Below are 144,179 nucleotides of genomic sequence, written 5' to 3' on the forward strand. Positions count from 1 at the left end.
CCCTCTGCCATTCTTAGATGATTTGTAGAAAATTAAAAAGGTCCTTAGGAATTATAGACTTGAACTTTCTCACGATTTGAACTATAATGTCACTTGTAGCTGATAATAACCTTGGACAGCTGCCAAACGCAACTGCATGGTGTTCTCTACAGTAGGATCTCAAATCAGTATTTATCTCATTGTGATGAGAATTTGATTTGAAATGGAAAATAACACACTTATTGTCTCATTACCATGACAATAATTGACCAGCTGAGACTGGTGTATTGAATCTTTAAAATAGAGTCCAAAATCTTCAAACGACATGCAATCAAATGTACTCATTGTAAAGACACTTATTCAGAGCGATTTTGTGTTGTCCACAAACAAGCTCTCAGCACTATTCTTTTATTAAAATGTGCTGTGTATTTTTTACTGAATTAGTTTTCTTGCAAAGACCAGATTGGATTTTTTACATAGACACATTACACATTTTAACATCGTCTTTCAGTCCTTTCTTGAACCGAGGCTGCAATAGATAGTTCAGAAAGATGTTACACTCATTTCTGACCCCAGACACTTGCTTTTTATGAGGATGAGAATAAAGGGTCCAACCATTTCAATTTTATGTAACATTTTATTACATGCTGTTCCTTTTTTTTTTTTAGCTATTCCCTCCAAGTCATTTCTCAAGCATGTCAAGAACTGGGGGAGGAGAAAATTGAGAAATGACAATTGGAGATGACCTGGTAAAACCTGCATCTTATTATAAGGTCAGCTGTGGGTGCAATGCCAGTTTTACAAATAGTATTACAATTATAAATCTCGAAAGAGCATTACTGGTGCCCATTGACAGTCCTGGTCATCTCAATCGAATACCATCCACTACCTGTGGAAAAGCCTGCTTCTCATATACATGCAGATGTTTATGGTCACATAAATTTAGCTTCACACCTTTCTGAACCCAATATCCTGCATTTAATTTAAAAAGTAATTAAACCCAGCTTGTAATGATGCTTTTACAGCTATTGCAACTTAATTAGGATGGAGACTTTATAGGGTCCCTCTAGGGCAGGGAACTTTGTCAAATTGTGCTATATTAATGGAGGAATGCAGTGAAGCACAACATAGCCTGGAAAATTGTAAGTGTGGCTTTTGACAGAACTTGTTTATACCTTGGGACCAGCTACAAGAATGTTTTTTTACCCAGAAAAAGTTGTATCAACATGCTGTTCTTTCAGTCGCTGCTCTATTCCAGGCTAACAATAAATAAAGCCTAATAAAGTCAATAATAACTAATAAAGCCAACATTATTTTGATTCTTTGAGTCGTGTCACATGATCAGTCTTTTGAAACTGGACCTGCCCAGTACATCAGTTTTCTCCTAACTTGTTTACATGTTCTGTGTAACTGTAAATAATATCAGGGCAATTTGTTTGTACTTTGAAGCTGCAATGCACACTTTTGTATTTTAATTGAAGAAAATATTCAATATACAATATTTTTTAAATATTGTAGTTTTTGTAAGTTTTCTCTTTTTTGGGGGGATTATTGGCACAATTTACAGCAGTTGCAGCGACTTGTCTCCTTTTTCTTACTCACTATTCTTTTTAATAATAGATACTTTTATCTGGGACTGACAGAGAGACAACCAAATGTCATACTGCAAACCTTGATATAGATAATTTCTCTGCTTGTGGTGAAGGTATAATAGACCTGTATGTGTCTGCTGTTGTGTAGCCAAGTGATAAGGACCAGTCACAGATAAGAGACTGGGAACATGCCCATGGAATACCATGCCTGTGGCTAAGCATTACCAAAAAATAAATGCATCTAGTTTACAGTTTAATAATAAGCCTCAGTTGTGCATGTGGGTGTGTACTGTATGTGTTAATACATTTCGACATAGTCGAAGACCAATGATAAAAATCTCTCACACTGTGTGATACTGAGGCCAAACACAAGTTGTAACAATGACATAATTATGAATGACTTGGATGGATGGGGTTTCTTACTCCAGCAAAGGAGAGCCCTATACTAAGTGTAAACGAACCTTGACAACTCTGTAAGTACAGCTAAAAGTGGACATACAAAGTGAAGAGAAATGCCCTTAATGAGAGACTAATGATATTGATTCCATCTAATTGCAAATACTTGATTTATTGTACCTCCATAGACAACTCAATTCCCTTTTCAACACATTTGATCAAGTCTTACATGGCTTCTTTCACACAATCTATCAACAGGTCAAAAGGCAGATAGATGAATGTCTTCAGCCTTGCCCGAGACACTTTCAAGACAAACCATTGTGGGTGTCAAATCAGTTTCAAATATGTTTCACACTGTCTATATAATCTAAATCAAACAATATCACTAGACAGTGACAGCAGAAGGTGTAGTAACAAGAATCCCTGTCTTCCAACAACTATTACCACTCTCTCCTTCCGTTATTAGAAGATCGTGGACACACCATCTCCAGAGCCTCGGGGTTCAGACATGCATGTCTTGCCACTGCTCTCCAATTACCATCCCTCATGTTTACCTCTGGACCAGACTTATCTCTCTCAGCATGCTCCCGTCTCGCTCTCCCTGAGCCCAGGCCTGTAGCCTCTCCTTTGAGGGAAGGGGTGTGGTCGAGCTACACTACCCATGGGGATCTGGCACTCTCATGCACCATTAGCTGCCATGTCCCCGGTGGACGATGACAAATGTATGCACTGCTGGGCTACTGCTGCAGCAGCAGACATCTGAATAGCGACCATGTGTAAGACCATGTCCTCACTGAGATTGGAGGTAAGACTGAACTGCATCATTGGAGGAGACTTTGAATGGCGGTCATGGATTGTTTATTATGTACTGTGGGTCAACTTACCATGTATGGTACACACACAGCATTCTTCATTAAAGTCTGGGCATGCAGCTGTCCTGTTTTGCATGGCAAAGATAATATTTGTATGTAATTGTTCATGCTCAGGCTCACAACATGAATATAGCCCAGTGCTGTTGGTTATGATAGGTGTTGTATATCTGTTGCTGTATGCACTGTATGTGTGGAGGTATAGCACTGTGGAAACCAGTAAAACTGTCTGGAGGGGTGAGACAGAATCCTGAGGGAAATCATCGGGGTTTACTCCCTGTCAGACAGCCAGGCCTGTAGTTCCAAATGGGAGGAATGAGGGAGAAAATGCTCAGGTCACTGCTGCAATATTGATTACCAATGGAAGATGTCTTTCTCTCCATCTGTCTCTCACTCTCTTTCTCTAACTCCCTGTTTCTCTCTCTCTCTTTAGACATTTAACATTTATTTCCTGTTGCATCAATAAATAAAAAGGTTACTCAAGGGTTACTGAAAGAATAGGTTGTATCTCCCTAATAGCAATACCCCCTAATGTTTGAGTTTTCAATACGCTAGTTTTTTGGCATCCAATGTGTAAAATGATGGATAGGATCAGCAATATGAATGACAGTTTGCTGCGAACAAAGCAGAAGTTATCTAATTTGTCTGTCTGTTGCACGGCTCAGACCACGTTTATGAGGCATAAATCTGAGGGCCTGGTGGGGTGTTTATTGAAGTCCTGAACCCTTTTTCCTCTCATTAAATTGATTCATGGACTCAATAAGCTGGGCACAGGCAGCAGGTGTGAATGTCGGCATGAGTGTAGGGCTGGGTGGCATCCATCACCTTGATCAGGCATCTTCAGCTGTATGCTGGCAGGTTCCCCACAGAGCAGAGCAGAGCTGGCCGAACGACCCCCTTGCACATCTTTAACTCAGGGTCACACATCCACGTGCACCAACTGCTGAATCAAGTTCTTTCAGCAAGGTACAGTGGTCTGTTTGGAGGTTAAACTGTCTGCTTAATAACTTGTCACACGGAGGTATCAAGCATCTGATTACTATTCTGTATTTATCACGTCTTTTGCCAAATGGGGCTAGTCTTAGCACTAAGTCTAAACCTCATTTACATTTAGTCATTTAGCAGACGCTCTTATCCAGAGCGACTTACAGTAAGTACAGGGACATTCCCCCCGAAGCAAGTAGGGTGAAGTGCCTTGCCCAAGGACACAACGTCATTTTGCACGGCTGGGAATCGAACTGGCAACCTTCAGATTACTATCCCGACTCCCTCACCACTCAGCCATCTGACTCCACGTCACACTCCCCCCTCATCCATCCACACTTCAATACAAAAGCTTAACTGTGGCAAAACGTACACATATCATTACATACAGTTCTCAACTTGAAGTCTTACTGCTATCAAAGTGGTCAGAAAGCTTCTCATCTTATCTCCTCTTGTCTTGCTTTTCTTTCCATTATCACCAGTTAGCAATCTGTGACACTTTGGACATAGTTGGCTCCTTGGAAAAGAGATACATTTTCACCTCCAAGTGTAACACTTTAAAGTGCAAAGTAAAGGGAGTCTGTTGGGAGAGTAACATTGCCAAAAAAACAGGGAGTTTTTAGAAAAATATTTGCTTTAAGGAGTAGCCATTCCATTAAAACAATTAGCCATTTTTGAGTTATCACAAACTCATGGATCAGGTATGTTCCCTGACAAATCCACATTGTGAAACGTGTCTGTCATAGTCCAGTAAATATAACATCTTTCATAGCATACACATCTTTACAAGATGTTGTCCAGGATGATACATACTTACAGGGTACTGATGAAAAAGTATTGATGTGACTGCAAGAAGTATTACGTTTGAATCATTCTGGTCTAATACGAGATGTGAGAACAGAAAAGCCTTGTGGGTCCCCTTTGTATAGTTTAAGAGGAGCCAAAGAATAGGGAGGCCCTTGAATGGAAAATGTCTTGTTAATACTCTGCTAAATGAATGCCATTATTGACTCAAACACTTGACTCATCAACTGATCAAGTTGAAATTGAAGTTAGCCATTGTTTGGCCTTTCATGCAATGTTTCAACTGCAATACAGAAACAGTAGTGGAAAGCACACACTCCTCAAACTCCAAGGAAAATATTGTGCAAGATAAAAACATTGTAAAAACTTTACTTCAATGTTACATTAACTACTGTGTAACTATAGTAATAGCTATAATGACAGCATATGTACTACATTGGAACTATAGTTCATATGTATTCTATATGAGCTGATGTGTACTGTAGTGTATAGTAATTCCTATGAATCTACAATGAAGTGCCATGGTAGTTAATGTAACCTTTATGTAAAGTGTCTTAAAAAAATCTTTGAAGAATATGATACTGATGAACTGGGCTACATCACATTTTAAACACCATCATTTATTTAGTCAAAATTATCAAGCATTCAGCGGTTAGATAGCACATTTGAATTAAATGTTTTATGAGTGTATCAATATTTATGCAATTTCTAATATAATTTCAGTCTGCAAATCCAGAATTTTGAAAATCAGCAATGTTCGTTAAATGTGAAGCCATAAAGAACTGGCCTAAGCATTCCCAGTCAACCTTCAAGCAAACCCATTCATAGTGATGAAAAGTGAAAAGTAGCCTGTCTAATGATCCAACAGGTCAAGCACACTTACAGATGATCCAGCAGCCTCTGTAAACTGTGCATATATAGTTGATTGAGTAAATCTTATGAAAAAGATAAACATAAAGTTAGTGCAAGTGAGTAAAAAGGTTGTCCTCTCTCTCAAATGCCTCATCTCTCATCCCAGTAAGTGTAACATAAATGTCTGTGTGACCATTATGGTTATTGATGGCTGTGATGGGGGTCATTATACATGCTGTGGGCTGCATATGCTCTTCCACTGCTCTTGACTGTCTAGTGGGCTTCAGAGGACTCCCAGAAGGACGAGTGTCTAGACTCCTATTCTTACAGTATCCATTCCCCCTTTTTAAGTGTGATTATGTTGTGCACACAATTCCTTATATTGTATGCGGCTGCATAAGCAATTTCTTACAATCCCATCAATGCTTTGATTTCTGCACTATTCTTGCTGTTGACTACTCTTGTTGATGTACTCTTTGGTGTACACAGCTGCACACAATGATAGTGCCATCTAAGTGGGATGGAAATCTTTGAGTCTTCTGAGTATAAGCCTCCAGACTTTAAGAATAATTTAAAATAACATTGATTACATACAGGATATTGCAATAAATACATACAGTACAATGTAAAAAATAGTAATTAAACAAATATTTCCTGAATTCCTTACTTTAAATGCTCAGTATCCTCAACTTTCGTGATAATGGCCTCCTAATGACTTGTCTTTTGCTCAAACTACTAACAATTGCAACTTTTCAGTTAAAGAAGGTTCATACAAATATGTCAACACATTAGCAGAGCCAAAGACATACTGTGGCAATGCTTTTCTCCTTCCCTATTGAAATCTGTCAGTTTATATGAAATGCTAATTGTTTGGTCCATTTGGTCTAGTATGGGAATCTGTAATGCATCTCCAGTCTAACAACTTTCTGTGGTTTGACATTTGGTTTTGGTAGGATAGTGCCCAGACCTAACGTCACAACAACTTTTGGCTATGCCAATGCAGCCCATTGTATGTTTGAGTGTTTTGTCTAAATTAATTTGGTGTTAAGAGATTATTTGAAAACTAAATGAAGGAGTCACTTACTGAAAGCATTTTCAGAGAGTGAAAATAATATTTTATTCAGTAATGGGTCACTGCAAACAATGTCTTTGACTGGCTACTTTCATGGTTCCTGATCTCCAGACACTTGTTCTGTACACACAGAAAAGACATAGCAATTTCAAGCTACATTTAGCGGCAATAACTTAAAATGTCCGTTATGTAGTTGTGAGTGAGGCCTGTTTAAAAAGGGATTTGCTGATGTTCCCAGAGCGTCTGTTTGTGTGTGTTCAAGGAGCAATTTCTTTTCTACTGATTGAGACGTCAAAGGTGAGGAACCCAAGGCAGACTAATGGATACCGCTTGACTGTGGGAGAAAAGGGCTATTTCAATCTGTAAGGCTGTAAGAAAAAGGCAATGTGCGTATTACTTAACATTTTTTCAAACAGCTATGCTTTCTCATGGCGGTGAAAATATGCTTATGCGCTTCTATCCACTTTTCAGAGACAGTTAGATAAGCCTCTGAGCCTTATTAAAAAATGCATTTTTGGGATTTGACAGAATCAATTGCAATATGGTGTGTCCTCTGGCATGTCCTTGGAACATTTGTCTATGGGATAAAAACTAGGACTGCAGTCAAATAAAGTTGCGATTTGGAATAGTGAAACAGAGGTGTTAGTTGTCAGAAGAATTACTCATTTGTGGTACCAAGGACTCTACAGAGTTATATTCACACTTAATATTTGGTGGATTCACACTCCCCCAGGTTTCCCACCTCCTCCTCATGTATGTTCACATCCAACTGTTAATAAGATGTGTGAATCGCTGTTTGGGAGCATCTTACTCAACTCCCTGCCAATTTTGTACAATTACATAGACATATACAGTATATTCTTCATATAGATGTTAATGAAAGCATAAACACACAAAAGGATATCTTATCTTTTATGAATTTATGGATGAATAAATGTGATGCACTTCATGTAATCCTTGCATTTATTCAAGTATACTTGTGTGCTATCAGCAATTACTCTCCTCGGTTTGTAAGAACACAAGTATACAAAAATATTAGTCAGAGAAAATTGCGGCCATGTCTCTAAAAAGGCCTTTCCATCAGGCTCATATCTAGAAGGAGCAAGTATACAGGATATTGCCCTAAGAGGCTCAAGGCAGTTTGATTTAACTGCCAGGAGTTTGTGAGGCTGGAGAAGGTCATCAATAACTTAATAATGAATATGTGAATGGTTGTAGATTAGACCTAACCTTCCATACGTTGTTTGTGTTGATGAAATGTCATTTATATCGACAACAAGCCAACTCTCATTTTATATACGATTATGGTGATATTCTCTTACATGCACCTGCTTGTTACGAACCCCCTTTAAATGTGCCAATAGGTGTTCAATGTTCTTTTTGTGTTTGTCTCTCTCTACCTCTCTTTCTTTCAGGTGTGTCTGTTCGTGCCTATTCATTCGGAATCCCCTCATAGCTGTCGCTGTAAGCTGTCTACAATGGCATCCAGGTAAAACTGACTTTGGCATGTCAGTCATAGTTGACACTGCAACGTGGTGAACAAGACAATATTCTAGCAAATGAGGGGGTGCTTGGTTGCACTCTTCTACCAAATTCTGCATAATTTCTTATGAAATTCATTAAGATATCACAGTAACTGAAATGTTTTTTGTATCTTGTTGATTTACGAGATATCAGGCTCATTATAAAGTAGGAAGACAGTATTGACAGCTCATAAAGTAGACAATGCTTCATGTTTGCTCTTTATTTATATCTACAGGGATGTTACATTTAGGGATGCAGTTGATTTGTGAGGTCTTCCACCGAGTGGCAGATTTATCTCTCTTTATTTACAGTACATTGTGGTGCACCTACTTCCTTGCTCAGTGAAGGGGAATGGTCCAGTAGTGTTTGCACATGTAATACCAACAGACTGTGTGCAAACACAATTAGAGGACACAGCATTTTTCTATTGTGCATAAAATTGATGGATGATTTAACTCGGAGGCGGTATCAGTGAGATGCAAACCAAATTGTACCAGTAGAAGTTATCGTTGCCTCCAAGGGTAAAAAAAATAATGAATACTGTTTGTCAGGCTATTACATCCTCACAACTACCATCTAAACTCCAATGCTTCTTCCAAATGTACAGTTTAATATAGCGGGCACCCAGCCATGACATTCTGGATTCTTCCTCTTAGTTATCACCATTTCACTGTTAATCTTGTGAGGTTTTACAAAAGGCACATACACACACAAATGTATTTTATAGAAACCAATTCTTTTGACTACCAATTTTTACCAATGCAGCTTTTGGAAGCCCATTGCAGTATTTTTCTTTGATGGTGCTCAGTAATTGTGAGGTAGAGTAGCACTGACACACTGCATACAGAATATTGATCGTTAAGCACCACCAGTTTTTTCCCTGCTGTTTTACTTTGTATTTATTCCCTGTTAGGTTTCCTCCTTGTATTGATCCTTGAAAACTGAAATAGAAATGTACAAATATATGTGCAATTCTACACAATAAGCAAATTGCTATCTGAGTTTGCAATGCACAACTGGGGTGGATGTCTGACCTGTTTGGTTAAAATACATTGTAACTCAAAAATTATTGACTTCCCCATTAGCATTTTAAATATGCAGTTTGTAGTGAAAAGATTAAAAGGAAAATGCATTGGAAAATCTGTGGTCCTGGCACATTGTTGTAAAATACTTGTTTTCCTTTTCTCTTCATTTTCTGCCACTTTCATATAGATATACTGCATGCAAGCACCCACGAGTTGGAAGCATGCTGTGAGCTAACGTAGGATTCTATTGATTAAAATCACATAGTATTTTGGTATGTCTCATGAAGTCCAAAATTAATTTTTGGCTACATCATATCAATAGGATATTGAATACTATTTAACTTAAATAGTTAAACATTGAGTTGCTTAATACAATTGTTTTAAAGATTATAGCGTTACATGGGGCAAACAGGGTTCATGGTTTTGTTGCCAAATTCTCAAATCACATTACTTGCTGTCAAATATTTTCTCAAAAGTGTGCATGTGACTTGTCATGTTTGAGACATTTGAGATTGTGTCAGGCATTTTAGTTTAATCAACATGAGTCTGGTGTGACAACCTGCTGCTCAGACATGACTTTGGCTGAAACACACGTCAGTACAGTTTGTGAGGCACAACTACCTCACAGGAGATGTCCTAATCAAAAGACGAGAGTACTTTGATAGTTGATTCTTGAAACTATTTAACCATCTCCTGAATCTTCACAGCACTTCCAATACCTGTCATAGCATTTGTTTCAGCACAACCAAATCCCCATGTATTACCTCTCCATAGACTTGTAATCATCCATCCCTATCTCTTGTTCCTATGCTACCAAGTCCCTTCTCCCCCCCACATATGCTGTTGTGTTGTGACTGTCCAATGGGAGTTGGACAAAAGTTTGTAATTTGTTTTTACCCAGTAGGCATAGTAAATCTAGTTCCCCTGGGACCTTGCAGAGATTATGTTTGCAGCTCATACACAGCCTGCGTTCTCTGTGCCGTTGCATCGCCTTGTTCCCTGAACGCCCCTAGTCTCTGATAAGACCACCCCTGATGGGAGTAACTCACAGTTGAACACCCGCCCAGCATTGCAGGGAGGCAGAAACAATATTTGAACATCGACTAATAATACCCTTATTAGGTCACAATAAAGGACTCAGTAACTGGTAAAGATTAGACCGGTAATATTTAAATATGCTCTTCGTGGCTCAATATAGTACAATGTAAAACACAAATAAGCTCTCATCTCCATATTAAGAAGCAATGCATTACAAAGGTTAGATTCAAGCAACAACTTTGACTTTATAACACCAATTTAGTAAAAATTGCGACAACTTGCAATATTGTAAATTATGAATCTATTGAAAGTTTATGGCTCTGTGGAAAATGAAAATAACTTTGAGAGATTACATTTGCACAAAGTCAACTGGGTCGGTATGACTATTGTTGATGAGACATTTATAATTTCTCGGGTGAGCTGTATTGTTTGCCACTTTCATCATATTGGCTTTAAAACTTTTCACAATTCACAGAGACACAGTGAATAGAAAGGCAGTGGGGAATGACTGTGAAATCTCCAAATGGTGTTGCTCTATGCAATGGAGAGTGTCACCTTTATCGTCCAATATTTGCTCGTAGATGCTATCAGGGATGACATGACAAGCTTGAAAAGGCTGTTGCAGTATGCAGTCTGATGCTTGGTTTAGACTCATGGTAAGAGGTTTTCAGACACACAGGTCAGTGATAGTGGAAACAGTAAATTCAATTTCTTTTCACGTTAACTGGTCTAAACGTATTCATATTGGCTGAGAATGAAATTCTTTGTAGTTGTACCAATGTGTTGGGGGAGTTTAAGATACGACAGCCTTGAACAGAGCAGCAGACAGTCCATTAACTTGCCAATAGGTGTAGTACAGTGGGGAAGTACTTTGAAGCATTATGGGATAAATGCTCTCAAGTCTTTGCTCAGGAGACAAAACAGTGGGTTGGAATTGAGCTCCCAACCATTTGATAAAATATTAATGAGAACCGACCAATGCATTTAGTGGTAGAGCACTGTATGCAGAAACTTCCAGAGCTATTAAAAGAAATGCATACACAGTGTGTTGTCTGCAGGGTAGGACAGACTTGAGGGACATTTATCTGTGATGGTTGTGGGTGTTCCTCCATTGCCTTGATAGTCAGACAGACCAACGTGATATTTATCAGAGTATCCCCTGGAAAAAGAGAAAAGGGGAGAAAGGAGAAGATATTGATTTATGGCCCTCTGCAACACTCCCCTCTCATTCATCACTCTCCGTCCCTGTGCACCCAGCCGTCCTCCCCGGCAGGGAGCCCCTCTTCCTCGTTGTGCAGCCCGCTTCTCATGCTCACACATCTAAGTAACAAGCTGCCTGCTTCACTCAGACCTCAGTCCTCCACACATACGCAGTGAGCACCAACATAGCCCAGGCACCCTTACGCCCACTGTGATGAGCTGGCTCACAATGAGCATGACACAGAAATATGGACAAGCAAAGTGTCTCGATTCGTGCAGTCATAGCTCATCAGAGAACCTTTTAATGCAACATGTCATTGCTGTAGTTTAATTTTGTTTGTCTGACCATAAAGACATGAAGAAAAATCACAAAAAGTTCAGCAGAAAATACACTACATTAGAGCAAGATGCAGAAATACATTTACACATATGGCAAATCTTTGGAGGGCAGGTGTCATACTCCCACAGAGCTTTGGATGAGATAAAGCCTTTGGTACAGGCATTGGCTGTTCTAATATTTGAAAAAAAGGAAAAGTGACAAGTGCACCTGTGTGATATTGGCTCCTGTTTTCGTGTTGGACCAGTTTCATGCTAATTCACACTTGTTCTATTGGTAGGGGGTCTAAATAATTGAACAGCTTAACTTTATCACTACCCTCTTAGGCTCCTTTCCTTTGAAAGAATTTATTATTATGTCAAAATTTAATGACCTCCTCCAGCAAGCCATACAACTTTATTGTATTTAAATACTGCTGCCTTGATTTTTTTTTTAACATTTAGTTTTTTATTCATTCCTTTAAGCATAGTGGTCTAAAGCAGACTTTGGCAATGAATATTCATAATAGATTTTGCCCTTTATGCAAAGAGATGACCCAGCTATCATGGGTAAAATGCTAGTCTGAGAAAAGGAAAACCCTGGTAGTACAAAATGATCAGTTTTATTGCATGCTAACTTATTTACAAAATATGATAAGTAGCTTAATTCTCATTCATTTTGTGTATTAATCAGCGTTAAAACTGTAGCAATGTCAAAACATGCGTTTTTTAAGTAATGTCTGAAAGGGATAAATTAAACTGATCAAACAGATCTCTAATAAAACCCAGAAACTCAAACGTTCAAAGTAAAACATTTTATTAACGGAACTTTGTAAATTTGTTTTGTACAATTTGTCAAATTGGGTTCAATGGAAAATTGACTTTTTGGGGGTTGGGGGTGTAAAAAACGTTCTGTTTGTAGCACTTATCATTTATCCAGCATACATTTTTATTCTAATGATTCTGAATTAATCATCTCTTACAGGACATTGTTGAAGGAGAGTGGGAAATAGTGTAGCCCCAATAAAGCGCTCCTGTTTTTCCCTGGGGACCTTCACAGCCACTCATGATAGTTGGGGTGATCCATCCCTCATCTTCCCAGGGACCTGCTGGAGCTCTGTCCCCATTCTCACCAGTCATTCCTGTTGCATCTCTCGCCTTATTATATGACCCTTCAGCATACCAACAGCACTTTCAAATTTCCATTCTCCTTGCCTTCCTTCAAGGCCCTCACAAAGTCAGAACCAATTTACTCTTTGGGGATGGACCTGGACTCGTCATAAAGCAGAACTGCTATCATTCTATGCTCCAGTACGGTGTGCAAAGTAATAAGAAGGTCCCATTGCTCATCTGTGTGACACTGTTCTCATTATACACACCTTGATATAGTTTCACAGTGTCTTCCTTGGTCGATTATAGTTCACCAATTGCAAAACAGTTCATAAATAGCATTATACCATTAACTGTCAGTGTCTCCATATTGATTGAAATGGTCCAGCTCTTCAAAATGTGTGTCCCTAATTATTAAAAGGTTTGGAATTAAAGAGGGAATCCCTCAAATCATATTCCTGAGTGACCCTTGTGTATTTTAAAGGTCTTTGACAAGGCTATCATGGTAGAGTTAGAGCCAACAGCATGGGAGGATAGATGGGGCTCATCTGGTGGGAATGACACTCGTGTGTCTAGGCACCCAAGATTAATATCTCACTTCTGTGAAGCCAATAAGAAGAAAATAAAGTCAGGTCATGCTGCTGGTTGTAGGGCAACCTGCAACATACACTACGGAAGCCTACATGGCTTGTTCACATCATAGATCCGAGGCAACAGTATGCCTTCATCACTGAGTATTGATAACTTGTATGAATGTATGAATAAAACATGATTAAGCTGGGGTTGGGTACCTCTCCATGATCTTTTTTACTTACCACAAACAAGCATGGACATGACATGCATCTTTATGATACACAGTTCATACACAGGTGGATGTTCATTTAATTTGAAATGATTGTAGTATGTAGTTTATTGTGGTTCAACTGATGTCCAGGAGGAGATAAAATGTTTCAAATTTGGAGGCGGGTTCTTGAATTAAGGAACGATCTATTCAGTTTTTATTTTTGCGTGTGTGTGCATGTGTGCACCTGTGTATGTGTGTGTGTGTGTGTGTGTGTGTGTGTGTGGCATGGGTGTGTGTGAATGTCATTGTCAGCTGTTTGATATTTCAGACTGAATGGTGGCAACCTGAGCAGGCAGCTGCTGCTTTTGGGCTCACTCCAGTGGCAGTGTCCACCTAAGCACACAGCTCTTCCCCCACGTTTTACTGTACCCACGCTGTGTCTTATTTCCATTGGCTGTTTTTGTCCTTCATGTTCCATTTACACAGTTGCTATTGAAACTAAGATGATTCCGAGTCAACCATGCGGTACAATTTAAGCCATCTTTTTTGTCTGGTGTGATTGGGGAATCCTATTCTTGTTGAAATGATTTGTTTTGTGTCCTTGGTTGATACATTTTCTATTTAAATGTATTGTCAACGGATACAGTGCTGGCTACTATTTGAGTACAGTGAATAGTTGTTGGTTTTACTCATTTGAAATTTAGATTTGTGATTCAGTGTCTTATTGCTGTGGTCTAATCAACATGTAAGTGGATGCATGTTGGAGGAGTGGTCGGTCCTGCCCACACCACAGTTGTCTCAAAATAATGAAGAGCATGTGTCTGTGACCACACGCACTGTCAAGTGTTCCAGCTTTCCTGCTGCAGGCCTGACCTTCCTTCTCCTGCTGCTTAACCTAATCAATTATGGTTCAGAACAGAAGCCAAGAGAGAGGGAGACGGAGAGAGCCTGCGACCTTGTCAGAGCCCTGAGGAGACTGTGAATAATTCCCTTTGAGTCCCATAAAGAACACTTCTGTGGCAGGAGGAGCAGGGTCGAGAGGATGTAAAGGTATCTTGTCGAGCATGGAAGAAGGAGGCTGAACAATAGAAGCGTAAGGGAGAAAAGCGAATGGTTCAATACTCAGAGAGAGTTTTTGTTCTCTATTTTTGTAATTTTTGGTTTGTAGTATTTGTATATTAGTACTTCAGCCAACACTATACCTTTTGAGCTGAAAGTCATGGTGAACTGGCCTATGTATTAGTCTTTTCCAAATATCTGGATTATCTGACTCCAGAAAGAAAAGCTATATTTTATAAAACTTCAAATGAATTAGATCAATACAAGACCATGGTTACAGTTAAGTGAAGGTTTGTATCTTACCCATTACCAATGTAGATAATAAATAAATATATATAAAGACAGAGATATAAGGGAACTGGCAAAGAGAGTATCCTCAGCTTCTGCAGTTTCAAGAGGTTGAAAAGGGGATTCAAAAAGAGAGAACTACGTCCTGCCTTTCCTTTTACAGTCAACCATCAACTCTTCGAAACATGGGATGAAAACAGCCCATGAAACCACATCTTGACCAAAGTAATATTGCCACACCTCAAAAGTCAATATAAAGAAGTGTTCACACCTCGGTAGAGAAGCCTATAGTAGATACATTGTACACTGCCAGTACTGTGTTTCGGACATAGTTAGACATCCAAATTATTGACATAGAAAATGATTTCCCAACTTAAACATCCATATACTCCAGGGAAAACCCCACCCTGTAAATAGAGCATGCTAATGAGGTCCAGCCTTCGTTCCGCTCTCTGTCAGTGAACTGAAAGTCACCCTGGATGGCCAGTGGGCTGCAATGCCTTGACTTTGCATAACCCACAGGTACAGTCATTAAACTGTCCATAGTGAGATGAAGGTTTATTAACGCGTGGGCTCACACGATTAGAGCTTGTGGGACTCACATCATTTTGTGCCGGACAGGATGCATTGTGCCACTAATGGTGTGTGTTCAAGGTCTTCTCATCAACAGCCAACTAGCCTCCTGACAGCATGGTACTAGGGAGACATCATTTAGTGCATTAATATTACTGAAACAGACATTGCTGTGCAATATGTTTACTTTGCATACTGCAAATTCTATGACACATTTTCAGTGTGTTTTGATTGAAGATGCTGGACTAATTTGCTAGTACTCAACGCTCAGTCTACAGTCAATAAGCCCCACTTCTAAAACTCAATAGGAAATTCAGAATGAAGTGATGTTAAACATGGCAGGTTTTCATTTTAGATTGTGTTGCTTAAGGGTTGGATGTTCGTTCAGTTAATGGTTACATGATCAGCTTGTCTCTGCAGGCTCAGTCTGATTTATTTATTATATGTGCCTTCCACTGCTTTAGTGTAGACAGGGGAAGACTGAACGTTACATTTAGCAGTAGGCTACAGTATCTCTCCTAAAAAATTGAAAACTTTTAATCAAATGAATTCATCCGTTAATTTAATTTTATTAAAAAATGTATATGAAACCAAACAGCTAACCAACATCTACACAATTGTAAACATCTAAAACCCAAATATTACGGTAATTCCACTAAAGTTAAGCTTGTTGACAGTAAGATATGAAGTAAGTCATGAAGTAAGGAGGATTGCAGGATTTGAAGCATGAATATAATTTTTTCAAGGCAATTGAGTATCTTTATTCACTTGTCTTGTTAAAAAAAGCTGAGTTACGGGATTATAAAGTGCTATTAATCGCTGCTGTAAACTCACAGAATGGAACAGAATGTTTAACGAACTTACCTAACCTAACTCAAAGTGTTCATGAAGAACTTTGATGGTTTTCAGATTCATTGGTCTGTTCCCTTGTCTGACATCGACAAGCGTATAATAACATCACTCTAGACTCATGGAGAAAAGTCAGTTACCAAAACTAATAATGACGAATGACTAAGACACAGTGTGCAAATTCTTAATGGAATCTTCCAACACTATATGTAAAGATGTTAATCAGTCATGCTTTGTTAACTGTATATCCCTAAAAATGTCACTAGAACTCCTTGTTTGGTCGATATGTGGATAGAGACTAAGCCGTTTTACTGTAAATGCAAACGATTATATAATAAAGCTTCCCATCAATCAAAAGGTATGATTATGTTATAGACTACATAATCAGTGCAGGTATTTTCTATGTTTGTGTACTGCAGCAGTTCTAGGTCTGTGGTAGCAGACTATGCCAAATAGTTAGTTTCCAAGACATCAATCCCAGTCACTTTCTAATGACTTATTACGTAATTAACTTCTTCAAAATACACATCTTCATGATGAGACCGGAAGGCACATGTTTCTCCACACATAGTCACAAGGACTGTAGTCAGCGTTTTGTGGAATTAGGTCCACTATTACTGCAATCAATTTTAGTTGAGCTGGAACAGATCCCAAATGTGTGATCTTTAGAATGAGAGGGACTTAGGAAGTGTGTGTGGTGTGTGTCAGAGGAGAGAGAGAGAGAGAGAGAGAGAGAGGGAGAGAGAGAGAGAGAGAGAGAGAGACAGTGGGAGAGAGAAAGAGAGAGAGAGAGAGGGAGAGAGAGAGAGAGAGAGAGAGAGAGAGAGAGAGAGAGAGAGAGAGAGAGAGAGAGAGAGGGAGAGAGAGAGAGAGAGAGAGAGAGAGAGAGAGAGAGAGAGAGAGAGAGAGAGAGAGAGAGAGAGGGAGAGAGAGAGAGAGAGAGAGAGAGAGAGAGAGAGGGAGAGAGAGAGAGAGAGAGAGAGAGAGAGAGAGAGAGAGAGAGAGAGAGAGACAGTGGGAGAGAGAAAGAGAGACAGATAGAGAGAGAAAGAGAGAGAGAAAATGCAGTAAAGGGAGGCAAAGGGAAAAGGGAAAGATTAGGTCTGAAGGTAAATGGGAGTGAAGATGTGAAAGGTGCAGCGTTGGCAGACCAACCAAAATTAAGAGTGTTTTAAGAGAATTTCAAGTATCTGGTAGATATTGTGTTTCGAACAATCTATTTCTCGCTGTAAGACAGTGGTTTAGTGGCGCAGGCTGGGAGGTGGTAGAGATTCTAGTAGTTATAATTACAAACATCAAACTGTTTGGTTTGGTGTCACAAATAACTTTTGTATCTCAAATAATTGTGTAAAACCATGCTGCTTACCCAGTACATACAAGGTATGTGCAACATGGTACAGTATCCAATAAAAATTGCATTTACAGCTCACGTAAAAATACGTTAGTCATAAAATGTTAGACCAAAACGATTCTCCACACAAAGCTAAATGGGTGGTGACTGGCACAATCAGAATCCTATCACATTGTGTGTTTTGATTGTGCCTAGACTGGACATCCTGCTATGATCAAGAGCGGGTTCAAAGTCTAGCTCCAGGATGCGAAGAGGCTCCCCCAGCCCTCCTACAGGGAAAGGAAGGGAACATGTTTCCAGCTGTCAGGCCCAGCTGCTGCTCTCTGAAGTGAGGCCCAGGGTGGGAGCAGCCTGCAGTGGGTGGCAGCGCCACTCCAATGGTGGGATGGGGGGTTGGGGGTTATCAGTGGGTTCTGGTGGGAGCACCGGAATATTTCTGAATACCCTCACATCCATGTTTTCTTTCTGCTCTCCTTTGAGACAAAATATAAAAAATAAAAAGACAGTTTTTTCTTTCTCAAGGAACAATGCAGTAACTATGTATAACTCCTGAAAGGATGTTATTACAGAAAGTCGCTGGAGTTTGAATTGTATTTTTGTGAATGACATTTGAAAATGAGTAATTACATGCATTTACACTTTGTACTTTATATGTAAGTCTCATACTTACCGGGACATTGTGTAGGGCATGAGTGTAAAAGTCCAACTATCTCATACTATTTAACTGAGCAAAAAAGGGAAAGCACGTACTGTATTTGTTTGTGTGTTGTTTCCTCCCGACTGGAGACATGGGTCAGTTTAGGTTAAAGTAATTCTCATTGGTGGCCAACTGGAAGATATATTTTTCTTCTCAAGGGACACAGTTCCCAGCATTCACACTTGGTGAGAAACCGATTTTGCACGGCCTTTGGTTCTCAAAAACAGAAGCAAGTTCGCTTGACTGATCTATTCATCTCAGCTCAGTGAAAAAAGGGGCACTGGTTTGAGTGAAATGACTTTTTGTCCAATTTCCACATTACTGCTCAGGCATCCACATGCATGTTTGTTGCTGTAGCACCTGTGATTTAATATTGAGTAACAGGTGCAGCGCCAAATACGTACATCTCTCTTAAAGTTAGCTTCAGATATGCCCTGGCATGTGTCATTCTAGCTGAATCGATCATTACACAGTTAAAGATGTTATAGGTTGGGAATTCTTTTTGGACCAGCTGTCCTTATTATTCAGAAGGTAGTAAAGCCCCAGGAGACGTAGAAGACAGATGGAGTTGAGGTGTTGTCGCTACTGAGTGAACAGGTAATGAATTACTTCAGGACAAATGGGTCCTGCCACATGGGAGAGGCAGGGTAATCTTCCCTCAAACACCAGGGAGACAGAGAAGGAGATCTGGCAGCTCTCACGAACCCCTCTTTATTTAGCAGAAACTCTGGCATCAGCATGTTCATATCCCTCCACAATCACTGAAAAATTGATACTGTATGAATTACCTTCAATGATGTCCTCTCATAAAGTAAGATTATCTCGCCATAGATTCAGAAGTCTGATGTGACAGCTGATATAAGGTTAGATATTGGTTATTTTGACAAGAGAAGTTAAATTCAAGAAATTAAATGGCTCATTCTGGACTACATTCCTACCCATCCAGAGTTACCATGTCTAATTCATATTCTCTTCCATTTGTATATCTTGATCTAATCAAATGCGTTTTGTTAGAGGCTCTCTGGATTAAATTGTATGATCTTCATTCAAGGTTTCCAATTATGGCTTTCAACATTTCACATTGATCCTTCTGCTTGTCCATTGCAACCAGCTGATCAGTTGTGACATCAGACAAATGGTGTACTCTGATGACAGTCATTACTGGAGGATCAGATTACTCTGTGATAGTTATCTTTATAATATCCAATCACAGCTAAATGGAGTCAGAATGTGTTATTTCACCATAGACAGCTCCAGCAAAAATACACATTGCTTGGATATTCTCAAGAATTCTAGGTCCTTATGTCCTAAAGCATAGATGACATTAGCGTAGATGACATTCTTGCACTGTCTTTCTTGGTCTTTCATTATAAAACTTTAGTTATTTAGCGAAAACAACAGAGAAATGGTTGGATTACAATAATTATGTTCATACAATTGTGTTTATGAAATGGTATTGTTCTGTAATCAAGACTCAATATAAATCATCAATGCAAGTCATTTGTTACAATTTGATATCAGAAATGTATGTTATTAATGCTGTGGCCATTGCAAGCTCCTTGTTAGGTGGTTGTACATGTGTCTTAAGCAGCAGAAGAAGAACAGAAAACACTATCAAAGTTATTTGGAGAAAGTGAATGCAAAATCCTGTCATGATTGAGATCTGTGATTAATCTGTGTTGTAATTTACTTTTGTAATGTTTTTTCTTCTCAGTCACTTTAAACAGACTCCTAATCTTTTATGCTCAAAAGAGTGATTTTCTGTTGCCACTTGCATGCATAAATACCCCATCCTGCAGATGTTTCTGCTGTATATAATGTAAAGATGCAATCTACCTCTCAAATTATATTATATCACCACAATCTAGTCAGCATCTGCTGGACAATAAAAACATTTATTTATAATATTTTCCAGTCACACTAATCCAACTCACCATCTGTATTTTAAAAACCTGCTCGCATCCTGATGTTTAAACGGTGCAGCACTGTAAAAAAACAAACAATACCCACAAATGCAAAACATTAACGCACAGGTGCACCTAGTACACACACACACACAAGCCAACCACCATCAACATTATGTGACTTCATGAAAGTTCAGCTGTCATTTTAATTGTCACATAGTCCTGTGTTCCAAACAGGCATGGATTATGTGGGTTGCATTGAGAACTGGGAAGTGACAGTATGTTTTATTTTCCTCCAATCTCTGAGGGATTGGTAGTACAAGTGTGTGATTTGGTTGATTGAAAAGCAGTGTACCTCAATTGTGTTCTTATTGTGTGTAATGGAGATAAATTAACATCTGTCTATTCTTGGAAGATGTTCTGGTGGTTAAAATGGCAAAGATTCCAATGTTCTTCTTTGCCATTTCTTAAGAGAACAGGAGGGCTCTTCCGTAATCACAGGCCATCTGCAAACCACAGATGTCAAAGGGAGTAGTGGCTGGTGACTAAAGACCGTTTTACTTCCACACTGATGAAGGACTTGATGGACATGAGTAGAGCCAGATTGTCTTTCTGTCACCTAATACATCTGTTTATACATCCTAACCAAAATATATGTGGTGTGAGGGTGGGGCTAAGGGATACAGAGGGCTAGGAGGTACTGGTAACTAATAACTCAGTCATTCACATTACTGTTTGACACCCTTATTAATGCAGAAGTAATGCTGGACCAGTTTCCTTGTGTTTAGGCACACAACAAAGTTAAGGATTAAAGTCCTCTTGATATGCAGCATCTTTAGGCCCACTCACAATATTGTATATCTCAGCACATAAAAAATGGGTTGCAGATCTGCTATTGTACTACAGTATGCAGATTACCTTTAAAAACCTAACCATTTTTAAACATTGCATCACACTGTAAATGCAGAATAGTCAGTAGATCACATAAAAATATCACAACAGAAGACAACAATACAAACACAAAAAATCCAGTACCAACAGTACTACATTTACAAGGTGGAATTCAGAAGGAAGAACTTGAATGTCATATATTACCCAGACCCACAAAAGAGGTCTTACTAAAATGACAGTTTTCATATACACAGCTTTGAAGAGGAGATAAGAGCAGCCACTGTACAATATATGCAGAGGAGGAGAACAGAGACATAAGAGATGGTTAATTAACGATGTGAAAAGAGATAGGCTGTTAGCTCAGTGTTACCATTGAAAATCTTACAGCAGTGGTAGGGAAGAAGAATAATGTAATTGATATCTGGAACAAAGATCTATACTCAGATATCATTGTTATAAAATGAACGCTAGTTAAGCTTTAAAAAACACTTTTTGACACAAATGTGGTATCAGGAAGATAATTTGGAAATATGTGATCCTTTTGTTCTCACATTATGTTGAATGATACAACAACATTTTTCTACACATTTTAGTCATAGAATTGTAGTTCTAGAATTTTGAGATTCCACATAACGCACTAACACTATAAATTGTAATGTTACTACAAAAACTGTGTCCTTTTCAGTATTCTGACTAATACACTCAGTAGGAACATTACTGAGTGTATTAATGAACTTGAAATAAATTAAATGTCTCTTTGATAAAAGGTGGGAACTGAGACATGACTCTGTAGTAATGATTACTAATTGAGTATCTCTTCATGTCATTTAAAAGTAATTCACCTGTACACATTACAGTGTTTACACCATTTCTGAACAGGAAAAGTAATACTGAAAAAAATAAAGTTCTTCTACAGCACCCCTATTGGAGATGCACAGCAAACACATCAAATACCCTTGTTAAAACGTGATGCAAATAGAAGACAGTAAAATTATAGGATTCAGTTCACGGAAGAAAAAATATAAATAATTTCCACTTCTGCACTATAGCCTAATCATAAGACCCTAATTGGATGGATTGTCCTTTTGTCTCATCTTCCATAATTTTGGGGGGACAAAAAATAAATGTAGGCTGGTCTCTGGTGACTTAATGTCCCAGATTGAGGTCATTTACCCATTCCACTGGGTTAATTCACAAGATATTGAAAGATGGCATGCCATGTACTGAGAGGTTTGTGAGAGAACTGACACTGATGAACAGTACAGTGACCAAGGAGTCTCAGTCGGTCACTCGTCTTTGTGTGTAGAGGTCTTTACACCATAAAGAGCATGCTGAGTAGTGATATTACAATAATATATCCTTGCCATCCATATGGAAACTGGTTAACTATGCGCCATAGTCAAATACATGTAAAATGCACATCCATTTAAATTCCTTCTCTATATAAAAAGTCAATATACATTTTATAGAACAAAGAGGTATAAAAGTAAATATATTTTGAAAAAAGCTAATATAACTAACGTAGACTGCTTAAAGATGAAACTACATGGCAGCTGGGTAATTGTCGTTTGACACAATAAGTAGCTTCCATCTGACACATTTGGATTCCAATATTCCAATCGATGTGCTGTAGGGTAGGCCTACAAGGTAAACTATATGTAACAGTCAGAATTTATCTAATAATGGACGCTACTGTAAACTACATCGAGAGAGAGAGAGAGAGAGAGAGAGAGAGAGAGAGAGAGAGAGAGAGAGAGAGAGAGAGAGAGAGAGAGAGAGGGAGAGGGAGAGGGAGAGGGAGAGGGAGAGGGAGAGTAGGATGGGAGCTACGACTATAAGCTCATGAACAGGGCACACGCGGCACAGCTGAGGGAGACAACTGTGCTGTGAACCAGATTGCCATCGCTGCCTGCTTTCCTCCTGACGGCATTCGACAGTGGCTGAAAGGTTTTCTTAAGTATTGGGAAAGGTGAAGTGCCCCAAGAAAAAGTGAACGCGGAGGAATTCTACTTTAGATTTCGTCAAGAAGGATAGGATGTATCATTCATGTCGTTTTACCATTTAGAAGCACGCTCTTTGGAATCAGGTTTACAATTCCGGCGACCGAGACAGATTTCAATTCGTTTCTGGAGAGGCGAAAATACAGTAACATAACATCAGAACAATCCTTCTGGTCCCAGCATTTGGCCGTGAGTATTGAGTTTTCGGTAGTTTTTTTCTTATTTTTTTCCGGGGGAAACTATGACATTTGGAGCTGTATGAATGAGACTATCAACCTTGTGACAGGCGCTCACCCTAGAGTGGTAAGTCACTGTTATTGCGCTCAAGAATCCAGGAACTCAAAGGGAATCATAACCACTAGCATTGACTACTGTACATAATAATATAAACACCATACAAACTAAAATTGTGTTACTGTTTGACTTCAGAATGTCCTCTCAATACTCACACACAAAAAAGAGACACTACTATGTCTGCGGATATTAAGTGCTGTACTCATAGCTTATGTTTTATGACAAAAAGTAATGACAATTTTAAACTTGAACTCAAAATTAAGTTTAACTCAAGCTTCGGGGTTGACTCTTGGATACCTCAAAGACTGAAGTCAAATGCTTCCTGGATTAGGGGCAGCCTATGCAATCATCAGCATCCAACTATACTGTAGCACTTTGGCTAGCTAGTAGGTACCCAAAGTCAGATATGGAATAGCCTTGAACCAGATGGTGTATTTGAATTGACCTCAACAGTATGTCTCTTAACTGGTTTTTTTCCACTAATTGGTTCTACATGGCTAATGTATGGTATCCTAATTCCCCTGTTGTATGGATTGTACACATTTTGCTTTGCAAGATCAATTCATCCTTTGGGGAGTTTTAATTTATCCATAGAACTGGGCAGGTGTGGTTGGGATCCTGGCTTTTCTTGGCATCATTTGGGTTACATTTGCAAAGCAAGAAATATACTGGAGTCCAGAGAAATGTTTATTTTCTGTTTCTTGTAAGCTCAATGCATGCTCTTGAACTTGGTTAAGCTTTACAGTTCAATACTTGTAGTGATTTGTAATCATCCATGATACTTCCAAGAATAGGTGACACTGCTGTGTAACCTACGACAGTTGGCTTGTATAATGTACCTAATGTACTAGGACTACTCCTGGGTTGTCATCATTTTACTTGATATAGGTTTACTTGATAAATAAATGTAGCTGATGCAGAACATTTTAGCCTAGTTAGAAAAGTGTTTGCCTTATGTACCTTCAATATTGAATTGTAATGTTTGTTTGTTTTGGAGCAATAATTGATTGAAAGATTAAATTACAATTAGTAACACTCTTTTGCACAGTACCACCACAAGGTTGAACACACCTTTGCTCATGACAATCACTGAGGTGATCACACTGGACCTAAACTAGGCACATTGAAATAACTGTTCTCTGTTGATTCTAAAGTTGACTTCATAAATAGATTGCTGCTCCAGTTGGCAAGCGATCAAGGGATTGATGAATAAGTAGAACAGTTAGGTTGCTAGACATCTACATGCTCTTCAAGCAGTGTCTTAATTGAACACAGTGAAAGGTATTAAGATGTATGGAGCAGTCACTTGATTCAGAAATGGCCAGTTCTATGATATTCACTTCTCACAGCTAGAAAGTCATCTAGCAAGCACAGAGCACATTTCAAAATCAAGAGTCACGTCTCTCCATCTGGCGTATTATCACACACGCACACACGCACACACACACAAACACACACACACTGTGGTCTTATATGTTTCTGTATTGATCAAATTGAATTTAAATTTAAAGGATTATCAGTAGTTCATTCAGCTAATTTGTATAGCACAGATATGTTTTCTCTGATGATCGAAGAATAGCTATAAACTGAGTGGAATTGTTAGGATATATACTGTATTATGTACATACCATATTTAGATTAAAATATTGAATATTTATGTGTCAAACTGAACAAATACCTTCAATGTTTGACTTCATATTTCGAAGATACTGCCATGTAATTTTCCCCTCACTGAAATTATTATTGACACTGGCTAGTATTTAAATTGAACTTAAAGTGACAACTTCCGTTTATGGTACTGGCTAGCCTGTGGGAAACTTGGGCAACAGTGTCTTTACAGTAAGAAGAGTGTGCTTGGTATACAGGGAGTGTGGGGGTGGGGGTGAAGACGGCGCTGTTGATAGAAATAGTGTCTCACCAAGGTAAGATAATGGGACCCAGCGGAGCTTCACTGACAGATCTGAGACTAACAAAGCAAATGTGGACAAGGATGTACCCTATGTGTTACGGGTATGTAACAGACGTAGCCACGCTCCATCATAACAAGGTATCGTTCGCCACTCGCTGGGTTCGAACGCTCGACCTCTGACTTGCCAAGTGCGACCACTACCAACTACGCCAAAGAAATGCTAGCTCTTCGTTGACGCGGGTGGCCTGCTACATACCTGAGGAGTGAGTTTCACGGTTTTCACACCATTACACTTGTACGATTTCATGATACCATAATGAAAATGTGTAAAGAGTTAGTAATGTTGACCTCATTATAAACATGCTAACAAACTAAATCAAACTCAATTTGTAGAGCCCCTTTAGACAAACAATGCCACAGAGGCCTCAAATGCCCACAGACCAGCATGTATAACCAACCAAAAAAATTGACAATGAAAAAACCTTCAGAGAGAGTAAAATTGAAGAAACCTTGGGAGGAGCAATTCAGGGAGGGGTCCCCTCCTCCAGATATGGTTGGTGGTGCAGAGAGGTGGACCATAGGCTGGAGACAATTATGGAGTGAGAAGAAATAAAAAGTACAAATTAACAAAATACTTGATTGTGAAGTCACAGACATTCTAAGTTTTGAATTTGTAAAGCATCAGCAGCATCCTGCATTGATGCTTGTCAGTTAAGGAGTGGTCGGTACTGGGTTGATAAGCACAGGATCAAAAACCACAAGACAGTTAGGTAAGAACCAGGAGTTCTGCATGGTCTATCAGAGGGCATTAGAGACCAATGTCCATGTTGTCGTCTCGGTCTAAATATTCGCAAACCAGCAACCTGACAGATGTTGACAGCTCAGCCACCCACACCAGGGATGTGGAGTGTGTGTGTGTGTGTGTGTGTGTGTGTAGGGGGGGTACGGTCAGAGACTGTTGAGGAAAAGACAATGGTCACAGTGTTAGTAGGGGTGAAATCCCCACCGGTTATGATCTAGGGCAGTGGTTCAACAATAGAATTGAGATTTTTTACTGTAACGTAAGCTTAAACGCCAAGACTGTCAGCCTCCCTGATTGAAACAGGAAGTCTGCTCCAGAGGAGAGGAGCTCTATATGATAAAGCCCTGGTCACTCAGGACATCAATGACTGACAACATGTATGCTCATATCCATTCATGGTACATGAAAGATGCCACTTATTTGTTAGATTAAACAACTTCATTTGGTGAGATGTAGTGGGCTTGACAAGAACAAAATCTCTATGCCACCCTGTGAAGCCTCAAGGCAGTCTTATTGTTTTGCTTTATTTGGAATGGAAACCTACAGTCTTTCTGAGACTGTGTGGGAAGACAAACATCCCTGCGGAACCATCTGACAAGTTAATTTATATAATTGCTTGTAAGCGTCTGCATTGGAAAGATTGACTTAATTTAGAATTCTCCCACCTGTCACTGTTGTGTATGACTGTGATTTGATGTACAATGAATCAAACAGACACATTTAAGTCAATGTGATGTTGTCACATAACAGTAGGCTTATGCCTAGCTGGCAAAATGTCTTACTCTTCATCTTTCCACCCTTGTGGAGTTGTGCTGATTCAATTTAGGTTTCTAGCTTCTTTTTAAATGGTCTCACTCTCAGAAACTTGTGTAAGAAAAGAGCTCTGTTCTTTTTTGTTGTTCTCGCATTTTTTTAATTCAGAAACTATGAAAGAAATTCAACATATGTTGAATTCAACTATTTGAAAGTAGTGTTTGCCTTGTAATTCACCAACCATCTTTAAACAATATAAAGTACAGTGCCTTAACGTGCAGGATTATACAATAAAAAGTGTTTGCAGTAATTTTCCTGATGGTTATTGTGTTGCCGGTGTATATTTCTTTTATACATCCCTCATGTAATTTCAGCAGGGTGACAATGCTGGAGTACCATTTATGTGTAAAATACATTCTTAGACTGTATCCCTGTTCAGAGGTGTAATGTCACAGACAACAGGGTTGTTTAGAACTGAGAACTAGATGATTCATCTTTTTCTTCAGTGGTTTGAACGTACTGTATGAACAGTTTTTGAATGCTTTGATTGATAGAAGATTAAGTCCATATGAAGAGAACCTCAGAAGCATGTTCATTTGAACTACCGCCTAACAAGCTTCTTTAAGAATAACAAATATTCATGAAACGTATTATTATTGTGTCCATGGTTTTGTCTTGGTTGTTACTATAAGCATATAGCCTGTGAGGTTAAATTGAGGCAGGGGAAATGATTGCAATTGTAAGTAGTCTGCGAATGGAATGTTTTTGAAGAGACAGTTCCTGATTTCACGTGAAAGTGCAAGAGCCTTATCTACAAGGGCTGTGATAAAGAACCATTCTTTTTGATGTTTTATTTTCAAGCTCAGGCCCAGTAAAGATCAGGGAGATGAAGGTGCAATAACTGGATTCATGCAGGACCAGTGAAGTCAAATGGAGCCATATATAGGGTTCAGGGCTGTATGCATCCTACTGATAGCACACAAAAGCCTTTCTGAAATGTGTAGCAGGTCCAAAGATTCAATATATCCAGGACCTATTATTTCATTTACTTTAAGGGAAAAATCATTGCTTTTATGTTTTCCTTCCTTTGCTGAACACAATTTTAACCAGTTAAATAATAAATGAATGCAAGTATGTTGCCCAGTCATGTACTACATTACAGTATGGTCTGTCCTCTGTTTGGTGTTATGTACATCATGTACTCATGGCCAAGACTGATTACAAGTCATGCAAGAGAATCACAAATAATTGATTGGCCATATTATATTCTTGTAATAGTTGCCACAGTTGATTTTATAGAAAATAGTATCCCTTGTTCTGAAACCAGTAGCTAGGTGATTGTCAAATGTGAAAGTGCATTCATTAGTAGCACATGCTTATGAATCCAGTGTAATTGTGCTCAGAAATAAGGCTCTTGGCAAGCTTTTGAATACTGCTTCTTAACCTCCTGAAAAGCCTGTCTAATTACATAAGTACATTTTGCGAATTGTATTCTCAATCACTTACAGTTGTACTGCTGACAGAATAACCCTGTCAAAAAAAAAATGGTTGCTTGCTTTTTGGGTTGTCAGATGCTATATTCTATATGATACCTTCATTGAGTTGAAAATGGATGCTGGAGGCTTTTCCCCTAAACCATATTAGTAACACAGCAGAACTTGGCCAGAGGTGAGAAGATGGCTAGAGGTAAGGTATAATAGATGGTTCCTGAACATTACACCATGACAAACACCGAGAATTCTCAGTGAACAGGAAAAGCAGACCATCTTGACAAAATGCTTTGCCTCAGACACAAAGCTGTAGAACTAACGTGTGTAATTACAGGGGCCTGCTTTTCTAGTATAATGTAATACAACCAAACACATCTCACTGAAAGAAGTCCTCACAGAGCGCTGCTGTTGATAATGAGGAACTCACTAAATGAAGACCCAGGAGGTTTTCTCTGCTTTTTCACTCAGGCCACAGGCTGGGAGGGAACCGATGGGCTTCACTCTCTGTTTGCTCTCTCTTTAGTGGTCAAAACCGAGGTGTCTGTACACATTCGTCTGCTGTTGCAGCTTGAAAGCATGCAACAGTCCACTTTGAGTTGTCTGTTGCTGCATGTGCAGCCTTACGAAATTGAGATTTGTTTCCAAACATAACGAAGGGAAAGCTTCGGGCAGGGTCTTTTTCACAAGCTCCTCCTTTCTGGGATGGCTCACTGAATATTCATTGCTTTGAATATACTTTTATTGTAGTCCACATCATGCCTTATGTGCTGTATTTAGCAATGTCCCATAATATACAGAAATAAGATAATCATTTGTTTTTCTTTTACGAGACATTTGTTGAATGTGTCCCAATTGTCAATGGCTTAATAAAAAAACACAGTTTTGAAGATAACATTCTGAAAATACACACTGTAGCCTACAGTACCTGGTCCCCTGATCCACAAGTAAGCTTGGGAAGAAACCACAATTTGAGTGTAACCATGACAACGTGCCCTTTTTGATTCAAGTCAGGTAACATCATGTTTAAGGTTAAGTCTTTTACTTGACCATCCATCTAATAGTTTCCTCTTGTCAACTTGCAGTTTCACCTCCACTAACTGTAAGCTATTTGTCACACTTCAGTTGCCTCCATGTCGTAAAATGTTAGGTAATGAACAATCAAAGAACTAGTGATATAGCTCCACTTATACTGCTAGTTTACAAGATGCTATGCAAGCCTTGTGTTTTAGTTTTTGCTTTCATATTGTTATTATTACCAATTTAGTTAGACAGGGATTTAGAATATATAGTATAATAGAACTGTAGAATAATATAACTGGCCTTTCTTTAAAATGCATGGCACTGCAATGCTATGTTATTTCCATCCATGGGAGAAAACCCATGTATGCAAAAAAAAACCTTACCATTACACCCTTACCACCATCCTGAATCACTGACAATAGGTAGTTATTAACACCAGGCAAGATGGGTCCTGACCATCAGTGTGATGCTAAAAGAACTGGAAATTGACAGACCAGGTGCTTATGTGTACGTATTTTGCTCTCAGTTGGCCAGTGTTAGTGACTGTTGTGCACACTGCTTCTTCTCTGGTTTAACAGTTAGAGGAGTGTGGCTGTCTGCTGTAGTAATACCCTAAAGCCCATGACAATGTATTACGACTTCTGCTGTTCTGCACACCCCAGTTGTACTGTTGCCTGTTTGTGGCCCGCTTGCATGACTCTCATGCCTTTTTCCTAACCTCAATCCTAACCTCTGTACTCAACAATATGTTTTCGCACACAAGAATGCTGTTGGCTGGATATTTAATGTATTTTACTCACCATTTTCTGTACATTTTTTTGTTGTGTGTGAAAAGCCCTGGAGGGCATCTGTTCCTCAGGTACTTAGAGCTTGGCAAAACGTTTACACTCTACTCAGAGTCACTCAGGTTACTTGTTTTTGCACTTGTTTTTTAACTGCTAAGTACCAACCATACACTGTACATAATACCATATAGGTGCTATGCATTCATGTAGTCTATTAGCAAGTTTAGAATAAAGGATAAAGATAACAATAATGTCATAGACGTGTCCTGTTATATCTCTTAGGATGGGATGTTGCTTGTCCGCTATGGCATCATATGAAATTCAATAAATGAAACTATGAAACACCTAGATCTCATAAATTGCCATGGCTGTCACTAATATAGCATACTAGCCTTAAAAGGCATGTGACATTCGCAACCACTGAGGGTGGGCCGTCCGGGCCATCCTTTCTACTGTCAGCAGCAGTTGATGATTCGTGTGTGAGTGGATGTGTTAATTGTGCTGACTTTAGCTCAAGAGATCTAAGAATGGGCTCTTGGCCCGCCTCCACATATGCCAGATCGCATAGTCATTAAAGTTCCATTTCAACTGAGCTCATTTTGAGCACTCTTGTTCGGTGCATAAAACTCATGTTCTATTGTTTCCTATGAAAGGAGCAGTAGTTGAGTGTCCTGCAGAAACGGGTTCACCTACACAGGGTGAACACTGAGGGGAGAGTGCGCTGCGGGGTTCGTTCTGCAGTTGGATGTGTTCAAGGTGTTTCTTATGGATTTCCAGTTTTATGTACATTTTACATTTACATTTAGTCATTTAGCAGACGCTCTTATCCAGAGAGACTTACAGTAAGTACAGGGACATTCCCCCGAGGCAAGTAGGGTGAAGTGCCTTGCCCAAGGACACAACGTCAGTTGGCATGACCGGGAATCGAACTGGCAACCTTCGGATTACTAGCCCGATTCCCTCACCGCTCAGCCAACTGACTGCTCAGCCGCTCAGCCAATGTGTTGTTACTCCACATGTAACAACACATTGCATAGAAGCATAGTTTGCTAATAATGGCATGCAATCAAGTATTGAATAAATCAACAGAGGATAGCTGAAATTACACGGTTCATTTATCAGTGCAGGTCAATAGCAACAGGAGGTTGTTTTTTTGTTTGTGCTTTATTGCTTCAGTACAGTAGCATGCAGAACAGTGTGCTATTTAAAACCATTGACGCACTACGATACTTAAACACAACTGAGTCAGTCTCAGTACAGAAATGCATGAGGTATATCAACAATGTACTGCCTATGTTTAGTGGATTATGTTCTAACTAGTCTTGACTACAGCTGCCTGTAAAAAAATTATTGGAAAGAAATACAACAGTTTGTTGTTAGAGGAATAGTAACTGCATGTGTGGTTTCTAAATTCTTTCAAATATGCATTCACACTTTCACAAAAGCAGTTGTTCCATAGAATCACGAGTGAATGTACACTACTGGACCAATGGATCTCACAGTGTATTATTATGCAGGGAGTCAGATGGCTAAGCGGTTAGGGAATCGGGTATTAATCAGAAGGTTTCCGGTTCGATTCCCGGCCGTGCAGAATGACGTTGTGTCCTTGGGCAAGGCACTTCACCCTACTTGCCTCGGGGGGAATATCCCTGTACTTACTGTAAGTCGCTCTGGATAAGAGCGTCTGCTAAATGACTAAATGTGAATGTAAATTATTGTCAATTGATGGAAACCTTTTGTATGTAACACTGAACTCACTGATGTGTTATTCTGGACTCAAAATATGTCTGAAAAAATAAGAAATGAAACAGCTTTAAAGGGTATCATATTCTTCTTGTGTTCCCTAATCCTTTTAGCAACCAAACATGTGTGACACCCTTCACTGCAGGTTGTACTTATCCACCTGTCCCAGAAATGTCAGCCTTTTTATCATTTCTGTGCTGTGCAAGGCTGGTCTGTTTCTATCTGTTTATATATTCTATATTCAAGCCATGAGGATTTTTGTTATTTGCAGATAAAAAATGTCCCTGAGTGAGTCTGTGGTTAACTAAATTGATCAAATTACTGTTACATTTAGTCATAACTGTTGATCCGTCATCAACAGTAAAATGTCAAGATGCCACCCAAACTATTTAACTTTGGATATGTATTCCCTCATCATCTATCTTTCAGGCTTTTATTATACCATCAAAACATTCCTGCATCTAACAGTGTTCTATTTGTCCTATTGGTAGATGTTCTCACTTTAGTGGCCACATACACAGTGCATTTTGTGAAGGCTGGAAAGGGGCTTCTACAGTATGTGGAGGTTAACAGCTCCAGTTATCCTTTAGTTTCTACCAGCTGCTGTGTTTCTTATTCCTCAGAGGAACGGGATAAATAAATAAGATGGCAGGACACACACTGTTGTTGCTGCTACTGCTGGAGGAATCTATCACCAACGTTCACATTCTGCTTGTAATAGGAGCTTCCTCATCAATGTAAACTCATTTCAGACCACCATTAGAAAGGGCATGTTGTAATCCAATAGCTATATTGGACCAGAAATCAGCGCATGGATCTGTTGTCTGTGTAAATGTACTTTACCATACAGAAAAGTATGTCTGAAAAATCTTATATCAAAGGAAATATGAGTTTACTGATAATACCTAGCTGTAGGAACATCACCTGAAATTGAACAGTTTCACTCATTACATAGAAAAGTTGCTTTGATGGCATTTCAGTGATCAAGTGTCATTATGTTCAGAGCAATGGGCCATGACATGATAACTTATATTATAAGTAATACAAATGCCCTGTCAAAAACAGGTCCAAAGCCCCAATGTTTTTCATCATTTTGTTGGCAGCTTGAACTAAAATCAATATCCCTGTGCTGTGCCATGACTGCATTCTCATATCCATTGCCCAATCAATAGCAATGGAGTCAGGGTAGTCTTGGATAAAACAGGCCTTGAACTCTTCACCATATCATTGATAGTTGACAAGGCATTAGAAGGTTGGGTGGTGGTGGTGGTGGTGGTGGGGGGGATGCGCTGGAGATAATTAAAGTTTAGTTTAGGCCACTTCTTCTAAGCCTCTCCATTTTGGCTGCTTCTACTGATTTGATCTTATATGTGGTTATGGTCAGGTCTAGAGTTAATTTTGTTTGAATAAAAAAGCATTAGACCCTCCCTCCGTTCATTGATCAAAAAATATTGCTTAATACTAATGTTAAATTTATAAGATGTTATTCAAATCTCCAACACCATCCCTCCAGGTACAGTATTACAACTTAGTTTCAGTTTCTAAAACAATGATGGTTTAATATCATTTTCAGGTGTAGTTTACAGTAGCTATGGACCAGTTGTAAACATAATCTTGAGTCAAATGACAATAAAACAATCTCTCTCTCTTACCATCATGATGTTATGAATCCCAATGTGCCTCGAAGTAATCAAATCAGGCTTGTTTTCATTGTATAGATTTTTGCTCTAAAAGAAAGTTTATACTGGTGCCAGGATAAGGTTTCATTAATACCAGTTATTCATTTATTCAACAGCTCAATATCTGTCTTTATTTTGTTTCGATTGTTTAAGTGTAAAAAGTCTAAACGTTTGAACTGTATCCAGTCTCCTTACTGGATAGCGCCAAGGACCACCGGGAAAGGCAACACTAGTATGCCTCGAAAAAACAAAACAGGCATTTAGTCATTTAGCAGACGCTCTTATCCAGAGCGACTTACAGTAAGTATAGGGACATTCCCCCGAGGTAAGTAGGGCGACGTGCCTTGCCCAAGGACACAACGTCATTTGGCACGGCCGGGAATCGAACTGGCAACCTTCGGATTACTAGCCCGCTTCCCTAACCGCTTAGCCACCTGACTCCCAATGATGAGGAGGCTTGATGAAACAACATCATCAAGTCAAGATAAGAGGAGTGGGTCAGTGTGCTAGTGTGACTTTCAGCAAGCAGTAATTCCAAAAGGAGGACTTAGCCAAGGCTTATTGATAAATCTGAGGATTTCATCACTAGGGATAAACACATGGTGAAGCCAGGAATTGGTTAGAGAGGCTATGAGGTTATGATGCCACCATGATGGATAAGGTGATACATTGCAGTTATACCAGTTTGAAAAGGGTGGTGTTACAGATGGTGATAAAGTAATTGCTGTACTGCCATGACAACTGAATTGATAATTGTGATTCAACATGACTGTATTGTTACCACACTCGTAAAGTCGGATGGAAATATGAAATATATCTGTGTTGTGTATAGCCTCAGATTTTATTTCAAGAATGGGACTATTTGCTAGTTCTTTTGTGGTAATCAGTTACCATCATTAGATTGGCATGTACAGGAAGCAACATTTTTCTGTCATTTCATCCTCAGTGATAGATGCGGTAATTGTAGCTATTTTCAGCACAAGGTTGACAGCAGTGATAGAAATGCTCTGCTTCCAGAGTCCCATGCTGAGTTCTTTAGTCTTCTTATTAGAAAATGGTTAAATGCCACCTTGTTTAGAGTAGTTCTACTCAGTCCTTTACGTCCAGACGTTTCTAAAGGCATTTGTCACTATTTCCGAAAGTACATCCTGTGCTATAGATGAAGAATCTAGTGGCACATCCAATCTACATTTGCTAGATTTGCTAGTATAATTTAGCTTTTACACTGAGTACATGTATTTCAGGTGTATTTCAATATTTTCTGCCTTATCAAAAATGATTTATTTCATGCTTGTCTGTAACAAGCTGGCCTCAAGCTACATTTAAAAAAAATGAAGCTGGCTATGTGAAAGGGTGAGATAAATCATTTTTGATGTTACCTTTCACATACTCACCAGCTCTTGACAGCATGTGCGTGTGTTCCCTGGCAGCTTTGTCTGGCATAGGCCAATGTAATTGCCATTCTAGATTCCACTGTGGCACCAAATTCCAAATGACTTGACACTGTGGTCATTTCAAGGGAATTGTTTGACAAGTGCACATCATTTGGGAAAATGGGGCAGGCCCTGAAACTGCTCATAATTAAAAACTAATTTGCCTTGCAGTGATATTTTTTTGGTATCTGCCTGTCATTGTTAAGTATACTAAGTCTCTAGCATTCAAATTCACTAAGACACAGTTGATGTATGTTGGAGAAGGTTTCTAGATATCGTGCCCATCTCAATAGGTTCCAGGTTCAAGAAATAAAATGATCTTACGTCAGAGAGGTGTTACTTTAAAATGGACATCTCTTAGCTGTTGTCAGGGAGAGTAGCACTGCCTATTGACAATATATGATTACCTAAACCACATTAGACATGTTGTTATGTATTGCATGCAAAGGACCCTTTGTAGTTGACCAGACTTTTTGATAACTGATAACTGTAAACTTGTGTGCCACAGCACACAAGTTTTGGGATCCATCCAAATAATGGATTTCAGGATTTTGGATGGTACTGATTAAATCATAATGGCATGTTGTTTTTACTCTTGCTCTAATAATAGAAGTTCATCAACATGTTTGAAAATTGGAAAAGCCTTGAAAAGGTGCAGTTGGCATTTCCACCTTACCACACCATCAATATAATGGCAAGCAAGCAAAGACATCAACCCACAGCTGAAAACACTCAGTTATAGTTCCAGAATAGCAATCTCAATCAGAGGTGGACAAGTGTAGAATACCACCCCACTGCATGCACAGAGCACCATTTTAAGAAGTGCTGTTCAGAGAGACATAGTTGTTCTTAGCAATCTATCAGATTTCCATGATTTCACAAGACAAGATTGCAGGAAATAAATAGATGCAGAGAGACTTTTCCAATCCTATTTTTCCAACTCATCTGAGCTTGCTGCATATTTCTCTGTGGCACAGTTACAGGCATATGCAGTCTTAGACCTTCCCTCCCTCTTCAGGCTTTGAAGTGCCAGTTTCTTTTCACATCAGCCTACGGTGTCTTTAGGACCATTAAGCATCTCAGGCACACATTTCATCAAAACAGGTTTTTTTCCGGGGTTTCGGGTTCCACATGTAATTTCATAGTGAAAGTTGCCTTGCACCATACAGGTGTGCTCAGTCTCGCAGCGCTGAAGATAATTGCCTACTGCCCTCACCTTGGTAATTGTCTTTTGATTGAGGTCATCAGGACAATCAATGCCAGCAAGGGGTGAAAAGTGACAGCAATAGACCTGAGACAGACATGCTGGGTTGGAGTGAGGGTGTGAATAGCTATAGAGCCAGTGATTGAGAATCGGGAGACTTTTTGAAGCAACATCCCCGGCAGCATGCTGTGCTGAAACCGCTATATTTACCTTGACAAAACTCTGTGCTGTCTGCTTGTAAAGAAACCAAAGTAACACTTTACGTTACAGTATGCTTGTTATATAGTATCTACATAAGTAAGTACTTTGTAATAGGCAATGCCTATTAATGAACAACATGTACTTAATATGCAGTTACCACATAGAACAGCCTGTAATTCTACACTACAATTAAATAGGGGTCACCGAGAACCACTGTGTGTTTTTACATGCTTGTATTAAGGTTCTCTCCATGTTCATACAGAACAAAGATGTTGCTCAATTTGTGACTGTACATTGCCAATGGCCATCCATCCATCCATGCAACAAGAACAATGAGATTTAAAGTGTTACTGAAGTTACTGGACAAGTTATGTATGGTTGGGTTTAAAATGTGGGTATGGGGATGCACTGGTATCATCTATCCAGACCAACAATCCCTCTCTACTAATGTAACTGAAGATGCAGTCTACAGGGTTAATATTGAAATGTTATATGGAGATTCAGTGTTCAGGCTAAAACTGCCTCCATCGTCTGGTTGTAGATGTCTTTTGAGTTCAACTCCATGACCTAACAATGGGTTACAGTAATCTTGGGAGAGAGGGAGAGACTGTAGGCTTTGTTAGGGTCAAGCAGTGATAAGCAGTATTGAGTGTAATCCTTATTAGTGTTTATGCGTATCCCTCAGCACTGGGAATAATGTATCCTGTGTGTGCAGCATAGCTCCATTCAAAGAGCTAAACAGCCTATAAACTGATTTAATGATTTTGAATAATAATTCACCATCAATAAACAGCATCTTCTGTGATTAATCTGCCTTTCATTTATCAAAAGAATATCACTTTCTTTTTCCCATGTATTTATAGTTTTGCAGTGAATTTAAAATGCACTACTCCAGGAAAGTATTACAGGGAATTGTGATACTTCAGATGCTATGGGATTAGTGTAATCGTTTTTCAAAAATGTTTCTGAAAATGATTAGATAGAAGTTTGTAACAGAGCCACCAAACCAGAATTCATGGTGCCAGCTAAAGGTGCAAATATATAAGAATAAGTTACGTAACTTAAATTATTATAAACTTACTCAGAGATACAAAACAGATTAAGCCTATTTTATATATTATATTTAAAATTACTTTCACTATATGTTGGTACATTAAGGTACAATGTTGTTTTGTTGATTGATTAGAGATTGTGTGATTAGTTTTCATTGATATTGTTTTTTTTTTGCAAACAAGTACAATGTAAGTGAGTAGTAATCAAACCTGAAATAAAGTAGATGTTCATATGTTATTAAATGGCACAATTTGTCTTGACTTGAATTCATGCTGAAGTATGTTGCTAAAAACCAACTAAGTCATCATTCTCCCAAGGAAATGAATGACAGGTTGTTGTTAATGGCAATAATGAGCAGGGACTTAACTGACATTTTGTTTTGTTTCATATTAGACAGTATGGGAAGTTATACAGAAACTGATTGCACATTCTGCTTTCTGGTGGCAACAAGGATAGGGCATATAGTATTTATCCAAATTTATCCAAAATGAAATTTCTTGTGGAATCTTTTTTTATTTCAAGTTTTGTCATTTGTTGAATTGGTAATGAAGTTCTTTATGTTATCTTGACAATAGAATTTCTAATAAAGAACATATTTAGGACACACTATCCCGAGCGTAAGCAATTATGCTTTCCATGAAAAATTAATGTAATTATTTTCAATAGGAATTTGTTGAAAACAGATACTGTATCGTCAGAACACTCAAAGCAATACCAAGTCTCCTTTCCTCCAAGTACCTACATTTTTTTTGACCTGCTATCCTAATTTCCACAATAAATTTAACTGTGGCGCAGTGAGGAGGGCCATTAAGAACACCATGGTGTCTGTCCCTCAAGGCTTCTCATTATTCAGCATCAATATACATCATTAAAATGATTGCATTCAAATGAGGACTAGGAGTCGAAGTCTAACCTTCACTATTAAGACAAATATCAATATTGCAAGCTCAGATTACACATTGTGCATAATCAGGCAATAGGGGATTTCATTGTGGAGTGAACTTTTGCTGCTTTAGCCTGAAGCAAATACCACACCCAGGGAATCTAAGGCCTTCAAGTAGACAGTAGAGCATGTTGTTAGAGCGCTTTCTATCTCTCTCAGAAAACTCTAGAAATAATACTGACACTGAACAAGTTTTTTGACAGTTTTACAGACAAATTCTGTCTCACAAAAACGTTTATTTCTTATGGTTGTGTGAAGAAAAACCTGAAAATGTTCTATCCACATTTACCTCATTTATGCAAATTTCATCAAATAGACACAGCCACATAGACTATTTGCGATGAGTTGAAGGCCAGCGCAAGGTTGATGAAGTTGATTAAATTCTGTGGTCTGGCTTTCCGATTTACTTACCGTCTCTTGTCACACAAGAACATGCTAATAAGATTCTTTGCCAAGGTGAAACTTGTGAATGGTGAAACTATAATCAGTATCAGAATCTTACGTTTACCGATTGCTATGAGAATTATACCTGTCATTAGGGTGTGAGCCTGCTTGTAGCACTCAGGCACAGCATCATGCTTGGAAAATTATTTTTGTCAGAGTTAAAGATAAATTAGCCAGATTAGTTGTGACTGAGACAAATAAGGTAGATTTTATGTATCTGACTGTTCATCACACGTTTTCCATACTTCCCATTGTGTCAGCCCTGTTGAAGACTTAAAGTCCATCAGAGCTAAATTAGTAGTCTAAATGTTTTTCTTACTGTAGGAGTACATGGCTTTCACAGGCACCACAGCATATTGACCAGACCTTGACAGGTGTACATTATTTTGCCATGAACTAAATAGCAAATGTGATTGAGATATTGGTGTAACCTCTGGTACAAATATGGTATTCATTAGAATAACTAATATCCATAGTATTTAAACTAAAATTATGATCTTACAATGGTTTCATTAAACAGGTGACCATTTGTAACTTGATTCTCATTCAATAGGTACTTCCTCCCTGGGATATTGTTCTTCTGACTTTAGATGTTCTGCTGGCCCACAGAGGTCACTGCTTTTGTCTAGTCTCATGTCTCAACCACTCAAATTCATTTTCCTTAGGGGGAGATTACTCTGGATCTAGCTTGTTTGATTAATGAACAACTCAAAGAGACTTGCTGGGTAGGGATTATAAGAGCAATCAACGCTTGATCTTATTACGGTACATTTTTGTATGCCTCTCATTCCCTCAAATATGTGTAGCAGCTTTAATTTGGAGATTCTCAGAATACTTTGAGAAATTCCCAAAGGTATGATGAATCGATAGGTCAGGGTCCATGTCTAGCCACATCAAAGACAATGTGTCTGTCACCTTCCCACCTCTTTTCAATTTTCATATTTCAGCATAGATGTAGCCTGCAAGACACCTTGTGGTGTGTGAGCAAAGTATGCAACACAGCAGAGGCAAAGAGACACCTTGAAAATGAATACATCTCCTGCTTTACAGTCAACCATTTTAAGAAACATTGTAGTAAGTGTGATCCATGTTGCAAGACTCATGGACAACACTATGAACAGAGAATATTGCCATTACAATATACATATTTCCTTTTTATTCTATATTTTTGTTGACACTGCTTACTGTACTATACAAAAATGCCAATATTGTCAAGTTCAATTGCTATTGTGTATCACACTGAGCTTTTTAGAAAACAGTAGGTTACAGTTTACTGGGATAAGTCAATACGGTACAATACTGTAGTACACAGAAAAAGAATATACACATTTGTATACAGTAAATTACAGTAATTTCTGAGAACAAGAAAATAATTGGTCAGAGATTTCCATTTTGTAATTGTTATTTGCGAATTGATCCAAAGCGATTGAGAAGAACTGCTGATTTAATTAATTATGTTGATGATAGACCAAAGAATGTGCTTATTTAAATTTCGCAAATGTCAAAGATACATGTACTTTAGCTTCACAGTGGATGCAGTAACTGGCTGCTGTTGTAATTTGTATAGCTTCGCCCTCAAAGTGTAATTGCCTCTGTCCAAAACTGAGATCACTGAGATCACGGCTCCACTGTCCTGCCATCTGTGCGGCGTGTAGATGGCTGAGAAATGAGAGGGTTGAGGCCTGAGCTGACAGGTCTGCCAGAGGTCTACTTGATGTGGAGCAGTCAAGTGAGATGAACTTTAGACAGCCAGACTGCAAGCCCTGATTATACAATATACACGACGGACCCAGTTTCTGACAAATATGGTAAACACTATAGAAATATGTGTATGAATGATCTCCCTTGCTCTTCTGTGTGGGCAAGGTGGGCAACATTTCTCATTTTTCGAATGTAGCATTCTCTTGTTATAATCCAAAAGATAACATTTTTAACTATAATAAACATGCAATAATAGGGAATTGAGTGGGCCAAATGTTGCATGGTTTCATTTCCATTAGTTAGTCTGAGAAGTGCTTTTGGCAATTTGTTTTTTATTTGTATATTTTAATTATAAAAACATGAAAGTAACTAAATATGAGAAAGACATGGTGATGCCTCCATCATCTGCCTGCGGATGATGTTTTTTTTTTTTACAGTTAAGAGTGCTCAAAGACAAACAAAAAAATCTGTGTCTGGCACACATTTTGTTCTGTATCTTGACTGAAATACACAACTACTACTAAAACTGCATTCCTCCACGCTATTGCACAAAAACATTGGTGGTCAAACTCAGTTGAACTGTAAATGTTTAAACACTATAGACCCTAAAAAGGCTTTTAGCTAATTGTTCTAATATTGTGCAAGGATGACGGACATGAGGGGTTGGAACTGTTCAGTGCAGCAGGAGGAGGTAGGCTGGGAGGATGGAAAGAAAGAGAGTCCGTGAGGGAAAGCAGGTGGCTTTAATAATGAATGTGGCAAGATTCCTCCTGGATCTGGACATGCTTCCTCAGCCCTCATTGCTTAGAGCAGTCTGTGGCACCACTTAAATGTATCCAGTGAAGTAAACAATGCTCATGAAGACAGACAGACAGACACACAATAATAAGATATACAATTTAGATAGATTGTGAGATAAATATACACACATACAGACAGACCAATACATAGTTTGATACATATATTCACACAGCACACAAACAATGGATAGGTAGATAGATACATAGATAGCTACATAATACATAGATACATTCATACCATGGTCTGGGTGAATACTCGATTCTGATTGGCTGCAAGGGTGTCCATTATCGGGTGATAACGGACACCTACTACGTCATTGCAGCAAAACTGTCTTTTCACCGTTCTAAATTATTGCGCTGGCTACATATATGAGCCTGTACAAAGTGTCTGAAATAAGCAACCATAACAACAGGGACGAAGTCAAAGCCTCCATTTACAATTTTGAAAGACTAACAAACAAGCTAACTTGTATTTACAACAATGAGTGACTTCAATATTTACTTTAACCTATTTGAAAAATGTTACTTTTCTGAATGTAATGTGTCAGTGTCACGTAACCGCTCATCTCACATCCCATTCTCTATTCACCTCGCAGACAGGCTGCGACCAACACGACAGTAGCAGCAACTCTACACATGGCCGATTATTTTCTTCTTAAAAATCTTGATTTTATTTGGGGACAATGACATGGCTCGATAGCTGGCTAGTCATGTTGTTAAACATACTGTCAAATTATAATTACTGTTTGGAGAAAATGTCATCTTTGATGCGGTCATCTCACATCCATTTGCTATTCAACTCGCTCCACAGGCTGCGTCCGTACTGTAGCCTAGTAAGTTAACTGTTACCAGTATATTGCCGATACTTTGTTCTCAGGGCTGCCAACTTTTCCAAAAACCTTGGCGTGATATTTGGTAGCAACACCCCCCCCCCCCCCCCCCCCGGGGCGAGCTATCGCGAGCTTTACTCCCCCCCCCCCCCCCCCCCGGCGAGTTTACACGGCTGTTTGCGCGTCAATGATGCTTCACTCCGTTAACCTGCGCCTCGTCCGTTACTGTTTACAACGTTAGCTTGGCTACTTGTTTGCCGTTGCCTTTTCAGCGTGAGATATACAATGTGTGGCGTGAGAAATGTTTGAAATGCGTGTGTCACACGGCGAAACCGTGAGAGTTGGCAGCTCTGTGTTCGTGAAAATCTTGATATTGATTTTGGGACAGTGACATGGCTGGTTAGATAGACAATCTTCTTTCAAACATACTGTACAATTATATTTAGCTACTGTTTGTCAACCGTACACAATGCTATTGCCTTTGAATCTTGCTAGCATAACGTTAGCTTTCGCGCTAATAGCTCAGCCAAAGGAAAGCCGGTGTTGGTTCTATGAGCTGAGCGGACTAGAATTATCAGAGTTTGCTAACGTAAAAAAAAACGTTAGATTTCTATTGCAAAACACCTGAAAACATAAATTAATGTTTGTAAAAAAATATCGTTGGCATTTGACCAAGCGGGATAATGCCCTCGGCGGAAGCAACCGTCGGTTCACGCCTCCGCATTGTCCATTATCAGGTGATAATGGACACCTCGTCGGGCATTTTCCCTTACATGTAGGTATGTACCTACGTACATATTCTAGGTAGTTGGTCTTCTCCTTGTTTCCCAAGGTGCCAGTATATTTCCAGGTTAATACATCTTTAATTGCCTCTTGGACTGTCAATCAGACCATATATGAAACGTGTATATGAGAACCAGAGGTGTCTTTCAACCAGTCTTACTTTGTTTTTCCTAGACACAGCTTTAATGAAGAAACAGACCTGCTAACAATATCGCTGAAGGGGACCCTCCTGAACAAGTATGGGGTCACCATGGAAACCACTTCTCCTCCTGTCCATCATCGGTGGCCTTTCAGGTAAGAAAAGCACAATGCAGTGTTCAGAGAGCCAGGTTTATCTCCTCTCCGGTGTAGTTGACTTGGTTGCAGCACACACTGGTATCTACAGCCAGGACAGTGATAACAAGCTTAGTCGCTACCCTTATCAGATTTCGGAAAATGTTATACTCTTGCGCCATTGCTGTCTTAATCTTTCATACAGTCATATTTGAATAACTATGATCTGTCATCCTGCATACAAAGTATATTTCAAATGCCATAGCGAAGAAACATAGTACAAAACAATATGTTAACCAGGTTATCAGATATCTCGAACGGATATCTTGTGTATTTCAAGCATCCTCTGGGGGAAATAATTATGACATGACAGATACTGTACAGTGACCTATTTAAACGTTTATATCGGTAATCACAAATACTGCTCTTCAACTTCATCATTCTAATAGCCCTTGATCAAGGTTTTTTGTTCTGTAACGCAAAATAATTATTGGAGATCATCTGTACCTTGTCAGTGCCGGTCCAGGGTTTCACTGTGTCAACACAAGGGCTATAGTTTGCCAGCATCAAACACCCAAAGGGTGTGAACTAAAGAGATATTAACATCTCCCCAGCTGGTGGTCCCTGCCTGGAGGCCTTGTCTACCGATGAATAAGTGATGGTTGTTAGTAGGAAGGGGGTTGAATATTGGATCATTTCATTTTGGACGCCTGGTGATATTTGAAATTAAACTGTCAATTGATATGAGAGACTTGTCTATAACTTTGCAGTTGATGTGCAAATAAGGAGAATAGTTTCTCAGTTATGAGTATCGACATGTTACAGTAACATCTGCTCATAGATATTTGTCACAGGATGCATGTGAAGTAGTTTGTGATATTAAGGGAATTTACTGTATCTATGTGTAATGAAGCAAAGGCATGCAGTAAGTCTATGTTGGTGAATTTGCAATATTTCAACATTGCAGGCAGGTAGATTGTGACTTGTGAGATCCTCCTGAATGCTATGGTGAAAGTGCAGAAAAGCCTTTGTCCAAAGTAAATGATAAGTCAAAGTAAATAAATAACAGCACCATCCAGACGAATAAATTCACAGTGTTATTAACTTTGCATGTCTTTCACATCTGTTTGTTGTTTAAACAAACATGACATGATTACTTAATTTGGTTTATGTATGGTTAGCTTTTGCCATGAACGTAACTCCAAGTGAGTTAAGGTAGGGTTAGGCTTACAATGCTGAGGGTTAACTTAAATATACCTTAAACAACAGGTCCTGCACTTGGCTGGTTTTAGATGGTTGACACGTGCATTACAATACCAGCACTAGGGCTGTCCCCGACTAAGATTTTTTTCGACCAAGACTCGACTGAAAACTTCTGAAAATCGACTAATTTAAATTTGAAATGTTTTTTTTGTCTTCATATAAATGTCACAATGTTTTTCATCAAACCATTTTTTGTGATGTTTTAACCTCACTGTTTTAAGAAATAATCTGAAAGAAATACATATACGTAAGAAGGGAGATTGACAACTAGACAAACATAAATGTACAAAAATGTTCCCGATCTGGCTCAATGTAGCTGCTGGACATTCCAGATTCAGCCTCTATAAAATTTGTACTAATACTAATAATAAGCTTCCTGTTTTGAGTCACCCGGTACTTTGATTAAATGCTTCCATACCACAGATTGTATTTGCCTTTTTGTCTAAAGGATTAATAACACCAACTGTAGACAAAGTATGGTAGAGTTTGTAGGTAGGCTAACAGCTCGAAGGCTAATCGTGCTCATGTGCCGTGTGCAAAAAACAAAACGCAGATTAACAAAAGGAAAAACAGTAACACCTTTTTATATATATATATATTTGGAGTTGCTTTATTGGTCTTAGAAAATATAATCTACAATTTCTGGAGAACATTTCTTTAATTCAGCAATGGTGACACAAGCGGGAATCAGATCTCACACTCCCAAACGGCTGCTCAACTAAAAAAAAGTCTCAGCAGACCAAGAGCATATCGACCAAACAATCGACCAGTCGACTGAGTGGGACAGCCCTAACCAGCACTATAACATTCCCTCCATCCAACCCACTATTCTCTTTTGACTTTCTCACTTTTCATAGCCTTCATTGTTTTCTAATGAGTATCCTCAGAGACTGAATGCAAATGTTCAATTACCTTTACAGATAATTGAACAGTTTATAAATGCATTACTTAAATTGAAACATTTCTCAATAGCAAGATCTGCATCTTCATTTACAGGAGGTACATTTAATTAGCGATATACTTGACTGGCAGGATTCCATCAGCATCGCCAGAGAACTCAAGAATGAATTCAAAGTGATCTTGTCTGCATAATGCTGCATCTATTGTTGAACATGCGTATGTATGTCAACTACATGATTACATTGCTACATAGTAAGTCTTACTGCACACTGTAGCTTCACAGTATGAATCCATTTGGCTAAAAAGGTCATTCAGCGCAAGTCATTTCTCATTAATTAAAGAAGACATTTGCATTTCTTTCTTTACCTGATATCAGTAAAAACAAAACAGTTTCACCTCACCAGCTCTAACCATTTTCGTCTGTGGATGGATATATTATACTGTATTATAATTGTTTATATGGGTGACAAAATTATAGTATTCATACAAAGTTAATGCATACTTAGCGTGGCCCACTGAACAATACTCATTACACAAATTAAATGTTTTAACACATTATGGTTACCTCCAATGAAGCAACAGGCAGTTAATTATATATTTTTCACAGGGTACATGGGGTAAACAAATATGAAGCAGGAGTTTGAACAACCCGAAAATATGTTTATAATGCAAATATTTTTACACAACTCACAGACTGTCAGGCTTCCTCTGACAGGTTTTTCTAAGGGCTTTTATTCTGTTGTTTCTGGTCTATTCTTGTTCTGTGGGCAATTATTGTGCCGCTAGGGTGCTGGCAAAGCTCTGATAAACACTGAAAAGAGCAAAGGATTAAGCATCCACCGTGCATGTTGAGTTGCGCATAGGCAGGTTTTCCATGTGAAACAAAGCAATACTTTTTTTTTCTTGTCAAAGCTTTTGATCAGTCAATCTAAAAGCCAGTCAGAATATAATACTGCAGCAAAGTACAAACACTTGACTTTCTTGAGGAACACTGTGTTACAAAGAAATGCAGTGGCATTTTGCATGTAACTTTTCCACATGAAAAATTATTTGAATAATTGAATAACGATGTTGATTTATGTACTCTTTGTCATCATATATGAGTATATGTTACCCCATTTGCTATCTCTTGCTCATATTCTTTAAAGTTGACAAACTTGGATTATTTTTTTGGGCTATCTTGGGGTGACTGATAATAGTAATTTGACAGAATAAAGTAAAGTAATTTACTCACCCTGAGAATGCTGACCCTTTAGAGATATTTATGCACCATTTCTCAAAGTGTTTGACTGGTTTACCAAGTTTACAAAACGGTATGAGTGGCTAGTGCAGTTAATTTGTTTCTGCTGAGTCATTTTCTTTCCATTGATTTTTGATCTCAGCAATCCATTCCATGGGGCCTGGGTTGTTTGCAGCCGACAGCACTTTCTCAGCTTGTTCATAGTCAGAGGACTATGCAGGTATCTTTATCTGCCCTCCACTACTCTATCACCTCTTGTTGGCCTGTTTTGCACTTTGATTATTTCTTGAAGAAATGCAGACACCATGTAGTTTTCAGACCCTATGTTTTTGAAAGGAAGGTTTTCTTGTCTGGCCATATAATGCATAGTAGTCTATTATTCCTTCTATTACATCTTCCAGCTATAATGGATAAGATAACAATACCCACAGTAACAGTTTACATAAGAGTTAACAAGTTTGAATTAACCAAAAAATTGTTATGTAGTAGTTGATTACAGTTTAGCGGTACAAGTTATTACACATGTGAAACTTGGTACGAGTTGGTTTGGACTTCCCAGGGTTAAGTGGATTTTAACATTGATCTTGGTTTAGTAACAAAATCTTCAACAACCCTTTACAACATTAACTTACACCTTGTACCACTCCCCATACATTGCATTATTACACTTTTGTAATAACCTATATCGCAAACACTCTTTTCAAATTTTCTCCTCTTTGGTCCCGGACTGTCATGCTGCCGCAGCAATGTTCCAATTCATTACTATCACTTAACTAAATACAATATCCTAAGTTAATGCCATTAAATTGTCATTCAATTCAATTTATTCTGTGATTCTCATGAGCAAAGGGCAAGCGGAGGCATGTGCATGACAGTGACAACCCGAGCAGAAAACTCAGATTGATGGTGGTGACCAAGTGTCTGGAAGTATTTGATGCAGTTGTGTAGTGTGTTTTGAAATGGCAGGCTTACATTTTGGCCTCAAAGCAGATTCTACATAGTTAGTGCCCATGATCAATGCCACCATAGTAGAAATATTGAATAAATAGTAAACAACATTTTTGTGTAGTGTTTAGTGTACACCCAGCAGTCACAGTGAGTGTCTTCATTTTTCACTGGGGGGAAAGGAACTGCTGTACTGTTTAAATGCTCTTGATGAAAACTTTATTTTGAGTATTGCCCAATTTAAAGTTTGTGATTGCAATTCATCTTGAGCCTCAAATAACTCATAAGTTTTTTCAATATTGAATGTGGGTTGGATGGAATATAGATATGTAGTTCAGCATAAGTGATGCATGAAATCATTTTTACCAAGGGCAAAGGAGTCGTGCACCAGAAATACAGTTCCCTATGTAAGCATTTGTTTGGAGAAGACTCTGTATTTGTATGCAATGCACAAACACAGAGCATATCATAAAAAATGACATTATAAATGAGACATATCCAGTATGACGTTTAGAAAGAAAAAAAAATAAGATAAAAAACATGCTTATTGTTGCTTACTGGATTATGTTGATATTGCTCATCTAAATATTAACAGTTGATCCTGTATACGAACAAACTTATATTTGGGCGGTGACAGTGATTTATAATTGGTCAGCAATTATAAGCAAAGACTGTGAGCCTCATATGCCTTCACATTCCTCAAAGTCACCTTATGAATGAGTAGGAACATCAGTATTGTCAGATATATTCTTAGTCTTACGTTATGTTTTATTTGAAAGGTTGAAGCTAGACTCATTTTGAGCACATAAATTCCCCCCTGTGCACCGAGGATCAGGGAAAAGACTGGGTTTAGTAAGATGTCAGAAATGATGGGAGGGGGGAGTGGCAAATGATATATGGATTGGTCTATCTGTAATGATATTCCACTGAATAAATGTTCTCAAGCATAATCAGCTTCTGTCAATATAATCTCCCTCTGAAGGTCTTCATTAATCTTACAGGCTATGGCTAATCATGTCCGTCTACTTGAGCCTCGATGAACGCCTCACCTACTTATGTTATTTTAATTAATTTTCCACACTAAGGTCCAGAGGCTGCAGATGAGGGAAGTTTCATTGTCTTGGCTCTATTTGTCATTTCCTCAGCTCCCCTGAATCAGCTGCACATTACTTGCATTTTTGTATGGCATTGTCTTTTTGTGTTTCTGTCTGGTACAGTATCTATGTTACTCATAAAAGTCACTTGTTTATCACATCTAATTTTCTGAGTAGAGTGATTCAGATCCAAGAAAAAGTGACCACATTACTGATATTTCACAGTGTCTTCACAGCTGTATTTGTCTGTTTTGAATTCCTGGCAGACTGGCTCCACAGTGAATCTAACCCTCCCCCCCCCACATAATGCTAATTACTATCCCCAGGTATCATGGCATACCTGGATTATTTGCTGTGAAGGAAAACATCCATGACAGTGCGGTGCAGTGTCATGTAAGGGGCCTTCAGGAATACTTTTGTAAACGTGAGGTTAGGGCTGAATAATCACTTTTGACATCACCCCCACTATCCTCTGTAACACAGCGTTGGACGGTTTTCAGCCACAGTGAGTGTTTTCTTTTTCCATCTTCCAAAAGATAAGGATCAAAGGGATCTGCAAGGGTCATTGCCTTTATCAGATGAAGGTGACAGTTGACAAGAGCCTGCGCTTGCCGGTTCCGCCAGTCAAACAGACAAAAGAGTGTCCTCATAATAGGCTGCATTTGTCAGAAGTTATCCCCAGTGTGAACTTTAAATGTGAAGAACCAGATATAGTCATACTGTTGTGTTGATCTTTTCTTTATTTTCCCTTTCCATCCACCAGTAAAATTAACTGTTATTAGTAGAGACAACCAAGATGATAAAGCGGTATTCATTAAAATAAAACTCCTATATTGACAGTTTCTCATTTAACTTTCTCATTTAACTTTTCTGGCATAAAAATAACTCACTGAAGGCCAATTAAGTCTTAATAGAATTATGAAGTATAGTAGTTGTCTACTTTACATTTGAAGATAATAGAATGTTTTGCAGCAGAGAACTCCCCTAAGGCTTGGGATTATTCTGTTTGACTCTTTCAAAGCATTTGATCACATGGAGGCAAACAAACACCCATCATAGACTTTTATCAGCCTTAAAGTATTTTCTCTCCATGAGTAGCAATATTTATTTGCAGACATTCTTCTGTCAACAATACTTTTTGCCTTATTTCCTTTTGCATGTTTTTAATTTACAATCTTTGTTTCACTATGTGTCTGTGCTGACCTTCTCCAGTAAACAGTATAATCAAAGACAATATCATAAAAGAATCAAAACAACCAATTCAAGGATTGCGAGGCAATCGTTCTGTGCAGCTCATGTGAAGTGGACGCTATGCGAGGAAGGTGTGGTGAGAATCATATGCTGTGACAATCCAGTCATGCTGGATCTTACACGTTCAATAATCAATTATGAACCTCTTAGACTATTTCACTTTAAAGAAAGTTGTCCATCTTCTGTTATTTTACTGAGTTGTTTTTGTTATGGTTGTTATATTGCATATGGCATTGATGTATGTGAAGTCACTGTGAAGCTGAATGGGAAAAGGAAAAATGAGCTCCTGGGAGAAGAAAATTTATATGGGCTAGAGATATAAAGGGAAGGATTTTCCTCATAAATCTCATCTGTCTGTCTATCTTTTTATCTGTCTGTCTGTCTGTCTGTCTGTCTGTCTGTTTGTCCTTCTGTTATATTGTAGACATTGCCAAAGCCGTTGCGGGAAGGCCTGTATCTTATGCAGCATTGTTGAGGATGAAACCGGAAAGCTCTTCCTCATTGCTCAATTCACGGACCAGACCTCGACACGACCGTAGCAGAGGGCCGTTGTCTCCTGACTGGCCGTCTTTCCCCAGTCACCACCTGTCAGCCCTAAGTCTGCTCAGCTCTCAAGAGGACTACAGGAGTGAAGGTAAGCATCCGATCTGGGGCGCCATGGTCAGTCGTCTCTGCCTGGCCTTCAGACGAAACATCGGCTGCTTGGTTAGTTCTGAAAATGAATCTCACCTATCCATCATCACTGTGTACAGTCCAGAGTGACCTGGCCATGCCCTCTGTGAAATTGAAGAAGGATCCTGGCTGCATCGGCCCCTCCCTCGGCTCTTGTCCACACTAGAACTGTAGATAGATACAATTGTCAGAAAAGGATGGATTAATTTCAGGATGGGGAGACCGTGGCTGATCTGTAGATGTGGAATCATTTATGAATTGGTCAGATTGTGCCCTAATGTAACAATGAGTCCAAAGATGTCATTACATTTCTTTTTTGGCTGCAAGGATATCCTTGACATTATCATCATTAATGTCTTGACATGTAGACTCTCAAATCTGTTAGACTCGGGGAAGGAAAAAAGGTAATGTCTGTGATGTCCATCTGCATCTCACACAAGTCACACATTGCAGTGATGTTTTATTGGTGCACTGCTGTACATTGAAGACAAAATCTGTGGGAATACATTATTGGCTAACTACTTAGACACAGTATCTTTAGTTTTCAAAGCAGCATACCTTCACACTGCACTTCCCACTGTTGCTAGCTACAGAAGTTACGATTAGATCGCATGCACTGATTAGAGTTTTTCTGAGAGTATTTCCCCTTCTTTGCTGTGTGCATTTAAAAAAAAACTGTCATTTTATATACTTAAACTACACTACAGTGTCCTCTCTGAAGACGTAAGCATCTTTTTTCCTGTAAGTGCTCTGAGTCAGGTTATTCATGGACAGCTGCCTTCCTACTCTTTATCTACCTTAAAACAGGTCAAAAGCTCCGAGCTGGAACTTAAGGGACCATGGCTGCTTTTAGTAGTGCTGCTAATGCTATGAGTTAATAGCCAGTAAGTAAGTTGGAGAGCACTCTAAAGCCTTGACCAAGTCTGCAGTGTTATTGTGCATACTCCATAGAAGAAACATTTGCATCCATCTCAGTCTGCATGAATATATGGATACTGTATACTAGTAGCTGTGGCATTATATCCATGTTAATGGAATCAATACTGCCTTCAAGATAAGGCTGTATATACAGCCAATGTTTGCATTTGGAAGTGTGCATGATCCTTTGAGCATGCAGATCCAGGAAATGCCTCAAGCCATTTTTTTCCCTCCATGAATAAGTGTCCCTTATTATCAGTACATGTGTCATCTTGGACCTGAAAGCCTTAACAGTTATATTCTGATATTCATTCACCTTTACCGTTCACTCTTCAATGTCATTGTGGTTGCAGATAAATCTTTCATGGAACTATCGGATTTTATATTTTACCTCCCTGAAGTCAGGGTCGTTACAGAAGTACAAGCACATCTTCCAGATGTGTCACTGGAAGATAGTGCAGACATATTTTTGTCTTTTATTTATTTTTTTGAGCAGTGGATGTTTGATTATGTCTACTAACCTTGGAGTGAAACTCACTTATACAGGAGTAGATCATCTTCTCTATCACCCAATCGCTTTGTTGTATTTTAAAAGATTTTGTGTAAGACAGCTGGCTTAGTCTTCATTCAGTGTGTTCTGTCTACATCTGATTTATGTATAGTCTTATAGAGCCATTATTTTCCCCATGGAGTTCTTTTTTTGATGCCAAGAGGCTGTTGAGATTACAAGAAAAAAGCTATTTTGTCATCAGATCATTCTTAAATGGAGGCAAATAAGTGCAGCAGGCTATTGGAAGATCGGGATTTATGCCAGGACATGTGTGTTTCATAACAATGGTCAGTTGTGTAACCTCTCACAACAGATAAGTATCTTCAAAGCCGGCCAACACTCTTTGACAAAATAAATCAAGTAATTTAGTTTAGATGGATGTATGCAATAGATTAGCAGATAGAAAAGCAGATTAAAATGGCATTTCGAATGTATTCAACATTTGCCTCAAGAGACCTGCTTTTCTTTCTCTGTGAGAAGTTTAACCTTTAGTAAACATGTGGAAAGTAGGCTGGAAAGTAGCTGAAGACCACATCAAAGTGGGAATTGCTCACAAAGGGACTGGCAGGAACCGTGGATGAGAGAGGCAGCAAACCAGTAAGCATATGGACATTGTAGGAGTGCTATTTCAAAAATAGAGCTCTTTCATCTCGCAGGGCATGTATTGCCATGAAGCAGTCAGTGGCATCTTGTTTTACACTCGGAAGATAAGCACGTGGCTCGTCCATGTAGACTTACTTTGTTTAGCATGGATTAGCTGCTAATTGCTTTTAAGTTTGCTTCAGTGCAACAATTAGCACCGTGAACCACAGTGCCCTCCAACTTAGACTTTGATTAGAACAGAGAAATATGAAAGTACTAATTGGCATTCTTCATAAAGACATGTTTTGCTCTAAGCCTTTACTTCACCCCTGTCCATAAATTAGGTGATAGAGAAGACTTCAAAAAAGATTGGATATTTTCAATGAAGAGCAATGCATGCTCAGGTCTGAATGTTGTCCATCAAAACAACTGTATTCATTGTAGTGTGAATATCTACAGTACTAATATCCCATGGGCAGCCTGTAGCTTTAAAGCTGTATTGTATCAGTTATGCAACAGCAGTTCCGCATGCTGATGAGGGCCCTCTGCGTACTCATTATTTTCAGAAGGGTATACATCCATAAAAACACAGAAATGGTTTAGATCAGTCATAGAGAAAGTAAAGTACAGTTAATTGTGTTTGAACACAAAGCAAAGTAACAATTAAAGGAGGAATTTGTGTAAAAATTACATTTTAGTAAACCCGCATAGCCTGTCAAATGGAGTCAGTGAAGGAGAATGCTCACTCTTCACTATGGAGGCTGGATGTCATTGTGCGATCATTTTCACCTTTGGCTATTGGACAAAAAGGTGATGAATTCCCTGACACAGTCCATGTGTTCTGACTTAAGAGAATGAAGAGTTTGGACCAGTATTCATTCAGGAGCCCGAAGATGGCATCTTTGCGTTGGACTCAGAAGAGAGGAAGGTGATGATGAACTGTGAAGCACGAGGCAATCCTCCACCTACGTACAGGTACTGTATGTCCATCCTCTGTCCTCGTTCACAATGTTGTCTATCTCCTTTATTAACCCATCTCTGCTCTAATTGTGTTGGAAGTTGGCTCATCAATGGGACAGAGGTGGATGTTGAATCAGACTATCGCTACACCTTTATCGACGGAAACTTGATCATAACCAATGCAAGTGAAGTCACGGATTACGGGAGATACCAGTGCAAAGCAGATAATAGCTATGGAACAATCCTGAGTCGAGACGCCCTCTTGCAGTTTGCTTGTAAGTATTTTCCTTGTTGCTTTATTCACCTTTTTTATATCCCATATATTTGTAAAGTACTGGCACATGGTGATATTTCTGAATATTTACAAATTATATATGTTAAAAGTCAGGTGGAGTCAGGTGGCTGAGCGGTGAGGGAATCGGGCTAGTAATCCGAAGGTTGCCAGTTCGATTCCCGGTCATGCCAACTGACGTTGTGTCCTTGGGCAAGGCACTTCACCCTACTTGCCTCGGGGGAATGTCCCTGTACTTACTGTAAGTCGCTCTGGATAAGAGCGTCTGCTAAATGACTAAATGTAAATGTAAAAAATAGGTTAGTTAATGGGATCTTTCCCATTAGCCCTGTGTCTTTTTGACTAAACTAGACCTGCTTAGTTCCAGGGGTACATAAACACCATGTAACACCACCTTTTGCTTGCGCATTTGGCTCCACTGGCTCCATTTACCCCTGATTTGCCTATTAGCTGGGAAAGTGCCCTCAACTCTGTGTCTCAGCGCTGAATGAAACCAAAAAGCACATTTCTTCCCCTAGTAATCCCCTGGCCAAACTCCAAACCATCATCACAAGCCAAGTAAGCATAGAAGAAGAGGCCTGGGGCGCAGTGCTTGGTGGAAACCACATTGTTGGTTTTGCTCACAGTTTCCTCAGGAGCAATGACCATAATAGCCTTATTGGCATGCCCACAGGGAGCTTATGCTTCAGTATGCTCTGTCGGTGGACTGTTTCTAGGAAATACATGATGTTATGTTTATTTCTTTATTTTATGGGGACTTATACTTTGTTTCTGGAGGTAAAAGTGAAGGTGGAAGTGATGAATTACTCCATTGAAAGGAAAAAGCAAAGCAATGATTTTTGCTTCACTTTCTACCCAAAGAAAAGGTTTGTTGGCTTGGCTTGTGTACTGGAGGTTTTTGTTTGCGTTGCATACCCAGTGAAGTCTTGCCAAAGTGTTGCAGCTACAGTACCCTATCACTAGGATTAACTCAAAGGTTGTTCTCTGTGCGATTGCATGGACAGGGCATGTTGCTGTTTGTTGTTATTTATAGTGCATCTCGATACCATGCACAATCCAACACATCAAAAATATCGACTTCAAAGCCATTTTCTGTTTTTCCATACATACCCTGTTGCTAATCTGGTTGAAGGTGGTAAGCTACTGCAGATGGTGACTCAAATAGTTTTCTCTTATTTTAAACCAAATATTATAAAACTGTTTGCATGTTCTCAAGACTCATGATTCAGACACTTTTTGTTTGATTATTGCTCTCAAAAGCCTTTCAACAGCTTTCTGACCATGTCAATGTCCAGATTGTGAAGTTAGAATACACTCTGTTAAAATAGCTCCCTCTACAAACACTGAGATATGCTACATGCTCATTCTAGTAGTGTCTACCTTGAGAATGGGCGCTGTGTGCAGCCTTGACAGGACCCACTGGGAGATCAATAGACACAACTGCCTGCTGAGCCTGGCTAGGTCAACAACAGCGAACCCAGAGTGTATTTGTGTGTGCGTGGGCGTGCATGTCTTTGTGTGTAAAAAATTTACAGATTCTTCATAACTCTTATGCACATAAACACGTACAAACGTAGCATAAAAAGGTGTAACCAACAGTACAGTATCTCCGCCTGGGCTTAACATGACATAAGCCATAAAGAGACAGAGAAGTAGAAAGAAAAGTGCCCTGCACCAAACATTTGGATGCAGAGCCTTACTTCTCTCACTCAGCATAACAAATGAGCATCATTAATCACTCCGCTTGAAACTCTCATTTTTTGAAATAATGGCATGGCACAGTTTCATGCATTGAATGGCCTTCTTCACCACCCAGAGTATAAAGTCGCTATTATAAAACTCACCTACACCAGTAATGTTTTATGGATTGTAAGATGGTGTTCAAACTTTGCAGCTGTTTCAGGTCCTTGGAAGATGTTTCACTGAGTAGGGAGGTTATGTATTATAGTGTCTCCTTATCTTTTTTCCTCTCTAAAGCATTACCTTGGGCAGCCCTGAATAGTGGTCCTTTACTCTGTGTCCAGTGCATGCATTTTGAGCATCGCCAAGCACTGTCTGGGAACAGGAGAGGAGGAGGAGGGAGCGTCAACCTTTCTTCAGTGCATCAAGAACACAGCAGCCAATGGTTTCAATATTCTACTCAACGGCCCTGTACTCTGCCTCGAAACCTGTACCAGTAGCACCTCTTTTTCTCTCTTTGTTTTGAAATTCTGAGCTGCTGAACTCACACTTGGGCTATTTTCCAGTCCTGTCTTTGAAGGCAGCAGGCAGAGGGGAAAGCCTCTGATCTTCCTCCCCAGTGGGATCCTCTCTAGTCCCTGCAGACACGAGGGTGGGGGAGACTCGGGTATCGAGCCATACTGAGATCTTCGGTAGAAGTGAGTCAGGGTTGTCTCATTCACGTGTGACATTGAATATATTGTTCTAAAATAGACGAGATGTATTATGTAAAACACAGAGTTGGAGATACAGTGAACGTTTGACTTTTGTGGTAAACAAGTAATATAACTCAGCACTGTCCCATTTTATGTAATTCTAAAAATATTTGATTAAATAAATACGTTCAATCTGTACATCAATATGTTTTAATTATATCCAACATTAACAAGACCTATAGCAGACAGTATGAAGACTTGTTACAAACATCGAAATTTATGATTTTCCCACACAACCCAGCCAGGTGCAAATTTGCCATAGTAATTATACACAACTTATAAGAGTGGCAGATGTGTTTACAAATGAACAGATATTAATTTCTGAGTCGTACCATATGCCATTGGTGACATATTGAAGACATATTGATTGAAGACATATTGAAGACATATTGATTGAAGACATATTGAAGACATATTGATTCACTTAAATAACGTATCACTTTACAAAGGGAATATGTCAAGAGAACTTGAGAGTGCTTTGGATATCCAGCATCTGTTTTACTTATTCTCATACGTTTTCTCATGACACTTCCAGTGGAAATCATATCCAATATAACATCAATAATAACTTTTACATCTCTGTAAATTTTATGAATTTTTACTGGTCTCACCTACCATTGATATTCATAGCCAGCCCTACAAACTAAAGCCTTAGCTATTTGGCTTCCTCATCTTGAGTGAAATTTTAATTATTTATTTTCCTCATCTTTCCCTCTGGAGAAGAAAAAGGAAATCCATTTGCTCATTTTGTCTACAGGAGTAGAAATTGATTAGCTATATTTGGAATGTCATCTCTAAATGGAGTACTGAGCACAAAAAAGGGACAGATACGGAGACCACAGACGGGCTATGGACATGAACAGATGAATCGATAGTCGACATGGTGACAGTGCTCTTCAGGATCTCTGCACAGCTTTACTTCAATGCAGCTTGTTAGTGCAGATAAATCATGTACTCAAGATTATTTTTCCCTCCAATACACCCGGACATATCGTGCCCCAAAGAGTAATGCATGAGTCATCTGTCCCACCTAAACTCTTCCGGGGTTAGCAACATTGTCTTATCTTCTCAAATGCCTTTTTATTTTGTGTTTTTCTTCGTTTGATATCCCCATTTTTTTGTGAGGTGGCCATGTGGATCACCCCATGAAAGAGGGTCAATAGGCTGGCCAAAGTGTCACTCCAGTCCTGCGGGGGATGGTATCCCTCATTCCTCATCATTGTAAATACGGCCAGGCTATCAATGTACCCGGCAGATACATGCAATCTTAGAACTCTGTTGAGCCATTCTGTAAATGGGTTCAAATGATTATTCAAATATCAAGCCTTGCAATGCAAGACACACTCAGTGGTGTTTTATAAAAATCATGAACAGGGGATGTCACTGTATAGTATAAACAATTTCAAATGGTGCTTATTTTATCTACTTTGCACCTTTAATCAGCTGGACTTCCAATATAAGCCTGTATACATTTTTTTGCCCCATCTTTACAAATACATGTTGCCATTTATTAAATAAACTGACTGCATGCTACTTTGAGAAAGAGACTGACATAAAAGAAGGGAGAGATAGAGGAAGACATGCAGGAAATGGCCCGTGCCAGATTCAAACACGGTCCTCTGCGTTAAGTTCTCAGCCTTAGGGGTACACTCTGACCAAGGGAGACCCCCGAACACCACTTGCATGCTACGTTTTGATATAAAGACTTTGAATCCTGTTTGAACAATGTTTGTTCAATGCATCTGAAATTTCGAAGAAACTGAGGTTTTTATATTTGCTAAGAGCCATAATAATCAAATTGTGACTGTATAATGGTAAACATTCTCTTCAGAGTGATGGAATGAAAGTGGTAGGGACTCACAGTCCTGCCTCAGGTCAGCAGACAGCTAGGCTTAACTTTTCATTAGCTTGAATAGCTTGCCTTTGAAGTGCTTTGAGGCAGATGCAGAGTCTCACCTGCATTGCTGTTTAAGCTCTAGGCCGTTTCCCAGTGGTGAAGTAAAGCTATACTGTGTAGTGTAAAAAATCTTTTAAATTCTCACAGATGGTTCTTCCAAATACATTTACACCAGAAAATGTTTTGCTACTGTCTGTCATATTAGTACAGGATGAAGGTCCAAGTGTTTGTAAACATAATCTGTTTGAGTTTTTACTTAGTGCTTCTTTGTTTCTGTTGCAGATCTGGGTGCCTTCAGTGGGAGAACACGAGGAGACGTCTCTGTGCGTGAAGGACAGGGCGTAGTGCTGATGTGCACTCCTCCCGCCCACTCACCAGGTAGGAAGTTCTCACCCCCATCCCAGGTGTGGCTCTCAGTTTTATTAACGGACGCATTATTCAAGCTGCCATTCAGACGTGACATGAGAGGAGGAAATGGCGGCAAAGATGAGGGGTATAGTACTATAGTATTATGGCATACTGTACAGTACTTTGCCATTAAAACAAATTGCACTGTGAACCATACATTGTATCAAAAACAATCCCATTGTTATTCTATCCAGCTAGTACAGTATATGGTCAACTGATACTGTTTTGATGCAGCCTTCAGTGTCAGATTTCTTCTTAGATTTTTGCTCATCGTCCTAGACGATGATCCACTTTAAGCAGACACAGGGTCTCAGAGTTCAAATTTACTGCATCATTAGAAATGAAAGGAAATCCAGAATAGGCAATTATAACACACATGCCACGCAGCATGTGGGGACATTTAATGGCAAATCGCAATGCAGTTGTCCTCTAATGTAAGCTCCTGTGTGAGCCCTCTTTTGTAGCCATGAATCATCCATGTTTTCTCTTCATCAGCTCTGCTCCACCACTGGAGTTTCCCCAAGGGACTTTCTGCCAAGTGCTCTTCAGCTGCACAACCATTTCCTGGATGCCATATTGCATGTCATGGTAACATGTAGAAATCAGAGACTGCACAGCTGGTGGAGAGTGGAGATTGAATTTTCGAATCACATTCACCATAAGCTATTCCCAGTTTAATAAATCAAAGTCTAGGGCAAATGATTCAAAAACATGTATGCATTTCTTCCTTGGGCAGGTGTTCTCATTTTGACTCATTGACCAGTGTTGACCCAATAGTAACAAAGTGCCTGGAACATAGTACTTTTCTAGTGATGTTGGTGGTGTTCCACTGGTTCCACTGGAATGCCTATATGTTTAATTGGCATGAAACTAAACATCCTTCGAATCATGAACATTTGAAATGGACCAAAATTATTCAAAAGCTAATATTTTGAAATGATGTATATGTTGCATACTGTTCATTCATTTTCTTCCATGCGAAGGTCAAGAAGGAACAAAACATTCATGTCAAATGCTTCCTTTTTGGTTACGTGTATTGTATGCAGTCCAATAGAGGTGATGCAGTTGTGATTTAGTTATAAATTGCATCAATTAAATGTTTAGAGCCTTGTTTAATGAGCTATTAGATGAATGTGAGTAGAAAATCGAAATTAATATTCTGGGAACATGAAACAATCTTTAGGTTAATGTATTTCATTCTGTTGTTGGAGAATTTAACTACATTATTAAGGAGGAAGCATTGTAAAATTAGAATGGTCATATAATTGAAAATAATTTGGAATCGCTGAGATGTGAACAGGTTATTATTTTCAATTTTATGGCTTTGCTCTGTATGAGAAGGTTTTTGTGTTGATGCTTTATGAAGTTACTATGACCTCTGAATCCAAATTTATAGATCACTCTTGGCTCTGCTATGTAGCATTAATCAGGCTCATGTTCAAATGATCTACAACTTTTAAGGTTAATGTAAAGTAGTTGCGTCAACAAAAATAATTTATGTAAGTACACATGAAATTAGGACTTCACCAAAACATAAGACTCCACCATTTGTATATGCAATTTAACTCTTTAACTAAGTGTAAATATATCACTGTTTAAACATCTATGAGTCTTGTCAGTGATTAGTCAGCTATATCAAATCAAATTTATTTGTATAGCCCTTTTTACACGCAAGCATGTCACAGAGGGCTTCACATACGCCCATAGAACTGCCACTCAACCAACCTAAACCCTCAAGGAAGACAAGGAAAAACTCCCAGAAAAACTCCCAACAGGAGAAAAAATGGAAGAAACCTTGGGAGGAGCAATTCAGAGAGGGATCCCCTCCTCCAGAGACGGTTTGTGAGAGAGAGGAGCAGAACACAGGCTAAACATAGTCATACAGTGTCAATGGGTTTTGAAACACCAAAATCCATTGTTCAACTTTATAGATGTAGGACAGGACCGGGAGACTTGCTGTTGGCCATCATGGAGACTGGTTCCCGGTTGACGACCAGGTCCAGCGTTGGCCGACCGACGACCAGGCAGGTGCTGACAGCTCAAACCCCCCACACCACAAGGGATGTGTGTGTGTGTGTGGGGGGGGGGGGGGACAGAGAGAGGAGAGCAGGGATTAGAGAATGCCAGGACCAGCTAACAGTTACAGTCATAATAGAATGAGATCCCCACCGGTCAAGTGTGGACTAGTGCAGCAATTTAACAGAGCAAAAAGGGGTATTTGATGCAGCCCCACACACCAAGACAGCGACAGCCCCCCTCGGTTGGAACATGAAATCTGTTCCAGGGGAAAGAACTCTAAAATAAGTTATACTTACAGAATAAGGATGAAAACAACCCGTCCCCCGTTGTCTCCAACTAGTAACAGAAACAATAACAGTAACAATATTCAGCAACGGCAACTATAACAGTAACAATATACAGTAACAGGTTTACTTTATTTGTAACATCTAGATGTAACATCCAGATGGGGCAATGTGAACATATAAGCTATAATAACAATTTAAAGTTGCATGTGATACACACATAGACAAACACACACCCCAGATTTACATAGAATGTAAATACACACATACTCACCTTTAACAATCGTAGAATTGACTAAACAAGAACGTTTTTAACCTAATTTTAAATGTCGAAACAGTATCAGCCTCCTTAATTGAGACAGTTAATTTGTTCCAGAGAAGAGGTGCTCTATATGAGAACGCCCTACCTCCAGCAGTTTTTTTCTTAATTTTGGGAACCACCAGATAGCCGGCATCTTGAGATCTAAGTGTCCTTGCGGGGCAATAGGGTGCAAGGAGACTGGAGAGGTACAGTGGTGCCAATCCATGCAGAGATTTGCAAATTAGTAGTAGAACTTTGAAGTCAGCTCTGGCTTGGATAGGGAGCCAGTGTAAAGAGAAAAGAGTAGATGTTATGTGATCAAACTTTCTTGTTCTAGTCAATAGTCTAGCAGCAGCATTTTGCACCCGCTGTAAATTTTTTAGGTAGGTAATTGGGAGGCCAGAGAACAACACATTGCAGTAGTCCAATCGGGACGTAACAAATGCATGTATTAGTTTTTCAGCATCATCCTTTGAGAGGAATTTTCGTATTTTGAAAATATTACGTAGATGGAAAAATGCAGTTCTGGTAATTTGCTTAATATGGTACTCAAACGAAAGGTCTGGGTCCATTGTGACTCCTACATTTTTTACCAGCTGGCTTTGAGAGACTTTGACGCCGTCTAGGTCTAAGGTCAGATTGGATACATTATTTCTGTATTTTTTAGGACCAAAAATTTGAATTAAGAAGAAGGAAATCATCAAATCAAGGAAGTCATCCAAGTTCTTAACCTGGAAACACATTTTTCCATAGCATGTGGAAATTCTCCAGACTTTATAGACATATATAGCTGAGTATCATCTGCATAACAGTGAAAATTTACCCCAGAGCTTCTAATTATGTTTCCTAAAGGCAACATATAGAGTGAAAATAACAGAGGGCCTAGAACTGAACCCTGTGGTACTCCGTATTTTACAGTGGAGCTCCTGGATGAGCAGCCATCATAGTGGACATATTGTGATCTATCAGATAGATACGATCTAAACCACTCAAGTTACATACCAGAAATCCCAACATAGTTCTCCATACGTTCCAGGATAATCTCATGATCCACAGTGTCAAAAGCTGCACTTAGGTCTAGAACAACCAGGACAGAGATAGAGCCCGCGTCAGATGCTAATAATAGATCATTGACTACCTTGGCAAATGCAGTTTCAGTGCTGTGGTGAAGACTAAATCCAGACTGGAGAGGTTCATAAAGCTGATTTGAGGAGAGGTGCTCAGTGAGCTGTTGTGCCACAGCCTTTTCTAAAATTTTGGAGAGAAATGGCAAATTTGAAATTGGCCTGTAGTTGCTAAGACAGCCTGGATCCAGGTTTGGTTTTTTAAGAAGGGGCTTAATAATAGCTTGTTTGAAATCTTCGGGGACTTGGCCAATTACAATAGATTCATTAATAATACTAAGCATGGGTGGTCCATTAATAGGGAGAAGTTCCCTACAGAGTTTGGCAGGGAGGGTATCGAGAAGGCAGCTAGTGGGTTTCGAGGAGTCTATCAGCTCGATGAACACTTCCATAGAAATAGGGTTAAAGTGAGTGAGAGCCTCAACATGTAGCATGCTTGGTATAGAGGAAAGTTCAGTGTTGATGGCCACTCCTCCAGGACTAGTCTGTAGTTTGTCCCTTATTGTATAGATCTTTTGGTCAAAGAAATCTAAGAAATCATTGGGAGAGAGATCTGAACTAAAACAGAGTGTACTTTTCTTAGTGAGTTTTGCAACAGTATCAAATAGGAACTTAGTCTTGTGTTTGTTCTTACTAATCAACTTAGAGATATACAACCTGAGATGTGCAAATTACAAAAATAGAAATCAATGAACTATGAAATGCATGCATTAATCACATTGTTTGTTAATTGTTGACATCTATTCTATTCAGTATCTACTCTATGATGCATGAAACTGTTTTGAATGATATTGGCAATAACCAAAAACCAAGCTATCAAACTATTTTGTCCTTATAAGACGGATGTTTGCTTAGTATAACATGTACAATTTGGTTCTGTTGCAACAGAAAATGTTGTTCTAAACCAGCATGGGATCTTTCTACTTCCTGTCGTTTGATTTGAAACCCAGCATGACTTCACAAAGAACGTCTAATTTATATGCACATCTGTGCCGCAAAGTCTGCCATGGAGATAGCTTATATCCCTATGTGTTTGTCTTGAATGCAATTATATGTTAACTTACATGTTAATAGCCATATAACTCAGATGTTACTAGTCAGATAACATTTCAGTCACAAAAGTCAGATCTTTTTATCAATTTTCCATGTAAAATCATATTTTTCAGCCACTGTTCAATGTTCCATGCTGTTCATACCTATAGAAGTAAGACATAGCATTGTAGTGGGAGAAAAGAAATACTATAGATGTGCTGTTATGGGTTTACTTGTGTCCTGTGACTGTGAATTCATAAGCAAAAATAGACTTAATTTGAGCTCCCAAGGTGACTGCTCTCGCCCTCTAACAGACTCCATCTGAATAAGAAACAGGGTCCTTGGGGACCTAGTGTGATGTGCATTAGTCTCATCTGTATGCTCTCTCCCTGTTCGTCCAGATATAATATACAGCTGGGTGTTCAATGAGTTTCCCTCGTTCGTGGCCGAGGACAGCCGGCGCTTCATCTCCCAGGAAACCGGCAACCTGTACATCTCCAAGGTGCAGCCCTCAGACGTGGGCAGCTACATCTGTCTGGTGAAGAACACGGTGACCAACGCACGGGTCCTGAGCCCACCGACACCGCTGATACTGAAAACAGATGGTGAGGTTCCCACCCAGCACTTCCCTAACCTTTTAGCACTGCTCTAGTGACAGGCAACGAGTAGGGATCAACCACAACCCTCCTACAAAACGTGTCCAATCCAATTCGGAGAGGTTTGTCTATTTTACTATCCAGTCCCAAGTACAATGGCAGAGAGTAGCAGCATCTTTTACATTTAGCAGACGCTTTTATCCAAAGCGACTTCCAAGAGAGAGCTTTACAAAGTGCATAGGTCACTGATCATAACAACGAGATAGCCACAAAACATTGCGAGTAGCCAAAACATGAAGCACACATTGTGAACAACCAAAATAAGTGCCAAAGGGAAGAACCATAAGAGCATGTAGTTAAACAAGTTACAATTAAACAACATGAACTGCTATAAGTGCAAGTGTACCTGTGGAAAAAGCAAGCAACAATAATAAAAACAATATATCACAGCGAGTACAAAAATTTAAGTCAGTTACCACTAACCACAAGAGCAACAAGTCTCTAAGCAAGAGTCATTGTGATCCTTGAGGAAACTAACATCGGGTCAAGCGAACCATTCCTAAGTACCGTTGTACTCCCGGAACAAGTGCGTCTTGAGCCTTTTCTTGAAGGTGGAGAGACAGTCAGTGTCTCTGATGGAGGTGGGGAGTTGATTCCACCACTGGGGGGCCAGACAGGAGAAGAGCTTGTGTTGGGACCGGGCGGTCTTGAGCGGTGGGACCACCAGGCGGTTGTCTGAAGAAGACCGTAGGTGACGGGTGGGGGTGTAAGGCTGCAGGAGAGACTTGATGTAGACGGGTGCAGTCCCGTTCACTGCTCGGAAGGTCAATACCAGGGTCTTGAATCTGATACGGGCCATGATAGGTAGCCAGTGGAGAGAGATGAGGAGTGGGGTAACATGGGAGCGTCTGGGTAGATTGTAGACCAGGCGGGCCGCTGCGTTCTGAATCCTCTGAAGAGGGCGGGTTGCACATGCTGGGAGACCAGCGAGCAGCGAGTTGCAATAGTCCAACTTGGAGAGGACAAGTGCTTGGACTAGCAGCTGGGTGGAGTGCTCAGACAGGTATCTCCTGATCTTCCGGATGTTATAGAGGGTGAATCTACACGACCGGGAGACCGCAGCAATGTGGGCCGTGAGGGAGAGCTCGTCGTCCATGGTAACCCCAAGGTTCCTTTTGCACATTAGGCAGCACACATGCCACAAGTGGTGTAGTGTTTAATATGTTTACATTACATTCATGTATTTAGCCATAAGAGCATATTTTTCCTGCATTTGTAGAGGGCTTTGGTAGGGAAAGTGTCATGAATTCTAAACGCTGTCTAAATAGATAGTGTGCAAAGCTTTATTATTACTGTGGAGTGCTTTCTCCACTGACAATGTGCTTCGGTGAAACTGCCCATCAGGGAAATCAGTTTCCTGGCATAAAATTAACTGAATCAATGGTCCTCAATGTGGATGGGATTTCACTCTTTTATACTGGCCTCCCAGGAGCTGTAGGAGGGAGCTGTTGGATTCAGGTACATCGTTCACCCATAGCCTTTTCACATCTGACTACACAAGAGTGTCCATCACCCTGCACAGGTGCTTGTCATTGTCAAGGTTTCAGACGGCGATTGAGAATGCCTCCCCAGTGCAGCTGTGAAAGGACTTTTATGCCCATGGAAATCTTGTTGAGGTGGATTTTGCAGCACATATTTGTCTATCCAGAGCAACGTCCCCTCCAGCAAGCTTATGTTTTCCTTTCAATTTGCATAGCCATGTTGTGCGAAACACTCTTTAGAGACAGACATAGCGTTAAGCATTTTACCTCTGCAAATAAGATTGTTCCTCTCATTAACAAAGATAGGAAATTATAAGATGTTCACGACTTGATGATACCATAAACATATCGACAGAGCAGTTGTTTTCTCACCACAGGTGGTGGAGAACAATTTACTTTGTTGTACCCAGAAGTTTCACTTTATTTTGGTTTTGATGTTGTTTTGGGCTTTGGGAAATCTTAATAGGTTGAGGGAGGGTTCTCTCACCTGGAACATAAGTTTGGCCAATTCAAATCTCCACTCAGCCGTGAACTCATTACAACACACGTTTTCTTGGCAGGCGTGGTTTTGGGATTCTCACATATAGCAGCCGTATGTATTGCGAATGTGGGTCTAAAAGGCTGTAAATTACATTGGCACACCTCACAAGAAAATCCCCAGAGCTCACAAGCTGTGTGCTTCTTCAATGCTGGATTTCAACCAATCAGAAGCCACTTAATGTGTCCCTCTGAAAGTAATGGATAATTAGAAACTAGGTAGTTCATGCTGGATCTGTGTGCGGCTCCCCCCTGTCCTGCTCCTGCTCTGACTCTCTTAATCAAAGCTACCTCTGTGCTTCTGGGCTTCATGAGACCCTACGCTAAATCATGGATCTTCACTGAACTACAGTCCACAGGAACATCTAAGGATTATAGCACCTATAGGGTCCTGGATGGATTACCTCCTTTGTGGAAGACATATTAACATAATGATAGTCAGTAGATAATGTAGTTATTTGTAGACTAGTTTAAAACACAAAGCCTTAATTTGCTTTATATTTACAGAAAAATATAATATTGATGTATTATAACTGCATGTGAAAATGCTATTTAATACTATTTGCTATTTACTACACAATGCTGTATGTACACCATGTCACATACACAGTACACCCATCAGTTGACCTAGCATGTGATTAATGACTGTCCAAAAAAGGAAAAGTGCTTCAGCCAAACATGGTTTGATCCCCCTTCTCGCAACCTTTGCGACAATGTCACACTGTGGTTTCATATTAACGGCATATTGAGGCACTATTTTGTGCCCAGAGGGGTACATTTTGTATGTCATACTTCAAAATATACAATGTTGGTATCTGATGGAAGGGCTTTATGTATTAACCTCTGTTAAAAAAAAAAATTAATTTTTAATTTTACAGTATTAGTACATTGGACATTATCACGTAGTTTAAAACTCAACATTGTCATCAATGTTGTTGACAATGATCTGATCTCACCCTTAGCTGAAAAGGGCAGGTATGTCTAGGTTGAATTTCTTTGACTTGACGTTTTATGTGTCTTGTTTTCCATCACACAGGAATTGGCAGAGCTCCAACCATACGTTACGGTGTAATTTAGTCTGAACATGGCACAAAACACACAAAAAAATAGTAAATACAGGGAATTGGGTAAATACATGGAATTGGAACATAAAATAAACTGCCTGACCACAAATGTAGGTTGGTCATGTTTTAGTACAAAAATCCTAGACAGTCAAATTATATACAATATATTACAACACACTGCAGGCACATCACAAGTTTGATGTTGAATGTACTCTGGCATGAACCAGTGAAATATAGCAAATTCATTAAATGCGAAGGGCTGCTTTGGAGCCGTAAATGTGTAAAATGAGATTGAATCTGAAAAGTTCCTTGCAACAAACATCGTAAAATGTATTGTGTACAGACAGTGTATTCTTTTTACTGCTTGGTTTTCATCTCCATCTCATGACAAGGTGTGCCAAACAGCTGGTTCAATATGTGGAATGTGAAATTGCGGTTCGCCAAATGTAATTTAGACATGGTCATTTATCTAAGCGACCATCATTCAGGTACTGTAAATTGTCTGATAAGGTCAATGTGAATTCATGAGTGGTGCTGTTGCAAACATGCTCAAGCTTGCCAGCTCATGCAGTGTTTGTAGTAGTATTTAAAATGCCTGAGCAAAGAGACACACTCTCATGTAAAATTCATAACACAATCTCCCATTTAATAAGACGGATAATGGTAATTAGGTCCTGGATGGCAGTGTTTTCCTTTGTTATTTCAAATTTGCTCAATGCCATATGATATTTCTTTGTTGCAAATGGATATAGATGGACCTTTAAAATTCAGTTGAATAAACAAAGACACCATGTCCCCTGGCTGGGACAGACAGGGAGGGGGGGACAACTGAAGTGGCTCTTAGTTGTCTTGGAATCAGTTTTATTGATTATTTTACAATAGAGACAAAGAATATTTTCCCCTGTGACCTTTGTGGCACAATTTGTTTCTTTTAATTGCTCATTAAATATAAATACTTATATCTGAGAAAACATTGGATGAACATGGGATGTTAAGGGTTTGTTGTGCCATACATTAGGACCAGGATCATCCATACACGCAGCAACATGGTTTTAAACTAGCTGCTGTAGAGCTGCTGTGTTATGTAACCTTCAGGGCTCCTCAGCTCACTTTGACTAGCAACAGCCTGTGACAAAGTGCTGTATGTTGAACAGAATAAATAAAACCTAGGCTTCACTGTAAATCCCACTCCAAGCCTTTTCTGTTGTGTTGCTATACATGCACAACGGTACCAATATACATGGTGGCTTCAGAAAGATTTTAGAAAGAAAGAAAGAATTTAGAAAAAAAATGTATTCATCATTTCTTGTATTAAGTATATGTCATTGTATAATGTTTCGTCATCTGCATTCACTGTGCTGGTTTTCCCCAAGAAACGAATTCATAAAAGTGCACTTTTTGTTAATCTGGGGCACACTTTGTTTGCTTGGACACATAATTAATGAGGATAGTGTAACAGGGAGCGATTGGAAGACAGCAAGGTGGATTATTTGGCATAAGCAGCAGACGGTGTGAGTAATGTGCAGTCCCAGACCGGTGAACTGCATGATTTAGTGTACCGTGTGCGCTGCGAGACCGGAGCAGGCCTCTTAACGCCAGGGCACCTCAGGCACTTTGGATCAGCATCTACAACCCGGTGCACTTTGTTTTCTGTGTGGCTGCATTTTGGCTTACATCTGTGCTATTGTAAGGGATTGGGTGGGAAAGCTACAAATAGTGATTACAGTAAATACATTGGTCTCAGTCTGACAAGTTAAAGGTGGGTGCATAGGTAGTGTGAGCTTCTATGTCCTCTTGTTCTGCGAACTTAATTCTCTTTTCCCTTTGTCATCCAGGTATAATGGGAGAATATGAGCCGAAAATTGAGGTGCATTTTCCTACATCTGTTCTGGCTGCTAAAGGAGTGACTGTGAGACTGGAGTGCTTTGCCCTGGGGAAGTAAGTAAGCAAGCAAGCAAATCCTTGTGGACATACATTTTTATTATTTATGGTAAAATTATAGAAACCTCCAGGTACAGCACCACTTTCACTGGTGGGCCATCATTGGTATGGCTAACACCCTTCTCAAGTAATGTTTCAGACATGTGTTATCTCAACCAAATGGGAACCCTTTTCTCATTATTTTGATCCACTGAAGGACCACTATCCCTCTAATGCAGAAATAGTCTTCCGGCTGGATTTGAATGACTATAGAGCACTGCAAAGCATCATAGCTAGCCTACTTGATGGCATGTTAGGGCTTATAGGATAGAAATGAAGAGGGAACTCAGCCCTGGGGAGCAATGTGTTCTGATAATAGAGAGCCAGTAATATGCCCGTGTTTGCAGGGTGCTTTTAATATCTGTTATGTGTGTGGAGGGCCAAGGTTAGGTCTTTGAAAAATGAAACTGGCCACCACTCGTGCAATGCCAGGAGGGAAAATAACATTTGTCAGCAGCATTGTGTCCAGGGTACTTGTTCATGGTTGCTAAAATTAGTCATCCTAGCTGGTTTCTTGGTTTAAAAAGTAATCTGAAAAGCAAGGTTGTACTGTAGTTTTGTGTTGGTGAATCTACACATAAGCTTATTGGATTGACTGCATCTCTCACAATGTGAAAACTTTGATGATGTTATAGCCATCTTGTTTGAAAATTAAAATTCAAGAATGCTAAAACTCCTCAGACGATGATGACAAGAGAATAAGTGAAAGACTCATCTATTTTTTGGTTCATCTCTTACTCAAAGCTAATGTGTTTTGCATAACGCAATGCAATTTTCATTTCACTCCATAATCCTGTATCATCCCTACTTCATTGTTTATCATTATTTGATATGAATAATTCATTGCTGAATCACATCTTAAGTGCAAACAGCTTCTAATATACGGAATTGCAAGGAGCTTGTAATTGTTTACAAAGCTTTCAAGGGGCTCCTTTGGAGCAAAAGTCATTTACAATTAATTATCAGCATTAGAATAATGAGTCATTTCCTAAACATATAGACATAGTGGGCCGCACAGCCTCATGCCTTACTTATTCCCATTAGAATAAGCAGAGGCTTTAGGAGGCTGAGCAAACAGACAAACTTATTCAGACCGATCCCTGTTCTCCCATCACAGGACTAATTTGGGCATTATGGCTTTCAGTCTGATGGTGATCCTAGTGACTTACCCCCTTACCTACAAATGAATGATTTATCAATGCACCCTATTAAGAAATGTCAGTCTTTATATAACACTGAAAACAAACTTTGATTGGTTTTGTTCTCCTGTCGATCAATATGTATGATGGCCCCTCTAGTGTAGACAGTACAGAGTGTTCTTTGTGTGGAAAGGCCACAGCATCTACATTCAGACAAGGCAAACTGAAGTGAATGCCTTGCAGCAACAACAACAAATGTAGTGTGGGTAACTGTCAAAAGCACGGCAGTTTAAAGCTAACTTTTAAGTTGTTTGGCTTTCTTTCTCAGGAAGCTGTCAGAAGGTTTATCAATAGGTCGAAGGAGTTCATTATGTGATTATATCACAATGCAATCTTTTCAGAATTCAAACAAATGTATCAGAAAGAAAGGTCCAGCTGTGACTGGATTCAGCTGTATAGCCAGTTCTACAGACTTGCAGACAGTATTATAGACCAGCAGACACAGTACATGATCTCTCCTGTTCATATTCGGATTCATCAACTCAAATATTCATACAGTACCTTCAATTCTGCTTTACGATGTTACATGATATACTTTATATCTATAAAATTTAATTTTATAATTTACATTTAGTTTGTTCCTCCTAAGAGAAAATGTTTAGCACTAAGACATTGACCTCCCTGGTTTTATGACCAGGTTTCACCAGCATTACATAAGGATTGAAGATATCCCTTGGTAATATTGGTCCGAAAGCTTTTTTAGATGTTAAGGCTGTGCTTAATACTGAACGTGCTTTGAATCCCAGTAAGAGAACATAGCAGCCAAGACGCGTACATGTCCTTGCGAATTTACAGATAAAAAGCTGTGGGATGTAACAATTTCATCACGGCTGAATGATTGATGGGTGCACTGGAGGTTTCCACAATGTCACATTTCCATCTTTCTGAGACCTGTCAACCTGGGCTGTCATACAAGTGCAGCACTGATAAAGTGTAGTGAGACATCCTCTGTGTACATGTACAGCCCATCTGTCATTAGGATTCATAGGGGGGATATCACCAACAAACACTGATGAACAACACTGGTCTAACACTAATCATGAAAACCATTCTGACCAGAACTGGTGACCTGATTTTGCATTATATTTTAATATACTACACACACCTGTGCAAAACATAATGACATTCTAAAGTACACCGCTTTCACTGGAGGTAGTTTACTCATAGCAGACATAAAATCATATCAAATTTATCACACATTGCTAATGATGTCTATTGATTGAAGTGTACTTGCACCTATGTGCAGATTTATTTTTTTAACGGTAAAAGTCACTTAGATAGGGTTGTACAAGTGATTAATTATTAAGAGAACCATCATATCAGTGAATGGATGCAAAACACATGCTACAGTACAGTATACTGCATGTATTATTAATAGTGCACTATATTTTCCCAGCCTGCCTTTACAGTATGTTGAGTGAGTGTTGGTACAGACTGTTCTAAGTTCACGCCTCAATTCCCTACTCCTCCTCCACCCCTCTCCATCCTCCATTCCACCCACCAAGTCCTGTGCCAACTATCACATGGAGGAAGATCAATGGCAACATTCCCAAAAAGGCCCGGCTTCGAAAGTCCCAGGCTGTGCTGGAGATTCCCAACATCCAGCTGGAAGACTCAGGGATGTATGAGTGCAAGGCAGAGAATCCAAGGGGCGGCACAGCCTTCAAAGGCCATCTGCAGGTTTACAGTAAGTTTCATTTGAGATTTTTATCGCAGCCCTGGCTAAATTCCTCTCCCTAACCTATTGCCTTTTATTGTGCTTTTGTCCCAGTCTGTTCTCCATCTCAGCACTTTCACTGATAAATATGTATACGGCTGTGATATGGTTTGATCTTGGTGATTCTTACAATCTGTATCTACATATATTTTTGTAATGCTAATATGTTGGACACCTATCTCTTCACTGTCAAGAATATATCCTTTATAGTCTTGGCAAAAATATAAAGGTACATTTGTCACTTTCAAGTAAGTACTTCATTCTAAACAAATCTGTATAGACGCATAATAATTAGATTGTGTTTGCATTTCCTGTTGACCCAGCATGATTCATCCAAAAATAAACTTGGTTGGAAACCTTTTAGTTGAAAGAGATTGGTTGCAGTAATGCAAGGTCACATGTCCCCACATGTGAGTGGTTTGCCGGAGGAGTCTGCAGCATTTATGTCCCATCAGAGCTCCACATCATCCTGGTCTGTCAAGACAGACAGGAGGCCTCCATTGAGCGAGCTGAACTGGTATGCGTGGCACGGTCTCCTCTACTCTTTGCATATGCCACTTTCAGTGTGATAGCTTTTTTTTCATGTGGTTTGATTGAATGATTATGGTCAGGGAGGTCCCTCTCACAATGAAGGTTCACACAACAGCATGACCTGTGCAAATTACATTCACCGTGAGCCTGCTACAAATTAGGCTCCCCTTTCTCTCTGTGATGTACGGAGAATGGGAGTTGCCAGGGAGTACAGGGGCCTTGGAATCATGTCTTCCCAAGGCTGAGGCTGTTCATTATCTTGGCTCTGTGTGCATGGTATGAGCCCTGGAGATGGGCGGGAGGAAGAACAGGCACCCAAGCAGAGAGGTTTATTGCCATGGGCAGGGGCAGTAACTCAAGGAGGCATTGTCTTTGGTAGAGGTTACTCATGCTGTCCTGCCATCGACTGGGTTTGAGATATGTACTCTGAATGAAACACAACAAGTTTGAACTGTAAAGCCATAACTGGAGAGTGGATGTACACTCCTATGTACTGTATCAGGATTATTTTAAATTCAAGTAAATTAGCCACATGATGTCATGCTGTGTGTAATGTACAGTACTGTGTTGTACTATCTGTGTATATTATGCATGTGTTTTAGCTGTGTGTTTGTGCTTGCATCCACTGAATATGTTTCATTTATTTCCATGTGTTTTTCGTTGAAGCCTACCCACAATGGATCAGCATGATTAATGACACCCAACTGGATAGTGGAGATCGTCTCCAGTGGGAGTGCAAGGCCACAGGGAAGCCCAGACCCGCCTATCGCTGGCTGCGCAACGGTTTCCCAGTCACCCCTCAGGTACTCACAAAACGCTACTGTTTCTAAAACAAAACTCCATGATGCATAGGTATGTTAGCCAGAAACATAGTAATTGAGCTACAAATCGCAAGAACAGAAAATACTGCATACATACATTATGTGTTTCCCCTTCCCTGTCACTGTCCAATTGTTTTCATGCCAGTTATGAGTTAAATATTATCTTTGTTACAGAGCAGAGTGGAAATGGTGAATGGAGAACTGGTCATCCAGAAAGTGCAGCAAGCAGACTCGGGAATGTACCAGTGCGTTGCAGAAAATAAATACGGTGCCATCTATTCCAGTGCAGAACTCAAGATCTTAGGTATTTATCCATTGTGTGTAGATTAGATCTGACACATTACATTCACATTCATAATTTCTGTTCAGACAGACCTTGAAAAAAACCTCACACAGAAGCCTGACACTTCCAACTTTGTTTGTGTTTGTTATTATTTGGGTGTTTGTCATGTTGACAAAATGAAGTGCAAAAAGTAATTGGCTGTTGAACAAAAAGTCAGGTGGGAAGTCAAGTGGCTGAGCGGTTAGGGAGTCGGGCTAGTAATCTGAAGGTTACCGGTTCGATTCCCGGCTGTGCCAAAGACGTTGTGTCCTTGGGCAAGGCACTTCACCCTACTTGCCTCAGGGGGAATGTACTTACTGTAAGTCGCTCTGGATAAGAGTGTCTGCTAAATGATTAAATGTAAATGTAAAAAACAATTTGTTCGTAAATGTAGAATAACCAGTTTTTCCACTTGAGTTTGCATCTTCACAGTATAAACAATGAATGTCTGAAAGAGTATTGACATTTTGACACTGAACTAGGCAATGCGGATCGGGCAGAGAGATAGAAATGTAGAAGGAAAAAAACAAACCTTGAAGTGGGCCGATTGGCAATCAATGGTCCCTGATTTAAAAGTGACCCAAAGAGTTGTTGGCATGAATAAAAAGGCCCCCTTGTGGGTGATATCCAATGAGTTGCCTGACTGGATCACAGAGTAGCACAGAGCAATGTGCCCTTAGCCAAAGGTACAATGGAAAACAATGACATGCTCAAGGGGAAAACAACAGGGAAAACACTTTAATTGTGTTACGATGCTTTAAATCAGTTATGCTTGCAAATCCTTGGGTTTTGCTAATTTTCTTAGCATAGTCTAATATATGAGATTTTGCTTGAGATCTCTGAGATCTGCTGTGTAAATGGCTTACAGTTTCCACATGCAACCATCTGCAAATACAATATGCTGGTTGATTTAAGGGTTTATCATAACTAACCACTGAATAAGGATCCCCTCTATTATTCTTCAATCCACCAAACAATTTATATTGTTACATTCTCACAATTGGGTAGGTAAAAGCTTCTCAGAACATCCAAATAATTATATCCTTCCATATGTATGGTGGATTATTGGAAAACAATTGTTTTGAAATGTAGGGGGTTAAATATTGGCCAAACAACCAAAACAAATTCCCCTATGGTTTAAAGGAAGATGGGAAACTGAACAGTGCATTAACATGAACCAAATAATGCCAATACAAATAGAATTACTGTTATTTGACTCTTGGGTTTAATCAGAGCAAGAATGTGTCAAAGTAAGGTTAAATGAACCTGGTACCTACTCTACCATGATCATTGTAAATCAGTGAGAAAGCAAGAAGTGAGTAAGGAGTTAGAGTACAAGGACATAGTCAGAGCTGAGGAGAAGGTCTCAGGAGATCAAGAATCCACAGATCAATGCTTCACATTTCCCTTTATACACAAGGACAACCAATCAGACCACTTCTTGACCCTTACTTAGCAACATATGACGAGCAATGCCATGTAAGTTACACAATGGGGTGTGAGAGCCATCAAGTAGAGAGTCCGTCCAGAAACTCCAGACTTTAACATATGAGAGGTGGGGGCAGGTTGACACCCACCCATACAGAAAGAACTGCACTACCAAAGAAGACTTTATGTTGTGAAACTGTTCTCACTTTAGACAGTAACTATGTGAATCCTAAGGCCCTAAACAGCTGACAGGAATCAGACTGCACCTCCATCCTCCACTCCTTGTTGATGCACTCATTTTCTCCCTGTCAGCTCCAATACTGGGACACATCTAGTGACACTTGTGTTCCCATCTTCTCCTTTGCTGTGGGTCAGTCTGATTTATTATCTTTGTTACTCGCTCTGCTTCTTCAAATGAACACTATTGCCTTTGTTTGTGAACAGAAACTATACAACCTATAATTGGGTGAAATGTTACATTCATTTTATTGCTCTTACGTTGTAGATGTGTTTATGATGTTATACACTGTCTTAAAATAGATGCAATCATGAGAACTATGACATGGGTAGATGTAAGGGAATAACTGCTGTGCAGGTTTGCAGCAATGCAGTGTCTAGGGCACCATGAAGACCTAGATTGTGATAATGTTTATCTAAGATGACTAGGAGATGCAAACCCCCCCCTTCCCCAGATCTACAGTCAGAATGATGATATTTGGAAGCTGGTGATGAATGTTCTGCTAAGCATGTCCCCTGGGCCTACCATCCCAGTGACCTGTGTCCTTTGTGAGATGTCCACAAGCAAATACTATCAGGACAGATTACATGGCTAATAACACTCTGCAGATGAGCGATCACTGGAGGCTACGTGGGGACCTGGCTGGACCACGTGTGTGATCCCGTCCCAGATTTAGCTCTTCTGTGATGGGGATGGAGACAGTGAGGAAGGGAGGAGGGGTTGGAGGGGTTGGAGGGGGGGGGGGGCAGCAGGGGGAGTGTTGCCATCAGCTGCAGGGCGACTTTTACTATTAATTTTAAAACAAACACAAAAACCCACAACAAGTGCTTTGTTTTATTACTGTTGTCCATGTCCAAGGGGATCGATGCCTTTCAGGGGTCTGCCACAGGAGACAAGTAGAGGCTTGCTGCATGCGTGGCAGTGGGGCTGGCCACCAGCCAGAGTTGGCATTGAATAGTCATCATGTATAACATCCCCTACACAGCATCACTCAACATTTGAATAATGAGTTCTGACAAAGCCTTGCAGCGTATAGATGGCCCTAATGCCTAAAACAGCTGTAACGCACATAGAACAGTATTCACACCAACTGTGGATGTTTCCTACACTGTTCCCTTTGCGTGCTGCTTCGCCGTACAAGTTAATTACCCTGTCTTCTTTTGCCACTATTGTACAATTTTAGTGAAAGTGGAATTATGGACGTGAACTAAAATATAGTGTATAGAAAATGTGGGTACAAATATGATGATGCAGTCTGTCATTTTCGTGTTATATTCCAGACATCTTGATATGTTTGACACTTATGTAAAGGGCATTGCAATTACGTGTCTAATTTGAAGAGCTGCTGTAGCTCTAGCTAAATTTAACTCATCAGATGTGTCGTCCTATTGCCTCCAGATAGTTAGGATTATTGGAGTTAATTACTTTTAAATGTTAAAGTTCAGAAGGTGGAGGTTGGATTTTTTAAAATATTTATTTTACTTTTATCATACTGCCTGAATGTATTTTTACCGCAGGTAGAAAAATCTGCCCAACTATAGTGAACTAAACTGAGTCTCTAATTAGCCTACATGGCAGTTCAGTCTGTCCTTAGAATAACTAACACAATATTACAGTTATGAATTTGACATGATTACATGTTTTCAATGTCCTGTACACATTTTATGTACCTCAATGTTCTTTGGGGTCAATTTGACCCCATGCTGTTTTAGCTGTATAAATTATATTAGAAATATCATCATTTTACACACATCTGTTTGAATGTGAGGCTGGGAGGACCCATCTGCCAGAGCAAATAAAACAGAAGCTTGCACATTTTTCTGGTTCCCAGGTTGTGTATTTGTACAAACATTATGGTTATTTAATTGTGTTAAGTTATGAGGTGCCACATATGACCTATAATGTTTATTTTGGATATGCCCTTAAGTACATACACCTCCATATTGGTAATACTATTAGTATTTCCTATGATAATTCACCAACCATTGTGTTTGTCTTCTCTACAGCATCAGCCCCAATCTTTTACTCCAATCCTGTCAGGATTATTGCTACGCTTGGGAAAGACGTGTCACTGGAGTGCAAGCCCAGGGCATCACCCAAGCCAAGGATAACATGGAGAAGAGGAGACCGGAGGATACAGCCCAGCAGGAGGTAATGAAGCTGAGGTCCTGATGCACTACTAACATTAAGACCTGTTCTGCCTGCCAGGACACGTGAAAAGAGAAGGTTTAAAAGCACATTTCAAAAGCATATCATAAGAACACTTCTAATGTTAAGGGATCCTGGTATATTTTTGATTTGGGTGCACACCATGGAAAGAAATTGTTTTAAAAACGTGTTGAGTATAGATAGAGGAAATATGTTTCTAATTGATGATTCCTACGGTGGCACATGAACAGATGTTTCATAATGGTATAATTTAATAATAGAGGGGATTGCTTACCTAAAATAGTGTCAGGATTGTGTACCAAAGTAAACCCTGTTATGTTATTGTTCTAGTTGAAAACCCTTAGAGGAATTGTTTACATGTCTCTTAAACAAGTCTGTATCTCACTACAATCTCTGAAATTAAGTGTCATCTTCTGAAGAAAAAAACTCAGGTATTTCCAATGCCTTCGAGGCAGTTTTTCATATCGTCTCAGGGACACTGGCAATTTAGGGCCCTGTGATTGCATCTGGGTTTCTTGTGCGGTTTGATGCATCATCTTTTATGAGAAACAACTCTCCGTAGCGCTCCAGAGGGGGTGAGCAGGGTTGCGGAGCATCAATCAACTGGAGCGACAGCGGGGAAATTATCACTCAGTGCAGTGCATCCAGAGCTGTGAGTGAGGGAGCAAGCCCTTTGTTTAGCAGCTGAAATGTGGCGATCCGGTCAACACATCGGTAACAAGAGCAGCCAGTTGATTATCATTCTGTCTGATTTGAGTCCTCCCACTAAAACACTCAAACCGACTCGTGACTCACAGTTCATTTTAAATGTGGGTGTCACAAAAGATGTTGACTCGTGGATCATTTGCCATCTTCAAGGATCAGCAAATAAGTTTCAGCGTTTTGTATTGTAATGTATTTCAGAGTGTGATTTATTTGAGCTGGCTAGTGGCTAACTTACATTAACTGCCATCTGTTGTATTTTCTTTTCCTGATTATATTTCTCTGGTCCCTCTGACTTGAAGCAATATCGGCCTTGTTTAGCAACAAAGTTGCTAATTGTAAGCATCACATGATTATTTGCTGTCAAATACAAGCCTTGCTGCACATGAACAGCTTCCAACTCTCTTACCAGGCTGTATTAAACCCAGCCTGTGATATACAGTACTTTTTTTTAGTGACTACAATGAAATTGATGGGTAGGGATAGGCTATTGACCAAAAGGGTGACAAATGGCCAGAGTTTGTGTATATCTGAAGTGTACCAGAGATACTCTAATGCCTAACTTCTATTTGCAAGTTCCTTACATTTTTCCTTTTTGTATTGACAATATAAAGATGACGTCATTGTTTTAGTCAACGTGTATCTTTTCTAATATATAATTATCCGAATATAACATTTTGCATAAAGGAGGTTCTGTAGTTAGGACATATTTAGGGTATATTTCTACTCATCACTGAATAAAGGGAGAGGATCCTTCTCTCGACTTGACCAGGATAGCTTGACCAGGATGATTTCAACAAGGATTTTCTCGCATTAGCAATAGGAAAGAAAGACCTTTGTGGATGGAAGGAAGTTCAATTCTGGGATGAGCAGGGGTTGAATCGAAGCAGCTCCACGTTTATCTGGCATTGACAGCTGTGCTGACTTAATGAAGGTTTGTAATTAACATGGATTTCCGCTAATGTTCAGAGCTTTTGTCTCGTAAATGGAAAGTATTAATCCCATTAGTCAGAGACTATGTGGCAGGCTCAAGTGAAACCGAAGCATATTTTTTTAAAAGAGATAGACAAAAGAATAGCATAATTTGTTAATTTCATGGAATGTTCACAAACATTATCAAACATTCTTCGTTTTTACCATCTTTTTAATGTAAAGATTTTTAAGCTTTTCTTATAAATACCCATTATTACACCAGATTCAAAAAATGTATACGTACTAACTGCTATAAATGGTCATTCTTTTTTTATAGGATATATCTTGGTGTTTAGATACATTCCTTTTATTTTCCTCAGTCATGTTGGACCATTTGCATATCTTGTATACTCAACGGTGCACATTATCTCTGTCCTTCCGGTCTCAGTGTGCTTGTAAGTGAAGTATTTTCGTAATTTCTTCTGGCTGCAGTTTACTCTAAGATTTTCTGTGTGTGGGTGTATCTTGCTCTGCTTTTTGTCTGACTTTGGGGTGGATATTATATATTACTTAATAAATATTCACACTACGGCCGAGAGTGTGTGGACACTTTATACACAGACACCTGCTTCTTGAACTTTCCATTCCAAAATCATGGACATTAAAATGAAGTTGGTTCCCACTTTGTTTCCAGAACTGCCTCCACTTTTCTGGCAAGGCTTTCCAATAGACAGGAAATTGATGCAGGACTTGCTTCCATTTAGCCACAAAGCATTAAAAGGTTGGGCACTGATGTTGAGTAATTAGACCTGGCTTGCAGATAGCGTTACATTTGATCCCAAAAGTGTATGATGGTGTTTAGGTCAGGGCAAAGATCACAAAGGGTGATCCATATGGAAGGGTTTTGTCAAGTTCGGTGTGAAAAAATTAGCTTGGCCTGCACAGATACCTGACCTAAACACCACCAAACACATTTGGAAAATTATAATGGAAAACCAGGCACCAATCAGTGCCTAACCTCTCAAATGCTCTTGTGAATGGAAGCAAATTCCGACAGACACTCCAAAATCTTGTGGACAGCCTTCTCAGAAAAGTGGCAGCTGTTACAGCCAAAAAGAGAAGGCCAACAAGAAGGCCATATGAATGGTTCCCATTTCCATAATGTTCAACAATCTACAGCACAGGTTATGTGTGATGATGAGGTGTCCACTTCCTTTGTGTGTATCATATATCGTCATCCTCCAGAACCAGTTGAAATTTAAAAAATATTGATACTGAACATAAAAGGATTTTAACATAGACACTAACAAGGGAACATAGACTAACCATAATCCTTGATCCTAACCCTTCAGTATATACTTCTCCATATAGCCAGATGCTCACTCTCTCTCTTCAGTTCCTTGGAAGGGTGTCAGAAACTCGGTTACATCTTCCCTTCCTGGTACACAGTGTATTTGACAAGTTGGAGATGTTGTTAGCTACTGAATACTCTATTCTTAGCAATTTCGTTATAAGTTGCATAGTTTCAACTGTATTTTCATAGCATGTGTTCTCCTGAGCATAACAGGGATGAGGGTGGTGTTGGTGAATTCAGCAGGCAGGCTACTAGTGGTAGTTATAATATAGTAGATTTGTTTTACCTCTTCATTACCCTTGCCTCTCTCCAGAGGACAGCTGTGTGATACGCTTGTCTTGCTTTGACAGGATTTTGCATTCTATAAATTGGACGTACGGTAACAGTTGTCAAGGTTTGACAATCTCAGTTATGCAACCACTGTGCGTGTTACATGTATAATTGATTCATAGCTTCTTTGAATATACATTATCTCAAAAATGCCTAGTTCATGTCAGATGAGAAAAATAATGCATAAAGCTACACTTCAGTAGAAAGTTGTGGACCATACTCCCCTGTTTACAGTACTTGCCTTTACTCATTTAAATGTGTTACTGTATTTATTGACATTGAAATTGTGTGATTACTTGGGTCCATTGAAGGCTTTTGGATTGTTTCAGGGGGTTTTTTAGGTCTTTTTCCTGTTGAATTTACATTTTAAATTGAACCCTGTTTGCAAATACTTATCTTTACTGATAGCATCTGTTGAGTAATCCGCTTCCAGATAGGACTATTTAATACTATCAGCAGATCAGGATCATTAATGAATTTAAATAGTTGATTGATCTTGTATAGATGGCCAAACATTTTTGTTTCAGTGCTCAGTCTCACTGGCACAGTACCCTTGAAGGTTATAAGGAATATTCACTTGCCAACAATTGTGTCCTCAAAGAACTTGGTGCAACTTTCTTGTCAGAAGAAACTTGTCGAATCTATACAATGTGAATTGTTTAAACCCCCCCAAAAAAAACTTTAAATGCCCCATGTTCCTAACTAAAAGTATCAAACCCTTTGTCTTTTCAAGCTGTTCTGTTTGACCTTGCACATAGTGTATATATGTTCATTAATACTATTACAAACAACTGAACATTCATAACATGGTGTCCCAGCAATTTACACATGCATTTGTTTCTTATACCTATATTGATTTTTTGTGTCCTTTCTGACAGGATTATGCTGTTGCGGAACAACACTCTGAGAATCGTTAACTCCAGCCGAGCGGATGAGGGGAACTATGTGTGCCGAGCTGAGAATCAGTTTGGCTCAGCAGAGATGACTGCCATGCTGTGGGTAAAAGGTAAGTGATGCCCACGGGGCCTGTATTTTCTGCCAAATTAGCGCAAGTCAACCACCAGCAAACAATACCTTCTGTCGTCGCTGCCCCCTCCACGCACCTCTGCCTGGGTGCTCGGAACGCCACCGGAATTTATTGTGGTTGTTCAACCATGAAGTTAGGGCTTTCACATTCCAACGTCATTTCACAAGGGCACACCTTGACTGTGTTAGGGCTGTTACATAGATGCAACATTCACAGTCAAGATCAGAGGACCCCAGAATGTACCGGACAAAGTTGATTGTTGAGGCCAAGTGAAGGTTGCGTGATTTGTGTGATAATAAATATGTATTTGTTGCTGCTGCTCAGTATTAGCCTTGGGTAGTCTGATTGTTGCACCATGACAGTGTAGCAGTGTTGTGCTTTCAGAGGCCATGCGTGTGGAGCTTAGTCCCAGCAGAGTGGAGGTGACGGTGGGGGAGAGTGTGGTTTTGAGCTGCAAGGCAACACATGACCCATCGCTGGATGTGGCTTTCCAGTGGCTCCTCAACCAGAAACCTTTAAACTTCCAACAGGACGGCAACCACTTTGAATACATCCAAACAGTAAGGGACTTTACCATTTATGTAGATTCAATTGTACTTTGTAATGGCTACACATTTAGCAACAATTTAGAAGGTTACTTATATTGGGCAGTTATTATTGATTGAACAGATGATCGATTTTGTAAAAAATGTACCTTACCTTCATGCATGCATAGTCACTGCTCTGGTTCAAGAGAGGTTGTACAGTATAGTTTATGATTTTAGGCACGACTCGTTGCACCGTGCAGACTTGTTAAACTTGAATGAGAATCAATCTCTTGAAAGGTCATGCAACCCCAGATGTCATCATGATTAAGAACCTGCAGTAGAACACATCGTAATGCTCATCAAAGTGAACAAGAACCCACAGATAAGCACAGAGCGCATGTTAGGTCGCTGCTGTGATTTATACCTCCTAAAGCAGTAGTGGGCTGCTAGATTGAGGAGATGCACAAACCCTTCACAGACACTGCTGACCATCTCAAGAGTATTTTTCTTGTCATTTATTCAATCTTGAAATGGCACAACTGAATTCGTACATTTATTTGAAAATGGAAAAGCAAGCTTTCTCTCTAAGAAGAATTATGGGAGAGATTGAAACCCTCTCATCTTTTTGTAGGGAAATTAGGAGGTAAACACAGCCTCCAGCAATTGATTTGAGTGAGTGATGAGCAAAACCACAGACTGAGCTAGACAAACACACACACGTGTGTGCATGCTCACTCACTCACACTCATACAAACAAACCGAGCATACAGTATGCAACTTTACATCATTTAGACTGTTACTTGTGTTATTTCAAATTAATTCAATTTGGATGGACAATGGTTTATCTGTACAATGATAAAAACAAGACCTCTTGCACTTTTTTATACTTCCCCCTACCACCTTAATCGTTCAAAAACAAATAACCTTTGCATGACATAATTGTTTGCATGGATGATCATTTCAAGGCTTTTCAGTACCCTTTCTGCCTGCACAAGTTAATAGTCTTTCTATTTCTCGTTCTGTAATTGGAATGAATCGGCCTGCCTACAGTACAGTACCTGTCAGAGCTAACGCAATTAGTTTTTATCCTCTAAATAATGGAATATAGGCATTTTGTCTTTTTTCTGCAGGCAAATACTTCAACACTGTTACCTCCAAATCAGCACTTAGCGAATGAGTGAGATCATTAATTGGGAAACCCAAATGTAAAGGACGGCATGTGAAATGGAATTCATAAAATAAATTATAAAGTAATACGTTTATGTGAAACAAATTATGAAAATGAAATGCAGCTCAAATTGTGAAGTTAGAGGCAGGCTGCTTGACAGAACTGATTGAAAGAATATTTTATTGTACTTGAATTATGTATAAGCAGTTACTCCACATTACCAATTCCCTCCTCCCAAGTACATGTGCTGTAAATAAGGGTAAAAGAAATGTAAAATATCTTATGCAGTATACTAAAGATTGAATCATTTTAAATGTAATATGTTCTCTTTCAATAGTTTCCTGAATTGTAATTTATTTGTCAATATATATAAATGTTATCTTAAGTGAACAGTACATCAATCACCATATAACTACATAGTATCTACATAACAACCAGTATTATTAACATGGTTACAAATGAATTGTCATGTAAATGCAGGTTAAAGCAATTACAAGGTTATCAGAATTTTACTATAAACTATGTAATAATGTATACAACTATAATAATATTTAATCAAATATAAGTCCTCATGTCAATACAGTGTTGTTACCACAGTTTATACTTTTCAGTGAGCAGTCAAAGAGACAGAATATTGAGGAAGAAACTGAGCACACCCTCATAGATGAACACCCAACATCCAGTATTCCTGTGAAGTCCCACTCTCTCCACAAGGGCCTGAAGTGAGATGTTGAAAAATATGACATTCCTATCCTGGTCTGTCCTCAGTTAGAATCCAAACCCTGGAGAGACAAAGCATTTTTAGTGGCAATGCTCTACAGGCACAGAGGACTTCGACTTGATTCATGGTCTGTAATTTTAATCAGGTTATGTGCTAAACAGCTGCCTGTAGACCTTGAATTGTTCCCAGTCTTGCCTTGGGCGTTTCTCATTTCAAGAGACAGAAAAAAACACAGGGGGACTGAAGGAGAGTAATAGCGAGCAAGCATCAGAATTTAACAGGAATCTCTTAAGCCCCATGCACCTGTATGGGATATACTTGAAGGATCACATTGCTTAGGTGTCAAGCACACATGGATGTTGGATTTCTCTCTAACTTTTCTGTGACACTCCCTGCTTGTCATGCAGCAGTCCTCAACGGTGGATTTGATGATAAGGAGCATTCTGCTGAAGCATGCTGGGAAATATGGCTGCCGGGCTCAGACCAGTGCTGACACGGTGTTTGCGGAGGCAGAGCTGCTTGTTAGAGGTGAGCTTGTTATCTGAAGGGGTCTCGTTAGCTCATGTTGGTAGTCATACGCCAGAACTTAACCAACCAACTTTGACACGGATTACCCATGGAATCGTCACTCAATATCATGTTGATGTGTTTCAGCACCAGACAGGTCAGGAGTGATTGGCATTGTGCTGAAATCTGCCTCATTTTAAGGGAAGATGGTGGAGGTGGTCAGGTGTTGAAGTCATTTCAACTGTTGACCCAGCCCAGACCATTTGAGTGGCTCAGAATGTTACTGCACTTTTCTCTCTAAGGAGAAGCTCATTTTCTACATGGGTAGAATATGGTTCTTAAAAACAGAACAGAGGAATTTACCATTTTAATCTTTGAGGATAATGTCACGTATGAAACCTCAGATCTATCAATACTGTCATACTGTATACGTGTACACAATTAGACCATGATCCCATTGACCTCAAAGATTCTTACAGAATTTTGCGTTGTTTCAGTTACATGTGGTTAGGATGGATGACATGTTTTTCTTAATGGCTGTTTATAATAAGAGCAGAGCCTCGACTTCTTAGTCCTCAATTTTTAAACAGAGGTCCTTTTCTGCTTTACCCACAGTGACACACAATGCATATTAATGTCTTAAAATGCTAATCTACCTTTAAATGCAACCTTTTAATGGGCCCTTCTTGGGGACACAAAACATTGGTTTTCATTGGGCGTACCAGCTGTCAGCTTTTCATTTACAGCTGTTACCTCTAGAGCCCTCAGACGTTTGCTGCACTTGCAGATTACATTTACTTCTGAAGGCTGAGGTAAACATATGTTTGGTTGTATCAAACAGAGGACAGTCTGCCGCCACACAATCATGCTCAACAGAGCTGACAAACCGCCTCAGAAAAGCCAGAGAAAAAGCTTCAGTAGCCCTTAATCAGCATGTAATCCTTGGCGAGAGATCTATGTCCGCCCAAATCCTGGTATGGTTAAGTAAGTCGTTGTGTTTGTGTTCTGTGAGATTACAAGAGGGAAATGTATTGAAGTCTTTGCTATAGACACTTAATTTCGCTGCTCCCTGCATACTTGCGTGATTGCATGCATGGATTTTAATAGCAGCCATGCGTGTTAAAGACATGGTAATGTGAACCAGCTCATTCGGTATTCATTTAAACAGCAAAGGAGATTGGGTTGCTTTTCTCGTCTGGTGGGGTGTGTGCAGCCGCATTGAGGTCTCGCCTCAGTGGTCCAGCTGTTTAGGTTTGTAATTTAGTCTCTGAGTCTCATGACCTTCTTCTCTCCCCACCAGGTCCCCCAGGACCCCCAGGAGTGGTGATAGTGGAGGAGATCACAGACACCACCGCCACTCTGTCCTGGAGTCGCGGGGTGGACAACCACAGCCCTATCAGCACCTATAATTTACAGGCCCGCAGCCCATTTTCATTAGGCTGGCAGACTGTCAGAACAGGTAATCAATAGAAAGGAAAATGTAACCACTGGATCTAGGGGAACGGGGGACTTGCTGTGGCTAGAAGTCCACTCAGAGGTCTGCCTCTTGCTAAATGTCTTAAGGCACAGAGCTGAGCTAACAAGTGCAAGGTCACTGTTGTCATATATTACCGAAAATATCATTACGTGTTCAGGTGAGTCAGTACCACCTTTAATGTATTTATTCCTTTTGACGAGTCCTCTAACTCCCTCAGCAAAAAAAATGCCATTCTTACTCAACACTGATTCCAAAAATCTGAAGTCAGTTTCTTCTCAAAGTAGCAAAGGTTTCAAATAGTTGGACTGTTGTCCTCGGTTCAACTGTCATTTTATGTTTCAACTTGGCTGTTGTTCAATGGAGATTAATGAAAAATTGAGCTCATATTAGGTGTCAGTGGTTGGAATTACATGCAAAATCGTGTCAAAGGGTAAAGGAAAATTAACCTCTTTTGGCAAGAATTACAAAGCAGGCTTCTGTTCATCCAGAGTGCTGTGGGACTGCAAATGTGCTGCACCAAGTTTTTACTTGACTGTCAGGCTTTATTTTTTGGTTCTTGACAGCTAACTCATCTATTACTACCCTGAAATGTCAAAGGATAATAGCTAGCTAAAATCCTGTAAATTATGTTTACGTCCTGCAAATACTGGGAATGGTTGAGAATAAAAGTTTGTATGACCTGATAATGATTCATCCCTATACACGCACGCACGCACACACACACACATATATATAATATCACCCTCTTCATTACTCCTCTTACATCACAGCTGTTGAACAACATTAATGGTGATGAAACACAATTAGGGTCTCGGTGACACATTGTAAGTGGTGAACTTGTTAAGATTAGCATGAAGCAAAGGGGGCTTTTAGCTCGCTGGCCTTACAAACAGAGTTATCAGCTCATGTTTGAGTAGCAGCTTGAAAGAGTGGCCTCTTGGTAATGTGCATCGGATGATAAGAGGTTGCTAGCAACAGACCAGTCTGAACATATGGGGAATAGTGATCTAAGCCAGTGAGAATCTGCTAGCTCATTTGTGTTATGAATGCTCTCTCTCGGTCAGCTATTCATTTGCAATATGCGGATATAGGCTTATCCACACATCCCTGCTTTACAGAGACTATCTCTGAAATGGTGAATACAAATATAACTGAGTGCATAGCCAGTACATTAGCCCATATTCACTTATATAGGTATTACTGCGATATGGGGAATTGGGCTAGTAATCCAAAAGTTGCTGGTTCGATTCCTGGCTGTTCCAAATGACGTTGTGTCCTTGGGCAAGGCACTTCACCCTACTTGCCTCGGGGAGAATGTCCCTGTACTTACTGTAAGTCGCTCTGGATAAGAGCGTCTGCTAAATGACTAAATGTAAATGTCTTCCATAAGTAAGATACCATGGTGTTTTGTTCACAGACCCAGAACCAGTCATAGGGGACTTAGAGTCAGCCATGGCTGTGGACCTCAACCCCTGGGTGGAGTATGAATTCAGAGTAGTGGCCAGCAATGCTATTGGGACCGGGGACCCTAGCGCTCCTTCCAGAGGGGTTAGGACAAAAGAAGCAGGTAAAAGTCACCCGGCCACAGAAAAACTGCATGGCCAATCTACACCAAACTATTCTGTTAAGGTTGTGATTAAGATGCAGACTATGTTCAATATCACTGGACAACATGGCATTTTAAATCATGATGAACATTCTGGTTTTAGCTGTATTATTAAATCTGTGCAGTGCAATGTTTCTTCCATAACATGAAGTGATATAATGTACGTAGTTGGTGCCCCGCACAACTCCTCATAACCATGCTGCATTTCCTTTGTGAACCCTCTCCATTTTAATTGGCCTAGACATTGAAAATAAGATGCTTACTTGAATTTAGATAAGTTTAGTGTTTGAGCTAAAGCACCTAGGCACTCACACCCGGAGGCAAAGATGTGGCAGAATCAACTATTTATGGACAACACCTCACTGTGACAGTTTGGATCAAATATGCAGCCTCGCTAAACTCCAAGTTTCTCGTTATAATATGAAAATAACAAAGGTGAAGGGTAATAAAAAAATACCATACCATACTAGCCTTATCTATTCAACCCAATTAACAAGCTAGACACAGTTAATGAGTGTTTTGTGCATTCAGGAGTATACAGCTCTTATTAAAATAATCTAACATGTACAGAAAGTGTTCTACTAAAAGACTTGTGTTGCTCTTGTGTGCCACACAGTACCATCGGTGGCTCCAGCTAATGTAAGCGGGGGAAATGGCCGCAGGCATGAACTGGTCATCTCATGGGAGGTAAGGTCTTCTGTTAACCTCCAGACAACAGCAATGTCATAACAAATGTGACCAAATGCCCATGTGTCATATGTTTAAATATTGCCCTAGTTTAGAATTATTAATGGCCATGTTTGTCCTCCATTGGTATTGCCGCAGCCTCCACCTTTATTAAACTATACCTATCTGTTAGGCTCACTCCAAACGAGCATATTTACAGATTGCAGGTCTATTGTAACTTTACTCCCCTATGAAGTGAACTGTCAGTGAGTCATGAAGTCGGTGTGCTGGGTTATGCTGATGTGGAGTGTCGCTCTAATGATCATGTAGGTTGCCACGGTATGTGCCTTTTATTTAAAGGTCTTCACTTTTACTAGGGAATATCTGTCAGACATTTTTAAGATGATTAAGCACGGTTGATGGACGAGGCTTGTACTGTAGGTTCAGAAGCATTACAGGGAATGGTCTGGTTAATGATTGTCTTAAGGACCTACAGATGATCCCATTAGTTTATACTCAGTTAATTGAAAATGAGCTTTATCAGTGAACTGTGAGCATAGATTTCAAGACATGTGAACCCACCTAGACCTCACATACTCCAGAATAACCTCTCAGCATGATGCAATTGATGTCAACTGTCAGGACTGAGTGTTTGTTTGATATGGTGTGGATAGTAGTTTCAAATGTGTCCATTTTAAAAACAACAATATCAAAACAGTAAGTGTGAGAAAAAAAAAACAGTTTTCTGTAGCTGCAGAAATAGAGATTTCGAGCCATTGTAAACTAAAGTGTTTGTGTGGCTCTGCGTGGCGGTGTTGTAGTGAGGCAGTGTGTGATGAAGCAGTCGCTCGGCAGAGTGAATTACAAGTTTGGTCTCACCAGAGAGGCATGACTGATGATTAACCTTCAGTCTTGAAGCAATCCCTCCACAAATCCAAGGATATTTTGGGAGCATCTGTTAGGAATCCCATGCTTCACAATGCTTGTACAAAATGAGATTCACCACACACAATTTTAAGAGGACACAGTATTAGCATGATATGTTTGTCTATAGAATAGCACCTTTGGCTTTTCAGGGAGCTTTGGGGATAGCATTTTACAGATGAGCACACAATGAACTAAGCTGTAGGGTTTTCAGATGAGGGCAGTTAAAGGTGCTATTAACTGGGGAATGGTGAACAGATGTGCATGTAAAGGATGGTTGTACTTGTGGTTATTTAGGACAGAGCCCAACTGGCATGTGGAAAATAACTTTCTCATGAGGAGAATTACATTATTTTCTACTCTCTTCCTAATCACTCAAGAAAGCTGTTAGAGTAACGACAATATAATCATACTTCCTATAGTTCCTTCTGTGCTGACAGTTCAATTAAAGGTGGTATTAAGTATACTTGTCAACAGTTAGCAGTCAGCAGTCTCTATCTTCATCAGGACATTCATTCTGTTTCTTTATTCACTTTGTATTTGGGTTTATGCATTTGTGTTATTATTTCCTGGGCATTTACTCCCATTTGCACTGAAGCTTATTTGAGGAATCAAAGCAAGTTACAGTGACCCACTGCCCATAGTCAGTGAGTCAGGATTTGTTCACTCATCAATACATTTGTCAATTTAGAGGCTAATCATGTGGCAATGTCCACATGCTCTATTTCAGTGGGACAATTTTATCTCTGCCCTACTTATTATTTTGGAAATGAATCAAGGTTTTGTCACTGATCAATGGAGATGAATATGGAAGGAGATGGAGCAAAAATTTTAGCTCCTTTTGGCAGTCAGGCCATGTGAGTACACGGCAGCCCATCCTCTCCAGTCATCAGTGGACGGCTGTCAAAGGCTGTGTGTCAGTGTTGGGCAGGGTTATTAAGCAGGATATATAACTAAACAGTCACCGCTGCTTCTCTCAGCCGTCTCATTAGGGAGACCATTTTCTGGTTCATGGTAAACTATGGAGAGGACTATTAGAGATAGCCCTTTCGTCACCATCCCTAAACTCAGCAGGCTGCATGCCACCGACTAGGAGAATTACCCTGACTTGAAGCAGCCCTTTCATACTGCACTTAACAGATGAGGTAAGGGCCCCACTGCTTTTAGAGACCACGAGTCGGAGGCATCCCTTCAAAAGCCAGGCAATCTCTGATTAGAAATTGTGATGGAAGTTAATTCATTTTCCATGAGCATCCCTTGCTTGTTAATTAGACAGCCGTGGAGATCGGCCCTAGTAGAACAAGATGTGAACTACATCTGCATCCTTCACACTGCCTCTCAGGGGCTGCTTGTCTAATCTGGGTGAAGCCTTAAGGGGACGTTATTATTTTGAAGCCTGTGCAAATCATCACATCATGACATGACAGACGTGATGCTAGAAACCGGAGTGTACAGCTGTTTGTCATTTATTTAATTTAGTCTAAGATTTAATTCGGGCAGCTCATACTTTAATTACATTTCCATCTCCCCTAATAAATTGCATTTGGTTCCATTAAATGTGTAGCAGGTGTTGGAGACAGCTCCCAGGGTCATCTCTTTAGGAAAACAGCAGACAGACATTAATGGCAGAACCCAAACATGTGTCCCAAATACCTCAACTTCTGTAGTCAATGGAAACCCACATCAACTCTCAAACGAACATCGTAGCAGATGGAGTTTGTTATCACTATCATCCAAGTGGAACGTTAGCAGTGAAGCATTTTTTGTTTTACGTTTTGGACCAGATACATTGGTGTTTTTTTCTTCTAATATTTAGACCAGTAAGGAGTAAGGAATTTTCAGTACTTTTTGACAGCATTCTATGATTTATCTCTATGACAGTAACAGATTGTTGATCATTTTACACAAATGAATGACTTATCGCTGCAGTTTTACATATTGCATTATTGTACGTACAAAGAACATGAAACTGAAAAGAAGAGAATGATGCATTTTCCTCCATCCGTATGTATGAAAAATATTTGTAGAAATATATTTTGTAGTAATCCCCAATCAGACTGCGAGATCCCAAGCTGATGGGAAATACTGTATACAGTAGATTTAACATCCCATAAAAGGTGTCTTTGCAAATGTTACGTGAATCTAGTGATCCCAATTAACTGAAGTGTTCATGCCTGCTACCAAAGAGCATGACATTTACAAGTGATTTATTTCATTACAGATAAATTCATCTGGGACTTATTGACATTTTGATATTATTCCTTTCTTTTCAACATGTTATTGCACACATTGCTCTCACAAAAGAGGATTTCCAAAATAGAAATATGTTAATGATATGCCTTTCAATTACAGAAGTGTAATGCCAATGTGCTTGTGCTTAACACTGATACCTTTCAGCCAAGTACCATTAGAAAGCTATCCTTCTCCTTAGCCCCTGATTACCTGATGACAAGTTGTTGTCTGCCAACAGACAAGAGTCACAATTACCAGTGTCTGCTATGTTCATATACCAGTGAAAAACAAATACTGTTCCTGTTGAATATATTGGTCTTACATGAAAAGAACACAATTAATGTTTCTGTAGGTGGGAGGGTTTGAGTGCAGCTCTCTGAGGATGTAGGTGCTATGTTTAGTTCGAACCCTCTTACATCAGCCAAAGCATTATGCACAGCATTTTTGGTTTACCTTGTTACTCTGATCCAGAAACATAATTTCTTTAGAGGATCATTTAAATCATGATTGAGGCCAATGATTTATAATGTTGATAATTGTCCTAAAAAGATAATCAATTCAGCAGTGACAGATGTGTTTTATGTTACTAAATAAAAAAATTTTCATGGCTACGATTTCTGTTCTTTTTCTGATTCCTTGCTTTAAGCCTGTGTCTGAAGAATTCCAAAACGGTGAAGGCTTTGGGTACATTGTGGCATTCCGAGCCAATGGGACGCGAGGTTGGAAGGAGAAAATGGTGACATCTGCAGATTCCACAACTTACAAGTATAGAGACGAGACCTTCCCTCCCTTAACCCCCTTTGAAGTGAAGGTGGGGGTGTACAACAACAAGGGAGATGGCCCCTTCAGTGGGGTGGTCACTGTCTACTCTGCTGAAGGGGGTGAGTCCTTCTGATAGGTTACATGTAAAGTACAAGAGTCACGACCTGCCCAATTACGTAAGAGGTTCAAGAAATGGGTCTGTGTATATCTAATTGACTGCCTGTGTTATATAATACAACTTGGTCCTGTGATCTTATAATCGGACATCGTATTTGGAATGATTCATTCACGCCCCTAGCTTTGACGAAGTAGCTCTCAGCAGCTTAGAAGCAGCACCACATGTTTCAGTGGGGTTGGTAAAGTTCACTGTTCTCTTACACAGAGCCAAGAGAGGCCCCATCTGACATGAAGGCTTCCAGCATTTCTTCATCGGAAATTAGGGTCACTTGGAAACCGCCCAATCCTGGTCCTGGAAGACCACAAGGATATGAAGTATGTGTACTGTGTGAGTGTGAGTGTGTGTGTGTGTGTGTGTCAGAGAGAGAGAGAGAGAGAGAGAGAGAGAGAGAGAGTACGTGTGTGTGCGTGTGTGTGCAGGTGAATGTGTGCAAGTGAACGTGTGCCAATGAGTGTTTGGGGATTCAAATGTATTTTTACTTATTGCTTGTTTGGTAGGTGTGCTACTGGAAGGACATGGAACAGGAGGAGTCAGGAAAGAGGAGGAGGACTTTAGGAAATGAGACCTCCATGGTGCTGACAGGATTGGAGGGCAACAGCGTGTATTTCATCACAGTGAAAGGCTTCAACAGCATCGGCCAGGGCCCTGCCAGCAATGCTATCACAGCCAACACAAGGAAAGACCGTGAGTGCAGCACTGTTGCATAACAAAGAGACATACAATACATCCTTCTAAATGTCTTCTGAATGTTGTACATTGGATCATCTACGGTATTGTTTAATGAGCAAAAACAGAGAAGTGAATGAAAATATAGGAAATCTGCTTTTATTGAACGTATTGTATGTATGCATCTGAATTTGACGGAGCCCCATGCCTCTACCTCTTTTGCGCTCTCTTTCTTTCTCCTCAGCTCCAGTTCAACCTCCTAGCAACCTCATGTGGATTCAAGAGGGCAATAATGTGTCTTTGAGCTGGGACCCAGTCAGATCAAAGGACAATGAGTCTGCTGTCATTGGATACACGGTAATCTCTCTCACCAGCATTCAAATGGAAAAAATTCAGAGGTAGAGGGTCAAAAAGCATTGCCAACACCCTCAGTGATCTAGCAGTATGTTGGAAGCCAGTGACCTCGGCACAGCCATATGCCGCTGTATTATTAGCTCTGGCAGAATGACCAGTTGAATCAACAGACATGTTGTGTGTGTCATTCAGGTCCTACTAAGCCAAGAAGGAAGAGGACACCATCAGGTGACCAGGACCATCAACCCCTCCGTGGTGCTCTCGTTGCCGGAGGGTGGCACCTATATCATGGAGGTGCGGGCAGTTAGTGAGGGTGGCGAGGGGGCAGCCAGCTCTCAGGTCCGAGTGCTCACCTCCTCTGGTAAGGTACAGAGACGAGGCTTTGGTCCCTCTTCAAAGTCCGTCTCCCCCTCTTCCTGAACACCATCTGCTTTATTCGGTTTCTCTTTTGTATATTTTCTTGGAACGCTAATTGAGTTACTGCTCTTGTGTGAGCCAAGTTTTTTGTTTCCTAATACTGTTTTAATTACCACCCCCACACAAACATACCTTCACTGCTGCACAAGCAATTATGTTTCAAAGAACAAGACAAACAAAAGCTGAAACCCCATTTTGTACAAAATGCCAAATTAGCTATTCGGGAAAAATACCTTTGAGCCAGTGGATATATAATACAAAATCATATTGGATTAATGTACTGTAATATCATTGTGAGAGAATAACATAATACGTTTTGGCTGCCACGTGTTATCACATTATTGAATCATTATTTGGATAAAACTATCAAGAAAAATAATTTTACCTGATAACGTATTACTTAAGTGAGTGCTTTATTTATTGGATATTGTGGGTCCCCAAAAGTAAGTAAGAATCAGTGATTACATTGTTAGTACATTGTCGCCAAGTATTACAATACCTGTTGTCGATTACTCATTGGCAGATATTGTTTGATTTCAGAGAACAATGTTCATACTGATAAGTAGGGCTGTCCCCACTCAGTCGACTAGTCGATTTTCGGGTCGATATGCTCTTTGTCGAATAAGATTTTTTTAGTTGAGCTGCCGTATGGCAGTGTGAGATCTGATTCCCGCTTGTGTCATTATTGCTGAATTAACGAAATGTTCTACAGAAGTTGTAGATTATATTATTTAAGACCAATAAAGCAACTCTAAAAATATATAATTTAAAATAAAAGGTGTTACTGTTTTCCCTTTCGTTATTCTGCGCTTTGTTTTGGTTTGGTATTTTGCACACGGCACGAGCACAATTGGCTGCCGAACTACAAACTCTGCCACAGCCTACTTTGTCGGTGTTATTAGTCAAAATGGCAAAGAAATCTGTGGTATGGCAGCATTTCATTAAAGTACATTTACAAAGTACCGGGTGACTGGAAAAACGTTGAATGCAAACTCTGCCAACAACGGTTTATTTTTCATAGTTCGACGTCGAATATGATGTAGCCTACCACCTGAAAAACGTAAGTTGGCCTAGCCCTACTTCACTCATGCTAACGCGCTGGGTTGAAAAATGAATATGCCTATTATAAGAATCACATCCAAATCGAATACATTATCTTCTCCGGCCAAGACAACAAAATCTTTCTCTGTTGCACCGTTCCCCACTCAGCTTCTACGTAAGTTCGCATGGTGCAAGTTCAGGCAGTGATAAGCGCGCTCTGATGATTTGCATGTTAAAGAATCAATATTTTTAATTTGTAGTACATTGTAAGAGATACTAAATACCATCGGCATTCGGTTACAACAGGACTGGTGATACAAGTCCTATTATTAGTAGGCTATTAGTGGCTGAATCTGCAATGTCCAGCAGCCATTGAGTCAGATCGGGAAAATGTTTGTACGTTTTTTTTTGTTTCAAATTTCGATTAGTCGATTTTCAAACGTTTTAGTCGAGTCTTGGTCGACCAAAGAAAATCTTAGTCGGGGACAGCCCTACTGATAAGAAGTAATAATAGCATTTTGAATGTTTTTCCCTTTTCCAGGTGTCCGAGCCAAAAGTGGCCAGTGCTCGTTGCACAGTGGCCTGCCACTGGGCCTGATGTGGACGGTTCTGCTCCTGGTTCCTCTGGTGCCTTCAGCTTCTTAGTGAAGCCTCCAAGCCACCCTCATCTCCCTTGTGGGACCCAGCCGGCTTCTTCTCCTCCATCCCCCAGACTGTCTGCTTGCTTTGGCCTTACCTGTCCCACAGGGCCTGGGGCCTGGGATCAGCTGAGGGGGTACTGCTTCTGCCAGTAAAGGACAGTCTCAGATAACACCTCAACTCTTTTGTTTCCTGTTCATGTTGAGCCTGAACTTTAGACCTTTTTTTTGCCATTCTTTCCAACATCACTGTAGTGTTGTACTGTAGTGTACATTGTGTGGAAAGACTTGTTTTATCATTTACCTTAACTTTATGGGGCGTTTTCCTATTGACTGGCATCTAACTACTTCCAGACGGCTCCTGCAGCTCTGGGGCTTCACAGACCGTGAACAATTCCCCGAAAGCTGCTGTGGCTGTAATACAGGGATCAGCCGGGCTGCTTCTTTTCATTACTTATCTGCATCAATTTACCCCTTGGCTGCCTAACAAGCAACCCAGCAACAGCTCAGTAGAGATAAGTGCATTGTTTTTCTTATTCACACATGAAGGGAAAAACGTTTTTTATAGTACTGAGGATATTACTATTTCCAGACTTGCTTTTTGTACATTGTGTTACCTTTAGAGAAAAACAGTGGTGTGTGTCAGCTACGTCAAAGTTTCTGTTGTCCTGGTAGCAAAAAGCAGTGCTTGGTGCCATGTGGACTGGTGGATGTAGAGGAGGTGGAAGACAGGGGCTCACCTGTAGTGCCCAAACACATTAGACAAAGATGATGACTCTGTGATGACTCATGGTGTCAGTACAAATAAATGTGATGTATTTTTTTTAGTATTTGGCTGTGGTCTGGTTATTATTCTGTAAAGGCATGTCCATGTGATACAATATGACTTTGTAAGCACATTACATACGCTATAGAGTCAATACAAACTGCACAAACTCAATTTGAAGAACCTTATTTTACATCTGTCTTTACTTCATGTACAATACGTTCTATATGTTTATTCCTACATCATTGCTACTATTCAAATGTGGTAAAGTCGCTCTGGATAAGAGCGTCTGCTAAATGACTAAATGTAAATGTAAAGGGGAACACCTCTCCTCGCTGTGGCCATTCCCCATGTGCTTAACATAATAGGAAAGGAATTGGTATCCATGGATGAGCCACAGGAGTCTGTAAAACTCCCTATACTGTAAAAGTGCTGCAGGAAAGTTAAACGGGACAGCATCCACCCAAGGTATTTCTCTTTCCTTTTAGGCTCCTTCCTCATCTTGTCAGCAGACAGGCCTTATCTCCCACTGGCAGAAATCCAAATGAATTTGCTTCAAGTGTAATTAATGTAAGAATGTCAATCTGTAACCCCAGGAATAGTCCCTGTGCCTGTGTTTTGTCTGAGCAGACCTCTCCTTGAGTAGAAGAGTGAATCCCACCCTGCCTCCAGCTCCCTGGACTCCTCATCACGGGGCCTGATAACCTGGCTATCCCTTCACAAGTTCAGGCAAGGTTACCAACTCAACCACCAGAAACCCAGAAACATTGCAAGACTGGGGACAAATGTGGCTCCAAGCCGTCTATCTCCGTAAATACAACATTGATGTTAGACCTCTTTGTTTTTGGATAATGCCTTTTTTTTGTGAATTCCTTTTTAGGACCAATACATCATCTCTGTCAGAAAAAGACCATTAGACAGATGGAGTCAGACTCATGCAGTGTCGTTTTTTGTTGTGCTTTTACTCTGCTCAATGACGTTGGTTCCGACACATACCTCCACAGAAGTGCTAATGTAGCGACCTTTAATTATTCATGCAGCACCTGTCTTTGTTGGTGCATCTGATTTATGATAATGGATTATGTACCCTGCAAGGGGACCTATTTGGTTCAGAGAGCCAGGAGCTATGGTGTCAGCAATTAAAATACAAACTCCCTCTAGGTTAATGTCACAAAGAGATTTTGAGAAAAGGGGGATTTTAAATTAACTACCGGTATTTCTTCTTCAGTTTTTAAAGTTAACATTGAAAATATTCTGATATGCTGAAACTGAGACAACATTGGCTGATTTGAAGACAGTCTAAGGTGTGTGTGTGTGTGTGTGTGTACTGTTTGCATGTGTTAGGGAGTGGGGGTATGTACGTGTTTATGTTTGAGTGTGCATATGTAAATGTGTGTGAGTCTGCATGTACAGTGTGAGTGCTCTGTGTTCTTAGGTTTGAGTATAATATAACCCTCTCGCTGCATGTATTGAAAACAGTGTAATTGTACTGTAGTCTACTCTAATTGAATTTTGCAAGCGATTTTCTCTCAATACGTTTTATTTAATTGTGTGCCATTAATTATTTCCAGGACATAAATGTATGCCTGATAGAGCTATTGTACATTTATAGCTTTAAGCTCCACAGCCATTCAAAATGGCAGGTCTAATTAAAAACTTCTCAGGATTCAAAATGTTCTGCATCTTTCAAAATGTAAAGAAATTGTAGGTATCTTAAAAAAGATGGGTACTTAAAGTTAAAGGCAATGCATTTATACATGACAGCTATTATTTTTTGTGTCAAGGTTTCTATGCAGTGGAGGATTTTAGCCAGTGGCTTCCTCTCAGCAGTGGATGCAGGAAAATTAGCAGGAATAGAGATAGTCATATTCTTCTGAAGTCCAACCGTGGAGGGGATTAGAAAAGAACCTGTAGGGAAGTCACTGGGCACGACATGTTTTTGACACAAAGAGGTGACGAGCTATGCTACTTGAACCAAGTTATGCTACTCGACAGACTATGCTACTTTTCATAGATCTGTAATCTGTTCTATGTGTCTAAGACTTTTCTGTCCATGGCCTTGTCTGTTGAGGTAAATTTTGTGGGACCACAATCGTAAACATCGTTTTTATGCTGAGGGAGAGAAAAAAGGAAACCACAAGGGGCACTTATTTAAACAACTGAATTTGTCTTTGTCTTTTAAGATTTATTCTTGAATACCCTTCTCTAATTAGAAATCCCAGCAGGGCACTTTTTCTTACATTTCCTATGCAAATTGACCGTAGAGTGATCAGTGTAGCAAATGGCTGCTGTGTGAATTTCAGGAACTTCCTCCAACGCTAATAATAACGGACCATCTGTTTACTGTTGGCATCAATATTTGTTTTTCTTATGACAATAACCAAGTGACTGAAGAAATTTGACTCTTGTTTAATCTCCAGTGATATGCCAAAGAAGATGAAGGTAGCCATTACTCAAAAATTGTATTCTTCATTTTGTCCAGTCTGTTCTGAAGATTATATAGCATCTTCTGAATTATTCAAAATGTATTTCAGCCTAAATACAAGGTCACCTAGAAAATATTTACGAAATTCACACAAATTAATTTTTTTCCAAATTGTTTAACTGTCAACATTGCCAGTACCCTATGCAGTCGTTTGAAACAACAATAACTCTTCAATCTTTAAATTATTTCTATGTTTTATTCATCACTTTTAGTTATGGGTGAAAATAAATACTCATCAGTGTGTTATCAGCACTGGATATTTCTGGGATTTAACTGCCTGTCATGGCAAAGATCTTACTTAATCCCTACCTTTTTAAATGAAAGCAGAAAAAGGTCAATGATGGACATATCCTCCGTCCGACACCTTGGTGTGTGGAGCACCAGTTTATTGGTTTGGCCTTCTTCAGCTTCATTACCTACTTTACTGTTGAGGGGAACTTTTCATGGAGTTGACAAATTGCCTGATTTGAGGATTCCTGGGTGGCAGACTACAGTAAACCCTGGATCAGTCCAGGCAATTTCAGTGGACCTGCAGTGTGAAACCTAGTGATGAAACAATAGACAAGACCAGACTTCCTTCCATCCCTCAATAACTTTTTCAGCGAAATGTTGAGTGACTGTCGATATACTTCAACCCACTCTGCCCCTGTTGATGTCTGCTCTACCACTGACCCTGATTACTGAGGAAATAAAGTTAAAACCATGTGTTGTCTCCTTCTCTTCCAGCCTACCTGTCAGTGGGCTGTAATAATTTTGGGAGACATACAGGCATTTTTTGGGTGAGTAAAAGTAACTGTAAGGGGTCACTCTATCAGACCAACTTGCATGTTCCTGTTGAAATTTACATTTAGACTGCCGGGAGGACCTAGGAGTTGTGCTGGATAAGGCACCAAAGGCTAACGGATCAGCCCAAACATAATGACTGTTGCAAAGCTGGTGTGTAGTTAACACGTACAATGAATGGCCAATCCTATTTCTACAAAATTTCTAAAGGTAAGATGTGTCTATCAAGAGAGAAAGAAGAGGCTTATCCTCTAAGCCTCCCATCCAAGAAATCTATTAACACTGTCTACCACAATCTATCACCATCTTTTGGCGGTGCGTCTACTAATAATAGAAAATACAAAGCTGTCAAGGTCATCAAGTACGGGTACAGTAGCACTTGTATTACATTTACAGTCATGTGTTTATATTTGTTGTTTACTTAATATGTTGCTGCATGCTTTATTCAGCATATACAGAGCAAATCTATATAGATAGAATGTAAAACCAGTTTTATAGTGACACAAATTGGTTTACATATAAGCAGTCTACAAATCTCCACAGTTTGACCCAGCTAGGATTAATGTAATGAGGCCTAAGACATCTTGACTCACTTTACCCAATCTGGTGAACAGTTTTACAAAGACAAAGCACCTCTCCTTCATCTCTGCAACAGGCCACAGCATGTAACAAAGCAGTGGGAAAGGGTCAACAGTGGCCTGATGAAATGCTGATCCGTTTTTTACATCACTTGTTTCAGGGAGACAACTGTTAGAAATATTTTTATGTGCGTGTTATGCAAGCTAAAAGAATACTGTTGTACAACATACCTTATTTTCCTGACAACAAGTGTTTCAATGTTCTGAAAATCCATGTTGGCCTCTAAAGACCTCAATTTAATAATGGTCATCGCACAACATACAGTGAAATTCCCACAATAGCTGCCTATGGTTGAATGTTCGATCAATCGTTTGCTCAGTCACAGCGAGGCTGCTCTGCAGACTGCCAATAGTACAGTAGGCCATGTCAGTGTTGACTTCAAATCTCCTCGGGACAAGTAACGTCTATAGTGTTGCAATTAGATAAGACAATGGTCCCCACTGACTTCTTGCAATTAGTCAATGAATTCAGTCAATAAGCTTTGCTCAAGGCTGTGACCGTTTAGTTTAATACCCATTTCATACTGACACAAGGACTATGGATTAAATGTTTAGATAGATACGTTATATTTTCTACATTTCTAATTATTACGTGTTTACAGTATGACATCATGCCATAGTAAATTTCTTGTTAGTGCAAACTTACTTGGCGAATAAAGCTGATTCTGATGTTCTATTGCAAAATGTAGCAACACGAGTCTTCTGAAATAGCTTCATAGTGTATTTCTGCAACTCATTATGGCAAATATACAATACAACTTCCAAGCAGACCTCAGACAAACCTACCAATCAAATCTAGACTTTTAGATAAAAGATAAATACAAATGAATGCTTTTTCACTGCAGAGTAACAAAATCATTGAGAGCGAATGAGATATGATTGGGCATGTCTGCTCAGATGGTGGTGCATTTAAATGTGCAATGCTCAAGAATGTTTTCCCTTAATTGGCAGCTAGTTGAGTTTTATCACCCGAGGTGAATACAGATCTGCACCACAGGCTACCAAAAGAAAATCCAATTCTGATTTAATGAGGTGTAGGTTGAACACCCAGTCTTAGTATTATTGGATGATTAGAGAAACACTTCACTTTCTATTGAGGAGACAAGAGTTTAACCTTTTTTTTACTTGCATGATGAATTAGTAATGTCTGACCTTATTGACACATACATGAAGGAGATATGTTATCCATACAGTCACTCAGACACGATAAGACATGAAGACATATATATTACTCTTCTCATCTTTGGGAATGAAAAGTTAAGTGATGTTAGAGAGAATGGAGGCAAAGGTAAAGCCCTATAACTTTGAATGTCTGAAATTCAAAGTGTCAGACAAGTGTGTTTCATTTCTGATCTCTGCTCTAGAGGATATTATGGATAAAAGTTTAAGAAAATCCTAAATCTCTGATTTAAATGCTAATTGTTGGTGTTATCTGTCCAATGATAAGTCTCTATTTGTGCAACTCTATGAGGGTCCAACATCTAGTACAGAAGGTAAAATTATCTGCAATGTTTGTGTCAATTTGTCAGCTTTTAAGATAGTGGGTCAGTGGATATGAAGAATTGATTGCAGTTACCTACTGTAAATGGTAAATAGATTTAATTTCTACAGTATGGAATTTAAGGTCTGCACCAGCAGTAGTTGGCCTGAGTCTCAGATGGCAGTGTGCTGAACTGAATGAATCAGGACTAGACATCAAGGTTCACTCTGTAGGACTCCCAGTACAGGTTGTCATGGTGACAAATCAAGAATTCTAAAGGGTCTTGCTTTGAGTGGTGGAAAGCAAGATAGAAAACATGAGAAGACAAGAGAGGAAAGCTTGATGGACAAGTCTCAAAAATCAAGAAGGTACTCACACAGGTGAGAATTGTGATACATACGATATAAGGAGCCAGTCTGAGCCACATATTGTAGCATGCACACCTCTCAAATTGAATAGGAGTCAGGACCTTTAGTGGAATGTGTGTCTTGATTTATTAATCAGATTGTAAAAAATGAAAAAGTTGGTACCTGTTTATTTGTCCTGATATTAAACGTATAAACCTGTAAACGATGTTTCCAAAAATGAGAGAACAGTAAAAATCACACATTGGGTGACATTGGTTTAGTTTAGGGAATTGTCATTGATTTGCAACACTCTCAATCCTGTGAGAACATGCAGATAAATTATGGAAGAACTGGCACACTGCATAATATGAGTTCTTAGTAGATCCTTTTGTACTCATATGCCAATGGTGGATTATCTTTAGAGGTTTTCTATGGGTCTCACATTGCACAGCAGTATGTGTGCACTTCTTTCCTATCACAGCAACTGACTATGATAGCTAGTCTCCATGTAGCCTGCATGACTTATGTAGCTAATCTCGGTTTGACATTTGTAAACAAAGACTGTCTTTGTAGACGTTTAAACAATAACATACAAGCCTCAGTTCAATCATTTTTCAAACAATGGTATGTAAGCCTGGTCTGACTGGTCTCAAGTGGACACAGTTCAAGCAAACCTCTGCTCAACTGCTGACTATGTTTTCTTAAGGCTTCAGTGTGTGTTCTACAGCATGGTCACATCCAGATGGACTGTGCAGTGAGGGACCCAGTTTTTCAGAGAACTCTACAGCATTATGGTATCTTCACAGATATGTTTATCAAATAATAATTGTGTTTTTGAAGACCAATGTGAGGTACAGTATTGGGGATAATAAATGGTGACTTTAGGTCATTTTAAATCACAGATGACAAACACTAACAGTAGTTTTGATATGCAAACAAGGTAAGAACAGCTTGACACATCAACTCAGTCTTAAGATATGTTTTACGAATTTGTTTTTTATTGAATTATTGATTCAATATTTGTAACAATACAATTTTTACATGCTTGGTTATTTTCCGTTCCTTTCAATCCCTGTGCTCAGGTCAATAGCTGTGTACTGGAACAAACCATGCTTCCGTTAATCTGCATCACGATGAACAAAAATGATCTGATCAAGAACACATAAAAGCATATGCAGTGTACTGTACATATGATTCTGATTGTTACTGGCTATGTTTTTACACCACAAATATGTCACATGCAAATTGACTTTCTTGCTTGGATATCTGTATTAATACCATTTGAACAAATACATTTAATGTTAACCATAATGCAGCTGTTTGCTCACGCATGTATCTGAGCCCAGACTCAGCGGGGAGTATTTCTGAAAAACAGCATGATACAGTTTTCCATTTAAGTGAAAGGGGTGGCAAGTAATGCCCAAAACTATTCCTGCTGTAAAGACATTGTACTGAATTGGATGTCTGTTTTACGCCAAAGAGAAAAGGTGTGGGATTAAAGTCAAATTTCCCACCCACATACGCTGTAGAAGCCTGCTGGTTTGGAAGAACAAGTTGCCCCATTGCGGCTCATTGATGATCCTGTAACTTTCATGATCTCGCTGCACCATGGCAGTGCTTTTGAACACTTTTTATAGGCAAATATTGTAGAGAAATTGTTTGATGATTGTAAAAGCAGCATCTTAAAGGTACAGATTCTGAGATATAATACGCATAAACAATCTCTTTTGGGTACTGAGCAGAATCCTTAAGTGGTTGTGGAACGAACAGTTTCAGACCTGACAGAAATGTATCCAGTAATACACATATGACAACATACAGTACAAGCTATCCAGACATCAACAGAGCAACAACCCCCCTAAACATCTGAAACTCACAGACTGGAAGCTTTGAAATCGGCTGGGCTGGACGTTGAATTTGTCTTCTTTGGAGCAAAGAATTGCAGCCTCCAGTCTCTAGGGAAGACTTTGTAGTGGCTAAACCACATCCCTTTAAGTTACTGTTTGTGTGATTCTTAGTTCACTTTCAATGTGTTTTGTCTTCATAATCCACAGTTCTAATGGCATTAGGATATAAAGAAGTAAAGTATGATTTATTTCACTGTTTCAGTTAATTTGGGCATGACTTGTCCTCACAGGGCCATGAAGCCTGACATAACAGCCACGGCAAGGTTAGTGATTTAAACCGTGTCTTGTTGATCAGCATAAATCTTTAAATAGGACCTGCCACTCACTGGATTTGTCTGGCATCAATGGTGATGGAAGGAAAGAGAAAGTAGTTAGATAAGCCTTTTGTCTTTGCATGGTAAATGCCATGACCTTGAATTATTGAGGCCCTGTCAGCTGCTGTGTTCACACTGTTGCTTATTCCCCAGACCTCTGTCTGGTAAGGACACTGGTGGTCAAGAGATGGAGGACAGCTATACAATAGTCAGTGTTGACATTAGAGACAGAAATGTGCCATGGCCAAACTATCACATTGGGCTTCCTCAATGCTTATCATGTGTATCATGATATTCAGAAAAGGAACCAAAAGTCTGCTGTTGCAACCCCCATCCCCTAATCTCTATTTATTTTTTGCATCACATGGACCATCACTGGTGATGGAAATATCAATATGAATATATTTTTGTAGATAGCAGATCCAAAAAAGAGCTAGCGATTCTCACAACAATCTTTTATGGAAATGGTGAGGCATGATCCAATTCGAGACACTAAACATTGTGGGGGGACAGTGGTGGAGGAATATATCGTGCCTTCCCAGTAAAACATAATCAATCACTGAGACCTTGCCAGCACTGATCTACCTCTCCTCCGTGCTCATTTTCAGAACGTCATCTACTGCACCATCATGCTGCTGTAACTGTATGTGTTTGGTTGCAGTAGAGGCAGTCAATGTCAATCATGCAGTGGTCCATGTCAACACATGGTAACCAAACAGTAGCATATGCTTTATACTCTTTATTTTGACACATTCTTCAGATGATTGAAAGCCAGAAAGTGCTATCTAACTTGCTGCCACGTTGGTTTATTTGGCTGTCATGGAGTCTTTGTCAACACATACAAAGACCCAATTTTCCTATCTTAAAAGTAAAGCCATCAAGAGCTCACAATTCTGCTGTCTGTCAATCACCACCTGTAGAGACAGATAATTGCCTTGTAAAACTGAAAAGTGGTAACTACCGTTTTACTTCACCTCTGCTGTGGCAGATAAACAATGTTGCTATTTTGGTAACATTTAACTGTATAATGGATGTTATAAATTTGAATATGTCATTTGCTTTGTCAGAACCAAATCTATGTTTATACAATATAATATGGACATTGTCAGCACATTGCATGGAATTTAAACTCAGACTTTTGTGGCCACGACACACAGTCATGCACTTTACATTTTGTATTCAGCAGGGAATTTATTGAGGACCGGTGTAATATCAAACAGTTCTAGTACCTCTGTATCCGTAAACTCTTATTTATGATGTTTGTACTAAGTGCTTTCCAGAAAGCTGATGTTGTTTGCTTGATTTCTGCTTCCTCACATGCCATGCTCAGTTTAATCTCCCTGCTTCTCTCATAGCCAGCAGAGAAAATATACATTCAAGGCCAAGCTCTCACAATGACATAAAACGAATAGACTATAAATCTGACCATGAGGGAAGTAATGATTGAAAAAGTTTTGAAAAGCACAAACTTAGAATTCAAAAACATTCCCTGAGGTGCAGTCTGTACAGACACAGGACCTGTGTAATTCTCCCTATTCTGGTGAAAACTCCTAATGCCATTTAATCTTATCAAGGCCCTCTCTCCAGACCTCTGCAATGCTGTGTGAATGCTAATGCAGCAGGCATGGATAATGCTGTTTTATTAAAGAACTCAAAACAAGTCACCTGCATAGAATGATATATAAATATCCAATTTCTCTTGGAAACAACCTACCGTAACTCAAGGATTTTATTCTCACTGCCCAATGACTGTGTGTGTTTCCCTGGGTCTACGTAAAGTATGCTTTTCTGCTGCATTGTTGAAAGCTCCCTTGATGTGCATGGTTTGATGCTGGACAGTATGTACAGATACTGTATTATTTTCTTTGCACATAGGAAACAAAAACATATCTTCTTTGCTGAAAGCCTTTATGATTGAATGCTTATCCACATGGACAGGGACTGGATAAGGGTTCCTGTTCATTTGAAGGCGTCTGTCTGAATCTGGTCTTGTTCGAGTAAAGGACAACACTGAAATGTTTTCCTTTCAGAGGGACACATTACGCACATCATTGGCTTAACAACAATGAATGATCCTCCCTGCACCCTTCACCCTATAGGAATACTATGAACCCAAGACTCCCCCCCCCCCCCAGCACCACTTGACCGCTGTCAAAATCTGCCAGGCACCGGTTTGCCAACATTGGACCTATTAGCCAACATTGACATTAGTCACCTATGATGGACCAAGAAGAGTTATTCCACCCCAGGAGTCAATCCAGCATCATTGTCACACAAAACAGTCAAATGGGTGGCTGATCTGAACTGCTCAGTCCAGATGGTGGGAGCAGCAAGCAAGGATTTGATAGCAGACTTCAATGTTACATGCAATCTGTTGTTTTCAATGGAGAGGAAATGGCAGACGGCCAGGATCCTGCACTTGCAATGGGACTCTCAGATTACTTGATGGATTCGATACCATGCCATTTGGGGTGTTCAGAGTGTCATCAAGAGTTTTTTGGAATTAAGATGATTGTAGAGATTAACAGGGCAACCCACATTTGACAAAAAAATGCTTACTGATTACAAAGGAAGTAACATGTAAAGGCTCCACTATTAAACCAAATGTTACCACAAAATGCACACCCTTCAACTCACACAGAATTTCTGGGGCTTCATTAGGATTTTGTGATTCATTCGAAGAAATGGATATCAAAAGAAGCTGCCAATACTTGAAGAGGTAACCAGGGTCTTCTATCTGGTTTTAATGCAAGAACAAAGGGGTCCCATGCAGAGCTCCCAAATCCCTTCAGCACTCTGCTCTGCACCATGATTTGGGATTTGCAGCCGTTTTTGCATTCAGTTTATGTAATGATTGCTGATGTGCTGAAATATCACACTGGTGTGTAGCCATTAGAAGATATCTAATGGCCACATGTAGCCAGACTGGTCACAGCAGAACAGTTTATCTGTCCTGACAGGGGCAAAGGATGGATGAGGGGGGATGAAAGCCCCCTGAATCTCCATAGGTCCAAATTAAAGGAAAAATCCCAACAGAGTACACACAAGGATTGCTTACCAAGCTGGTGAGACTTTGTAATTCATCACCTGGAGCAGCCTTTGTGCCTGAGGTCCTAACAAGACAAGTCCCTCTCCATAAAGGTCAGGGGCACGGAAACTAAAACAGCTTTGTTTCTGTGAACAACTCTTTTAACTCTGCTGAGAGGATTTGTCCGAGCAAAGGTCTGTGTTCACATGCTCAAACATACAGCAGCATCACAGGGCTCTTCTCAGACACTACTGTTTGTCCAGACTAAGGGATTCGAGGGAAGTTTAGCATTGGCTTCACCTGAATTCATTCCCTTCCTCCATATGAGGCATCTTTTTCATCTTCCCTGACACAACACTAAATTAATGTGTGCCAGTGGCATGCTAAAGTACCTTGCTGACCACACAAATCCCATCCTGGCCATGCAAAAAAAAAACAGCAATTCATAAATTTGATGCAGCCACTGGCCTCTCTCATGCTTCAGCAGTGCTGCTTTGTGTGGAGGAAAGGTAATCAGGCGAAACCTTTCACAGTACATCTGGACATGGGAGGCACAAATGAGAGTCTACAGTAGAAGCCACCTTGGCAGATTGCTCTCAGCCGGGACGTAAACAAAAGAGAATGAGGAGGGTCTCCTCTGGTAGTAAATGCCACCACCTAATTGATAAGAAATGAATCTCAATTAGGGTCATTAATCATGGTCCAGAGAGAAAAAAATGGAGACATGTCTTGTGCTCGACAGTTCTGAAGGCCTGCCGGAAATTGTGCAATTACCTTAACAATTGATTTAAATAGAGGGAGGGCATTTCATTGCGGTCATTGTCAACTATTGAGGGAGAAACAAAACCCAGCATTTACAAGCAATCACTTCAACAATAAGAAGCTTGATTTATAAAGCCCTGACTGTCATTCAATATCACTGTTACCAGTAGACACAGTAACATTGCTTGCATTACAGTATGTAGACAGTTGACCTACATGAGGACTACCATGCTGGTTTGGTCACCTCACAAATCTTGAGGATATGTACAGTATATAAGATTCAATTCTAACCTGTTGACAGACCACCCTGTTTTTTGTTTATAATATTTAAACTGAAAATGTAATGGATTCCCTCTTCCTCTAGTCTTTAATTTTCACCAATCACCACCGTTTTTTGGATCTCATTCTATTGCCACAAAACTACACACAGCAATTAAATCTGGGCAAGAGTGTTTCCACTAATGCATCACATTTCTTAGCTCATTACATTGATGAGACAAAATGATCCCTTGTGGCTGCTGCAAAAGGAACCAAGAGAAGGTAACCACATTTGTGTGCAAACCGTTAATTATGACAAGGCTTTTTGTTACATGATGCATTTGCTATACAATAATAAGCCAATGTGAAAGAAAATAAAATAAAAATTCTAAGAAACTACTCACAAATGACCCACCCGCATCAGAAAGCTAATCGATGCATTTTCTGCATGGCTTATTGATATCCAACAGCAGCAGTCGGCTTGCGAAGCCTCTTGTGAAAAGTAAGCCTTCTTCCGTTTGAACTACTCATTCTCCATTAGGCAGGGGCAGAGTTCCCTGGTGTAATGCACTGTGACTGATAGTGTAGAAGGCTATGTTTATCTCTGTATTTGTGTCTCTGTGTATATGTGTGTGTTTGTGTGTGTGGAGCAAGGGGGAGGGGTACTTACAGGTGACTGTGTAGACACTTATATGGCTAAAATGAGTGTGCAGTGATGACTTTGAGGAGTATTCTTGTATTTCAAGAACAGTGTTAGAAAGTGTGCAAATGAGAGAGGGCTAGGGGTTGTTAATGTTTCTGAATTGGGCATCATCCTAATTAAACAGAATAGCCTTGAAAGCCATGGCAGGCAGTCATTCTAGACTGAAATTAGCCATGCTTTGCACAGATAACCACCTAAAGCCTCTCCTCATGTTGTTCTTTAAAAATACTAATTTCCTGCTGAATTCCCCTTCAAGCAAAACACAATGTTATTGTGCTACTCAGTGCTGTCTTTGTTGGAAATGACTTTATCGTCAGACCATTCTTTGTTCCGTGGTGATTTGGAGATTAGAATCTGATCTAGTATGGGTGCATCAAAAGGACTGTATTTACACTTTACATATTCGGAAAAGCTTTATTCTAGCCGGTCATTGCACTTCAGGGAACAAAATGTGGTTCCAAACATTCTTAGCTCATGTTAACCTGCATCCATGGTGATGACAAACGGTCTATATAGCTGTCTTTCTTGCATCATCTCCCTTGCCAGCACACCAAAATGTTCAGCCCTGCAATGTAGTCTTTCAACTTGACAAAGTGCAAGTTCACATACAGACCTCAAAAGATACAGGGACAGGATGCTCATCACAACTGGGCCTGTTTTAAGAGAGGAATTCCAGTCTGTGCCAACTAAATGCTCATTTGGAGTTTGACATCATCATCATTATCCTTCTTTCTTCCATGTACTGTATGTGACTGATTCCTCTGGCTCCAATTAGGCTCAAGTCTAATTACCACCATTTACCAAGGTATTAATTCAGAGCTCAGCATCCCCACACCCTCATTAGTTCCAGCATGATCTTTCAGAATGCATAATTACATATAATGCCTGCCACAGTGCTTACTGTCTTGTGTCTGTCTTAAAAAAATGTCTTTGTTTTAAACGTTGTTTTTCAAAAATCTGAAATAAACTATGTTGGTAAGCTGTCTGGGACTTATAGCCTACTGCTGAAGTTAGTTGGTCTATTCCATATGCTGGCTCAAGGAAGAAAGGAAGAGATCTTCTTGTCTGTCTGTACGTTGGTAAAAAGTAATATTTCTAAACGTTTTATACACTATGGTTTGTACGTTTCAGGATTAATGTATAGTCTTACACAATCTTAACATTTTTATGAGATCATTGGATTTTGAGTTTTTTGATCGTTTTTTTAGGTGTTTATAGCGATTCAATGCGTCTGTTCTTTATTTCTTCATTTCATGGTAATTTGGTGACCTGCCAACCCTCTGAGCCTACCCATTAACCTACACATCCTAAACTAACCAGTAGGAGTCAGACAATCACTAGTCATTTAAAATTGACGCCATACCGAAGAACGTTGCTCAGGACTGATCACACGTCGGAAGTTTGAGGAAAGGGGAGGACAAGTTATAAACTTTAACTTCGAATATCAGGGGCGACATCGCACAATGAAAACTGCCATTTATTTCTAACGGAAATCCTTCATGTTCTCTTTCTCGAAACATTGATTGCGTTAGCTACTGTGCAAGTTAGGGGCACTGAACTTCTTTAGTTCACAATGGGGCTACCTACATTGGAGTTCAGCGATTCTTTTCTGGATAGCCCTGATTTCAGAGAACGTCTGAAATGCCACGAAATAGAGTTGGACCGGACAAATAAATTCATCAAAGAACTTATAAAAGACGGAAACACGTTAATCACAGCGCTGAAAAGTAAGTACAGTAGGCTAGTTGTGGCCTGGTGGTCTTCTTTTTGAATGATGCGGACTTGGCTTGTAGCTGGAGGCTACCTGAGATACATCTGCATCGATAGCCTTATCAACCATGTTAAAGCGGCAGATACCTACTCAGGTCTTTGAATTTTCAGTTCGAGGAATTCTCGGATCCATATTGTGAATTAATAAAAATCACACTTTAGCTGAATGTTCTTTACAGGCAATGATGCATTCCGTTAGCTGATTTCAGTTCAAATCAGTTTCATTGCTGAATAATTACAGCCATTCATATGTCTAAGATCAATCATATTGCAATGGGTAATGTAGCAAATCAGCTTACGCTCATGAGTTTCAATTAGATTGTAATTGCACTATTATCACTCATCTTTAGGCTACCTTAGCAGGTGAATACCCTGGAGTAATTCGTAAGAGGTCTGTATCCTGTATGACTATACAACCTCCATCAGATAGGAGTTCAGACACTTCATTAGTAAGAGCCCCAGACACTTTGCCATCAGATCCATTACCATTAAAACCACTCATATAGTATCATTTACAACAGTAAGACAGACAGATGGATGGCCTAGAACATTAAGTCTGGTTACGCAGTAGGCAATTGTGCTGATGAAGACCTCACCCATAACCTACTGTGCAGTTGTCATACAGTACAGTGGTGTTATAGACAGTCTGCTACACCAACTAGTCCTGTTATGTCTACATGACTCTTGAGTTTTCCAACCGATATGTTTCAAAGGAGACAGAAAGTTGAATACATGTATTTGACCAGTGAGGACTCTTGGCAAAAGCCACGTATCAACATACATTTACTGAGGTTACTGTTAATTGTTGAGACCTTTAAGTGTTACAGGTAAAATGTGATTGTTATGTTTTCAGTCTCACTAGCTGTTATGTGTGGACATTTGGTGCTGAGGTATTACTCATTATCCTATTCTCAATCTCCTACAACTGTGTAGAAATTCCTGCTGTGGTTCAGACAGGGCCTATAAAATTGGAAAAGGAGTCTTTGTAGTGTCTAGTAACAACATTTTAGAATAGAACGGCTTGGTTTGAATCAAGCAGCGCTGCTCACTGTCTAGTGTAGTTGGGATTAGGACTGTCGCCAATGAGTGCTGGGTTTAATGCTGTGTCATTTTGACGTAGGTCCAGAGTGCATATAAATATAATATAAATATACAAAAGGTTATATGTATATATAATATACAGAAATCTTGGTATTTTTAAGGAGAATGTTTTGTGTAATGAGAGTATCTTTGAGATTTTGTATAGTTTCATTTGTGATGTGCGTGCTTGTTGTCAAAGTGATATCTCATAGCTTTGGGAACTCTGCATGTTTGTTTGAGTGAGTAATGATGATGTCCCAGGGTTCAGCCACAGGAAATGTGCCGTAAACATGCTTGTGTAAGCATCCTCTGTCCCTTTTTAGATAACAGTTGGTATGACATTATTCTGTTTGTTTGTGTGTTTCCATTCCGTAAGTTATACCCCTTTAAAAATGATCTGTGATATAATTTGCATACTGTTCTCTGTGTCACAGTAATTGAATATGATACATGGAAGCACAGTGACTTTTTGTTGCAAAGATTCTACCTTTTCTATGTCCCATTCACACTTTGAAGGACCTCTCATTGGATTGGTAACTAAGCATGGGGTAGACATGCTGTCTCTGCCAGGGAAGCAATATAAGGCCATTGGTAATATTCTATGCTTTATTGTCCTTCTCATTGTGGTCTGAGCCTCCCAGCTGCTCACATATTATATATATTGTATGAACCAAATTCAAGTGAGATAGACAAATCCATGTCCTTTGAATAAGAAGCAACATTGCGAATTAGGATTTCCCAGTGTATCATTCCAAATATTATTTGGACCATGTATCTCAGGCCCCAAATCTATAATATTGCACCATATTGTTGTGGATAATACAAGGTCCCAAAAACTCACTCACACACTCCTACACATTTCTAACATGAACAAGTATTGGTAAGGGCTGTGACTAATACGCCTTGTGACACAGTTGTGTAGATGAGGTGTGTTGTTTCTGTATTCCACTTTATTCTCATTTTTATAACACTATCAATCTGACATATTCTTTAAGGAACAAGATGCCTAACCCAAAGAACGTTATTATTGTAGTCAGGTTTAGCATTGGGAATCACGGCTGGGTGCCTTTTGTAGTCCCTAAAACCAGGCTGCCAGGTATATATGAGATCCTCATGTTGCTCGTTGTCTCTTCAAATGAGTGAATGTTAAAAACACAGAACTGCTTGCAGTTGAACATCACTTTGGTACTTCTAAAATGTGTGGAAATGTACAATGTTTGGTTTTATGAACCCGCTTGTGTAAGTGGGTTTTGTCTATTTGAGACACCAGTTTAGCTGAGGTTCATTCTCATCAATAGCTCACTGTAAAGTTAGAACACATTCTCTGTATTATTGGGCTGAGAGCCTCCCTTAATCCAAGGTCCTTGAAATCAGTTGCTGTAACTGTCTCCTTTGTTAAATCAATGAATGATAAATAAGAGGCACCGTGTTTCTCTTACTGATTTATCTAGACACTTAAGCAAGGCCGACCAAGACCATTTGCTTGCACGTGAACATTTTAGTACTCTCTCAAGTGCACTCTGAGACGAACAGTTCGGAAAGTGGTGCGTGGTCAGTCCACACTTGTGTTTCATGAGCTGTTTTTCATACTGGCTTTTCAAAGTGTGTCCCCACCCTAACAAACTTAATATAAACATAAATACTTAGCTTTTAACATAAAAGTTATGACTACTGTTGTAAATGTTTGTATTTAGTTGTGAACATGATTGCATTCAACCACAGCTGACCTCACAATATGACAGTGATTTATTTGTTGTAAATCTACTATATGCAGGTAAAAAATATATATAGTAAACAGTACAGCCAATAATGACTACAACGTGGTCTGAAGGTAGTTCATGTTTCATATTACTGTTATGATCTGCTTTGTAGCTCTCTGATGCTGTAGAAAAAGGGTAAAGGGGGTTGAGCAAGTACCATTTTGAGTTACTCTTTGTCTTTGAATGGGGTGTGTAGCAAGTCTAAGAGAGAAAGAAAAAGTTGGCAACAGGGTAATATATTCAGGTAGCTTCTGTCAGCATGAGCCAGAAGATTGGTATGCTTGGGGAGTACTGGGGCCAATCTGGTTAGCTCTCCTCAGGTAGATACAGGGTCTTCCCTGCTGGGTGGCTGACGGGCAGACGTCACCGTGAGCAGGAGAAAGAGGTCTTACCTGGAGCATCATGCTCCCCTGTCGGCAAGCCCTCCAAATGGAATCAAAGCGACAGAGAACACCTACGGCTGCATCAAAAAGATTCCCTGTCTCTCGTTAAGCTAGTAGTAGAGAAGTGTTTCCCTTTGAAGGCCTTTTTTCTCACAAATCAGTATTGTCTCGATGCCAAGATATGATATCTGAGGATTACTCATGGAGCTATAAGATTGCATTTTTATACAATACAGATGTTATTTTATGGGTAGACAATAGACAATCTCAGAAAAAAAAATTCTCAATGCAACAAAGACATTAATGAAAATAGATAGATTAGAAAAAAGATGAATTGTTAATTAGACCCACGATCTGACCTACCATCTTCCCTGTTTGCTGTAATAGAGCTGCTGCTTCTAAAAAACATGTCGGAAGCTCCAGGCTGGTGATGTTCCCCACTTTAATAAACATTTTTGCTTCTGGTTTAGTTTATAAATGGTCATCAATTTTCATTTGAGGGAGTGCAGTGGTATATGGTTGCCATGGAGACAAGATATAGCGTCTACTCAGAGGACAATGGTTATTTGTCGACTAGCGGTTAGAGTCGACACTCTTTTAGACATAGACAGCATTTAAAAATGCCTCAGGTGCATGTGAAGTCATCCATTACCTTGCTCCTTTAAGAGGTGTATGGTGGGCCTGCCAGCAGATCTAGAATGAACATTTCTATCCAATGGAAAAAGAGAATCTGTATGTGATACTTTTAGGCATTGTATACATAGACATATATATGTCTATGCTTTTAGACCAGGCTTGAGTCCATAGGAGTTCTTGTTCTTATAGGGTTTGAGTTGTTGACACCATAATAATTAAGCTGAAAGTCTATTATTTTACAGTAGGTTCATTAAGAACCGTGTTCCTCCAGTTCTACCTTCTCTTCATACCTGCTGTGACAAATGCTGCACCTCATGATTAGGCTAGCTAATTATACGTTAGACTACACTGTATATATAGCTGAAGTGCTCACAAACATTGTTCAGATTCCACAACAGACTGGAGCATGCTGCACTCTGCTGTGTGAAATTAAACTACAAAAAAGAAGGGATTGAACAAACCTGTGCTTGTCTGTTTTTGTAAGTATCCTCTGCCTTCTAACAAGCCAAACATGATCAGTGTAGCACTTCATGACATGCAGTAGGCCCCTAGGCCTACACTCTAACGGTGCATTATGTTAGTCACTCATTACAGAAGTTGTGTAACTTATATTACACAACTAAAACACAATAACACATGACGTCCCTCCTTGTGGATCCCATGGGTGGCAATAAGATACATATTAGGGTTGCAAAGGGGCGGAAAGTTTCCGGTAAATTTCCGGAAAGTTTCCACGGGAATTTTGGCTCGGGAATTTTGGGAATTTTGAAAAAAAAACAAAAAAAAACATAACAGGGAACTTCAATGTAGTATGCACGCCTAGCTCAGCTGGACCCTGAATGCAGCTGGTTGGGAACATTGTCTTCCAGAAACATAAACCTTAACGTAAAACGTTCTGTTGTTTTTGAACATCTTTGTCATCAGTGTTGAGTCTGAACGTTTCAGCCCTATGCCTGGCAAGTGTGAGAGCGCCAAATTGCGTAGAGGCCAAGAGCGGTATTGCAGACAGATAGAGATGTCAATTATAGCTTGCAACATATTGAAAGAAATGTTTGGAGCTGTGGACTTAGTTAAACATTTAGAATTATTAACTATGAACTGAACTAGTTTATTTTAAAATGTTTGAACTATGAATTGAACTAGTTCATGTAGAAAGTGAACTTTCCCAACACTGTTTGTCATTACCTAGCATATTGATTGCTTGGTAAACTGAAGCCATGTTCATTTTAATACCAAGTTTATTTGTATACAGTAGACTAACTTTCTACAGCAGTGAGAGTTAAAATTACACCAAATTTATTTCCGATTATTCCAACGGCAGAATAGACTACGAGGCGCAGGGAACTTAGATGTGCGTAAACGCGCATAAACGCTATTTAGAGGTGGATAAACGCAATTTTTGCAATTTAGAGGTGGATAAACGCTATTTCCGAATTTCAGGAGGTGAGTAAACGGCGTTTACGTGCGTTTAGCCCCCACTACATCCCTGTACATATAGTGTTGTAACATGAAAATGTGAGGTGACGCATGTGCAGACTCACTCTACTTGCTGTACATCTGGTAAGTCAACACAACACAACGTGATATGATGACAGCTCCAGAAGATGCATCCCTGACCCATTTAAACCACCAAGAGCCAATTCTTATGCATTTGTATTTCTTGTTTTATTTTCAAAATGCGTCGATGAGGCATTTGTCAGCATGTCAGTTTCGGTGTCACGATTACAGAGAAATAACCGTTTTTTTTTAAAGACTTTGTTCGTTTAATTTAAATACAAACAGCTCATTACAATAATCACTCGGTCGTAGTCCTATGGAATATGCCCTAGGTTCATTATCGCTGAAATCTGGAGATCAAAGGTAGAAACACGAAACGCTGTGGAATATTTTGAGCACAGTGATCCTGAGGCCAGAGATAAGATGAAGCAGATAGACGTCAAACTGCATGGAGTGTGTTGTGACACACGGCGTCTGCTTCTCTGAAAAGAGGCAGGAATAGGAAACAGCTACCGTACCTTACTAAAGTGACAGGTAAGCCCTGTGGGCCTGGATGGCGTCATACTGTACACCAGCTTCCACTATACCGTTAGCTACATGGAGTGGATTTGAGTGCTGGGAGAAAGTAGCCTTTTGAAAGTGTCGCTTGGAATGGACAATGTGAGCTGTGCAGGACCAGGGGAAATATGTCCTCCTCTTTAAATAAATAGAGCTCTAAAGCTGCAAAACATTTTCCATGATTCCATGTACGGATGTCCTCTTCAGTTCATAGTGTCTTAGAGTAAACATTAAAAGGTGGATTATTGGACTGGAAAGCAAGGAGCGGGTCACCACAGCTGGGCTGAGCCCAGTTGAGTGTCAGAGGTAAAAGGTTATGCATTATTGATGGTCTTGGTGGCCTGCGCTGACAACTGGAGCAAGGTATCGATCTCAGAGCTGCAGCCTTGGAGCCAGGGTAGGAACGTAAGGAGCACTTCATTGACACCATACATCTTCTGCAGAGTCCATTTACTAGCTCTCAATAGTACGAAGTGCAGCAGTGTTGAAAAATACATATATACCCATCTATTCAAGAACCCTTTGACCTAATCTGTCCAGATACTGTAGAGGTTATTCTGAGGAAAAAAATAAAAACTGAGTTTTTTTTTGGTTATTTCTGTAATGGTATTGTATCTGTGTGCTTTTAAAGATAGCAAATGCTATAGTAATGTATTCCAATGAATATATATTCTAAATATTCAAATACTTTACAAATATTTTTATGACACGTAAGCAGAAAAGCCTTTCATCGCCAAACAAATTTAGCCTACATTGTCTAAATTGTGTGTAGGTTTTTGCAGTTTCCAAAGCAGACTAGAATCCACAAACAAGAATAGTAGGTTATTGTCCATAGAAACCACAAATCAACAGACAAAACTTTTCTCCACAATAGCTCCCTATCGAGCCTGAACACCAAAAGTTCAGAATTTTTCCTGTCTACATTTTCTCTAATGTCTGCATTTATCTTGCTTAACAGACAAGAGCCTTTCAAGTTCAAAATTCTTTGAACTAAAGACATGGCTGTCAAAGAGAGTGAAAACAATTGGTGACTCGTTTTTGTCAGTAGTGAGTACAAGTAAAATGTGTGTCTTTGAGACAGGGATGTAGGCTTCAATCTCAAACATCACATTTTATTTCATATTTTCAGCTGTTCCACAAATGTATCCTAATGGTGAACTATATGACAGATACTCAATTATGATCTTGTTGGACTAGTTGTCATGCCATGGCAACAGCAACTTTTCACAGTGTACTAGGCAGTACAACACAGTCAATTTAAAGTGAATTTCTAGTTTTTTGTGTAAACACATAAAAAAATTAGAAATATATTGTATTATGTAGTACTGAATTGTGGAGTTACACCGTTAAAAAGTTTTCAACATTTTAAAAATAGCTCCACGCTCATGAGTTAACACTGATGGTGTTAAATGGAGGGAGTCAGGTGGCTGAGTGGTGAGGGAATCGGGCTAGTAATCCGAAGGTTGCCAGTTCGATTCCCGGTCATGCCAACTGACGTTGTGTCCTTGGGCAAGGTACTTCACCCTACTTGCCTCGGGGGAATGTCCCTGTACTTACTGTAAGTCAGACGCTCTTATCCAGAGCGTCTGATAAATGACTAAATGTAAATGTAATGTAAATGAACAGTTTGAAATAAGCTGTGTTGTACTGTCTAAAGTAGGTTACATGTCGAATAGTAAGTGTTAGCTGTTAACAGTATACTTGTAATAATGAATTATAATGAATAATACTGGAACATTGAATCAAAGCAGTTATAGGTGATTCATGCCCTTTGTGCAAAAATAGTACTGAAGTAAAAATACTGGAGTCAGGTGGCTGAGCAGTGAGGGAATCGGGCTAGTAATCTGAAGGTTGCCAGTTCGATTCCCGGTCATGACTTTGTGTCCTTGGGCAAGGCACTTCACCCTGCTTGCCTCGGGGGAATGTCCCTGTACTTACTGTAAGTCGCTCTGGATAAGAGCGTCTGCTAAATGACTAAATGTAAATGTAAAAATACCCATGCTTAATGTTGGTTATTTCACTATTACACTATTTCGCTTTTGACCTATTTCAGTTCATATATGGTATGTAATATGCAAATGACATGGCAGGGTGTTTTATAATATAGGTATAATTATGGCCATTGAGCCCTGTCCTGACCCTAATTACAGAGAACTGAGTGGTGCGCCTGGCCATGCTTCATACAGTACCTAACATTAAGCACCTCTCTCTTGTTCAGACTTCTCTGCAGCTGTCCAGAAGTTTTCCCAGTCCTTGCAGGAGTTCCAGTTTGAGTGCATCGGCGATGCAGAGACAGACGACGAGGTTAACATAGGTAAGTCCCAGTAAGCCCAGGGTCTCTGTCCCCTCCCACACAGGTACAAACACACGCATATAAACACAGACATACATACATACACGCACTCTTTCTTTTGTTGCCCTCCCATATTGGCAGGGTTGTCATCTTAATGATGACCTTTCTCTGGCATTTCCGTAAAGGTGCCCTAGGGAGGCTCAGTGTTTCCCCTACCATTATATTAGGGGGGCGCCCCGCCCCCCCAACGGCCCCCTCCGCCCCCCCTGGAAGGTCAAGTTAATAATAATTCCCCCCCCCCCAAAAAAAAAAATCTTTATTTTTTTAATATATTTTTATTTATTTTTATATATATATATATATAGCGCTCGATCACAAAAAAAGTCATTTAAGGTTACCTTTACTATAAAACAGGTCTAAAGCTTGCTATTTTACTTATGTTATTTATCTTACCCCCCCCCCCCCAAAGCTGTCAACCTAGGGGAAACACTGGAGGCTCATCCTGTGCTGTATTGGTTTATCCACTCTTTCGGTAGTGAATGGCCGACTGTGCCTCTCCACCACTCCAGACCAACCAGAGATGTTACAGTCATGTGATGTTTCAATGAGTACTGTACATGGAGCAGAGCAGTTAAAAGGGTTGGTCCCTACCAGGATTATCAGGAAATGTTTTTCAGACAGACTTAAGCATACTAATTCCTGGAAAAGCATTCTGGTTTCATGAGTATAGATCTTGCTGTCGTCTGTATTGCATGCATAATGAATGATATTGATTTGCTTATGATGTTTCTCCGCCATTTTTTCCCCTTCATCCCTTTAAGTGATCAAAGAGACTAATTGTGATGTGTGTCAGAGATTAATGGAGGTGTAAACCTCCCGGCCTCCAACAGGATCATGAAAGCAGATGAGAACGAAGAGCCTCTCAAGGCTCTAATGGGCACAGATCTCTGCATTGCCCATCCTTTCACCCCAACTCTCACTCTCCCTAATTTCTCCTCCACTCATTATTCTCCGCTTAGCTCCAGGCCTCTTGCTCTGTGGGCCTAGAGACTGCTGAATCACAGTCCATCTGTGTGGGTGCTGAATGTGAACCCATCCGCTTTAAACTGTAATATTCATCTGAGTTTGTAACTAGCATTCCTATTTCTCACATGAAGCTGTAGCCGAAGCTTGCTAATGAACGTGTTTAAGGAACAGCAATTATGTTCAATGCAACCCCCAAACTCCCTGAAAACAAGCCTCATTATGATGTAGCGTTCTGCAATTTGCAGCGATACAACGCTCAACTGGCCCCAATCAGACACACTGTTGATCTCTGTTTGAACAGTGGAAATGTAGCTGTCCACCTGTTATGCTATTCTGTTGGCCCAGATAGTCATGAAGCAGAGTGTAGAGGCAGCCACGACAGCAGGCTCAATAACAGCATCACAGGAGTTTGTTGGAAAGCATTGTATTGACTGCATGAAACTGAGAAGATGTAGCTGTAATCAGCAGCTTTATACACAAAACAGGGCTAAAACGATGGTCAATACTGGAGGGAACATCACACAATAGTCCTCTCAACACCTTGCTTAAAGAGAAACTTTTTCAAAGTCTTTGGTATTGCCTTCGTGAACCCTTGCCAGTTGCCAGCGAAAAGGCCAGAATCACTATCAGAAGAGAGAAATATAATGGCTTGCTGAAATCAATCTGTTCATCAATGAAACTGTGCTTTTTGACTGACATGGCTGGACCCTTGCACCAACCCCAGCCTGCCTCTTGATGCAGCTTTAGTGAAATTCACTTTGATGCTCCTACTACCCAGCAGAGCACCAGGAGCCTGTCTGTGGAACCAGACGGGTTCACCTGACCTGTTATTGATTTCATTCTATGACTTCCTACAGTGACATTCACATTCCCACCCGTTATCCAGAAATCTATCTGACAACAAGATTGATGTGGCTATAGAAATATTAATTGTTCCAAAAGTTACAAGTCTTGTTCCCCTAAGGTCATGCTTCTATTTCCCCAGTGGAGTTCGAAGTAAGATGGGATACTTGTTTGAAGCCACCGTTAACATTGTGATTAACCGTACGGGACATGTTGGATATTCAAAATCATCCATATTAATGGATTCTGAGTCCATTAGATTCCTCAACAAAGGTCCATTAAATATATAGTCAGCACATTATGCAACATAGTTGTCCCTGTTCATCTAGAAATTAGTCACTGCTTTTTTATTTTAACCAGTGAATGAAATGCTGGCTGTAACCCCATTCTAGCTTCCATTTCCTGTCTTAAGCATCTAATATTTCCCCTTCAGTGGTTCCACCCATGCCCTTTACCCCCTGTAAGGGTTATTCATTTGATAAAGGAGAATGTAGCATTATTAGGAGCCCTACCCTACACCAAACCTGCCTACAGGTTTACTGGTACAGAATCATTGCTCCCTTGCCTTTAAGGGCTCTAAACGCTTTGTGGAAAAGGACAGTGTCTGAGATGATGCATTGCCCCAGTGCCAGGTTGCCATGGCTGATAATGATGTTGCTGTGTTGGCAAGCAAAGCCACTCGGACTGCTGCTAAATGGCTGAACACAAGGGTGACACAGGTGCTGACCAACAGAGGCCAGCTCTTATCTGGCCCTGGGCTTAATGAAGCTGTGAGGCCACCAACGCACAGCACTCTGCCAGACGAGCCTGTAAGCTAAACGCATCTGCCTTTTATCTGCCAGACTGTCGCTGAATGCAGGCAGTACACATGCATTTTTACTTTATTACGAGGAACATGATGTACTGAATGGGTCGAGATTGTGATCATCCTTTATGTGTTCAGTCAGACAGCATGAATGCTTTGATACGCCATGGGAGTCTCTACTGGTGTTTTTTGACAAAGCTTATTGATATAATTTACTGATTTCCAGTCCCTGTCACAGGTGAATGCACTGTAATACAAATATATGAGAGAATAACTGTAAGTGCAACATATACATATATAATAAGGGTGTTTGTGGTGTCTGTAGTCTGGATTCAACTCTTTATTTAAAAAAAAAAAAACCTTTTAAACAAGAAAAATACATAATGCTGTTAAAATGTTTTATGTGTTCCAGCCCAGTCGTTCAAAGAATTTTCCCAACTGTTGAACACAGTTGAAGAAGAGAGGAAACGCTTGGTAAGAATACAATTATTTGTTTGAGTTATTGGTTATCTTCTTGTTCCACTGAGACCAACCTCAGTTTTATGTGGCAGTTTTTAAATTTGGATTACTCAGCGCTATGTCTCAAGACACAATAATCTATTGCGGTATAGCATCAACCCTCTGTTGTCAATGACAAAACAACTTTGTGTGTCTTTATAATGGCAGAGAAACACATCTTCTCAACAAATAAATCTCTCACATTGGCACTGTCCCAAATACCCAAAGCACCAAATAGAACCCTATGAGTGAACACCCCCTTAGAGTATGACGAACTGAGGGGACAGTGCTGGAGTGTGTGGCACACAAATCCCTTTAACTCAATGTGAAACTGTGACCCTCCTCGCACCTTCAGGATGTGTTCTGGCACACGACTGGCACTGTTTCGCTCGTATAACGCTGTCTGGATGAGAGCTGTCTGGCATAGTCAGGACAGATTTAGGCAAACGGACCACACATGCCAGTTACTTTATATGCTTACTGTTCACTGTATTCCTGAGACATGCCAGGGTCAGAGCGTCAGACCTGCCAATCTAATTATCATACAGACACTGACTGAATAAGGATATGCCTCACAACAGACTACAACACCCTAACAATTCTAATTGCATGGATATTTAAAGGACCATGCTTCGAATTGCCGCAAAGCAATGTTTATGGATATGGGGAATATGTTGTCCCTAAATTTTTAACCGGCCTGTCTAATACATGGTGTGAATAAATACAGTGTGAGAAATACATTTGAAATGGTTAACCTTCCGTCAGGCAAATTATCTTTACTTTCCTCCAATTCAATAGTACATGAAACACATAATGATTGCTCTGTTCAAGTGAAGGCCACGTTAGGGCTGGAGAGGATAGGTTTTGAGACTTTGAGGTTAATGCGGTCTTTCCATGTCTGCTTGAGCAGAGCTCCTCTAAAACATGGGACTTGCATGTAATGTAGTAAGTTATATACTGTAGAGTGGGTAAAATTTTCTACCTTCCACTCCTCGTCACAAAAGATCCAGATTTACTAGATAAAAGCATAATTCCAAAAACTGTAAGGTAGATATTTTGAAAAGATAATCCATGTGATAACTAAAGGATTTGTGTGGTAGTAATTGGTGTGACCAGGTACATTTCCTTACATGGAACAATGGAACACAAAGCATTTCAGAACAGTGTTCACTGTCGCCCCTTGTACTGAATGATAACAAGCCAGAGCCCATTAAATTTTCTTTATGTGTTCTAGATGTAAGCATATAGAGTACAAAGAAACTACTGTACGTTCCGCAGAACATTTAGGATTTTAGTTGCCTGGTAAATCAGTGCACTGTAATGAAGAGTGGGAAGCTTATTAGATCACATTTGCACAATTTTTTTCCCTGCTGTTTGATGTTAGATATATGCTTTACCCACATTTGAAGATGGGCGATTTGACCGCTAATCCCTGTAGTTGTACTGCTTCATTTATTACTACTGATTCCCTGGAATTTAAAGGGAAAGCTTTAAGAAAATATCCCCCTCCCAAAAAAAAGTTTGTATTTATTATTATTGCCCACATACTAGGGCATACTTTGGATGCAAAGCCTGCATGGGCGTAGGTCAAGACATCTGAAAATAGAAATCCTAAAAATGAGTTTCAGCTTTGAAGTATTCTATTGCTGAGGCTTCACAGCTCCTCGTCATCAACCTGTAACTAACAGGATAATGTGATGAAGCATTCTATAAATGTTTTCCATCGTGAGGTGGATCAGCATTCTTTTTTTCTCCTGAGTCTCATGATTTTTGCATCTGTTAGGAGTGAAACAGGCAGAGAACTGCAAATGACCAGGATGTTCTATTCTCTAGGATACATAATTAAAGTGCAGTTGGCCCATATAACTCAATTCCTAACATGCTCATTGAAATATGTACAGTGTTTCATCATTAGGACTCTTCTGTATCTTTAATGCAACGATCATTATGAAATATGTGATGTAGGACTTTAAAACCATTCTATTGTTAAAGCACAGAGTGCGCCAGATGGGAATCAGCTTGAGTAGAGTTTGTAATTGATTACTATGAACAGATGTGGTCAGAGCCAAGGACTATGAAACTAGTTTGTTAAATAATGAACGTCATTCAAGTCTGAGCTTCAAGCAGCAGTTCCTGAAACCTACCCCATCCCCCCTAACTCCTGATTTCACATCTGGACTGAATCTTGGACCAAAAATAGAAAGACAACGACTGATAAGAAAGCAAATTCACAGACACTATCCTAGTAGAGAGTACAATCATGCGTCTCAAAAGTCTACTTCCCAGGGTGAGCTATTAACTAACGTGTATTTTAAGGTGCCACCATTGCTCAGGATAAGGTCTCACTGGTAGCACAGAGTATGTCGGCCTGCTCTGTCAAGCATGAAGAGTTTTATTGTCTTTTGGTTTGGCAGGAAGCCAAGTCTGGAATCTTTGTGCCTGTGCACTCTGTGATTGGCTTGCCAGCTACCCAAGTGTGTTATTCTAGGAGAAGACTTATCAAATTCCCCCTTTTAAAGAGTAGCCTGGTATAATTCCCCTGCTGTTAGCTCACGTCAGCAGAAAGAAAGGGGAGAGAGTGAGAGTGAAAGAGACTCTAGTTCTGCATGGTTTGAGATGGTTCAGCGCTGCTGAGTTTGGATGGCATTTCGGAGTGGAAGGGCACTGCCCTGATGTTGTGGCTTTTGCAGTGATGATCAAATCCCTTTGGGAGGGCCTTTTGTGGCTTGGGTGGAAAATGGATTTCCTTTTCCTGTGTTCTGTTGTTGATAAGCTTTCAGAGAGAAGCCATCATCAGGTGTTCCTTTTTAGATTTAGCCTCATGCAAATCTCCTTGCGCCACATTGCTGATTAAATTATGCCTCCTTTTTGTAGCTTATCAACACGCTTTGTTTTTGTTCAGAAGTTTGAGGTGCCGAATCAATTGTGAGATTGGAACTCTTTGCAAATTTGATAAACCACTTTCTCTTTTGTACGTTTCAGTTGTCTATTCATCCCCGTTTTTATTTATTTATATGTGACCTTAATCATTGTGTTTGTTTTGTTTGTCATCTAGAAACAAATCAAATAATCTGTGTTGTGAACCCCCTTTTGCTATTTTGACTACTAAACGAGAATCTTAAGAGCTCATGCTGCTACTGTTTACCATGTGACAGTACAGTAAGGTCAGTGTGTGGGCACCTTGTGTGCTGGTCTGTGAATGAAGGAATGTCCTATCGACTGTGACAAAACAGCAGCAGTGAAAGGAGGCCTTTGTTCCCAACATTTTTGAGAGCTTGTTTAATGAGACCCTGAAGAGGATTTGCATACATCTCTTGTATCAGACCTTTGTGATCTGTACCCCATGCTCCAAAGTCAACTGCAGTTAATGAAAGTGATTTTCCAGTCCATAGACAACCATTAAATTGAACACGGAAGACCCCAATCCTTTAAGTGACTCGTATGTAGCCCATTGTAACCTAATTGCATGCCCAGATAAACATTTGGTATGCATGTCTTAAGTAGAAGTGTTTGGTTTTCTATGATGTTTTGCAGCAGACAGTACATGCTGTGTGGTGAGCATTGAACATACTGTACTGTAAAATGATTTTAAGCGAATGCCTTTTCATGCAATTTCACATGACAAGTTTTTAGGAATACATACTGTTTCAAACTACTTTATCTCTGGTACAGTACTTGCAAGAACTTAACTATGCCTTCCAGCTGCACACAGTATTTTATTGTGCTCTCCACTACCACCATCCCTTGTTAAAGAAGTACATCTTAAGGATGCCTCAGGGTGATTTGAAACAAGCTGGGTAGATACACAGAGTTAGAAAAGGGTGATTTGAAACAAGCTAGGTAGATACACACAGATAGAAACAGACGGGTCTCTGCAGGTTATACAGTGTGCCGGCTCCACAAGATAAAACCAGTTATTTTTAATGAAAGACGGACAGAGCTGTTTTTCTGTTTTAAGACTCAATGTATCATAGCTGTTTCACTTGTACTGCTGTGATGGGGTCTCTGTACAGTGTGCCAACTGAATCCTGCTACTGTATAAGTAGACAGTTTGTGAATACTGTATGTGTCACCACAATGAAGTTGGTTATAAGGTTGTGAGTTTTTCTCTCATGGTGCACATAATCAGTCTGGAGACAGCAGCTCTTTTTCTTGCTTTGTGTGTGTGTGTGTGTGTATCTGTGCGTGCTTGCGTGTGTGTGTCTGAAATGCATAGGGGGCATTTAGACAGTGCTGCTGGGAGAGCTGTTTGGGAACATAATGCATTTCCTGTCTCTGCTGTCGACTAAGGGAAGGCACTGGTCGCCAGAGCGCCAGAGGTGCTAAAATAACTCTTCACACAGATTTTCTTTCTTCTCTCAACTGTATTCCACTAAAAAGTACAGTTAGCATGCCTTCATCAATGTATAAAACATCAACATTAAAATCTTTAATAGCTCAGCAGAAAAATTATTTCGCCTGTCTCATGATGTTGCTTTCCAGGCGAACCTAGGACTGTATGTTCCAGAAACCTTTTAAGACCATTAGGGATCTTCTCAAGACAAATTTCTTTTTTAGTGCTCTTTCAGTAAGCTGTACCGATGCCTCTAAGTAGAGTGTTATTTGCTCTCATATAAATAAGTGGGTGTTCAACAGGGTAGGACAAAATCCAAATCTAGGTGCTACTGCCATCTTAGATGAAAGGCTCACTGTTAGCTCTGTGACAACTTTCCCACAATTTTTATATTCACCATTGAATGTGATGTGGGGTTAGAACTGAAACATACTGCTGTTTCTCACAGCCTCTTTTCAAAGGTCAGATCATGTGCTTCTTCTAACCTCTCGAAATGTGACGCCCTGTTATATCCTCATGGTGAAGGTGGAAGTGATTTTTATCTACAGTGACACCTAGATATGGCTGGCATGGTTCACCTCTCTGTCTTTCTGTCCAGCTCGGCAACTTATAGGTTAATTATGCCATCTAGCTTTTTTTTAATACTTTATGAATTGCTGCAATGGTTTTGAGAGATTTAAAAAACTTCAAGAGTTTATATTTAGTTTTCATGTTACCTATCATGATTAGTGTATTCACTCATTGAATCTGTATATGGGTATACGTTTTTATAATGTATATATATTCCTAATGGTTATTGGTCAGAATTTAAACAAAGAAGGCTGATTCAAAGGGGTTAACCCCCCCCCCCCCCAAACACACACACAGACATGTTTAATTATGCAAACATGCTTTTGTTATATTATAACACTGAAGTTAAATCTTTTCAGTACTTGTAGATGAGTCTCAACAAGTTTCAAGTTCATGGATGTCACTTACTGATATTATATTGTATACTGTATGCTTTTATCTATAAAAAACAGACATTGTTAACTATATTCCCATCCCCGGGTCACATTTGGATCAACCTCGATGGATCACAGACGATCCCATACTGACCCACTTCCTCCTGGGAACCAGACACAACAACAACACACCTTATGTCAAACACTCATACACGCATACACACTCAACTGGCCTTGCTGTGACAAAAACTCAATGTGAATCATGAATCATGTCAATTAACAACTTCTGATAATGACCAACGAACACCCAATAACTAAATCATTAATGACGTGTTGAATCTGACTTGAAATCCAGAGTCCCCATTAACATCACTCTGAATTACAGTCATTGTTAAATACATCCAAGAACAACTTTGAAATGTTGATGTTTGTACAAGCAAAGCAAGCACACATACAATCCAGCACACTGACAGTCATCCCTGTAGCTGGTAATTCAATTGCTGAGGGGTATTGTAGCTTCTTCAGCATCACACAATCCTATTGTTTAATCTTATTGTGGCAGAGTGTGAGTTAGAAAGCTTTGAAAGCTTTTCATGCATATGACACATTTTACATAGTGCGTAAATACAGTAATCTGTGAAATCATGCTGTTTTTATTAAAGTTTGCCTTGCGGAATTTCTGGAAATAGTTGGAGCTTTAAAATGTATATTAAGCCCCAGTGTGGGTGTGGGTGAGGGGGATCGCAGGGTGTTTTGAGAGAATGAAAACACTTTGTGATGTATGGGTCGTAACAGAAGCGGTCCTCTCAGGAAAGAGGCGCGGGGAAGAGCCAAAGTGATAGTGGGAGAAAGTGAGAGTGATAACTCGGAGGATGGTGGCAGGGCGAGGAAGGCTGAAAGTCCATCTGAATAGACACCTTTAAAATGAGAGCGGGTATTATGGATGTATTACGGAGCTTCATCCCTAGTTTATCACATACAGTCATGGCGCAGAATAACACGCTAAATCAGGGCAAGTTCCATGTCTTTCCTGACAGTCCTCTACCACTCAGCTGTAAGAGTGTGATGTCACCTGATCACAAGCGATGGAAGAGCCTCTACAGGAAATTCAGCCGAAAACCTTAATGGGGCGCCTCTGAAGCGCTCACCCAGCCAGGATGGAGGATATACTGTAATAGATGCTATATATCTCCTGTTATCTGTTTCTGGCTGGAATGAGTGTGAGGCTGCATAAGAGGATCCTCCACTGGGGCCATGACGCATCCTGCTAAGCTCGTCCAGGAGAAGCCAGCCACTGATCTATAGAGACATACTTCAAAAATGTAAATGCATCGCACTCTAGCATTGTACGGCTCTTTCATTCCCTGTTCCCCTGTCATATTTCAACCAGGTCTGACAATGCTGGTATTTCACAGCTCACATATGAAAGATTCAATTTCACTCATTTGCGGGATTATTGCTGGCGACCGAATCCCATATCTGTTCTGTTCATTTCTCCCGGGGCCACAAAGGAACACATTTTCATTGTCACTGGCTTAAAAGATATTGATACATCTGATTATATTATAGATGGTTTCAGATTCTGTGTCCTACTGTCTACTATTTCTATGTGCTATGAACTCTATTATTATCTATTAGTAGATCTTGAGCTTTAATGTGCATACTATATGCGAATGGATTTCTCACATCCACCAACACTGTGAATGCATGACAGTGAATCAGAATCATCAAAAGGTTTTCTTTCACTTTTTTTGGGTTTCAGATACAGAATGCAGATGATGTTTTAATCACGCCATTGGAAAAATTCCGGAAGGAACAGATTGGCGCTGCAAAAGTAAGTGAACGCAAAAGCTCGAGCATGCCATCCATTATCAACTAAGAATTGCCAACAATGCACTTTGCTCAAACGCATTGAGCACCTCGAACTGTGCCTTCACTAGACTAGCCTGGGCATTGCTTTTCCCCGAGATCTTTTTCCGCCGCCGCAGTGGCTTGTTCCAGCAGTAGCTGACCACATTCTGAACTGCGGTCTCGTTGCTTCAAGCCCCGCTTTAATTTCATACCAAAGCCGTGGCGCATGAAAGGTCTAGCTGACTGTTTGTGGTCACTCCTTTGTGAGATCACACACACATGCACATAACTCACTATCACCTCCCACTGAGATCCACAGTTCAGAGTCAGACCCATCTCTTCACAGTGAATGATTCTCCCGTCTGTACATAGGCCCAACCTTGTGAGAAACATTCCAACCTCAAAGTCAGAATCTCACTTTTTATATCTGTTCTGCAGAAAATACCAGCTTGCAAAGAGATTGAAATAGGGCACTGTATGTAGTTTTGTGTCCTCACTGATAGGTAAAGCAAATATCACATAAGGTCAGTAACATGGGTCATTTTGTCTCACTAATCCTCTCCTAACCAGCCCGTGTCTGTCTTAGGTGTATGAGTGTCAGAACCATCTATCAGCCATAGTGAGGCAACAGCACTCATTTCTCTGCCTTTTGCACTCAGTGTTATTGCCCCATGCTTTCTGTGTATAAAATGGCTTCTTAAAAGCCAGGCCCCTGTCACTCCCTTCCTCTTTATTTTGTTTCCTCAAACCACTTCCTCCTAATGGTCTAGCCCCCCACCCCTTCCCAATCCCCAGCCCACACTCCTTTGCTGAACATTAGTCGTACCAGAGTGAGATAAAAGGCAGAGATCACAAGTGCCAGGACAACTTTCCACCATTCCAAGAATCTTGGGGGATCTTAAAGCAGTGTGACCCCTCAAGTGGCTGCTTGCCATATCGGTGGACATCAGATGAACAAACGAGGGAGTGCTTACCTTATTAGGAAATACAGCTGGTTATTCCAGTGAGATCACTCACTGATGGATTGCCTTCCTAGGCCAAAACACATGGCAATAACATGAACTGTACACATAAGCACACACACACACCCATACAAGAAACAGGCATACTCTTTTTTCACACACACTTTTGTGGTTCACAAAAATCTTAACAAGCCGTGTAAATGCAGTAACGTACATTTACAAATTAAAAGGCAAACACTAGGCTGGTGTGTTTTCTTAAGACTTGAATACAGAAATGAAACTTGTCATGTGTTGTCATGTGCCATTTGGTTGAAGCATATAGAACTGAAATGAACTGTAACAAGCTTTCTATTCCATTTATAGACTTACCAAATCAAAGCTTTTAAATGGTCTTCTATGTATACTTTTATTTTTGAGTGAAGTACTAGTATTTTATAATCTTGAACAAAACTGACATTAAAATATAACAATCATTTTTTAAATGTTGTTTCAATGGTATCTGCTTTTCCCACAGGAAATACCATACTGTAGGATAGATTTTGTACTATTAGAACGTGGCCATGAACCAAAAATTAAGTAATTTCATTGTATTAATCAAAATCCCCATTATACATACACGTCATTTTATAGTATAATTTTTGAATGCTTAGGTTAGGTATTTCCTCTTATATAGTAGCTACTGTAGTCTACCTGTGTGTACTTGGTTCTTGAGTACATGAAGCTCCTGTGGACATCACTCACCAATCTCTGCACCTTACTGACTCAACCTCAGGCTTAAACCCAGACAGCCACTGCTTAAAGGACTGTATGTTGGAGCCAAGGGTGGTAAACTGCCTGGAGCTGACTCAACATTAGCTGTGCAAGCACGTGTGTGTTGTGGGTGTGTGCACACTTGTGTGTCTGTGCAAGACCTTGAAATTTAAGCAGGCTCCAAAGAGATTTTCTCACATAAACACCAGAGGGGTTTGACTTGCGGGCTGCAAAGCTCTGATGTGGTGTGTCCCTCCTATAAGGCATCTGTAATAAGGGGCACCATGGGTGTCTTATGCAACCTGGGTGTGAAGAGTTAACACATGCCCACACAGCCCAACCCGTATGATGGTCCGGTGATCATGGTGGCTCAAGTGATCAGGACTCTCATTATACATTTATACTCTAGCCAGACCGCTGATGAAATGAGCTCCTCTCTAAAAAAATAAAAATAAACGGTTATTATCTATCACAGCTGCTTCAGACAATAAGTCAAGTCATCCAACTACCATTGTTCCTCATGCGCAATAACACAATAAAATAATATATGTATATATATATATACATATACACACAAATCTTTAGAAAGAGTGTTCCACTGAAAGATTGTTAACATTAAGTCAATTTAGTTTGAATGTAATTAGGGTGGCTTGATTTAAGGCATCTGTTGTTTGTTTTTATGTTTACTAACTTCTGCAGAAGGGAATAATGTATTTTCCCCCTTTTTAAGTGAAAGCCTTTAGCTTGACAGAAGCCTATTTTCTTTTCTGCCTCTCTGGAAGTAGACCTGCCCGTGTGTGGTGGAGCATCAGCATAACCCTACTATTGCTGTCTAATCGCCATTCTGGACCCCTGCTCCAATTAGACACAGTTTTAATGAGCTGAGAGAGATGGGTTGCAGAATTCTTGCTTTCATGTTCCTTCCCACAGACACACATTTAGTGTCTGTGTGTGTGTGTGTGCGTGTATGGCTGCTAGTCTGTAATAGAAGGAAGCAGAGACTGCCTTTGGAGATTTCGGCATGTTGGACCAAAATGTGGCTATAGTGTCTGATATCGGTGTTGATCTGCTCCACACCCACCATGCCCACTTCCCACACCTCTGCTTGCAACTGTTACCATGGTGATTAGAGGCTCTAAATTCAGGGCCTTAAGGGCCGTTAGGGCCTGTGTCAAACCAAGGCAGTACATGGCTGCTAGGTTTGACTTACTTGGATTGGTGTCTGTTGTACAGTATGGAGCACTTACCTTGCTCCAGAAGTTGGTTGCACCTAAGGAGAGGGGGAACACCTGCCGGTGGCTCCCAGCTGACTAGTCTTTCTGCTTCCTGGATAATTAGCAGACTCACCCACCTGAGAAAACGACCATCAAAGAACACTAACAATAATGACAGCATGCTGGCAAGAGACTTCATCATCAAGGTATCTCAGTGCTCACAAAGTAAGCACCAGGGTAGCCTTTAGCTATTTGATTCTCGTTTATGCATAAAGGCAAACTAAACAGATGAGGAAGTCTGACTAGCAGGAGAAACCACAGGGAGGTGCCTGGCAGTCCCAGTTTGGCTCCATCTGTCCTTGGCGGTCGGATAGCTGGAAGGCTATGACATAAGGTTCTGTCAGGGACTTGTAAAAGGCTCCAGGGTCTGTCTATCAATGGCTATGTCCCCTGCTACCCTACGTTAGGCTTCAAAACTTCTCTCCAACACAACCCGCCACCACCATCGCCAGGGTGTCGGATCTGTAAAGTGTCGCTACCCGATTTTGATGGCCATAGAAGCCTGAGAGGGAAGATGTCCCTCAGAGTGAGGACAGACCTGTAAACATCCGTACTCCTGGAAGTTCATGTAATGGTTTAACCAGTTAATACACATTCTGCCAGGATCTAAACAAAGCTAGGGAGTGTTGAATTACTTTATCCACAGCTCACTGTAGTCGTACCCGGCCTTTTCACTCTCCCTTTCTCTCTATCCCTATGTCTGTTAGCGTGTTAAGCAGTAAGTGTACACACATGCCAGGAGTTTTCTGGAACACTCACATCCGCTCTGTTTGAAAGGGCAGGGGCTCTGACTGCACCTAAAGCTCTTCATTTGACGTAATCCCCAGTGTGTGTGGCTTCCCGTGGGTTTTCTCTGGGTGGATTCTTCCCAAATGACATGTCAACAGCATTCACAAAGACACTGTCAACTCTCCTTTTGCTCTCCAATAAAAACAGTACAAACCCAAAGGGAAATTTATTTTCTGTCAACATTATATCATATTTATTTATCTTTTTATTTATTTGGTGTTATACCTGTTTATTTTCTGTCCAGATGAGTATGGGGATGTACACAACATTGATTTGTCAACCCCCTAAAAATACCATCTTGGGCCAGACATCAGGAAAGACGGAAATAGGAATGTAACACATGAAATTATATATTGATTTTTGTGGGGAATTGTAATAGTGATGTAGGGGGTAAGAGGGTCCTGTTTGAATTTGTGTCCAATGATTTAAAGCGAGATGGGACTGCTGAAACATCATGCTGTGTTACGTCATATCAGTAGGTAGCAGATTAGGCCCAGGGTTAATTCAAGGGCCATGGGAATAAAAACAAGCAAACAAAGGTCTGGTTACAGTGGCAGTTTGCTCTAAATATCCCTTCCCCTCTGTCTCTCGACAGGCCCTTTGGTGTGTGTTTGTAGAGTGAGAAGGAGAATAAGTGGGTGAAGACTGGTTTAGAGTCCAGGCATGCAGTGTTTTAAATCAGGACAAGCTTGGCTACCCTCAGCCAGACGGATCCTTTCTGCTTGGACAGAGTATCATTACGGCCTGTGAATTGGATCTGTTGTTAGGTGAAATGTTCAAACTCCAAGTCCATGTGGTTAGTAAATGGGCATCTGGCATAAAATATCGATTTCCAGCTCGTAAGCTCAACACTGACGAGAGTCCGTAGCTCAGTTTTTAGAATATGATGACAGAACTGGTGAAGCACAGTGAAGCAAGAAAATGCTTTGATATTCTAGTAACAGTGTGATTGTTACAATTGTTCAATTACAAGACCTGTTTTGTATTTCAGCTTTGTTAAACAAAAGCACAAAACAAGGCTTTTCCCATCCAATAAACCTATTATTATACATGTTTATTTAGGTTATTACTGACCATCTTGTTTGTCTGCAGACCGTTTTGGGGTCATGTACCAAGACTAAATAAAAGAGATACATTTATGGGCCAAACCAAAATTATTTGGTACAAATAGCCTGGCGGCAAAATAAATCTAGACCCCCACCTAGTGGCCGTGCTGTTTCACCACAGTCATCATGTGCTCATTATGCCAAGCCATGTTGTTATGGCTACGGTAATCTATAGCATGTTTATCAGAGTCAACACAGATGCCCAACTGTATATCCCCTGTCTTAGGAGGGAAAGAAGAAATTCGACAAGGAAACAGAGAAATACTATTCCATCCTGGAGAAGCACCTCACCTTATCCTCTAAAAAGAAGGAGACATTCCTACAAGAGGTACGACAATCACTCTACTGCACACAACTACCCAGGGTGTCTGTAGCACAAATATTTGCATCATTTGTTACAAATTTCCTTACCAGGCAATGGTTTGTATAGGTTTCCAAAGTGACTGTGTAACCATTAACTTACTCTGTCCCACTTGTCCACTGTGCATACACAGGTTTTGGCCTTCCTGTGTCATCAGAGTAACCTAGTGTTTGTTCATTCCCAGGCTGACACACAGATTGACAAAGAAAAACACGCCTTTTATGACGCATCTCTTGAGTATGTTTTCAAAATCCAAGAGGTGCAAGAAAAGAAGAAATTTGAATTTGTTGAACCCGTAAGTAACTGTTTAATTCTTTATTGAGGTTTAAGAGATAAATACAAATCGATAATTCTTCTTTGTCTCTCTCTCCTCTCATCTGACTTAGACCTAGACCATATTTTCAGGCCATGCCATGAATCTCTGTGTGTGTGCTACATGTACGTCCTCCCCTACAGGTTTGATGTCCAAAGAGGGTAGATAGGAGAATGTAACCTCGTACACATCCACGTACTCTGAGGAGAAAATCTTATGGCTATGGAAGGGATAATGAATGGCCACAAGTCATTATCTGTATTGAAAGGCAACAAAGTATTTACAGTAGGCCATAGCACCTGCTATGAAGGTGGAGTGGTCGTTTTCAAATAAAACAAGACTATGCACAAAGGGCTGATCTAAAACACCATAAACCCCCATTCCAGGAATGGGGAGGGTGTTTGGCAGTGCCCTCATCTTTAGTTAGGAAATTAAGAGGAGGCATTAAGTTCTCAGGTATTAAGTAGCAGAGAACGTGAGAGGCGAGTTAAGCGGCTCTTTAAAACCCCTGGGCCCCATTTGTTTCCATCGCTTGCAGCGCACTGAGAACCTGGGCCAAAAATGTAAATTTCCAAACCCTAAGTAGGGGGGGGGGGGGGGGTGACAAGGCCTAAACTTGCCCATGATGAATATGGACACACTCAGACAGTGAACTATTGCGATATGTATCTACACCTCAGATATTACATCAGCAATTGTGTTCGGGGATGGAAGGAAGTGACAACACTGCCGAGCGGCAATCTGAGCCGTACATGACTCTTCAGTCAGCAGACCAGATAAGCCCTCACTCACAAAGAAGCCTTCAAAGTTTTCCCCTCAGTGGTCAAGCTCTTATCTTTTACACAGCAAGTGAAATCAATTTCCTTTTATCCCTGTAAATCCTCAACTGGCTGATTTCCTTTTTAAGCTTGTTCTGGTGTACCATATTCAATACTGAAACCTGAATCTAGTTCTCATGTTGACACATTGACACTGTTCAATCATATACAGAAATGTGCATACAGACACAATAACATAATTTTAAATGTTTTTATATGATATACATATACAGTGCATGTTGGAATGTAGTATGTGTACTATATTCTTTCTGTACTGAAGAATAAATACATAATTATATCGATAATAAACGTGACATGGAGTGATAGACAATGTCTGTACTTAGGTCCAACAGCGGCTATACTTCCTTCTCAGGCTGAGGGTCAGGCTGGTTGGTGCCAACCAGATAGTGTTGCACCTCTCCTATCATGCCGTATTTGAGATCATCCTACGGTATGGCATCTAAACCTGGATTGGTGATCTCAGTGTACAGTTGAAAGCCCAGGTTACCTGGCTAAGACGGAGAGCCATGAAAATCATGCGAGTCGGGAAGCATGCCACACTCCAGGCTGTCTTTGATGAAACAATCATCAGACAGGTCCCAAATATTATTTCAGAGCCCACCCACGTCCAGTACCGGCTTTCTCTTCCCTCAAGCAGACGCTTCAGAGTCCCCCAGTGCAGGCTCACCAGCTCTAACAACTCCTTTTGTCCCCCCAGTCCATCAAAGCTCGAAATGACAAGTTGGCCTGAGCCTAACCCCTGTAATGCTGTTGTGTTTACCTCACAACTGTACTGCACACAAGTACACTTCGTGATGACTTTATGTTGATAAGGCTGCTTTAGTCTTCCCACACATATTAAGTACACCATTGTGATGATTACAGGAGTGTCGTACGATGAGCAGTGTGTGCATGTACTGTAGGTATTGTGTCTGTGTTTCCATGTATATGGTTGAGCAGTCTTCCTGTTCTTGTTCCCTGGCAGCTTCTGGCCTTCTTGCAGGGCCTGTTCACTTTCTACCATGAAGGGTATGAGCTTGCACATGAGTTTGAGCCCTACAAGCAGCAGCTTCAGTTCAACCTGCAGAATGTAAGATAACCTCTCTCCTCTTAATACTTGGTGTTATCAACTCTCCAGCCCATAATAGAAACACAATTGTTTCCGCAGATCATGTCAAAAATGTTGATGTAATTGTATTGTTAGAGACAACTGAAGGGCCCATCCATTCCGGTGACTGTGCCAGTCATAGCCTCAGGGCCCTGATTTGATCAAGTTCACTGGCTCCAATAGGCCCACTCAGTTACTCTGTATGCAAGAGGACTCTGTCAGCCAGTATCCAGACACAAGTGGGTGCTGCCATTTCTGGGTTAGAGGCTACATGCTGTTATGCTGACTGCCACAGCAAGAGGGATGGCACTGACCTCTATTGGCTCGCTCTGTGTTTGACCTGCTGTCAAAAGCTATTGAATTTTTTAGTGAGGTTTTGGATGTATTGGAGGTATTTAATTTGGTTATATTATTAGTGTTCCCAAGGAGTTATCAAGCATGTCTATAGTCATGTCTCCATTTGTTTCTAATGCAGACAAGGAACAACTTTGTGAGCACCAAGCAGGAAGTGGAGAAGCTGATGAAGAGAATCAGGTCTGCAGACGAGGACTATAAACCCCCAGGCCAGTGGACCATGGAGGGCTTCCTCTATGTTCAGGAGAAACGTGAGTTTTCTCACAATACACTTTGTCTTCACATCGGCGTCCCTGCCTTGTCTTCCTCATTGTCTTCCTCCCTGCCTTGCATGCCTGCCCACCTGCCTACCTGACTGCCTGCAGACTCACAGCTTCCTTGCACAGACAAGTGCATGGCCTTTATACAGTACCAATCAACATAAACAAATCTCTCCCCTCCGTAGAATTGATTGCTTCACCACAGGTCATAAGTCGGTTTAATTGATGCACTTTGATGTACTCTCGAACAGGATAGAAAACACTGAACAGTACAACTCTACGTCCACGGTTGAACAACATTTGATATCTTACAGAATTCAGAACTCATTCCAAAGGTTTGTGATTCTTTTTTTGTCCTGCCTCCCTCTGTTGTGTTGCAGGGCCTCTAGGGTGTACATGGACACGACACTACTGCACATACGAAAAAGGAAGCAATACCTTCACCATGAGCAATACTGACAATAAGTCTGCTGGAAAGCAGGTAAAGGGCAGATCAAAATCACTAAAAAGGTGGTAATGCAAACTGTGTCTTATTTCTTTAAAAATACCAAAACCGAATAGTGTATCAAAACATGTGGGATCTTTTCTCAAAACTTGCGCAAGTCATTAAAGACCTAGACCACAGCAAATTGTGCAGCCTATCCAAAGTTATCCACAGATTAGATTGAGAATGCCATGAGTGTCGGGAGCAGTGTTTTAAGCACAATTAATTATTCATACAATTTGTGCAAATTGTATTGAATTCTGGTGTTACAGTAAAGTATGCAAAACCTTTTTAATCAACTCCACTGTTCCCTTTTAGAATGGTCTAGTGCTGAGCCCAGCTGAGATGTTTAAGTTGAAGTCCTGTATCCGAAGGAAGACTGACTCCATTGACAAGAGATTCTGCTTTGACGTTGAAGTGGTTGAGAGGTCTGTCATAATTGATCTTGTTTGTTCTGTGCTTGTATTGTTGTCCTGTCACTCACATAGACTGAAAACATGAATGGAAACAGAAATTCATTCACAATAGTGTCATATGATTACAGATACACTTACTTGTGATGTGCAGAATTAAGGTGCCATGTACATTGAAGTGCTAATTAGGGCTTCAGTCCCTACAATTGCTGGGTGACTCTCCTAATCAGACCAATGTTTGATTTTGGAACTTAACCATGACTGCTATGGCTATAGATAGACTACATATGGTTTATGTTCCTGTTGATTAACAGTTGTCAATGTTTCCAGTTTAGTCTTGATTGGCGTAATCATAATTGTTTTTAGTTTCAATGTTTAGGTTAGATGTTTTCAGCTCTGTTTTTGTCTTGCATGTTCCTAATTTTCTGTCTCACAAACGTCTTTTTGTACTGTGTTTGTGACTGTCTAGTATTTTAAGTACATTTTTATTTTGTTTTCTATATGTACCCATTTTCCCTTTTCTCTGTGTTCATGTTAATGTAGAAATGACATCTATCATGGAACTCTTTTCAGACCACTTCGGTTTTTCTGTAAAGTCCGGTATGTGAACAGTGCTGCCCTCTCAGTGCAGTTGCATGTGTTGCATGTGTGCTGCTAATCATTTCATGCACTGATTCTATAGAAACTTAAATTAAGATAATCTTTTAAAATAACAATTTACATTTTTCAATCGCTCAAATGAAATGATACCATCTGGTGAATTTGGAGAAAAGCATGAGGGGAAATACATCTGACCTGTTTAATACCAGATCCAAAATTATGTAAGCAATGCATTGATTTTGACATTCTGACAAGTGATTTAATCGTTTTTAAATTGTACCTCAAATCTAAAGATTCAGAACACCCGCTAGGCACCAGGGAGCATGTCTTGTTGATTGGTGTCTAATGTAATGCTGGTATAAACCACAAGAGTGGGGGCAGAGATTGATAAGAAGATTTGAAGTCTGCAAATCAGCTGCCACTGGGAGAGAAAGGCTGAATAGATCAAGTCTTATAATTCAACAAAGCACAGCATCAGCACATTTATGACTGGGTGCGCCTCAGAAAGGGAATGTGTTGTGTATAACACTGTCTTCTTCTAACCAAGTTGTACCAGGGGCAGCATTCCTCACCCTGCCCACCACTGCTGAGCACTGACAATAACTCCAGTTTACTAGCCGGGCAACTCTTTTACCACCCCCAGAGATGCCATAAACTGCTGTTCTCACCACAAGGGCAATGTGGGCCATGCTCCTGTCAGCTTCCAGCTCATCCATTCATCCTCATTATATAAAACATGCTATTCTTACAGCTTAGTGAGAATCAGGCCACCCATCTCAGCACCAGCAGGACATAGCTCTCCGCTAGCACTAACTTTCACGACTGGCCAGGCGTTTTTATTGCATCAGTGTATGAAAATTTAACATTGTGACAAATTAGAGGTGTGCCAGCTTTAGAAGATGGTAAAAATGATTTTAAGGGCTGCAGACATAGTTTTTGCAGAATCCTTTTTGATGACTTTTATTTTGAGACGGACGCCTTCACCATTGCTGGTTAATTTCAATGTCATGATGGCCCCAAGCTTCTCTGAGATGAGACGTGAGAGTAATGGGGCATAGAGAGATTAGCTCAGCAGCATATGAACACCTGGTGATAGACTCTATAGAATCACACATGGAGAAGGCACATGCATGCTGGGAATAAAAATGAACCACTCTTAAATCAAGCACACAATCATTTGTTAATTGGGAGTGCAATGTAATCACAAAGACAACAGAGGACAGGCATTGTTGGAGCAAAGATTCACACCAGCTAGTCAAGGCACAGTAGTCCTTTTACAAAAGCTTCAATGTAAACATTGGTCTGTTTGAGCACCTGAGGCTATGAGATGTGAAAGAGACCTGGTTTTCTCTGAACCTGTTCCAGACATGGCATCGTCACACTGCAGGCTCTCTCAGAGTCCAACAGAAGGCTGTGGCTGGAGGCCATGGATGGCAAGGAGCCGGTAAGGATCTCTATTTCTCTCCGTTTCTCTCTTTCACTCTTTCTCTCTCATATAACATATTATGTTATTATTTTCCAGATTTACAATCTTCCAACTATACTGAGCAAGAAGGAAGAAAGTAAGTAGTTCAGTATTCCAATTCCATATCCCACATGATTAATGTGAAACATTTAACTGTAAAATACACATCATTTCAATGGAATTGTATTAGTGTATTATAATGTATATTTCAATATTTAAGCATATCTATGTGATGTGTGTCAGGTGTCATCCTTTTTAAGTCCTTAACACAATTTGACTACGCCTACACAAGTCACATTAATGTACTAGAGAACCCTGAAGCATACCAACTTAGAATCAAACAACTCCATGTGCATTTTATTTCCATTGAAGTTTTGTGTGTGACCCAGAAAGTCATTCATGTGTCATATTGTTATGCTTTATCACAGCATTTCTGAACGAGGCGGGCTTTAATTTTGTGAGGAAATGCATCGACTTAGTGGAAATGAGAGGTGAGTCTTTTTTTGAAAGGCTTTAAAGCAAATCACTTCACATTTGCGTAGGCGTCTCTGCTTCATATGTCTTGCTGAAGGGGTTGGTTTCACAGTAATTCTGTCAAACCTCTGCTTTATCCTACAGGCATCAACACCATGGGACTGTACAGAATTGGAGGGGTCAATTCCAAGGTTCAAAAGCTTATGACCACTGTCTTTGGTAAGAAGACCTCCTCCTAGGATGTTGTTATGGCGCACTCAAAATCCACTGCTACAGTGTTCAGTGGTGGGCAACCATATGTAGGCAAAGAGCTCCTTCTTGTGGTCAAACATTGTAAAAGCAAGTGGTCAATATTTCCTCCTTGGTCCAGCCAGCCAGAGCAGTGTTTATGAGTTGCACACACAAACACAGACCCTCTCAAATGATTACACAATTTGCTTTCTGAGACCATACAAAAAATAAGCCAATACATCTAACTGTAGACTGTATTTAATCGGCAATTATCAAACATATTTGTGTCTATAACTGTAGGGATGCACGGAATAATGCCAGGATGATAGTCAGGTATACTGTTTTACGGTGTAATTTTAATAATGAATAACTGTGTTACCAACAGCCCCTAAAGCCCCAGTGGATAAGGATCTGGACCCAGATACATGGGATAACAAAACCATCACCAGTGGTCTCAAGAATTACCTCAGGTCAGCTTGCCCTGCTGGCTGTGTTTCATTGCCTGGTTGCCGTCCTGATTTCCCTTAATGCTTTTATGAAGTGTTCATCTTAAATCATTGCTGCCCCTTTCAAAGGAAGATGTTCTTTTTTCCATCTGAATTAAAAGACTGCATCACTAAGGTGCCAAATTACAAGTGCCATTTGTTCCTTTATTCCATCAGGTGCCTCTCTGAGCCTCTTATGACGTTCAAGCTTCACAAAGATTTCCTCCTGGCTGTCAGTAAGTTATGAGTCTGTTCCAATAAGGAAAGTCAGGCTTGCCAACAAGAGGTATCCTGTGGAGAAAAACATTATGTTACTTCATTGTTCTAGTATTTTGTACATTCAAGGCTCTAAAAGTCAGAGGATCTAGCAAATGAATGATTCTTTGCAAACTTTGCAAACAATGGTTTATTTAAAAATATATATATTTATGCAGCCATCATCCGTAAGGCCTGCTGCACAGAGAATATACTGCCTTTGTCTTTTTGTTTCAAGTTTATTTATTTTTGCCATTTGTAACAGGTATAGGTGCACTGGAATAATTTAGTCCGGTTGCTCTTTACAGTTTCTTAGCAGTCTATGTAAACCTAGAGATATTATACATGGATACTGTAACATGCTGACCTATATCCCTGTCACACTATTCTTAGAGTCAGATGACCAGAACTACAGGGTGTGTGCTGTCCATGCCTTGGTTCACAAGCTCCCTGAGAGGAACAAGGATATGCTGGAGATACTGATTAAACACCTGGTCACGTAAGTGTCCCTGCAATTGATATTGTCCAGATGCAACTTTGGCAGAAGTAATTCAGGACTGAGTTTGTCATATTGGTGGAATAATTACACGATTTTGAGAAGGTGCACTTTTCCTTGGGCCAGTCATGTGCGATTGTCTTACCTCATTCACAAGATGAATAGTAAATGTCCATAATGTGTCATAATGTTAAGGGTGTTACAGGTGACGTTTTGATTCCATGTGTGTTTCTGTCCTTCTCTATATGTGCTTTACAGAGTTTCCACCCAGAGCCAGTTTAACCTAATGACAGTGTCCAACCTAGGTGTGATATTTGGACCCACACTTATGCGTTCTCAGGAAGAGACTGTGGCAGCCATGATGAACATCAAATTCCAGAACATTGTGGTTGAAATACTAATCGAGAACTTTGACAAGGCAAGCAGACTACATGTTTTATTTGTGATTCTACAATATTATTATGATTAGGATTCCAGTTGTAAAGCTTTACTCTCTGCCCCCTCTAGATTTTCCACCAAGCCCCTGACCCCAATGTGCCTCTCCCAGTGCCGCAGTCCCGACCTGGCTCCCGCAGAAGCAGGGCCATCTGCCTGTCCACAGGCCCCAGAAAGCCCCGCAGTATTTACACGCCAACCCTCTGCCTAGCAGACGCAGACAGTGAGTCCCACATCGGTGACTAGCCTAGACTAGAGAGTAAACCTGCAGGCTATACAACAGAACCAGTCTGCCCGTCAACACCCAACATCATCAGCCTAACCGGTAGAATACAACTGGATCACATTACCACAAATGATCTGTCGGAAAATATCGAAGAACGGGTTATAACAGTTGTAGTTGTTAGAGGGAACAACAAAGTATGTGAAAACAATAACTGTGTTGTGCAAGGTTGTCAAAGTGTGCTCACCGATCAGAATGCCAGTGTAAATACGTGTTTGCTGTCATTTCTGTGTATAAATGTTCCCTTAGACCTTGTAACTGTAGCTTGTTTTAGTAAGCAGGTTGTAATGACGGTGTTTTGCATGGCGTCCCTCTGGCCCATGTACAGGTGACACATTCAGCAGCAGTCCGGGCAGCACTCCCATGGGCAGCATGGAATCTCTATCCTCCCACTCTTCTGAGCAGAACAGCTCCTCAAAGACAGGCTCCTCCTGCCAGGGAAAGGACAGGCTCTTTTCAGGACTGCACCGTGCCGCTTCCCAGCTCTCCTGCAATGGGCCCACGGTCCTTCCCTGCGTCAGCAGTCCAGATTCCAGCTCCAGAGAGGACACTGGCAGAACAGATGGGGAGTCAGAGGATGTTCGGAGTCTGTCTTCACTTATCAATGCAGCTAAGACCTCTGTACCCCAAAAAGCCCCTCACTGCCATACGGGACTTGGAGCCCAGCTGACCCGCTCCACAGCCCCCTCTCTCAGATCACTGCATACCTCTGAAGGTAGTTTGCTACTATAGTAAAACTCATAGCACTGTAAAACTCATGTTCTTTAGAAACCCAAGGGGCTTAGGAAAAATGATCCATTCTTACTTTGTCAGAGATTGTGGACCAGCAGTACAAAGCCATGAAATTGTACATTGTAGCAAGTTTCGAATCCATCACAAAATCCTGATGCGGTGACTCAT

General features: G+C 40.0%; 2 protein-coding genes across 5 annotated transcripts in view; both read left to right on the top strand.

Moving 5' to 3' along the window:
- Positions 1 to 23,010: 23,010 nt before the first annotated feature.
- Positions 23,011 to 96,643, top strand: cntn5 (contactin 5). Its single transcript, XM_062473124.1, has 24 exons — positions 23,011 to 23,345; positions 43,198 to 43,317; positions 50,414 to 50,623; positions 53,563 to 53,686; positions 53,771 to 53,946; positions 58,578 to 58,673; positions 63,865 to 64,068; positions 69,037 to 69,139; positions 71,886 to 72,067; positions 73,295 to 73,431; positions 73,624 to 73,753; positions 77,444 to 77,588; positions 81,783 to 81,910; positions 82,316 to 82,491; positions 84,755 to 84,875; positions 86,155 to 86,313; positions 87,749 to 87,898; positions 88,554 to 88,624; positions 92,406 to 92,640; positions 92,904 to 93,013; positions 93,197 to 93,383; positions 93,610 to 93,722; positions 93,912 to 94,080; positions 95,719 to 96,643. The coding sequence occupies exons 2-24, from the start codon at positions 43,263 to 43,265 to the stop codon at positions 95,820 to 95,822; spliced, it is 3,285 nt and encodes a 1,094-aa protein (XP_062329108.1). The 5' UTR covers positions 23,011 to 23,345; positions 43,198 to 43,262; the 3' UTR covers positions 95,823 to 96,643.
- A 14,020-nt stretch (positions 96,644 to 110,663) lies between these two features.
- LOC134028805 (rho GTPase-activating protein 42) overlaps positions 110,664 to 144,179 on the top strand; it is a 37,310-nt gene continuing 3,794 nt past the window's right edge. The window contains exons 1-21 of one of the 4 annotated variants that reach the window (XM_062472628.1): positions 110,664 to 111,013; positions 119,189 to 119,284; positions 122,350 to 122,411; positions 129,475 to 129,546; positions 134,671 to 134,772; positions 134,990 to 135,100; positions 136,922 to 137,026; positions 137,520 to 137,649; positions 138,039 to 138,139; positions 138,461 to 138,570; positions 139,099 to 139,155; positions 140,521 to 140,599; positions 140,678 to 140,717; positions 141,049 to 141,111; positions 141,239 to 141,313; positions 141,711 to 141,795; positions 141,988 to 142,046; positions 142,459 to 142,564; positions 142,820 to 142,979; positions 143,069 to 143,219; positions 143,596 to 143,994. In XM_062472628.1, the coding sequence (XP_062328612.1) occupies positions 110,860 to 111,013; positions 119,189 to 119,284; positions 122,350 to 122,411; positions 129,475 to 129,546; positions 134,671 to 134,772; positions 134,990 to 135,100; positions 136,922 to 137,026; positions 137,520 to 137,649; positions 138,039 to 138,139; positions 138,461 to 138,570; positions 139,099 to 139,155; positions 140,521 to 140,599; positions 140,678 to 140,717; positions 141,049 to 141,111; positions 141,239 to 141,313; positions 141,711 to 141,795; positions 141,988 to 142,046; positions 142,459 to 142,564; positions 142,820 to 142,979; positions 143,069 to 143,219; positions 143,596 to 143,994 (2,317 nt within the window). In that variant the 5' untranslated portion in view covers positions 110,664 to 110,859. The remainder of the gene's footprint in view (positions 111,014 to 119,188; positions 119,285 to 122,349; positions 122,412 to 129,474; positions 129,547 to 134,670; positions 134,773 to 134,989; positions 135,101 to 136,921; positions 137,027 to 137,519; positions 137,650 to 138,038; positions 138,140 to 138,460; positions 138,571 to 139,098; positions 139,156 to 140,520; positions 140,600 to 140,677; positions 140,718 to 141,048; positions 141,112 to 141,238; positions 141,314 to 141,710; positions 141,796 to 141,987; positions 142,047 to 142,458; positions 142,565 to 142,819; positions 142,980 to 143,068; positions 143,220 to 143,595; positions 143,995 to 144,179) is intronic. The other 3 variants (XM_062472629.1, XM_062472630.1, XM_062472631.1) reach the window with 3 other exon arrangements.

This window comes from Osmerus eperlanus, chromosome 11 (assembly GCF_963692335.1).
Source record: "Osmerus eperlanus chromosome 11, fOsmEpe2.1, whole genome shotgun sequence".
NCBI lineage: Eukaryota > Metazoa > Chordata > Actinopteri > Osmeriformes > Osmeridae > Osmerus > Osmerus eperlanus.

Bases quoted from the DNA above. Each gene is read 5' to 3' on its own strand.
- cntn5 (XM_062473124.1), top strand. From the start codon at position 43,263: ATGGGGTCACCATGGAAACCACTTCTCCTCCTGTCCATCATCGGTGGC. The intron at 84,876-86,154 runs GTGAGCTTGTTA...TCTCCCCACCAG, and splicing joins GGCAGAGCTGCTTGTTAGAG to GTCCCCCAGGACCCCCAGGA. The intron at 88,625-92,405 runs GTAAGGTCTTCT...CCTTGCTTTAAG, and splicing joins AACTGGTCATCTCATGGGAG to CCTGTGTCTGAAGAATTCCA.